At 40.0% G+C, this 125,785-nt stretch overlaps 2 protein-coding genes across 8 annotated transcripts; one reads left to right on the forward strand and one right to left on the reverse strand.

Annotated features, from left to right (window-relative positions):
• Positions 1-2,001: 2,001 nt before the first annotated feature.
• Positions 2,002-76,160, reverse strand: HYCC2 (hyccin PI4KA lipid kinase complex subunit 2). 7 transcript variants are annotated; one of them, XM_056111683.1, is made up of 14 exons: positions 76,087-76,160; positions 75,257-75,293; positions 59,478-59,577; positions 45,942-46,018; positions 40,145-40,246; positions 35,134-35,313; positions 29,128-29,208; positions 26,826-26,941; positions 17,581-17,676; positions 14,260-14,376; positions 11,439-11,526; positions 9,908-10,067; positions 9,032-9,199; positions 2,002-4,719 (listed from the first exon to the last, which is right to left on the reverse strand). In XM_056111683.1, exons 4-14 carry the CDS (start codon positions 45,990-45,992, stop codon positions 4,130-4,132), a joined length of 1,749 nt encoding a protein of 582 aa, XP_055967658.1. In that variant the 5' UTR covers positions 45,993-46,018; positions 59,478-59,577; positions 75,257-75,293; positions 76,087-76,160; the 3' UTR covers positions 2,002-4,129. The 7 variants fall into 7 exon arrangements, with proteins under 7 accessions (XP_055967658.1, XP_055967657.1, XP_055967659.1 ...); XM_056111682.1 differs by lacking the exon at positions 76,087-76,160 and adding an exon at positions 75,922-76,039; XM_056111684.1 differs by lacking the exon at positions 75,257-75,293 and having other exon boundaries at positions 76,087-76,137.
• Positions 76,161-76,403: 243 nt separating this feature from the next.
• Positions 76,404-87,934, forward strand: NDUFB3 (NADH:ubiquinone oxidoreductase subunit B3). The gene is made up of 3 exons (XM_056111871.1): positions 76,404-76,546; positions 85,045-85,204; positions 87,659-87,934. The coding sequence occupies exons 2-3, from the start codon at positions 85,047-85,049 to the stop codon at positions 87,813-87,815; spliced, it is 315 nt and encodes a 104-aa protein (XP_055967846.1). The 5' UTR covers positions 76,404-76,546; positions 85,045-85,046; the 3' UTR covers positions 87,816-87,934.
• Positions 87,935-125,785: the final 37,851 nt, after the last annotated feature.

Consider the following 125,785-nt stretch of genomic DNA (forward strand, 5'->3'; position numbering starts at 1 on the left):
GTATCAATATGCATTAGTGTGAGACAAGAATTTGATTCTGGCTCTGCTTCTTAGATATGTGATTATTACAACCCTTTTTAGTCTCTGTTTCCTGAAGATGGACATGGTGTGTATGGGTCTTTGGGTTTTGGGAGACTAGCCAGATTATCCCTAGTGTTTCTTTAAGCACAAATTTTTGACTATCATAAATAGGCACAATAATTGATAATAATTGGTGGTGAGAGTGTCAGGATTACAAATTATAATCATTACTATCTTAGCCCCAAGAACCTCAAATTCTTTTATATTTAACTTTTTTTTTTTTTGCTTTTTTGGGTCACACCCAGCGATGCACAGGGGTTACCCCTGGCTTTTCACTCAGGAGTTACTACTGGCGGTGTTCAGGGGACCATATGAGATGTTGGGAATCGAACCCGGGTTGGCTGCGTGCAAGGCAAACACCCTACCCGCTTATCTCTCCAGCCCCAATACTTTTTTTTTTTTAGCCCCAATACTTTTATATTTAAAGTCTTACTTCTAATTTCCGAGATCGCCTGGCAAGTTCCCTGTGGCGTATTCGATATGCCAAAAACAAATCTCACATTGGAGACGTTACTGTTGCCCACTAGAGCAAATCGATGAACAAAGGGAAGACAGTGCTACAGTGCTACTTCTAATTTAACTTCTCACTTTACATTTTCTCTTACTTTATAATAACATGACCCTAAATTGATGTCATAAAGTTCCCTAAAACCTTCAATTTTTTTATATTTCTTAATCCAAATTGGCATAGACGGTATCAAATTGCTGGAAACAAGTATTTTCTCCCTAACTTTTATATAGATTAACATATTATTTAATGGAAGTTAAGAAGTATAAAGTTATTAAAGAACAAAATATGCCATTTGGAGGGAGATGTCTGGGGCCATATGAGTGCCAGGGATTCAAGGTGACCTGCAAAGGCAAGTGTTTTACTATGTACTATCTCTCTGGCTCCTGACAGATTTTTAATAATAATGGATATCTAAAAAATCTTAAGTGCCAATAAATAATGCAAATAAATTATTAAAAATATCTTGGAAAATGACTTAAGATTTGCTGAGCTCATCAATTTTAACATAAAATCTGTTCTATTTTATAGTCTGACTATAAAGATTGAACCAGATTAAACATTTTTATTGGGGGCAAATTATATCATTTAAAATAATAGAAGGCAGGACCAGGGTGAGAGCTCAAAGGGCCAGACTACAAGCTTTACGTTGGAGGTCCTAACTTTTGTCCCTGGCACCATGGGTCTGGTCCTGGTTGGCCCCACTGGGCTGAGCACTAAACCTTCAGGCCTGGACCGCTACGCCAAGTAAAACCTGTCGGCTTCTTAAGCACTAACCTCCCACCCTCAAAAAAAACTACAGAATGGGGCACAAATGTTAAAGTGTCCTTAGAAAAACATGGTTGTGTAAATGTATAAATAGAAACATGAAATTTTTAGATTGAAAATATATTTCAAAACTGCACTTCAGGTATAATTTATTTATCTCTTTGGGGGAGGGTACGCGTGAGGGGACGGTTGGTTTCTGGGCTACCCTAAGGTACATGTGAGATCATGGAATGCCAGAAGTCAAATCTAGGCATCTCATGCAAAGTACACATTAAGTTATTTCTCTGGCTCTCAGTATAATTTATTTCTAACAAACCAAATGGAGAATTTTGGGGGAGGTGATAGGGATATTGCTCAGGGATCTACGTGGTGCCAGAAAATGAATCAGGGACTCCACATGCAAAACATGTACTCCAGTTCTTTGAGCTATCTGTCCAGGCTATTACTTTGGTATTATTTGGTATTTCTTTGTGCTTTAAAATCACACTGGATTTAGATGCCAATAAATGCACAACTTTCTGAATTAAAACCCTTCCATTTCAAAATCAGACATTCCTGATATACAGTGACTGACTACAGATAAGATTTCACTCTCCAGTAAGTACAATATTCTTTTCCCTCATACCTGAAACTTTGCTTTCTTAAATGATATTAATCTTTATACCACATTTATCTTGGCTGCTTTTAAATTCTCATCATTCTGATATTCCTTAGTTAAAAGAAGCAAGGGATATCTAAAATATGTTTTTTTATGATATATACATATAAACAACACATATACATAACCATAAATCAATAAATCTCTATTTAACCAACTTTTATATTTATCCCAGACTTTGGCAATGTAGTAAATACTAGTTCCAATTTTCATATGAGCTGAATGTTACACATCACAAAATTCAAACAAGGATCTCATTCTTATAACAGTTCTAAAAGATTAATTTTAAAAACAAACAATAATTATTAAAATCAAAGAGTGGGAGTTATTTTTAGATATGAACAAACAAGAGGCATTTTTCTGGTTACTTTATTTATCAAAACCTACTGTAATATTCATTGGAAGAGAAAATTTCAAACTTTGTTAATTAGGAGAATACTTGCTTTCTACAACAAAGTAAGTATATATATTTTTTTTTCTTTCACAATGATAAAATTAAAATGTCAATGGACAAAACAACAATAGCTCTGACATATTTTGTGAAAGGATAATGCATAGCAGTTCAAGTCATAATATACACTGATTATCAAAAATCAATATATTCTTTTATCTCACTCAAGCATTAGAGCCTGAGACCCGGTGGAGTTTATAATAAGATTTTATCCAACCTTATCAGAACTGAATCAATATTTTTTAACTGATAATGCATTTTTGGTAAACTTTTAGCAGAGTTACCAAATACTACGTACATACATTCAGCATCTAGCTTACTGGCATGATTTCAAAATTTTATAAAAATGAGAAACTTTTGCAGATATACTGATTAGAAGGTACACAAATTGCATTACAATAAACACAAAGGCAGTGTGGTCCTTATAGGAGAAATGAAGTCAGTACCCCCTGGTAAAAATGTTCTATAAAAATGTGTCACCTTGAAGCATCAGTGTTTTCAGCCAATTATCTGTCCCTGATGTATTTCCTTGGAGTATATGATCTATCAGGACTTCAGGTTTCTTAATCCAAAATATCTGACTGAATTTAGGTACATCTAAAAAAGCAGCTTGAAAGGGTTTCTCCAATAATCTGACATCACAGAAAGTGGGTTGAGAAATCCCTCTCTTTACCTGAAGACGTACTTATTCTACTTCAGTCATCAGCTCACAAAGGAAAAGAAAAAAAAAATCTATCAAAATTTCCCCTCATACACACAATCCCACACAAACCAACACAAACTGACCCATTCCCGCCCCCCACCCCCATCCCCCAGCACCAAAATGTCAATCATTCCTAAAATAGAACATGCCCCTTGGATTCTCTGATTTGTCGGTTGTTCAATCTTTAAGGACAAAAATGCCTTAAAGTCCTTGTGGGGAGGAGGGAAGACAGTTAATAATGACTAAAGAGCCATTGAGAAAGTGCATTATCAATTACACAATCAAACTTGGGCCCTGTCCTTCCTTGGAGGTGGCCAAAATTTGATTAGAATGTCTCAGTAATTGAACATTTATGTCCTTGATAAAGAGATGGGGGGAAATAGAGCCACCCTCATTTTAATGAAAAAGTGCAGCACTCTACCACCTTTCCCCAAGCTTCTCAAGAAAATGATTGCACAGACTCAGAGAAGTCCAAAAGTCATAGCAGAATCTCTGAGGCACTCCTGGTTAAGAGAGAAAAAATATGATCCAGTGATCTTCATAGTTTACAGATTATGAGAACAAACCCGTTTTGTTTTTTTAAAGAAAGCCAAAGAATCATTTCATAGGGATCATAAACACCATTTCCTCTAACATATCCTCAGTCTCACAGTGTTGAAATGGGACCGATCAGCCTACGATGGGATTGCACATCACCCAAGGAGAAAGGAAGGCATGTAAATGCAAACATTCTGTACTGCTTCACAAACACATTTACAAGGAATAGGTGAAGATAGAGAAAGGAGGGGGAAAAAAACCTTATTGCTGTTTCCATACAAAATACAGTATGAAGGTACCTAAACTAAAATCAAATTTGATTATGATGCCTAGTATTTTCACAATGTGGGATGAAGTATTTTTCTTGCGCAATGAAATGTTCAGTTTTAAAGGTAAGCAGAAAGATGAGAGAGGATGTCAAAACTACACCTGGGATATTAGCTGCATATTAAAACTTGGGGATCGAGACTGCTTGGTTAAGGGAGCTCCTGAGCTGAGGAGCTCTTTGTTTTCTCCAGTTTGCCCTAGTCGATCTTCTTGTAGACTGATAGTTGAAAATCGATTAGCACTGTTAGTTGCTAAATTAGTAACTCCCTCAATGCCAACCCCAATGCTGGTACTTGCTTGACTGCCATTAACATAGTCAAATGATTTACTTGAGGAAGCACTGGCTGTCCGGATTAGCTTATTTGTTTTTGGCACCACCTGGCCAGCAGGTAGGCTCAGGTGTTTCTTCATAGGTGTCAGCTCAACTGAATCTACACTAGAATCAGCTGGTTGCTGTACATACTGCCTTCGAACTACTGAATCTCGAGGGCTTTCACTGGATTTGATGGCAGAGGTTTCTTTATCCTTAGCTGAACGCCCAGTTGCTACTTTCCTTAAACTTCCCCTTTGAGAAGATGAAGATGGTTTGGTCCCTGCTGGCTGACTGCTGAGGGAAGCTCCAGATGAAAAACCTTCATCCGCATCATTCAGGTTAAGAGATTCCTCTCCATTTACACCCTCAGCACCTAAAAAACAAATCAGGCAGAATCAGCAATAGCTAAATAAACAAGCAGCAGCTGTGAATAACAACTCAACTGACCTCCTCTCAAGCAGTGCTTGCAATAGATCGGCAATGGCCTTTTAGTATCAATACCACCCTAAATAATTTAGAAAAGAAACAACCTATACAAAATCCTTACACAGAATTCTAACATTATTTTGTTCTTTTAGTTTTTCTCAGCTTCGATAAAATTCTCCAAATAATATAGCATACTATCAATAATTAGGTACATAAAACTACTTTATGTAAAATCTGTTATTGTAAATTTTAATAGCACATTCATGTCAATTTGAAGTGACTGTCTGTCTCTATTGGAAAAACAATTTCCACCTTAATCCATCATAAAATGGTGTAAAAGCAATCTCCTTTCTAGTTACCAAAAATAGAGCCCCAAACCCACTTAACCCCCATTAGCCAACCTTTTAACTACAGTAAAGTTGTATATTTATTCAACAGCAAACTGCTCCTAAATGCCTTTAAAAATCTGTAATTTGTAACAAGTAAATTTCCTGACTCCAAACTAAAAAATTCTTCTTCACTTTCAGTAACATCTTAATCATATTGTCTTATGGACATAAGTTAATCACTGGTTTCCATATTGATCAACGTGCAAAAAAGTTGATTATCAAGGCTAAGAGACCAGCCTTGGTTTTTTTAAAGAGGATTTAAAGATTTTAAAACTTTTAGCAGTATGCATTTCTAGCATTTTAGACTTTCAGTACTGAGATAATCATAATCACAAAATACTACAGTGTCATTATGTATTACCTAGAAAATATATTATCTTGAAATTTTCTAAGAATGAGAGAAGAGTACTTGGTTTTAAGTTTCCATGAAGGTTTTTTCTTTACCTACTATTTATTTTACAGAGAAAGTTAATACATTTGCTTCTTCCAAAAACTGATAGCGATTTGCCACTTTATTAAATGTTTCCCAAACTGCATGAAAATATAATCTGAATTTACATACATATATCCATATTCCAGTTGGGTAAAATGTTAGGTAAGAAATCTGAACAAATATGACTGAGATAAAGATTACCTAAATAAAATTTTTAAACACAATATTTAACATAATACCTAGAAAAATAATTTTTTTCATATGGATTACTTCCCTCCTTCCAAGAATAAAATAAGCTATCTTTAAAGCAAAAGGCCATCTTGCATTATATCCAGCAGTTTAGTCCTTAACAGTCATGCAGAGCCATATAAAGTGCAACTGACACATCTCTCAACTCCTTCAAAAAAAAGTTAAATGGTTTTGAAACAAAAACTTCAAATTACATTAATATACATCTTTGCAATTTACTTACAAGTTACTTAAGAACTCCAAACTGCCCAAAAGAGAGTTACTAGTTCAAAAATGACAGAAGGAAAATAAAACTGATGTATATAGAAATGTATCACTGGGTTTATATATAACAGGAAAGGAGACTGAGAGAGTGCTAGTTCCTGAATCTTGCCACATGCAGACTTGATGCCCAAGCAATATGGTCATAAAGAGAGATGATAACATAAAGCCACCATGCAAGAGAATCTATCAATAGTTAACATAATAAGAATAGCTATTTCAATGTGATGGAATCCTAACTACACTTATGATAGGTGTTGTCCTCAGTTTCATAATAACTTTATAGTCAGCTTTAAAAGTCAGAAATAAAATGTTACTTGACAATCAGAATACATTATATTCTCCCTTTGTTCAACATACAATAATTACAATTTTAACTGTAAAAAATCAATACTATTATATTGGATTACAAATTTCTTTAAAAACGAATTTACAAAAAATACAGAAATAAATTTATCAGTGTTTATCCAAGAGCTCCAGAAAAATAAAATTTATGACAACTTCTTTTTTGGTTTGTTTGTTTTTGTTTGGGGTCACACCCAGCTATGCTCAGGGTTACTTCTGATTCTGCACTCAAGATTAACTCCTGGTAGTGGACCACGTGGGATGCCGGGAATTGAACCCTGGTCAGCTGCCTGTAGAGCAAGTGTCCTATCTGTTATACTGTTTCTCTGGCCCCAGATTTGCCACAACTTTTTATGTTTTAATAGTTGCTTCCTTTGCTTTAAAAACCTCAAGGGATTAAAAAGGCAGTCATGTCTCACACTTTTCCATTCTAATTTCCTCCCTACGTGAAAAACAATACTGTTTGTGATAAATAAGGACAGTTAATGCATTTTCTATTACATCTGAATTTCCCTATAAATTTAGCTTCTATTCATAAAGATTTATACTTATTACTAATCTATGCTAAAGGGAAAGAATTGGGGGAGCAACACCCAGCACTGCTCAGAGCCTACTCCTGACTCTGTACTCAGGAGTCACTCCTGGTACTGCTCAAGGGACCATATGTAGTGCTGAGGCTCAAACTCAAGTGGGCCATGTGCAATGCAAGTGCCCACTTGCTATACTATAACTCTGGCCCTGGCAAAGTAATTTTTGAGAACTTTCAGATACACAAAGATAAGTTATTCCTTTTTTCCTATACCACACACATTCATACAATGAAATTTTTACCACTGATAAGAAACTACCCAAAATGGCAATTTTAATATTTAAAAATCATATTAAAAGCAAATACTATTTTGGTTCCTTAATATTTTTCGATTTTCAGGCCACACCCAGTAATGCTCCTGGCTATTCCCAATGCATTGCTCCAGAGATGGTGCCTGGCTGTACTTGTAGTGCTAAAATTCAAACCCAAGCCTCCAGCATGTGAAGCATGTACACTAGCCCTTTGTATTTGGGCTCTTTTTTAGAGCATGGCTTTCAGTAAGCTGAAAGAAAAGTTTCAGCTTAATACCATATTTTATAGAAAAGAGTATTACATTTATAATGTAGTATATCATTTAGCACAAATATTCAAACATTCTATCAAGGATAGTACATATACAAGCTTCTGTAGTCATCAAGAATATCGAGAAATAGGCTGCTGTTCAATTTAGGTCAACTTTAAGTTTGACTCTATTCATACACTTATTTTCATGTCTTCCTACAAAATAAAAGTGACTCACAAGAATAACAAAGAGATACAGAAAAACTAATTGGGAAGACTGTATCTTTCACAGTCACTTAAACAAGAGTCTCTGCAAAGCAGCATCAACTTCTTTGAGTCCCTAGATCATGCACATGCAAGGCCATTAAATGAAGTAAGGTCGATTTGGGCAAAGTGCCAAGGGAACAGAGGGTAAATTTAGATTTTTACTGAGCATGCTCAAATTTCTATTGCATCAAAGAGCAAGACACTTCCCTAAGGTGTAAGGTAATGCTTCATGTACGTTTGATCTTTAGAATATGCGAAAACATATAACCTACTTTTGAATTTCCTACTATGTTTTATAAATTAATATAAAGCTTCCATAGTAGCAATACATTAAATAGTGAAAAAATATTGTTACAGTTCCCTCTTCCACAAAGTAAACTATGGCATCACATGTTAATCAGCCAACAAATACTTTTCAATCAGAGAGAAGAGTTTTCACATAAAGTAGTAGTGGGAGGGACCAAGGGGCATGTAAAGAAAAGTCCTCTTGAATTACCTACAGTGTAGAAATAAAGATTTATTAGAATATACTTAACCTCTAAATAATACATTTCAGTTGTATGAGAGCTATAAAAGGCAACAGCTATTTATGATAGTGATTAAATGTAGTGTGCCCAGAAAAGCACATTTATAGAGGAAAGATGATTCTTCACTAGAAATAGACAAATAGATGAGATTTTACAAAACCATCAATACCAGTTTTTCTATCAAAGAGATAAGAAATTCTTGTTAATGAATCACCCTGGAATTAGAGCTTAAATGGTTGGCTCCACTTTAATACAATTTCTGAAAGATGTTAATGTTTTAAATTTCCTCATAGTTTTAAAGAATTATAAAAATGAAATCATTTCTGTAAGGCTCATGTCCATCGGTGCATTTTCCCTTTTCTAATGTTAGAATAAACATGCTCAGTAATTTAAAAAAAAATCCCAAGCATTTGCATATCTTTTGGAGACAGGCCTCTGTCTTGTTAATAGCCATGCCAAGCTGTTTGTTGATTACACAAGGATGCAGACTCCAGGCTAGCACAAATGGTAACTAAAGATTGTACCTGACCTGGTGCTAGGCAAATGGGAAGGTATGCTTTGCAAGAGGAGCTAATACACCCTGGGGTACTGGAAACACACACTAGAATGGAAAGATGCTCTGCTTGGGGATAGAGGAGAGCCAGGATCCTTCTCCAGCAACTGCCTCACTGACTTCTGCCTCCTCATCTCTGTCCTACCCTCTGTTGTGGCTGCTGCTGAGTTGGGCTCCGGTGAGCCGTGCTCAGGGGTCCTGCGCACCAGCACCTCCCCCTCTTGCACACGTTTGATCCCTAGGTCAGTGGAGCCGTGTTGGATCGGGGAGCCAGGAATACTCGAGTCAGCCTCGTTTGAGAAGTCAAAGCCATCTGGGATTCAACATATAAAATTTTAGTGCTTTTGAGCTGCTCTATTCTTTTCTGAGCATTCTGACCCAGGCAGATTAGAGAATGTATATATGGATATGTATAAAACACAAACACTGTTTATATATTTTTATGTGTGTGCACAGCATGCACACACATAAGGCAGCAGATGAACAATGTGAGGTTTGGAAATGAATAGGACAAAAAAATAGTGATCATTAAAATGGCAATTAATATATCTTAGGCAAGACAACTAAATCATTCAAGTATGCTTATGAAATACTGCTGGATTCAGCACTTAAAAAAGCAAAGATAGAAATCTAAAATCTGTAACCAATTTTTTTTGGTGAATAATTTGTATCACATCGTTAGTTAAATTTCTCCCACAATGCTCATACATGCACCTTATTTTCCCAATACGGTAAAAAGAAAAATTTCTATTATTACTAGTAAAAAATAAGACCCACCCAAATTGATCACATTTTGTTTTAATATTCAGAAAGTACTCTAACATCTTTCTACTTTATTAAAAAAATACAAATATACATATATATGCATATGTATTCAGACATTGAAACCACATTTTTAGTGCTAATTTTTAGGAACTAAGCAATTTTACTTTATATAAAGTGTTTTATAAAATGTATTCACAAAGTCACTAAAAAAACTGTGATAAATTTGTATGATGGGCTATAGGAAATTTGTATGTACCTTCTCTTCTCCACCTATGACGACGGATTGAAGCTGTTGTAATAGCAGTCCGAGAAATCCTCGGCACTGTTGGAGTGACTTCCACTTTAAGAACTTTCTGGCCTTCTTGTGAAGAATCCGGAGCATCAAATGGTAATGAATTTTTCATGGCATTAGCAACCTAAAATGATGTAACATAAGTCTATATATAATTAAACCAATATATAGACTATCCTTATTCTATGTTTCTTCAACTTTTTAAACATGTGCTCAAAAAAGTTGCTCTATAAAATACAAAATCTAGGGGCTGGAGCGATAGTACCGTGGGAAGGGCATTTGCCTTGCATGTGGCAGGCCGAGCTTTGATCCCCAGAACTGCATATGTTCCCCCGAGCACCAGCAGGAGTGATTCCTGAGTGCAGAGCCAGGAGTAACCCCTGTGCATTGCCGGGTGTGATACCAAAAAAAATTAAATAAATAAATACATACATACATACAAAATCTAAAGGAAAAAGAATTATTTAATATTTGAACCCTAACATAAGAAAAATTTTTAAATAGGGCAAGAGAGATCAGCAGGATTGGCACATGAGGTCTGGGTGTAATCCTTGGTACCATACTGTCCCCCAAGTACTGAGCTGGGAGTAGCCCCTGAGCAGTCAGGTGTGGCCAAAAAAATTTTTAAGTTTCTGATTCTTCAGATACATAATATGTAAAATTTAATCTCCGATTAAAAAAATAAAATGTTAGCCTTTTCCTCTATTCCTTTGTGACCATCACACACATACACACAAATACACACACACGCACACACACACACACCATAAAACCAAAACTGACGGTTTAGAATTTAGATGTTTATGTGGTTAAAAAATAAAAATCAAGGGGTAAGAGAAATAGTAAAATGGGCAGGTCACTTGCCTTGCATGTGGTTGACCCAGGCTTAATTCTGAGCACCCCATATTGTCCCCAAGCACTACTGAGAAGGATCCCTGAGTGCAGAGCCAGTAGTAAGCCTGAGCATTACCTATGTGGCCCCCAAACCACCTCCTCCTCACCCCCCTAAAAAAAAGTCAATTTAAAGGATTTGTACTATGGCTTAAGCACAGAAAAACCTTCCTTCTATAAAAATTTGGGTGTTTATTTCTTCTCTGAAAAAGTTTTAGAGCAGTTCTGTAATTTATCTGAACTCTATTTTGATATGTGGGAAGAGATGACTGTAATAAGCCTTTTTTTTTTTTTACATCAATGCTTTGGATTGTCCATTCTGATGCATACAAAAATTTTTACCCATAATTCTTCTTTCAGACATATGCATGTTTAATAAGAAGTAAATTATAAAGGCCAGAGAGGTAGTAGAGCAGGCAGGGAATTTGCCGTGCACATGGTTAACCCAGGTTCAATCCCTGGTATACCATACGGTCCCTTGAGCACCAGGAGAGATTTCTCGGTGCATAGCTGGCACCAATCTGAGCACAGTCAGATGGAGCCCCAAAACAAAACAAAAAGATCTTTAAAAAATAACAATAAAGAACAAACAGAATTAGCTTACCAGTAGTGGTTGAGAAAAGAGTTCTAGCTGAGCTCTGTAAATGATGTCATCAAGGACTTCCTGGCCTAGCTCCCACTGTCCATTGTACCTATGAAGAAGTAGATTGTTTACTACCTTTAGCTAACATCTTTACTCTTCAACAACCACCTTTTTATTATTCCAAGTCTGCTACCTTGATTTTGAAACAAAATAAAATTCATATCTATTCATCTATAAACTGATCAACTCTTTCTTACAAGACAAAGAGAATTTCAAATACTTATATTAGTTTATAGATTTTGCTTCACAGAAATTGGTTTTGATCATTTGTTGATATTTAGGATAATATAATGTACAATGAAGAAAGGAAGTTGTTAATTTTTTTAAAACCAATACTTTATAGATTCCAACTTTTGGGCTAATTATTGTTTGGCTATATTTTAAACTAAGAACACTACATACAATTATATGTCACCAAATTCAACAACCTAAAGGAATTGTATTACTGCCTAAAAATATACAACCTACGAAGACTAAATCAAGGAGAAAGAAATCTGAACAGAACAATAACAAGTAAGGAGGTAAATGAGTAATTAAAATCTATCAAGTATTTGGATATTTGTGATATATTAAATATATATCTTTAGTATTTAGGGGCTGGAGCAATAGCACAGCAGGTAGAGCGTTTGCCTTGCACACGGGCGACATGGCCAACCCGAGTTCGATTCCTCCAGCAAGCTACCGACACTATCTCACCCTCATCGCAAAGCCTGGCAAGCTCCCCGTGGCGTATTCGATATGCCCAACACAGTAACAAGTCTCACAATGTTACTGGACCCGCTCAAGCAAATCGATGAACAACGAGAGGACAGTGACAGTGACAGTATTATTAAAGTGTCCATATCTCCCAAACTACAAATTCAATTAATTCCTTATCAAAATTCCACTGGCATTTTAATTTTAAAAAATCCATCAAAAATTTTTTTTCATCTTAAAATTTGTATGGAACCACAAAGTTCTAATAGCCAAGACAATCTGAGAAAGAGTAAACCTAACGTCATCACACTTACGACTTTTAACTATATTAAGCTTGCAGTAATGAAAAGTTTGGTATTGACAGTAAAGCAGAAACAGATATCTATAAATGGAACAAAGGAGAAACCAGAAATAAGCCTACCCACATGGTCAATTTATAACAAAGATACCAAGTACACACAATGGAGAAAGTAGTGTCTCTGATAAACGGTGCTGGAAAAAATGGAAAGCTATATGCAAAATAATTACAGTGGATTACTTTATGTCATGTTTTTAAAAAAATGGACCGAAGACTTGAAAATATAAAATTCATAGAAAACAAATAGAAAACTCCCTGACATCAGTCTCAATGATTTTCTCAGATTCCAAAAACCCAAAACAAAGACAACAGGAGCAAAAGCAAAGGTGGGGGGGGAGGGAGATCAGTGTATGCTGGAGCAATAGTACAGAGGGTAGGGCATTTGCCTTGCAAGTAGCTGACCAGAGTTTTTTGTTTTTGTTTTTTTTTTTTTTTGATTTTTGGAGTCACAGCTGGTGATGCACAGGGGTTACTCCTGGCTCTGCACTCAGGAATTACTCCTGGCAGTGCTTAGGGGACCATATGGGATGCTGGGAATAGAAACGGGGTTGGCCATGTGCAAGGCAAACACCCTACCCACTGCGCTATTGCTCAAGCCCCTAACCCAGATTCTATCCCTTCCCTGACAAATCAAACAGGGGACATCAAGCAAAACAAAAGAAACCATCCACAAAATAAAAAGGCAATACAGATTAAGAGAAAATATTTACAAATAATATAATTTCTTAATAAGGGATTATATCTAAAATATTTTTTAGAATACATATATGTCAATTTAAAAATCAAAGAATCCAAATAAAAATGTGCAGAGGATGGGCTTGAGAAAGCTCATCCTATGTGCCTGAGTTTAATTTCTTGCACTGCATAGTCTCCCCAGAGCACCAAGAGCAATCCTCGAGTATAGAACCAGGAGTAGCCCCTTAGTACTGCTGCGTGTGGCAAAAAGCAAAAGAGCAAAAAAGAGATTGGAATAATTTTTTCCAAAAACAACAAATGGCAAATAAAGAACCAGAGATAGGTAAGTGGGCTAAACACATGCTTAGCATGTGGAAGGCCAGGATAGATCCCTGGGACCATGTAGTCCCCCAGTACCATAGGGAGCAACTCCCAGCAGTAAGCCAGGAGCAGCTCCTGAGCACTTCTAGGATATTAAACAATCAAAACACAAATGTCTAATACATACACAAAAGGATACTCAATAAACTAATGATCAAGGAAATGCGAATCAAAAACAAAGAACTTTAGGGAGATAGCTCAAAAATGGGCTGGAGCAATAGCACAGAGGGTTGGGCATTTGCCTTGCACACGGCCAACCTGGGTTAGATTCCTCCGTCCCTCTTGGAGAGCCCGGCAAGCTACTGAGAGTATCCCACCCACACGGCAAAGCCTGGCAAGCTCCCCATGTGTACTCGATATGCCAAAAGCGGTAACAATAGGTTACTGTTGCCCACTCGAGCAAATCGATGAACAATGGGAGGACAGGACAGTGCAGCCCAAAGACAAGTGCACATGTTTTATAAGCAAGAGGTCTGGGTTCAATTTCACACACTATATGGCTTCCCATGCATTTCCAGGCATCATCTAACAGAACAAAATATGTATTTTGAAAAATTGTTTTAGAAAGAAGCAATGGTGCCCATTATAGAACAAATTACTATGCAACTAATAAGAAAACAGAAATAAATTTCTAAACACTGGGAGAAAGTGTTTCATATCCCACATACTTACATGGCATAATAAACCCCTGTGAGAAGTTGCACCATAAATTCTGGATCCAATACTATTCGACCACAGAGTTCTTTCCACTGTTTTTCATTTTGCCGTGGAAACCCACTCACACAAACCCTAGGAAATAAAGTATCATATGTGAATTCTCAATTTACTAACTCATAAAATATTTACTGATTATCTGCTATTTACCACTCACTGTCCTAGGCCTAGGCATATTTTGTTCTAAACAAGCAAAAAGATGAAAAGTAAATAAAAATGAAATGTGTCCTCATAAACATATTTATACAAATATCACTGCATCACTGTCATCCCATTGTTCATTAATTTCCTCGAGCAGTAACGTCCATTAATTTCCCCAGTAACGTCTCCATTTGTCCTGGCCCCTTCAAGGGGCTCCAGTGAGGATAGCCAGGTACAGGGGCAGGAGACTCTGCATTGTTCTCTTCAGGGAGCTTGGTTTTATAGCTCCTGGATCTTGGCCATTGATGGGATAACACGGCAGAGTCTCCTGCTCATGTGCCTGGCTGTCCTCACCAGGGTCCCTTGAACAGGGACGGGCTGAGTTTCCCTCCCTGACCCCGAGCAGAGCCCCAACAGCTGAAGACCTCCGGAACCTAGCCAAAGTCATGTTTAAGACCACTCTCCACACTCTCAAATGAGCCTCACACATGAAGGAACCAGCAGAGGAACCCAGGTACGCGGGACCCGGGGCTGAGATCTCCAACCCTGCTTGGATAGGGACTGGGCCTCCTCCACCCAGATGCCCCATCTTCTAGTAGCTAGACAGTTACACCACCAACAGCCATGTAATCCCACCAACAGCCAAGATCCAGAGACTATAAAACCAAGCTCCCAGAAGAGAACAATACAGAGTCTCCCGCCCTTGCGCCTGGCTGTCCTCACCAGGGACCCTTGGAGGAAAGTGGGTTGAATTTCCCTCCCTGCCCCCAGCAGAGCGCCGGCAGCTGAAGACCTCCAGGACCCAGGCACAGCCATTCTTATTATACAAATACATAGATATATGCATATATATTCTATTCGATATGCCAGACACAGTAACAACAAAGTCTCCAATGGAGACGTTACTGGGCCCGCTCGAGCAAATCGACGATCAACGGGAGGGCCTTTACCTTTACCTTATTCTAGTGAATTATATCATAAAGAAAACATCTCAGATATTTAACTCTTTCTTTCACAATCATCCTCAGGGTCTGGAGCAATAGTATAGCAGGTAGGACATTTGCCTTGCATAAGGCTGACCTGGGTTCGATTCCCAGCATTCCATATGGTCCCCTGAGCACTGCCAGGAGTAATTCCTGAGTGCAAAGCCAGGAGTAACCCCTGTGCATCACCAGGGTGTGACCCAAAAAGAAAAAAAAAAACCACAATCATCCTCAGCTCTTCACAAAAGAAACACATATCCCAAATTATATCAGGATAAGAATACGAGATAAAGAAATCGGAAAACAAATGGACACTTCAAAATACTGATGTGCCTGGTAGCTGGGGGTATAACTCAGAATCAGAGCAATTGCCTTGCACATACAAGGACCTGAGTCTGATTCCTATCACAGCAAAATAAACAAAACTGTGGTATCCAAAAGACTGTTTTTCTTTGTGATTTTTTCACATTATTATAGCTTAAATAACATGCTACAATATGACACGATTTTGATTACAGTTACTGTGCCTCATCACCACCAAAGTGCCTAAGACCACTCACTATTGCTGTTATTTTACTTCTTTTTTGTTTTTTATTTTGGGGTCACACCTGATGATGCTCAGGGGTTACTCCTGGCTCTGCACTCAGGAATCACTCCTGGAGGTGCTCAAAGAAACATAGAGGGTGCCAGGCCTTACCCATTGTACTACTGATCCAGCCCCTGTTACATTACTTCTTAAGTCTGTTTCTCCATTCCCACCCATCTCCTACCCCCCACTGCTTGTACACTATTTCATACTTCAAGGTCAAGGGGGTTTGTTAGCAGTTTAAATTAACTGCTCTCAATTAACAAAAGTTTTGTCATAAAGAGAACCACACTTTTTTCTTCCATTAACAGAATAGCATGAATCTGAATAGAGCATTTGTCACCCCTAGGAGAGACCAGGAATCTTTGAGTCCTTCTTCCTTGTACTGCATCCTGTATCATCCCTTGTCTCATTCAGGTGGGATCACTGCTGTTGTCTATGTTGGGAAGCCTATTTAGCAAGAAACTTTGGGTAGTTTCAGTAGTCAACAAGAAACTAAAACCAATAGGAACTGAATTTTGCCACAAAAGTGTATACTGGGCTGGAGAGAGCCTTTGGTGAGTTAAAGCAAACACTTTTTTTTTAAATAGGGGGCAAACACTTTCCGTGCAGGAGGCACAAGTCAGCCACAAACAAAAGCATGTATTTCCTTAAGTCTCAGGAAAGACTGCAACATCAGTAGACTTTTTTTTTCTCTGCAGTTCCACAAATCAAATTCAGGTCTCACATAGGCAAGGTATGTAATGTTTGGCTACATCCCTGGCCCTTCAGCTGACATTTTACCTGCAGCCTTGTAAACACTAAGCAAAAGGATAAGCTAACCCATGATTAAACTTCTGAACCATAGAAACTGTTAAGCAAGGAATGTATGTCATTTTAAACAGATAATTTCATAGTAATTTGTAAGAAGGTAATAGAAAACCAATACAATCCTTCTTGGGGGTGAGGTGCACTTGATTTCTCAAATGAGAATTAGTAGTAGGTTCCTTCCAGAATTGAAATTCTGTGACTAAATATTTTCTATCTCAAACTAATTTATATCATTTTAACCTTTTTTTTTTTTTTTTGCTTTTTGGGCGATGCACAGGGGCTACTCCTCGCTCATGCACTCAGAACTTACTTCGGGCAGTGCTTGAGGGACCATATGGAATGCTGGAAATCAAACCTAGGTTGGCTGCGTGCAAGGCAAACGCCCTACCCACTGTGCTATAGCTCAGCTATAGCTTTAGCTGTGCTATAGCTATTAGTTGTGCTATAGCTTTTACTTTCTTTTCCGAGGGTGAACATTTAAATTTTGGTCTTCATACTACTAGAAGTTCTGACTTTAAAAAGACGTGAATATACACTACAAATAAGTCATGTTACTGCTGATTTCTTAATCAATGCAGAGACAATTTGTGATATTTACAAAAAAAAGATTCTCCACAAACAGGACTATATATTGAAAGCTCTCAACGTGATTTACAAAAAATCGGCATGCAGATGGTTAAATATATAGCTAAACTATGAGAATGACCTTGACATATATTTGTCAGTTAAATGAAGGTTAACAATATTTATTATTCTCACCTGGAACCCATCTGACAAAGGGACTGGTAAGATGAAGCAGGCATGTATACAATAGCAGAATTATAACACAACATGAGAAAACTCAGCACTTCAAACCTAGAAAAACAAGAAGAAGGATTACTTTTGTTTGTTTGGGACCCACCTGGCAGTGATTTGAGCTTACTCTAGGTTCTGCACTCAAAGATCACTCCTGGCAGGGATATAGGGACCAAATGTAGCATCGGGGATCTAACCCAAGTCAGCTGCATGCAAGGCAAAAGCCTTACCTTCTGTACTATTGCTCCAGCACTAGGATTATAGTAGAGATTATAATAAATGAGTTTCATCATTGGATGGTTATAATAATGCCTTAACTGACTTTGATTTGTCAGATTATAATATCCTCTACTCATTTTTCTATTTCCATATTCCTTATTAAAGTTATCTCTTGCTTCTATCTACATTGTTGCCTCAAAAAATAAATCATTAAGTTTGAATAGATGATTCCCTGGATCGGTATAAATCCACCATTTATATATATATATATATATATACATATATATACATATACATATATATACATTCCCTGAATCGATATAAATCCACCATCACTGCAATTATAAAATCTGAACCCATTATGGCATTACAAGATCCTTTAAAATCCACCCACAACCTACCCTTTTACCCTTAATTCCCTCCCTTCTTACCACATACAACACACTACACCAATCATACCATTCTGTGAATATGCCATAACTTTTCATAACTGCTTGCTTTTGCGCATGTCATTCTTTCTTAGAATATACTTTTAGTTCACATTTAATTAATTTATCATTAGTTAATACTATGGTATCTTGGGAGTACAGCTTCACACCTAATTATGGATATAAAATTAACTGGCCTGCCAACAACATCTAGTCCCAGTTCACGTCCAGAAAAAGGCCCCTCCAACAATACCTCCCCTTTCTCTTTGGAAACCATCACAGTTTTCACTGACAGTACGAATTAGTTTTTTTGTTGTTGTTACCAGTTTATCTGCCTATTCATACTCAACAGTACTGAAACTATCTGGTAATTGTCTTTCACTTTTTTACTGATTTCACTTAGCATACTCAACTCAAATTTCACCCACTTTGTCCCAAAAGTCATGGTTCTACTGAGTCTATATACCACCACTTCATTATCTAGTTTTTTGGGGGAGGAGAGGGGTAAGAGGGAGGGGCACTTTGGGCCACAACTGGTGGTGCTCAGGGCTTACTCCTGACTCTACACTCAGGGATCACTCCGGGTGGGTTCAGGGGACCAATGGAGTGCTGGGATTCAAACCCGGGTCAGTCACATTCAAGCAAGCACCCTACCCACTACCATACCATCTCTCCAGCCCAAAGTTCCTGGTTGCAACCCAAGATGGAGTTACTTAAATTTTTAAACACTATTTTAAAATAAATGTCTTTATAATTTATTGTCAGTAAATGCTTAATTTATTTACCAAAATACTTGGGGTCCCCTTTTCTGAAAGAAAAGGGGAATATGAGTTGAAATCTAAAAGAACCTGATCTAGTCATCTGTTAACGGGTACTTAATTCCATGTTTTGGCTATTGTGAATAAAACTTCTTTAAACAGAAGGGCACAAATACCCTTGCAAATTAGTGTGTTCATATCCTTTTGATAAATCCTAGAAGTGTTACCATTTTTACTTCATTATTTTCAGCTTTGGGGGGTTAGACCCCAAAGTGCTTGGAGGCTATTCCTGTCTCAGCATTCAAATACTGTTCTTGGAAGTTCAGGGGGTCTGTGGGTACCGAAACTAAACTTTGTCTCCTATGTGCGAAGCATGCCTTCAGTCTATTAAGCATTCTTCAGTCCCTCCAGTTTAATTTTAAAGAATCCAACAGAGCAACAGTCCCATTTCCTTTACATTACTCCTCACCAGTACTTATTTCCTATCTTTTTATACAGGCTATTCTCATAATGGTTTTAATTTAATTTCCCTAGAAATTGATGTTGACCATTTCATGATGCTGAACATTTTTCCACGTATCTGTGTCTTCTTTAGAGAAGTGTCTATTTAACTATATGAATGTTTTGTGATTGTTCACTGGCTTTTTGATATTGAGCTGTGAGTTTGCCTTTTTGGAGTGGTGGTATAGGTTTGGGGGTGTGGGGGGGAAGATTTAGTCCTCTTCTTGTCCCATTGCCTTCCCCCCAGTTGTGAATTCTTTATATATTTTGGATATTAATCTTTATAGGATGTATGATGCACATTTATTAGGTTGCTTTTCCTGTATTTGGGCCACACCAGGCAATGCTAAGGGGACCATATGAATGCCAGGGATCAAACCTGAATCGGCCGAATGCAAGGCAAGCACCCTATCCACTGTACTCTCTTTACAGCTCTGGGCTGTCTTGTATTTTTCAGTGCTAGAAATTAAACCCAGGGTCTCACAAGTGTGCTCTTCCACTGAGCCACACCAAACAAAATAAAAAGCCCAACAAAAAAAGTTTTGCTTTTTGGTTGTTTCTTTTGCTGTGTAAAAGTTTTCAGTTTGACCCAGTCTCATTTTATTCTTGCCTTTGTTTCCTTTTTAAATGGAGATGGGTCTCAACACAATAATCTAATGCTGAGATGCCAGAGTGTATTACCTTACCTATGATTTAAAAAAAAATTAAGAGGCTATATCTGGTGCTGCTCTGAGGGCCCAGGGGTGACTCCTGATAATGCCCTGTGGAGCAGGAATGGTAGTGCAGTGCTCAACCTCACTGGTATGTGGGAGTCACCATATCTACCCTGAAGGTGCGGGGGAGGTATATAATTCCAGGGATCAAACTCAGGGCCTCTCATATGTTAGATATGAGTTTACCACCTTATCTATATACCCAGTCCATATATTCTTTGTATTTTATGGTTCTGAATCCAATGTCCAAGATGTTAATTTTGCATGTGGTATCAAGTAGTGATCAACATATTTTTTGCATGTAACTAGTCAGTTTTTCAATACCATTTATTAAAAAGAGTTTTTTTGGTTCCTCTGTTGTGGATTAGCTATCCATGTGTGGGTTATTTCTGAGCTTTCTATTCCATCCCAGTGTGCCTGTTACTGTTTTAACACCATACTATAGTAAAAACTATTCTTCCAATTATTCTTAGTAAAAATTATCCTTCCAATTCATAAATACATATGCCTATCTATTTGTATCTTTTCTTTGTAATGTCTTAGAGGTTTCTGATTTACTTTGATATTCTTACTGTAAGATAATTTTTCATTTTTATCCCCTTATTCTGTGCTCAGGGTCTGAACACAGGTCAGCTACGTACTACCTCTCTGGCACAAGACTGTTAATTTTCCTTCTCTTTAACTAAATGTTTGGGTACAAAAATGTAACCAAATGTATACTGATTTTTGTATCATGCCACCTTACTAAATTTATTTTTTTTAACTTTTTTTTTTTGCTTTTTTTTTTTGGGGGGGTCACACCCAGCGATGCACAAGGGTTACTCCTGGCTCTGCACTCAGGAATCACTCCTGGCAGTGCTCAGGGGACCATATGGGATGCTGGAAATTGAACCTGGGTCGGCTGCATGGAAGGCAAACGCCCTACCCCCGTGCTATCTCTCCAGCCCCAAATTTATTATTTTTAATATATACTTTATGGAGTCTTTATGATTATCCATGTATATTTTTAGCATCATCTACAAGGATCAATAGTTTTTTTTTATCTTTTTTGTTTGTTTGGGGGTCATACCTGGCAATGCTCAAGGGTTACTCCTGGCTCTGCATTCAGTAATTATTCCTGGAAATGCTTGGGGAACCATATGGGATGCTGGGGATCAAACCTACGTCAGCCATGTGCAAAGCAAGTGCCCTACCTCTCTCTATACTATCTCTCTGGCCTCTATGTAGGAATACTGCTATTTATTCAGTCATTGATTAGGCTGATTGAATTGTGCATGAACTCCACCTCTGGCCTCATATTTTCCCAATTTTTAATATCATTTCCTTGCTTAACTGCTCAAGCTAGGGCTTCCAAAACAACTGTTAAAAAGTGAAAATAATGTTGGAGTTTGGATATTCATTCTGGTTTTGTTCCAGATCTTAGGAGAAAAGCGTGTAGTTTTTCTTAATCACTAAGTATGTGTGTTGTGGGTTTGTTATATATGACCCTTATTACGTTGAAATATATTTTTTTCTATTCAGTTGTTGAAATTTCACTGTTTAATTCTTTTTGGCTTGGGAGGGTGGTGGTCACACCCAGGAGTGCTCAGTGGCTACTCCTAGCTTGGTGCTTGGGGGTCATTCTTGGTGATGCATGAAGTTCTGAAGTAAAATTAGGCCCCTGCATACAAAGCATGCATTCCTGGCCATTGAAACATCTCCCAGGCCCTAGCTGAGAGATTTTATCATAAACCGATATTGATTTTTTTTTTTTTTGCTTTTTGGGTCACACCTGGAGATGTACAGGGGTTACTCCTGGCGGTGCTCAGGGGACCACATAGGATGCTGGGAATCGAACCCGGGTCAGTCACGTGCAAGGCAAACACCCTAACTGTGCTATCTCTCCAATGCCCCCCACCATGTTGACTTTTTAAAGATGCTTTTTCAGCATCTAGTGATATGATCAAATGATTTATTATCTTTACTTTTGCCTTGCACGTGGCCAACCCGGGTTCGATTCCTCCGTCCTTCTTGGAGAGCCCAGCAAGCTACTAAGAGTATCTTGCCCGCACAGCAAAGCCTGGCAAGCTACCCGTGACGTATTCGATATGCCAAAAACAGTAACAACTATCAAAATGGAGACATTACTGGGCCCGCTCGAGCAAATCGATGAACAACGGGAGAATAGTGCAATGCTACTTTTGTGGGCGTGCTATATTACACTAATAAGTATGTTTATGCTGGGCCATCTTTGTATTCCTAGGATAAATATTATTTATAAAGAATTCTCTTGATGTATGGTTGGGTTTGATTATTCAAGATTTTGAGAATTTTTGCACGTTTCATCAGAGATATTAAATTTAATTTTTATTCTATTATTTAGTTTAGTTTAGTTTTTCTGTTTGTTCACTTGTTTGTTTGGCAACCCCAAGCAGTGTACTGGCAGTTCAGGGCTACTCCCAGCAATACCCAACAGAACTGGATGGTTCACTAATTACGCCAGCCCTGTGATATGATACTTTCTTGGGTCATCAGTACTGAGGGCCTCCAGAGCCATGTAGTGCTCAGGGAGTCTTGTGGTGCTAAGGACCAAACTTTGGGCCATGTACTGAAAGGCAGGCATCCTAAGTTATCGACCTAGCTCAGTTCCTTAAGCTTTTAGTAACTTTCATGGAGTGAGTGATCTAATAATGTATAGGGCCTGACCTTGCCCTAGAGGATGCTTGTCTTGTACACTACTGACCTGGGTTTGACTCTCACTATCCCATATGGTCCCCTGAGCACTGCTAGGAGCAATTCTCAGAGCCAGGAGTTCACTAAGAAGTCCAGAGTGTGGCCCAAAACCAAACAAATAAAAAATCATTTAAATTTATTTTAAAATTATTTATGGAATTCATTTTATAACTATAATATTATAAGCAATAAAACAAGAATAATATTTTACTGTGAACACAAGTTACATAATGAATAATAATGACACTAACATAATGGACCAGGAAGCTCAATTTCTAGTTTTTGAAGGAATGTTCATATTGTTTTCCAAAAAGGCTAGACCAGTCGGCTCTCCCACCAACAGTGAAAAAGTGTCCCTTTTTCCCCTACACCCATTCCAACACTGGTTGCTTTTGTTCTTTTGAATGTGTGCCAGTCTCTGTGGTGTGACTGGTTCTCTTTATTGATAAAGTCCAAGAGCTATGACTAAGTGGAAGGCTACAGAAATGCAATGAGTAATGGAATTAACGAGGAAAACTTCAATGACCTTAACTGACATTGTGGTAATATTCAAAGATACGGATACTGTGTCCTGGGAAAGTTTTTCCTAATATTGTGAACAGAAGGCATGCAAACTCACTTGTTCTCCAAATATTAAAGGAACATTATAAATGGGAAGTAGTAATATTCTCCAAGTCCACAAAGTAAATAATTTTCTGCACAATATTCTGTGGTATACAGACTGGGAAAAGTCAGCATCACCAGCAATAACTTCTAAAATTTGGGACCAAAGAACTTCTATTTGAGAAAATACTATCTTGTCATTAGATACCAACTAAAACTGCCCCTATACAGGGGAGTAAAGTAATCCTGAAATCTGAAATACCCATTAAAATTTGGTGATTTCAGAGAAATAGAAGTAGTGTCAGAAGACTTTAATAATAAAATGGAAATAGTATATACAGGAACATGCTACCAGGGGAATCCCTAAAGAGGATCAGAGCACTCCTAAGCATTAAGTCTTTATTTTTGCTAATGAATATTTTGGCACAAGCTGGCAAAAGACTATCATCACCTGGATAGCAGCCCATGAATACCACTCTGTTGAGTTTATGGATGCTAGTTCTATGATAATGGACTGTATGCTGTTTGGAAGACTGAGTGAAAAACATAAAACCAAATTAGCTGGATGGGTACACGTAAACTGGATGCTGTATGAAGTTTCACTTACTGATGGGTAATAATAGGCATTGGCCTAGATTTATGGTTAGGCAGGACAGCTAAAAATTTTTCATATGAGGAACTACCCTATGGAAATCACTACAGGTATTTGAGGAGTATATAAAAATAAAGTATATCTATGCCTATCAAGAGACACCTTTTTGAGAAGTAGGAGGTGATTTGTATCAGTAAGTACATACTGCAGTGTGCCTGCCTGAAGTTACCACTTAGGTCATGAAATAAGTGAATATGGCTATATGAAGTGATTGCTGATATGGTCGAATTTAGAAAAATTCCTTGTGCACCCTCTGAGATACAAAATGCAGTAAAAACTACTGTGTTGAGGCTGGAGAGATAAGAGAATTTCCTCGACAATCACCTGTGGTATTGCTTGCTGGCATAATAGAACATTTTGTTGTTGTTGTTGTTGTTGTTGTTGTTTGTTTGTTTTTCTGAGAGCCTGGAGAAAAACCCTCAGATTTATGGGCAGGTAATCTTCCACAAAGGAGCTAGGTGCATAAGTGGAGCAAGGAAAACCTCTTTAAATGGTGCTGAGAAAACTAGTCACATGCTAAAATATAAGTCTCTTAAACCATATACAGAAGTTAATTCAAAATGAGTCAGAGACCCAAATTTGGCCTAAATCCATAAAAAACAGAGAAGAAAATATAGGCAGAACTCTCCTCTCCACAGAAAGGACTTCAGAAGCATTTTTAGGGATTCGATATAACTGGCAAAATATAAAAATGTGACTAGTTCAAACTAAACAGTTTCTGCATTGCGAAAATAAAGGAAGTGACATCCAAGTGAATGGGAGAACATCTTCATCATACATCTGATAAATCTCCAAGATATATAAAGCACTCACAAAGCTAAACATCAAAAAGTCATGAAAAAATGGGAAAAGGAGCAAAACACATGTATCCCCAAAGAAGACATAGAAATTGTTGACAGGAATATGAGCAACTGTTCAACTTGTTACCAATCATCAGGGAAATGCAAAAGTCTACTTCATAAAGTGAAAACAACCAGGGTTGGTGGGGCTTGGAGAAAAAGAAACCACTGTTAGTAGAACTGCTGCCTAGATTAGCCTTAATGTAAAACAGTACATACGATTTAAATTAAAAATAAAGGAACCAGAGAAATTGCTCATTAGGCTGTGCATATGCTTTGTATGCAGGAGGCCTGAGTTTCATTCCCAGCACTATCAACAGAATTTCCAAGCACACAGCCAGAAGTAATTATCAATATTTCTATATATCATTATCTCAATAATTAAAAACTATAAGTGGCCTTGTCCAAAAAAGTTTGGTCTGCCCTACTATGAGGAAGTAATCTGCATAGATGTGTCTTTGTTTAGGGTATGGGGCTGACCACATCCCAAATTCTTAGGTGAAGGTTATCAGAAAAAATAACCATGTGATTTGTGGTGGGAGTTCTCGGTAATATAGTATTAATCAATTAAACTGGAAGATAACAGCAACTTGGTGTAAAATCAATTTAATCAATCATGCTTAAATAATGAAATTCAATTAAAAAGTGGACACTAGAAAAATAGGTCAAAGGGCTGAGCACATGCTTTGCATATGGAAGTCCTGAATTTGATCTTTGTAACATATGATCCCTTGAGTACCATTAGGAATGAGCACCTCACACCTAGTGGCCCCTAACCACCCTGCATGTGGCATGGGCCCCAACCCCCCAGGGCTTGCAAATAAACAGTAAAGCTTTTCTGAGTCTAACTTTATCTATGCATACTGTCACACACTGATGCCCAAAAGAAAAAATCCTGAGTCCATGGTGCAGACAATAGGTTTGTATTGGTTTTTGTTCAGGGAGGGGGCCACACCCTGGTTGCTCAGGTACTTTTCCTAGCTCTGTATTCAGGTGTGACACCTGGTAATGTAAGGGCACCATATATGATACTGGGGTTGAAACGGTGTCAACTGTGTGCCTTACCTCCTGTATTCTCTTTCTTGGAATCCTCCCAGACTCTACCCTATGTAGTGATTTTTTTCAATTGCATCATTTCCTTGTAATAGACGGAGTACAAAGTTTTCACTGAATATCAAAGAGTAAAGGTAAAGGTAAAAGGTAAAGGCCCTCCCGTTGTTCATCGATTTGCTCGAGCGGGCCCAGTAACGTCTCCATTGGAGATTTTTTGTTGTTACTGTGTTTGGCATATCAAATACATCACGGGTGGCTTGCCAGGCTCTGCCGTGTGGGCGAGATACTCTAGTTTGGACAAACTCCCAAAGCTGCATCTAGTGCAGAAGTAAGAGCAATTTTGGGGGCTAAGCATTTAAACTTTGCAGTCATTCTGTTTAAATTCAGGTACTACCATTCATTCCATTCTACAAATAAGAAAGCAAGATGTAGAGTAGATAAACTGTCTGAGAAGACAAACTTCTTCATTGAATGCTAGAACACAGACCCTGATTTGGCTAACTTCATGCTTGCATACCACCACCCACCTCTTCTAGTTTTGTACTGCTTTAAACAGTATAATCCCAACAAAGTACCAAGATGGACAGGTACTTAACTGCTGTAATGCTATTTTATTAGTATGACTTATTTATTTTTTGGTTACTTCTTATATTAAACTTGAACCAAAGTAATTATAGCTAAATATTGTAAACATAAATCATTATTACTGTTTATAAAGTTTTGACCATTACCGATTTTGAGCAGTAAATGTTTCCCTCTGAGGATGAAGATCACTATAAACAACCCTGATGAGATCATGCTGACACAAGGCCCCTTCTGTCAAAGCCATGGATCCGATTGTTGAGGGCTATTAAAAATAAGGTAAAATTGAGTACCATTAGAAATAAGGAAAAATATGAGATTGTTATCTCTAAAAAAAATTCTATTATGTAAATATATTTTGTTTCAAACAAACAGCAGTTTTCAGATCATTAGTTTCTTTCAAAACCCTTTGCATTTTTAATTATACACTCTACAGTTCTTTCTGGAAAAAATATACTATATTTAAAAAGATAAGATGAATTTTTTTTTTCTTTTTGGGTCACACCCGGCAATGCTCAAAGGTTCCTCCTGGCTCTGCACTCAGGAATTACTCCTGGCGGTGCTCGGGGGACCATATGGGATGTGGAGGGGGGGAGGGGTCGAACCCGGGTCTGCCGGGTACAGGGCAAATGCCCTCCCCACTGTGATATCACTCCAGCCCAGTAAGATTAATTTATATCAAGAATATGGAATAGAAATTGCCTAGAAGATTCAAGGGTATAAACACATCAATTTTATTTGTAACCAAGAATTCAGAGGAAAACTCCTTATAAGTAAATAGTACAATCTGTATTGAAAAATAGGATCAAATATCACTTTCACTTTGATAATGACATAACCGATTTCATGTATCTAAACTTCAAAAGAACCATTAATTCATACTTGTTTTATTAACATCCGATATTATTTCATAACATAATACAGAAACTTAATTAAAGTCTGTTATTCAAGACATAGTCTACGCTAAAATGAGTTCTGCCTAATAAGAAAGAAGCATTCTATTTCCAACAGAAAAACAAATCCCCAAGAAATTAATTAAACAAGAAATACTTGCATAGAAATGTGAGACTATAAAATACTATTTGTGGATATGAAAATAAAATTCAACTAGTGATGTTTCTTTAATGCTTTCCTCACAACCTTACATATTAAAAACCACTGTAGAAGTATGAGTCATAATATATTTTCTTAAAGAGAACATGCAGGAATTAAACTAACTACTTGATTATCAGTGTTTAAATATTATTTGCTCGAGCGGGCCCAGTAACGTCTCCATTGGAGACTTTGTTGTTACTGTGTTTGGCATATCGAATACTCTCGGTAGCTTGCCGGGCTCTTGTTACTGAACAGAAAACTTAAGACATCTTTATAAAAAAATTATTATACTGTTAATATTTTTCTAGACATTTTTCTAGAAAGATAATAAAAGTATATCAATGTAACAGGTGATCTGTAACTAATATAGAAACTTTTAAATGTTAACATTTTCAAAATTCGTAAAAATCACAGGCTGGAGCAATAGCACAGCATTAGGATGTTTGCGTTGCGCACAGCCAGCCTGGCCGAGCCCGGTTCAATTCCTCTACCGCTCTTGGAGAGCCTAGCAAGCTACCGAGAGTATCTCGCCCGCACAGCAAAGCCTGGAAAGCTACCTGTGACGTATTCAATATGCCAAACACAGTAACAACAAGTCTCTTGGAGACGTTACTGGGTCCGCTCAAGCAAATTGATGAATAATGGGAGGACCGTGACCGTGACCAATAAGAATCACAGACAGAAAATCACATTAATGAAAGAACTAAAAAGTAAACAAACCCAGAAAAGAACTTTTCCATTAATTACTTTCTATCTCTTCAAACAATAGCTCAGCTTTATATCACTAATTACAACCATCCAAGTGTAAGACCCAGATCAGTAAAGATGTGGTACATTTATCTCTGGTAAGAAACTTGCTTTATTTTTTTATTCAATACAAAATATGAGATTAATACCCAAGAATAGCTGAGATCAGCACCAGGAGGATTACTCCATAACTTAGAGGCCAGCCGGGTATTCTAGGGGGGCAGTTCAGATAGAGAAGGGAGCACCAAATAAAGGGTGTTTGGAGGATCCTCCCAGGAAGGGAGATGCATGTCGAAAGTAGACTATGGACTGAACATGTTTGCCACTCAATGCCTCTTTTGCAGACCACAACACCCAAAAGGAGAGAGAGAACACAGGGTATTGCCCTGCTACAGAGGCAGGGGGGGATGGAGGGATGGGGGTGGGGGAGATATTATCCATGGTGGTGGAAAATGGGCACTGGTGGAGGGATGGGTACTTGATCATTGTATAATCGAAACCCAAGCACAAAAAATAGTAAATCTACAACTGTACCTCATGGTGTTTCACTAATAAAAAAAATAAAAATTAAAAAAAAATTTTTTAAAAATTTCGCTTTTTCAATCTTACCTCATGATATATTGAAGGCTTGGATAAAGAAGGGATAGTGAAAGATAGAACTTTATTGTTTCCGTCTTTATCAGCAATTTCCTACAATTAAGAAAGTTTTAAAATTATCAGATGACTGAATCACAAAAATAATTATAGTTATGAATATTTATTTTGAAATAATTATAAATAAATAATTATTATAAAAAGCCAGCTCACTCCTGGCTCTGCACTCAGGAATTCCTCCTGGAGGTGCTCAGGGGACCATATAGATGCCAGGGAAGGAACCTGAGTGGACAAGTCAAAGTCAAGTGCCCTACCCACTGTCTAGTATACCTTTCCTAATCCATTAGCAAACTTGTTCAATTTGAAGGTGAAGTTATCTTTTGAGAGATACTGTGTGAAATACTATACTGAACCTAACAAAGCATGATGAGGACATAAAGCAGGTACTCACAGGACAGGGAGATTTTAAGAGATAAGATCTCTTAGAAACACAACTGAATTAAACAGATTAAATTAGCCAAGAGATCTATACTTATCCAAAAAGTATAATCCTGATTAAAAGAAATTGTTAGTTATTAAGCAATAAACCAATCACCTGACATAAGCTATATATTGTCATAATTTGTCAAAGAGACTAAAAATAAATTCATATTTAAGTGATTTTTATTGAAATGTAAAAAAAATAATCAAATGAGTAGGTGGGCCATACTGGTGCTCCCCAGGGGACCATGAGGTGCTGGGTATCAAAACCAGGGAACCACACCATGTGTTCTTAGTATTTTGAGACATCACCCCAAGCCCATAAGAAAATTATTGCAATTTTGTGATTTTTTTATTTAGTTAATTCTATTTTGACTTTTGTTGTTCTTCTTAGAATTGGGGGGGATGGGTCACAAACACCCCCAGTGCTGGGGGTTCTACTCAGGCTCTGTGTTTTAGGACTATTCCCAGCAGTGCTCGAGTTATCTCTCCGAAAGTGGGAGGGTATGCCCAGGATGAAAATCGGCTTCATATAGGCAAAGCATATATTTCATGACTGAGTTATATCCTCCCAACACATTTTTCAACTTTAAAAAGCACTTCATCTATCATTTAAAAAGACAACGGTGTCCTTTATTTCTCTAGTTTCTGGAACCTAGGATCTTTCAGAGAGAAAAAAATATCTGCATACCAATGCCAGCAATTAAGACTGAAATGTTCCTGCAACTCCTATTTTTTTTTTTTACTACCACTTTGATATATTATATGGGTGCTCAGTGGTTACTCCCGGCTTAGTTCTCAGGGTTGCTCCTGACAAGTGTTCAGAGGACTATGCTTGCCAGGGATCAAATCCCAGCCTCTGGCACGAAAAATATGCACACTCACTCTTTGAGCTATCTCCTACCTTACTTTAAATTTCTCCTAAAGCTCTTACCAGTGTATATAACTGGCATAAAATATATAGAAGTAGTCCTGGAAGACAAGTGGTCCAAGCTTGAGTAGTAACACAGATGAAACAACAGTAATAAACAAGTATAATAACCAAAGCACACAGAGTTAAGAATTTCCCTATAGGACACATTTCTGAGCTTAACATATCATAAGAGACTACCAATTATATGGGAACAATGGTCATACTTCTAATTTTGGCAAGTAAATGAGTTTTAAAAAATCTCCCTAGGGAAATTATTTAACCTCTGTGTAGTTCAACTAGTCACAACCATAACTACACCACTGTGTTTCAGATAAATTTTTATGCTGAGTGAAAATGACACCATTATTAAGCAATACAACTATTTTTTTATTCTTACAATTAAGCCAAATACTTCTGGTTTATCACTGTGTGTATCTGTGAAGAAAGGTATTCTGAAATTTGTTTGAAATGAGGGCAATATGTTTGAAATGGGGTGCCAGAATGATAATTCAATATACTATGTCATATTATAAATTTTCTTTCTAGCATTCTGCTACAAAAAAATATTTTTGATTCATGTGCTTCACTACTGAATTTCACTACATTAAACAAATTAATAGAAATAATACCTTAATGTTAAATAAAATATAAAACACTAAACTCAATTTTATTTTTAAAAATAATATAAAATGGCGGTGGAGGGCACGCCTGGTGTTGCTTAGGGCTTACTCCTGGCTCTGTGGCTCAGGAATCACTTCTGGTGATGCCTAAGGGACCAAATGCAGGACCATTTGTCTGCATAGACTGGCTGCAAGGTACAGGCCTTACCCATTATACATCTCTGTGTTCTCTAAACTCAATTTTATTTACTTATTTTTTATAGTATCTGGAAGAAAGGTAAAGGTAAAGGTAAAGGCCCTCCCGTTGATCGTCGATTTGCTCGAGCGGGCCCAGTAACGTCTCCATTGGAGACTTTGTTGTTACTGTGTCTGGCATATCGAATACTCTCAGTAGCTTGCCGGGCTCTCCGAGAGGGGCGGAGGAATCGAACTCGGGTTGGCCATGTTGGCCGCTTGTAAGGCGAACGCCCTACCGTTGTGCTATCGCTCCAGAAAGGTCAATTTATTATTTTATTATTATGGTTTAGGTAACATGGTTACAATATTATTAATGTTTGAGGTTTTGCTGTACAGCAACACCTTCACCATTATCAAAGTGCCCAAGACTTTCACTGCGTATGTCACTTAGAGTCCATCTTTTTTTTTCTTTATTTTTTTTATTAGTGAATCACCATGAGGTAGAGTACTTACAAACTTTCGTGCTTGCGTTTCAGTCATACAATGCTCAAGTACGCATCCCTCCACCAGTGCCTATTCTCCATCACCAATGATCCCAGTACCCCTCTCACCATCCCCACCCCACCCCACCCCCCCACTCTCCACCCCGCCTCTGCGGCAGGGCATTCCCTTTTGTTCTTTTTCCTTTTGGGTGTTGTAGTTTGCAACAGAGGCATTGTAAATTCAATTTTAAAACAATACATTCACTAAGAAACTTTGCAATCACTAGAGGAAATCGTGATATATCAAAAAAATATCCTGGTTTTAGGTATTCAAATGTTTTATTTAAATTTTGTTGTGACCAGAGTGATAGTAGAGTAGGTACGGCGTTTGCTTTGCATATAGCCAACCCAGATTCAATCCCTGGCATCCCATATCCCCCAACCACTGCCAGTAGTGAATCTCTTGAGTGCAGAGGAGCCAGGGGGTAATAACCCCTGAGTCTCACTGGGTGTGGCCCAAAACCATAATAATAATAATAATAATAATAGTAAAAATAGATTTTGTTGTTCAGGGGCTCACAGTGCATTTGATGAAATGATAAGGGGTCACATACTTGGCTATGGAACTGGGGCTCACATTTGGCAATGTGGGAAAAAGTTCAGGATCAAACTGGAGGTCACATACATGAAATGATGTAAACTAGTACTTCACCCATTGAGCCATATCCCTAAATCCACAAATTTTCTCCTTCTATAGGAGGAAAAAAATACCAACAAGTTACTCAAATTAGAGATTATTGTGCCTAAACCAGACATTCATTTAAAAATTTTACTGCTGACCACAGAACCCAAAAGGAGAGAGAGAGAACAAAAGGGAATGCCCTCCCACAGAGGCAAGGCGGGATGGAGGGGATGGAGGGAGGGAGGGATACTGGGACCCATGGTGGTGGAAAATGGGCACTGGTGGAGGGATGGGTACTTGATCATTGTATAACTGAAACCCAAGCACAAAAATTTGTAAGTCTATAACTGTACCTCATGGTGTTTCACTAATAAAAAAAATAATAAAAAAATTTTTTAAAAATTTTTAAAAAAATTTTACTGCTGACACCAGCTACCACTTATCAACAACAGGGATAAACATATACTAAATACCTCAGGCAACATTCCTAATTCTTGATTGTTTTTTATTCAATGTTTTGTTTTACAAATAAGGCAATGAAAGTGAAGATAAGGGCTTGCTCTTCAAGCCTGTGTTCAAGTCCCTTGAACATGTATCTAGCTTGCTTATTGCATGCTTCTCTGCCTCTCTATTTCTACTCTATGTTCTCTATAGAATCCTCTAAGAAGTCTATATTCTCACTTGAACACACACTTCTCCCTCTCTCTACTCTGATACCTGAGGTATAATGCTGGGGATAAATGAATGAATAAATAAATAATTAAATTTAACAAAGATAAGAAGTAACCTGCCCAAATATGAGTAAGAGGAAGGGTGTGGTTCTGAACAAAATATAAGTGATTCTAAACGCCATTCCTTTCCTCAAATTTATGTTCTACTGAGGAAAATTATTTCTAACAATAATTCTGTTTTTGTGTATGACACTAGGGATTCTCACTCATGTCTTATGCATATAAGGCATGCAATTTACCACCCAAGTCATAACCCAGGTCTCAGTAACAAGTATTAGGGTAACAACTGCTGCATTATAATACTTATTGTGAGACTCAATATTTTGTGAAGTGCTTTACTACTTCTCAACTTTTATTAAGTGAGCTGTTTATTTACAATCAATGCTGCCCAAACTGAGTGCCATAAAGGGAAAATTCAAAAATGTTTAAGGTGTTTAAGAATTCCTCTTAACAGAATTTTATATGTAATACAGATGTAATATAGCTTCAAAAATATCCTGCATTAAAAGTAAAAAAATTTTAATGCAGAACATTTATAAATACTGGTCAAATAAAGTTATTTGAAAAATGTCATAAAATGTTAATGTTGCCAATTATAATAGTTTCGTTTATTTATTGAAATACAGCAGTAACTACTTAATAAACAACTATATGTGCTCCATTTAGGTAGCTATTTCAGTAGCCATTTCAATTTCTTTTTTCCTAAACATCCTTTAAGTATAATTTCTTCAAGTATTATTTGAAAAGGACTTCAAAAAATACTCAGAGAGATCAGACTAGGTAATGCTTTGCAGGCAGCTGACCCAGGTTTGATCCCCAGCACCACATACAGTCCCTTTAGCCACACCATGAGTAATCCCTGAGCACAGCCAGGTGTAGCCCCAAACCTCCCTGGGCCTCCTACCTTCATACTCAGAAGTCTAAGGTAATGACACAATGAATTAGAGCATGTTCTTTGTACATAGGATTCCTGAATTTATTTTTGGTTTGCGGGCTACACCCAGCAGTGCTCAGGACTAACTCCTGACTCTGCTTTCAGGGATCAGTCCTAACGGTGCTCAGGAGACCATATGTGGAACTGGGAATCAAACCTGGGTTGTTCGCATGAAAGGAAAGCACCTGACCCACTGTACTATTGTTTCATCCCCAGGAATCCAGAATTTGATCTTTGGTACTGTGTGGTCCTGAGCATTACAGGAATAATCCACAAATACTAAGCAAGGAATAACCCCTGAGATCTCTGGGATGGTCCAGAAAAAACAAAACAACTTAATTAAAAAATCACTTAGGGCTGAGGATGTACACCAGTAGCTGGGCACAAGAATAATGTGGGAAATGCCCTGGGTGGATTCCTTGAAGGGAAATAAACTTAAAATAAAATTTCCCAAACTAGGGGGATTCCTTGAAGGGAAATAAACTTAAAATAAAATTTCCCAAACTAGGGGTCCTCTGGCTACTCAACAAACTGCTTAAGCCATGATCCCAGAGACTCAGAAACAAATCTTGGAAGCTAGCAGCTTTTGGCAGAAATCCCTCAGATTTAATTATTAAGATTTCAGAATTCCAAAATCACGCACAACATCAAATGCTATTCATAATCAGCTATAGAAAACAAACTGTCTATTGTTGCCTTTTCGGCAGATCTGAGTGTTGGGGTAAAATCCCAAATAATAATGGTGGGTCTGGTGTTGAAATATTGAATGTAATCAAAGTAGAGAGTGTAATGTGGAAATCATCTGCCACATAGGTAGTGGGAGGGTGTGGGATGAGGGATATAATGGGAGTTTTGACGGTGGGAAATGTGCACTGGTGAAGGGATGGGCGTTTCATCATTATATGACTGAGACTTAAACCTGAAGGCTTTGTAATTGCTCTCACAGTGATTCAATAAATAAATTTATAAAAAAAAATTCCCAAACTATAATTTACAACTTACCAAATTATAAATTCCTAACAGAAGTGCTTCAATACAACCATTACTTTGTCTATCTCGGCTAACTGTAAGCCGTAAATAAACCCACATCAATTCTGGCAAGAATTGTAGTGTGAACCTCTTAAGACGAACTTCAGAGCTACGATAGAGCTCAAATAGCTGGTGGCAAACAGGTTCTAGAAGCTAAAAGGAAAAAAATACACATTAGTTACTTCCAGTCTTCGGCTGTGACTATTTTTTCAAAGACACAAATACTTGTAATCCTCAATATTAAATTTTTGCATATTTTAATCAATACGACCTCGATTCTACTAACTTTATATATAAGGTGGTTATAAACTGACCAATCCACTATAAATACTGTGTCCACATAATAACAACATAACTTTCAATACAGCACACTATTAGATAACTAATTTTTAAACAATGTTTATATTTGAAGAGTTTTCCCTGTTTCTTGCCAACCTGTATTATCCTTCAATTTAAGAAGGTTTCTACTAGAAGAAAAAATTTTAAATACACTAGATGGAAATGAACTTTAAAACTCCACTAGGGCCATGACTCAAGCAAAATATATACTACTAAGTATGATAAAGGGTTTTGCCAGTGCATAATATTTGGAAACCCAATTTAATATTTCAATTATATGCAAGTAAAACAAGTGGATTACCTTTATTTTTAAAGACTGACTTAAATTCTATAATGTTTAAAAGATTTTGAAAAGAAAAATACTTAAGATTTTTTAATTTTTCATGATACAAAATGACTTCTGACTTCATGATCTTGAAAACTGAAAATGAGCAAGTAAACTGTACAGTTTCTTAAACACATACCATTTTGAATGATTTCTTAACAATTACAGAGTACACAAAATTTAAGTGTGATAATTTTTTAATGCAGATAAAACACCAACAGAAAACTGTAATACTTAAATTATAAAATGAACACTTCCTGGAACAAAAAGACAGCTGAAAAGGACCTTGGGTTCTCTATTTTTCTCTCTCTCTCCCCCAGCTCCTCCTATCCCCATTGTCTAGTAAGCTCTTTGAGAAATCAAGGCTGGGGAAGTAGCTCAATGGTAGAGCACTTGCCTTGCACATGTGAGACTCTGGATATTATCTTCAGCATCACAAAGGAAAAATCTGAAAACCCTTTCTAACACTTCACTTACACTGAAATCTAGAGCATCACAGAACTTAGTGATGGGAGGAAGACACTAGGACTGAGTCCTTCCAGTATCAAGTTAATGTTCCCATTACCAAAATTCTCACACTAGAATGAAGACAGGGTAGGCATTAAGAGTTATTATTTATCATAAGGGAATTAAAGTTTCTTCTCTCATAAACATCTCTATTAAAAAATATATTCATGTTTCAGATCTTCTTTTCAGTAAGATTCAAAATACGCCTTCTCTAAATTTTACTGCTCATGTTATTTCTCATATCAATAATAAACATATGTAAGACTAACTAAAGATAGCAAAGAAATAGACTGATTGAAATTATTACTGTTTTCAAAAAAATGAAGGGAGAAGTAGCAGTTGGCAGTCCAATAACTTTTATCAGGCAATACTAAAAAGCAAGACTTCAGAATTTTCCAACGCTGTCTTGCTAGTATCTTTAATCCAAAGCATCTATATCATGCCATCATGTTGCTAATTTCTAAATAATAATAATAATAATAATAATAAATGCTTTTGACCTCCCTTAAATGGTACTAAAATCCATAGTGAAGATGTTACAAATCATTATCTGGTTTCTAAAATCATAAGCAAAACTGCCACCTTCCCTAAACTTAGCAGCCAGTTTTGATACACTACTACAAGACATGCTATCTGATCAACATAACAGTTTAGTTAGAAAAATGCACTGAAGCCCAATGAGAGTGGGTTACAAAAGTGATATTAGGAGAGAAAATGGGGATCACAAGTCAGAACTTCTCAACGCAATAGTTTATAAAATTCGTCTGTGAAAAAAGACAGATGTAAGGTTAAAAAAAAAGGCAAATCAAAGTATTGATTTACATCTAACAAAGACTGAATATGTTTTACCATAATCCATTCATCAGGAAAGAGAAAAAAAATCAATGAAAGAAGAAAAATAGGAGGGGACACCTATAAATAGTCTTTGAAGTGGATGGTGAAGTCAGGATTCAGACCTACGTAGAAAAGATGATCTTTGATACAACTTGAACTCTTAAAGCTGAAAAGGCAGAAATGGGAGCAGGAGAGAATAGAACAGTTGGGTAAAAGGCTTGCCCTGCACGCAGCTGGCCATGCTTTGATCCCTGACACAGCATATGGTCCCCTGAGCCTGCCATCAGTGATCTCTGAGCACAAACCAAAGTAAGAGCAGCACAACTGGATGAGGCCCAAATACAAACAAAAAAACAATAGGTAGGAAAGTGTTGGTTGAGATAGATTTGAGTGAGAAGTAACAGGAGTTCCCAATTACTTCCTTCTTTTTTTCAAAGACACTGAAAGCAAGGAAAGTGTGAGGAGAATGGAGGTTAAGAGTATGAAGCAGGAGGAGGTATGAAAGTAATAGTGCAGCAATGTACCAAGAAAGTCAAGCAAAACTATAAGGCAGTATTAGATGCCCATTTGAGATTTTTTGGTCCTGCAGTGAAGAAAGCCAATAAAAATGTATTTCTTCAGTCAGCTGCTCAGATACAGACATGAAGTAGCTAGAAGGCTGTCTCTTATTTAGCATTGAGATTTTTCCAAAGAATATGAATTAAGAGACTAAGAGGCAAAGGTGCTAAGAATGTTTGCAAGGGAATTACTATAATGATGGAGCATGAAAATTTACTTGAGAAAATGAAAGACATTTGATGGGAAGAGGAACAGAAATTGAAACATGAAAAAGCTGCAACAGCTAACTGATTGGATGGCAATCTCCTTCTAGTGAGGATATATTAGACTGACTAGGAGATCTCAAAGGATAGAAGCAGAAAAATAAAATGGCGTATTGTTTTTGAGATTAAAACTTAAGCTATAATACATGTTGGTCAGAACATGCAATATTAAACTTCTAGGAAATATCTTCATAAAGCCTCTTTTGATCTTTAAAACAAAAATTCTAGGACTATCATAAATTTTAATTAACACTACATATGAATGTAACAATATTATGAAATAACTTCTTAACTAATACATTTGTTTCAGAATATAACAAAAACAACTAAAAGGACTCCACTTCTAGGACCAAAGTCCAGAAATACCTTGAGACTCTATAGAAATTAAGGTTCTGTTTTTCTGAAGTATAAAAACACACAGAACTTGGCAAAAGAAAAAAATACAAATTTTTTCTGGGAACTGGCTAATTATAATAATAAATGTTGGATTTTGAGCCAGGATCTCTCAAGTTTTAAATTTTCCACCTCAAAAAATAAGGCCACACATTAATATTTGAAGTATGAACATAAAGTTATCTGGAAAGTTTTACGTTATCAAGGCTTTCAAAGTACAAAGGAGAAAAGGAAGCCAATACTTATAATGTACATGTGAGTCCTAATGAAATGATGACACTTTTTAATCTCACTTCATATTTATTTCACCATTTTTTGAATTAGTATTTAAGTCTGATTAAATACTTAAATTACATCGTGTACATGAACAAATACTAAATTCCAGGGAAATAATAAATACAACTTATCTGACTGCTGCCCATGAAGAGCTCACAGTATAAAGAGAAATCACAAAACGAATACATTTTAATAAGCAAAGCTTAAATGTTAAGACAGTGCAAAACAAGGGCTAGGTAATACACACATCCATGTTTAAAAAGAATTCTGAACACTCCTGATCAAGAGGGCTAAACATATATGTATGTTACCACACCTTGTAAAAAGTTATGAAGTTATAAACATTCATCAATACACAGCAAGAGAATAAAAGAAGCAAATGAATCCTGCAACTGCTGCTATAAATAGCAATAGATGCAAGCCAACTGAGAGCCAATCCAAGTTTAGGAGATAAGAAAGAGAGGTCAATAAGCAAGCTTTTAGTGAGAAGACGAAAATGAAAGTGCGCTTTTAAGTTAAGCTGCTGGTTAGGAGATGATTACCTGAACATCTTCAAACTCACTCCAGTATACAGCAGAGGCGCTCTTGGAGGATGTATCTGGGAAGATAAGAAGCTACTTTCCTGTGTGTTCCTTCCATTTTCATTTAAAATCACACATGAATCCAGTGGTGATAAATCTATGTCAAGCTATTGTGTTTAATGGAAAAATAATGTGTGTACTTTGTATAAATTAACATATAGATTTAGTTGTGACAATGATTCCCTTCCATCACAAAAATGAGTAATAAGAAAGTCTTTGTTTTGGGTCCACACCCAAAGGTTTTCTGCACTCAGGGATCACCCCCGGGGGACTAAGAGACCATAGAATAGAACCTGGGTCAGCCACAGAGACCATAGGAGAGAACCTGGGTCAGCCGCAGGCGAGGCCAGTGCCCTATCCATTGTACTATCACTCTGGTCCTGAAAGTCTTATCAAACTAAGCTTCTTGATCTTGCTATTTAGACTACTGCATCTAAAAACTTACTCTGCTCAGTTCTGAACTAAATTTGTGAGCAGCTTCAGTTCATATAACCGCTTGAGATCATTTGTTAGAGTGATCACACATAATTTCATTTTATCAATGAAATGAGTGCAAATAATAATAAAAATAAATCTCAGTGTGTGGTTAAAATCTGGCTTCCAAAACAAAAATCAGGAAGGTTTCCAATTAAATAATATATTGAGTTGTCAGTTACTCAATTCAAGAATGAAAATACATTATCCTCAATAGAAACTATTTTAATAAAAACATTTAAAAATATAGAGAGGGAGAGCATGGAAAAAGCCAAAGCAACTATAAGAATAAAAAAACAGCAGAAAGTAGTTTCCTAGTCCTATAAAATAAGTTTTTTTTAAAGAGAGAGAAAATTACAAAAGTTACATAGAAGTCATATTACACGTTTTTCTCTTTATTACATCGAATCTATTTTTCTTATAAACTCTCCTACCTCATTATCTGAATCTTGAATAACTTTATAGAGGGCTGGTACCAGTGACTTTTTTCGATGAAGAGTTGCTGCATAATTGGTGATCTGAGTGTCAGGTAATGCCTTTAATAAATATCAAAGGAAAATGAAGGTAAATTTATTATTTTGGAAGTCAAGAACTTAGCGTCATATACCCCCTTAAAAGATCTGTAATAGCATCAACCCAGAAAAGTGAAAACTAAATATTGTAAGTAATAGCCATGAGGGACCTAGTGGCATGGCGCAGTGTTACAGTGCCTGCTTGCAGGCAGGAGGCCACATGAGGCCACAAACTCAATTCCAGGTACAACCCTACATAGCTGAGTGCGATCCCAGCAGCAGTGTCATTGAGATTCCCTATGTCACAACTGTTTACTCCTCAGAGCACCACAAATAAATGTGCAAAGATAAGAACCAAATGTAGTCAAACTCAAGCAAGCACTACAACCAAGGTGGAACTTGTAGATATAATACATAGGGAGGGGAAGTGGGGAAAATAACTATAACGATTAGTAAGCTAATTAAAATGCTTTATAATTTCTTAATCCTGAAAAATAATTAAAAATAACACACCAAGATTTTCTGAAATGGGTTCCTTAGTCAAAAAATAATTTATTTCAATTCACATTTGGTTAAAACATTTCCATTCGGGGGTATGGTGCCGCCAGCAGGTCAATCTGTACCTGGAGGTGAGTGTATCAGCAGCCTGATGGCGCCTTCAGACTTCCAGATGCCCCAAAATTGCTGCTGTGCCTTTGGCCAGACCCCAAAAACTTGGGGCAAAGTTTACCAACAAAGTAAACAGCCAAAAGTTAGGTATGTGGAAAACATACCACAAACCATCTTCGGCTCAGCTATATCATTGGAGGCAAGGCCTCTCTGGTTCCTGATTGAACTGCTTAACAGCCATGATCCCAGAGACTCAGAAACAAATCTCAAAACCCAAAGGCTTTTGGCAGAAATGCGTCCGGTCCCTGCAGTAGGTTACCGGTGCTGGGTCAACCCAGGTGGGAATAGGTTTCGTGCCTTCGCCTGTTCCCCCTGGAGGTCTGGTGGCCACCATCCTCCAGAGTCCACTGAACAGTCAGGTTTGGGCCCGCAGTGACCAGAAACGCAGGGCCTCATGGGATGGAGGTGGAGCCGGTCCTGTCCTCCCTACCCCAACGAGACCCCAAGTCATCGCCCACGAACGGCCTATCTGGCTCCTGATCAAGCTGCTTAATAGCCATGATCCCAAAGACTCAGAAACAAATCTCGAAACCCAGCAGCTTTTGGCAGAAATGTGTCGAACCCCAAAGTAGGTTACTGTTGCTGGGCCACCCCAGGGGGGAAAGGGTGTTGTCCCTCTGCCTGCTTCCCCCTGGCGGCTTGGTGGACGTCATCCTTCAGAGGCCATTGGGCAGTCAGGTTTGGGCCCACAGTGACGAGACATTTTGGCCTCACAGGATGGGGGTGGAGCCGGTCCTGTCCTCCCCACCCCAATGAGACCCCAAGTCATCGCTCACAAACGGCCTGTCTGGCTCCTGATCCTTAACAGCCATGATCCCAGAGATTCAGGAGCAAACCTTGGAACCCAGCAGGTTTTGGCAGAAATCCCTCCAGATTTAAGTGTTAAAATTTTGGAATTTCAAAATCGCACGGCCACTACTGCAGCCATGCAACATCATATGTTATTCATAACCAGCAATAGAAAACAAATTGTCTAAGGGAGCACCAAATAAAGGGTGTTGGGAGGATCCTCCCAGGATGGGAGAAGCATGCTGAAAGTAGCCTATAGACCAAACATGATTGCCACTCAATGCCTCTCTTGCAAACCACAGGACCCAAAAGAAGAGAGAGAGAGAACAAAAGAGAATGCCCTGCCACAGAGGCAGGGTGAGATGGGGAGATGGGGGGGGGGGGGGGGGTGGAAGGGATGCTGGGACCCGTGGTGGTGGAGGATGAATACTGGTGGAGTGATGGGTACTTGATCATTGTATAACTGAAACCCAAGCACAAAAATTTGTAAGCCTATAACTGTACCTCATGGTGTTTCACTAATTGAAAAAAAAAATTTCAATTCAGGTCATAAATTATTTTTAACCAAATTAATGAATAATTTTTAATAAAAGAAAATAAAATCATATAGATAAAACCCTATTTTTGTCTTTAATGGAGTTTTAGAAGTTTTTCTCTTTTGTGAAATAATTTAAGATGTATAACCCCATTAATCCTAAAAACTACTATCATTTTAACAGTCTAGCCTTCATAGACATTTATTGACAGTGTAAGGGAGAAGCCCTCATAGACATTTATTGACAGCGTAAGAGACAAGCATACCAATTTTCTTATTTAGCTTTCCATGCAGGCTGGCTGTCATTCATGACCATTGTTATGCCATTTATCTGACATTAACTGTTAGGATGACTGGCATCAAAGTCACAGTAAAACATTGTTTTGGAGGGAGTTAGATGGAAAATATCCAGTACTTTCCCTTTGCCAGACTCCACCCCAGGCTGTTTTCACTCGGAGCGCCCCAGAGTGGGGCGGGTGAGAGCCCTCTCCGCCCCAAGAATCACAGCCCTGGCAGCCAACCTCCACAACCCAACCATCATCATGCTCCAGGCCGCTTTCCACATGCTTGGGCCAGGCTTCACATATAAGCGAACATATTCCTGGCTGCGCAACACCTCATAAGACACTCCCTACCCATTTTCCATAATTACATCATATTTTATGGGGTTTAGACAGTAGGCAACAAATCATAAAAGGAAAAATATATATTTATGCATATACTTATTTTCCTGACACAGACCCTCTGTGATGCGGTCCTGCTCTACCAGCTGCTCAACAGTCTCCTATGCACTCCATTAACCTCAAGATCAACCTGAGGCCGCAGGAGTCCCAGGTGCTGCCCAGAGACACAGGTAGGTGCATGTCTGTCAGCCCAAAAGCTTCCGTCCCACTCGGAGAGCTGGGCAATCTACCAGAGTATCCCACCCACACAGCAGAGCCTGGCAAGCTACCCATGGCGTATTTGATATGCCAAAAACAGTAACAATAACGGGTCTCATTCCCATGACTACTCTGAAAGAGCCTCCAATACAAGCAACGTTGGGAAAGACGAGTAAGGAGAGGCTGCTAAAATCTCAGGGCTGGGACGAATGGAGACGTTACTGGTGCCCGCTCGAGCAAATCGATGAACAACGGGACAACAGTGATACTTTCCCTTTGCAGTCTCATATGGTGAGGCTTAATTAAAATATGCAAAGTTACTAGCATCTTTTTAAAAAGCAAGAAATCTGGGCTTGGAGCAATAGTACAGCAGGTAAGGCATTTGCCTTGCACGTGGCAAACCTGAGTTCGATTTCCAGCATCCCATATGATCCCCTGAGCACTGCCAGGAGGAATTCCTGAGTGCAGAGCCAAGAGAAACACCTGAGCATAGCTGGGAGTGACCCAAAAAAAGAAGAAAAGAAAATCAGTCTCATGCAGCTAATAAAGGCATTATTCTGTTTAAAAAAGGAAAAAAAATGGCTAGAAATCTTTTATTGACATATAGTTTCATGTAACACCTTCTAAAAATATTCTTTCATCCCTTTCCTACTTCCTTTCTCTTTTTTCTTTTTTTTTTTTAATTAAATCACCGTGAGAACAATTACAAGGCTTTCAGGTTTAAGTCTCAGTCATACAATGATCGATCAAACACCCATCCCTTCACCAGTGCACATGTTCCACCACCAAAAACTCCAGTATACCCCCCATCCCACCCCTCCCCCTGCCTGTGTAGCAGATGATTTCCACTTTACTCTCTCTCTCTCTACTTAGATTACATTCAATTTTTCGATAGAAGACCCACCATTATTATTTGGAATTTTACACCAACAATCAGACCTGACGAAAAGGCATCATTACATAATTTGTTTTCTACTGCTGATAATGAAGAGCATATGATGTCACACACGCGATTTTGGATTTCTGATATTTTAGTAACTAAGTCCAGAGGGATTTCTGCAAAAAGTCTCTGGGTTCCAAGATTGATTTGTGTGCCTATGGGATCATGGCTATTCAGGAGCTGGAAAAGCCGGTCGTGGGCAGCAAATCAGGGTCTCATCAGGATGGTGAGAGGGGTCAGTTCCACCCCTCATCCCGAGAAGTCCCGCAGGTCTTGTCACTACAAGCTCATACCTCTCTGTCCAATAGGCTCTGAAAGATGGCGGTCACCATGTGGCCACCGAGGGGAAAAGGCGGAAGGGACAACGCCCTTTCCCACTCGGAGCAGTACGAGGCCGTAGCTAATTCACAGCCTGGATGCATTTCTGCCAAGAGCCACTGGGTTCCAAGATTGGTTTGTGTGCCTCTGGGATCATGGCCGCTCAGGAGCCAGGTCATGGGCAGCAACTCAGGGTCTCGTCAGGGCAGGGAGAGACTACTTCCTTTCTTACTGCTGTTGTTTTAACACAAAGTTGGTGGGGATGAGGATATGCACACATATAGTCCATGGTGGTTGCATATTTTATGCTAGGGAGCTTGCTAGGGATCACATCAGGTTGTGCTCAAATACTGGTCATAATACTCACTAAAGTTTTCACTCCTTTAGATTTGATGTTCACAACAAGTACTGGCCAGAGGTCACACTTCCTTGCCAAACACACCCCATTTGTTGTTGTACTATTAGCTGGAGAGGAAGGGTTACACCATTGTTGTGCTAGTATTTACACACACCTGGCTACAGTGTAGTCAGCAACTGTTTATGGTGCAGGGAATGACAGACAGCAGAACTGCTGCCTAAAACAGCAGAGCTATACACTTGGCACATGTGGTACACTGGGGATGTGAACTCATAACCGTACACTTGCAAGGCAGGTAACCTAAGCCACTCCAGTATTTCACTATTTTTTTTCTTATTTCACATTCTTTTGCTTTGGGGACCACACCCAGCAGTACTCAGTGGTTACTCTTAGCTCAATGTTCAGGGATCATTCCTTATAGTGTTTGGGGGACCCTGAACCAGGGCCACCCACAGAAAAGGCAAGTAACTTTAACTCCAGTCTTCTTCCACATTCCTTTTTTATTATTTATTTTTTAATTTTTTATTTTTTAGGTCACACCAGGCAGTACTCAGAGGTTACTCCTGGCTCTGCACTCAGGAATCACTCCTAGCAGGCTTGAGGGATCATGTTTGATACCATGATCTAATCCAGTTTGGCCGTGTGGAAGGCTGCCTGCTGTACTATTTCTCCGGCCCGTTTTATATCTTTAATGTGACGGGAATCACGAATCACGACCATCCTGTTATTCGTCGATTGCCTCAAGTAGGCCCCAGTAACGTCTCCTGCATCCTAGCCCTGAGATTTTTAAGAAAGTGCTATATTCAAGGCTCTTTAGGAGAAAATGAGACCCATCATTGTTACTGGTATTTGGCATATTGGGTACACCACGGGGAGTTTGCCAGACTCTGCCGTGTGGGCAGGTTACATTCGGTAGCCTGCCAGTTTGTCCAAAGTAGGAATGAGATCATAAGATGTTATAATAAGATGTCGCACGGCCGCATTTGCGGCCGCACGGTTCTGGGAGCTAGTTTTTATAGTCTCTGAGTCTTGGCCATTGATGGGATTACACGGGCAGATAGTTTCGGGAAAGAAGGGAAATGTGTTCAACAGAGAACACAACATAGGCTTCTCCAGAGTAGAAATAAGCAAGCAAAAACAGAGACAAGCAAGCAAAATATGTGTTCAAGGAAGAACAGGGGCTGGAAGAGCAAGCCCATTTTCACTTTATTAACTCCAATACAACTTACCTTGAATTCTGATAACCATTCTTCCACAACACCACGTTCAGATCCCAGCATCTTCTACTTCTTCTATGCTTTTATAACTGAAAGGGGGGTAAAAAAGGATACTGAACTTGAGAATAACATTACTTACAAAAACCATAAAGAGTAAATGTGAATCCAGGAAATGATAGAGGATGAGTTTGATCCCAGGCACCACATGGCCTTCTAAACATTATCAAGTATAGCCCTTTAGGTCCTCAAACATGGCATGGTAACCACAGCACCCAAAAGGAGAGAGAGAGAGAGAGAGAGAGAGCAAGAGAGAGAGAGAGAGAGAGAGAACAAAAGGGAATGCCCTGCCACAGACGCAGGGCAGGACGGGGGGGATGGGGGGGTGGGAGGAATACTGGGATCCGTGGTGGTGGAAAATGGGCACTGGTGGAGGGATGGGTATTTTGATCATTGTATAATTGAAACCCAAGCACAAATATTTGTAAGTCTACAACTGTACCTCATGGTGTTTCACTAATAAAAATTTTAAAAAATAAAAAAATAAAAAGAAATTGCATGTTGTGTCTCTGGATGTCTCCTACACCATCAGGACGGCACAACTGGTACCCAGCACTGCCAGGCCCACACAGCAGCACATCCTCAGGCCCTGGCAATCACCATCCTATTTGGCTAAAAAACTCCCAGAAGTGTCCCTAAGCACTCCCAGTAACACCTAGGAGGTCCCTCCGAAAACGTAACTTATATGTATCTTTCATTAAAAGAAAAATTTGCTTATTTAATTCATTTATTTATTCTGCTTTTGGGGACTATACCTGGCAATGCTAAAGACTTGGCTTTATGTTCAGGGACTACTCCCAGCCTTGCTCAAGGGAACAGGCTATACTGGAAATCAAGCCAGGGCCTCCTGAATATAAAACCTGAGCTCCATGCACACAGCCTGTTGAACTGTCAGTCCCCAAACTTGTACATTTTATTTTTTATTTTTATGTAGGAGTACTACTATTTATTCAGCCACTGATTAGGCTGATTGAATTGGGCATGAACTCCACAAAACTTGTATATTTTAAGATAAGGAGGAATACTTTCAGAGCAGAATGAAATTAAAGCAAAGCTGTTTTTTTAATGCTTTTATAGTCTCAGTAACAATTCAAAAGAGCTAAAATCAAGCTTACTGAGTGGAATTAAACAGTACATTATCCATGACAAATGTACAGACTATTTTAAGAGCTTTAATCATGTAGCTAAAATAAATTAAACATGATAGAATAAAACATGTGAAAGAAATTTAGAAAGAAATCTATTACTCAAGGACTTGAAGAAAAACATCAATAGCAATGCAATATTAGTGGGAGATTTCAACACCGCTATATCACCTCTTGATAGATCAACCAGACTCAAGTTTAGCAAGGACATACTTTATCTGAGGAAAGAAATGGAAGAAAGAGGCTTAGTAGATATATACAGGATACTTCATCCTCAAAAAGTTGAATACACATTCTTCTCAAGTGTGCATGGGACATTCTCCAAGATAGATCACATGCTGGGCCACAGAACATACCTCCATAAAATTAAGAAGATAGAGATTATATTAAGGATCTTCTCAAACCATCATGTGCTGAAATAGAAGTGAATCATACACACACAAACAGAAAATCAAATCAAACACCTGGAAATTAAACAGCTCACTACTGAACAACAAACAAGCGGCTCAGAAAGGAAATCAAAAGATTCCTGGAAACAAACGAGAATAAATACATGAGTTACCAGAACTTATGAGACATGGCAAAAGCTGTGTTAAGAGCAGAGTTTATAGCTCTACAAGCATTCCTCAGGAAGGAAGAACAAGCCCACATAAGTAGCCTAACCTCACAGCTTAAGATCTCGGAGAACAACCACCAAAGGAGCCCAATCCAGGCGGGAGGAAGGAAATAATAAAACTCAGACCAGAAATTAATGAGATGGAAGTCCAAAAAACAATCCAAAAGATCAATGGAACCAAGAGCTGGTTCTATGAGAAAATAAACAAGATAGATAAACCTCTGCAAGAGTCCCAAAGAAAGGGAGAGAGAAAACCTTAATAAACAGAATCAGAAATGAAAAGGGGAACATCACAACAGAAACTACAGAAATTCAAAGGATCATCAGAGATTACTTTGAGAGTCTTTATGCCACGAAACAAGAAAACCTCAAGGAAATGGATAAATTCCTGCATCCCTACTGCCTCCTGAGACTGAATCAAGAAGACCTGATTCAAGAGAATTACAAGCCAATACCCCTAATGAACACAGACGCTAAGATCCTCAACAAAATACTAGCAAATAGAATCCAATGACTCATCAAAAAGATTATGCACCACGACCAAGTAGGATTTATTCCAGGGATGCAAGGATGTTTTAACATTCTCAAGTCCTTCAACATAATTCATCATATCAATAAAAGATAAAAACCATATGATTGTATCAACAGACACAGAAAAAGCATTTGACAAGATCCAGTACCCATTTATGATGAAAACTCTCAGGAAAATGGGAATTGAAGGAACTTTCCTCAATATAGTCAAAGCCATCTACCACAAGCCCACAGCAAGCATTATTCTCAATGGGGAGAAAATAAAAGCCTTTCCTGTAAGATCGGGGACAAGACAAGGTTGCCCACTCTTGCCACTCCAACATAGTACTGGAAGTTCTTGCCATAGCAGTTAGGAAAAAAAAAGGTATCAAGGCCATACGGATAGGAAAGAAAGAGGTGAAGCTATCACTATTTGTGGGCATTTGATACTATACTTAGGAAATTCTAAAGACTCTACAAAAAAGCTTCTAGAAACAACATGTTTGTATAGTAAAGTGGCAGGCTGAAAAATCAACCTTCAAAAGTTCATGGCTTTCCTATATACAAATAATGAAAGAGAAGAAATATATTTAAAAAAGCCAATCCTGTTCATTGTAGTGCCTCAGAAAATCAAGTACCTTGGAATCAGCTAAACTAAATTGGTGAATGACCTATATGAAGAAGATTACAAAACACTATTCAAGAAATAAGAGAGGACACTAGGAAATGGAGACACATCCGCTCTCATTGATAGGGAGGACTAACATTATCAAAATAGCAATACTCCCCAAAGTATATACAGATTTAATACAGATCCCTAAAAGGATACCCATGACATTCCTCAAAGAAATAGACAAAACACTCCGAAAATTCATATGGAACAATAAACCCCCATGAATAGCTAAAGCAATCCTCTAGAAAAAGAAGATGAGTCTCATCACCTTCTCCAACTTCAAACTGTACTACAAAGTTGTAGTAGTAATTAAAACAGCATGGTATTGGACTAGAAACAGACCCGAAGACTAATGGAACAGAGTTAAATATTCTGTCACAGACTCTCAGAGATATGATCACTTAATCTTTGATAAATAAGCAAGAAATTGAAGTGAAATAAGGAAAGCCTCTTCAATAAGTGGTCCTGGGAAAACTGGACAGCTACCTGCAAAAAATGAACTCTGACCTGTCTAACGCCAGGCACAAAATAGTCAAATTAAAGCAGATTAAAGACCTCAATATTCATAAGATACATGGAGGAAAATGTAGGCAGACACCTCAATAATACTGAAGCTAAAAGCATCTTTAAGGATGAAACACCACTGTCCAAGCAAGTGGAAACAGACATAAACAAATGGGACTACATTAAACTAAGCTTCTACACCTCAAAAAAAAAAAAACAGTGAAACCCTCACCAAAATGGGGATAGAAGGGACTTTCCTCAATATCGTTAAAGCCATCTACCACAAGCTGTACAGCAAGCATCATCCTCAGTGGGGAAAAACTGAGAGCCTTCCCCTTAAGATCAGGGATGAGACACTCTCCACTGCTGTTCAATATAGTACTGGAAGTACTTGCAATAGCGATTAGGCAAGAAAAAGATATTAAGGGCATCCAGGTAGGAAAGGAAGAAATCAAGCTCTCACTATTCGCAGATGATATGATACTATACTTAGAGAACCCTAAAACATCTACCAAGAAACTCCTAGAAACAATAGACAATTGTATAGTCAAGTTGCAGGCTATAAAATTAATACCCCAAAGTCCATGGCTTTCCTATACGCAAACAGTGAAAGAGAAGAAAGTGACAGGAAGAAAACAATCCCGTTTACAATTGTGCCCCAGAAAATCAAGTACCTAGGAATCACCTTAACTAAGGAAGTAAAGGACCTGTACAAAGAAAACTATAGAACACTACTTCAGGAAATAAAAGAGGACACGAGGAAATGGAAAAATATCCCCTGTTCATGGATCGGGAGAATTAACATTGTCAAAATGGCAATACTTCCCAAAGCACTGTACAAATTCAACGGAATCCCTATTACAATACCCATGACATTCTTCAAAGAAATGGAGCAAACACTCCTGATATTTATATGGAACAATAAGACCCCACGAATAGCTAAAGGAATTCTTGGGAAAAAGAAAATGGGAGGAATCAACCTCCCTAACTTCAAACTCTACTACAAAGCAGTAATAATAAAACAGCATGGTACTGGAACAACGGCAGAGCTGTAGATAAATGGAACAGGGCTGAATATACTGACATCTCCCCCCAAGCATATGATCATCTAATCTTTGATAAGGGGGCAAGAAAAGTGAAGTGGAGCAAGGAAAGCCTCTTTAACAAATTGTGCTGGCAAAACTGGACAGCTACATGCAAAAAAGTGGGCTCAGATCTCTGCCTAACGCCATGTACAAAAGTAAGACCAAAGTGGATTAAAGACCTCAACATCAGACTGGAATCCATAAGATACATTGAAGAAAAAGTTGGCAAAACCCTCCATGACATTGAAGCTAATGGTATCTTCAAAGATATCATGCCACTGGCCAAGCAAGTGAAAACAGAGATAGACAAATGGGACTATCTTAAACTAGAAGCTTCTGCACCTCAAAAGAAACAGTGACCAAAATACAAAGACAGTCTACAGAATGGGAAAGGATATTCGCTGAATACACATCCAACAAGTGGTTGATATCAAGAATATACCAAGTACTGGTTGAACTCCACAAGAAGAAAACTTCCAACCCCATCAAAAAATGGGGAGATGAAATGAACAGAAACTTTCTCAAAGAAGAAATCCGAATGGCTAAAAGGCACATGAGAAAATGCTCCACATCATAAATCATCAGGCAGATGCAGATCAAAACCACAATGAGATATCATTTCACACTACAGAGACTGGCCCACATCCACAAGAACAAAAGCATCCAGTGCTGGAGCGGATATGGCGAGAAACGGACCCTCCTTCGCTGCTGGTGGGAATGCCGACTGGTTCAGCCCTTTTGGAAAACAGTATGGACGATTCTCAAAAAATTAGAAATTGAGCTTCCACTTGCCCCAGCAATACCACTCCTGGGAATATACGCCAGAGAGGCAAAAAAGTATAGTCGAAGTGACATCTGCACTTGTTTGTTCACTGCAGCACTCTTTACAATAGCCAGAATCTGGAAAAAACCTGAGTGCCCGAGAACAGATGACTGGTTAAAAAAACTTTGGTACATCTACACATTGGAGTACTAAGTAGCTGTTAGAAAAGATGAAGTCATGAAATTTACATACAAATGGTACTAAATGGAAAGTATCATGTTAAGCGAAATGAGTCAGAAAGAGAGAGATAGACATAGAAAGATTGCATTCATCTGGGGAACATAAAGTAACAAAATAGGAGACTAACACCCAAGAATGGCCGGAATTAGTACCAGGAATTTTGCTCCATGGCTTGGAGGCCAGCCACACATGCTAGGGGAAAAGGCAGCTCAGATAGAGAAGGGAGCACCAAATAAAGGGTGTTGGGAGGATCCTCCCAGGATGGTAGAAGCATGCTGAAAGTAGACTATAGACTAAACATGATTGCCACTCAATGCCTCTTTGCAAACCACAACACCCAAAAGGAGAGAGAGAACAGAGGGGAATGCCGTGCCACAGAGGCAAGGTGGGATAGGGGGGTGAGGGGTGGGAGGGATACTGGGATCCGTGGTGGTGGGAAATGGGCACTGGTGGAGGGATGGGTATTTGATCATTGTATAATTGAAACCCAAGCACAAAATTTGTAAGTCTACAACTGTACCTCATGGTGTCTCACTAATAAAAATTTAAAAAAAAAAACACACAGGGAGAGCCCATGGAATGGGAAAAAATATTTACCCAATTATATATTATATTTTATATAACCATCTGATAAGGGGTTAATATCCAGGATATACAAAACACTAGAAGAACTGTACAAGAAAAAAAAGTTCTACCTTGAAGAAATGAACAGAAGGCTCCTCAAAAAAGAAATACAGATGACCAAAAGGCACATAAAAATGCTCTACATCACTAATTATCAGGGAGATAAAAATCAAAACAACAATGAAATATCATCTCACACCACAGAGACTGGCACACATCCAAAAGAACATGAACAACCAGTGCTGGTGTGGATGTGGGGAGAATGGGACTCTCTTTCATTGCTGGTGGGAATTCCAACTGTCCAGCCTTTTTGGAAAACAATATGGGCATTCCTTCAAAAACTAGAAATTGAGCTTCCAGATGACCCTGCAGTACCACTACTGGAAATATATCCCCATGGTGCAAAAAAGCACAGTAGAGGGGCTGGAGTGATAGTACAGTGGGCAGGGCATTTGCCTTGATGCAGCCAGTCCAGGTTCGATTCCCAGCATCCCATATGGTCCCCCAAGCACCACCAGGAGTAATTCCTGAGTGCAGAGCCAGGAGTAACCCCTGAGCATTGCGAGGTGTGACCCAAAAAGAAAAAAACAAACAAAAGATATATATAAAAGCACAGTAGAAATGACATCTGCATCTGTACGTTCATTGCAGCACTGTACACAATTGCCAGAATCTGGAAACAACCTGAATGCCCAAGAACAGATGACTGGTTAAAGAAACTTTGGTACATCTACACAATGGAATACTATGCAGTTGTTCAGAGAGATGAAATCATGAATTCTGCTTATTAAATGGATGATCATAGAGAGTATCAAGCTAAGTGAAATAAGTCAGAAAGAGAGGGACAGATACAGAAGGACTGCACTCATTTGTGGAATATAAATAACATGAGATATGGGGCTGAAGCGATAGTATAGTGGGTAGGGCATTTGCCTTGCACGCAGCTGACCCGGATTCGATTCCCAGCATCCCACATGGTCCCCTGAGCACCGCCAGAAGTAATTCCTGGGTGCAAAGCCAGGAGTAACCCCTGAGCATCGGCAGGTGTGACCCCAAAAAGCATAAATAAATAAAAAAATAAATAAAAATAATATGAGAACAACACCCAAGGACAGTAGAGACAGAGCCAGGAAGATTGCTCCATGATTGGTAGCCTGTCTCATGAGCTGGAGGAGAAGGCAGCTGGAATAGAGAAGGGATCACTAAGTCAATGATGGTTGGAAGGATAGTTCAGGATAGGAGATGTGTAGTGAAAGTAGGTAAAGGACCAAACGTGATAGCCTCTCAGTATCTGTATTGCAAACCATAATGCCCAAATGTAGGAGAGAGTATGGGGAAAACTGTCTGCCATAGAGGCAGGGGGAGGGGTAGAATGGTGGCCGGGGGGCGGGGGGGAGATACTGGGGACTTTGGTGGTGGAGAATGTGCACTGGTGAAGGGACGGATGTCCAATCATTGTATGACAGAAACTCAAACATGAAAGCTTTGTAACTATCTCACGATGACTCAATGAAAAAACAAACAAATAAATATCTAGATAAATAATGTGTTCTACCATAAGTTACATCCTTGGTCTGTACTCATATAATTTTGAGTTACTCAAAAATTTTAAATAAGCCTGTATTATTTTCAAAGTACAAAAGACAATAAAAAGTTTTGGTTTTAACGTCCAGAAGCTAAATATAAGGGCAGAAAAGATAGGGCACTTCCTTTGCACACATCCAACCCAGTTTGGATCCCATCTGATCCCCTAAACACAGACAACTTGGATTGGATCCCATATGGTCCCCTCTGCATGTAAGTAAGTAAGCCCTGAGAACAACTGGGTGTGGTCCCCCATACAAACAGTCAACCCCAAAAAAAAACCAAAAAACAAAAAACTGAAAGTAAGAACGAGAACAAGAAGAAAAACACCTTGGGATTGGGGGGGGGGGGGGGGGGAGTCTCCAAAGCAACTACAACAAACACAGACAGTACTACTTGAGTGTTTCAGATTCTATACTAAATTCTGCCTAGAAAAAAGAAAACTAGCTTTTTTTTTTTTTTTTTTTTTTTTTTTTGCTTTTTGGGTCACACCTGGCGATGCACAGGGGTTCCTTCTGGCTCTGCACTCATGAGTTACTCCTGGCGGTGCTCAGGGGACCATATGGGATGCTGGGAATCAAACTCAGGTCGGCCGCGTGCAAGACAAATGCCCTAACCGCTGTGCTATCTCTCCAGCCCCCTAGTTTTCTTTTAAATAAAACTAATTTTATTTTTGTAAGTTGTTCACAATAATTACATTCAATGTTCTAACATCAATCCCACCACCATTACACCTTGCTACCACCATTATTTTGAATTTTTCGACTACCACCCAAGTCTGCCCCAATAGTACACCATAAATAATTTAATTTGTATTGCGTGTTGTAAATAATTTGCTAAAAATGGTAAAAAAATAAGCTTCCTTAAAAGAAAGTGTATGAGGGGCTGGAGCGATAGCACAGCAGTAGATGTTTGCCTTGCACACAGCCAAACTGGGTTCAATTTCCAGCATCCCATATGGTCCCGCGAGCACTGCCAGGAGTAATGCCTGAGTGCATGAGCCAGGAGTAGCCCCTGTGCATCGCCGGGTGTGACCCTAAAAACCAAAAAATTAAATAAAAATAAAATAAAGGTTTTTTTTTAAAAAAAAAAAAAAAAGGAAGTGTGTGAACATTGTTGTATCTCACCCTGGAGTCATTTAAACTCTGGTATAAGAGATTCCTAACATAGAAAACTAGGTTTTCTAATTTCCGCTCTAATTCCAAAATAATTTTTAAATATAATCCATTACACTAAGTAGGCAAGGAATACAAAAGAAGAGTAAGACTTGTCCCTTATTTTCAAATAGCAAATATTTTTAAGATGGGCTGAGTTTTTTTAAAATTCAAATAAAAAGTTCAATCCCTGGCACCACATATGGTACTCTAAGCTTCTCCAAGAGTGATCTCTGAGCAACATCAGGTGTGACCCCAAAACAAAAACAAACAAAAAAGGAAACCAAAGATTAAAAGAGATATTAAAACAAAAGAACAGAAGCTGGCGTGATAGTATAACAGATAGGGCATTTGCCTTGACCCAGACTCAATCATTGGCATCCCATATGGTCCCCTGAGCATCCCCTATAGTGATTTCTGAGTGAGATCCATGAGGAATTCCTGAGCATTTCCAGGTGTAGCCCAAAAACAAGGAGGAGGAGGATGAAGGGAAGGGAAGGGGGTGGAGGGGGACAGGGAGGGGAGCAGAAAAGGGAGGAGGGTGGAGAGGAGGGAAGGAAGAGAAGGAGGAGGAAGAAGAGGAAGAAGAGGAGGAGGAGAAGAAGAACAACAACAATAACAACAGAGTCAAAGTATGAATCTCGCTCAGACTCTGATTCAAACAAAAGGAGCACCATACAACTTGAGATAATGGAACACACTAGCATTTGATGACTTTAAAATAATGAGAAAGTAAAGCTGTTATGTTTGATGATGGCATTAGGTTGCTCAAAACAGTGCTTATTCCTTATAGATACAACCTGAAATGTTTACTAGCAAATATAATGTCTAAATTTTACTTTAAAACAAGAGGGAGTGGGATTGGAGCTATAGTACAGAGGATAGGGCACTTGCCTTGAATGCAGCCAACTCAGGTTTGATCCCCAGCACCACATATGGTTCTCCAAGCTTGCCAGGAGTGACCCCTGAGCAGAGTCAGCAGTAAGCCCTGAGCACAGCCAGGTGTAGATTCCACACAAAATAACAGAAGGTTGAGGAGAGATGAGTAAACCAAACAAGGGTGATGCATTGAGCATAGATGAAATATATTGGCTATGACTGATAAGCATAGACGTGAAGCAATAAGTACAAAAGTTTCATTAGACTAGTCTCTACTTTGTTAACAAGCTTGAATGTTTCAACTGGCCTGAGCAATAAAACAGCAGGTAGGGTGCTTGTCTTGCCCATGGTCAACCCAGATTTGATCCCTGGCACCCCATATGGTCCCAAGCCCTTCTAGGAGTGATTCCTGAGTTCAGAGCCTGGAATACACCCTGAGTACTTCCAGGCATAGTCTCCCCAACTCCCCCCAAATGAGAAATTATGTCATAATAAACTATATGTTTTTTAAAAGACTGATGAAATGGGGTCAGAGTGACAATACAGCAAGTAGAGTGCTTGCCTTGTCATGGCCTATCCAGGTTTAATCTTAAGAATCCCATATGGTTCCCCAAGGCCCACTAGGAGTGATCCTTGAGTGCAGAACAAGAAGCAAGCCCTCTGGTTGTTGCACGTGGCCCGAAAAGCAAAAAAAAGGAAAAAAACAACAAAACACACTGCTGAACTGACACTACACACAAACCAAGATAGACGAGATATAAAATAAGAATCTTAATCTTAAAGGTGGACTAAGCAGAACATCACTGACCTTGATCTCTGATACACGAGCAAAACTATGGATGCCTATTTCCAAAAAATGATACATATAGTACCTACACAATACAATTTTACAATTTCAGGAGTTCATACATCTGAGAGACTGAGAGACATAGACTCTCAAATTAAAAAAAAAAAAGAGGGGCTGAGTGATAGCACAGCAGGTAGGGCATTTGTCTTGCACGCGGCCGACCCGGGTTCGATTCCCAGCATCCCATATGGTCCCCCGAGCACCGCCAGGAGTAATTCCTGAGTGCAGAGCCAGGAGTAACCCCTGAGCATTGCCAGGTATGACTCAAAAAGAAAAAAAAAAAAAGATAAAAGAATGGTGACTGTGGCACTATGAGGAGTAATACCCAAGCACATAATACTACTGGCTATGGCCCCAACAAAACTCAACCCTCATTCATGGTGAAGAAATAAGACACTTAAAAATAACTTCATGTGGGCTGGAGTGATAGCACAGCTGGTAGGGCGTTTGCCTTGCACGCGGCCGACCCAGGTTCGATTCCCAGCATCCCATATGGTCCCCCGAACACCGCCAGGAGTAATTCCTGAGTGTAAAGCCAGGAATAACCCCTGTGCATCGCCAGGTGTGACCCAAAAAAAGCAGGAAAAAAAAATAATAACTTCATGGGTCCACAGAGATAGTACAGCAGGTGAAGCACTCGCCGTGCATTAAGCCAATCCACATTCAATACCTGGTTCCCCCAAGAACCACCAGGAGTGATCCCTGAGCAAAGAACTAGGAGTAAGTCCTAAATTGTACTGGTTACTGAGATATAATAAGAGAAATATAGATATATTTCGTATGTAGATTCAGAATCATTTAGTATCCAGAGAAAGTTACGAATACAATTATAATGCAGCATGTTTTCCTTTTAATTAGTCAGAAATAATATAGAAATCTGCTTTGTATAGGTTCTTTAAGAGGTGGGGTGAGGTATGCCCAGGGGATACTTCTGGTTAAAAGCTTGAGGAACAATACAGTGCTTATAGGGAAGCAAATCTAAAGCCTGTTTTCCAGCCTTCTCCTCAGCCCCATATATAATTCAGATAATTTCTTTTACTGTATTTTACATCCTTCCCATTACCTAGCATTTAAAAATTTATTTAAAAAAACAAATCTCGGGGGCTGGAGCAATAGCACAGTGGGTAGGGCGTTTGCCTTGCATGTGGCCAACCCGGGTTCGGTTCCCAGCATCCCATATGGTCCCCTGAGCACCGCCAGGAGTAATTCCTGAGTGCATGAGCCAGGAATAACCCCTGTGCAATGCTGAGTGTGACCCAAAAAGAAAAAAAAAAAAAAAACCCAGATCTCAAGCTTCTACTCCAGAATATAGCCCAATTCAAACCCATACTGTCACTTTCGGAGTATATACCCAAAGCATATACCACGGAGTGATACCACAGTCACAGTCACGGTCCTCCCGTTGTTCATCAATTTGCTCGAGGGGGCCCAGTAACATTGTGAGACTTGTTACTGTGTTTGGCATATCGAATATGTCACGGGTAGCTTGCCAGGCTTTGCCGTGTGGGTGAGATACTCTCAGTAGCTTGCCGGGCTCTCCAAGAAGGGTGGAGGAATCGAACTTGGGTCAGCCATGTTGGCTGCTTGCAAGGCAAACGCCAATTATCTTTATGGAGACCATGGAAATGACAACCTTATTCGTAAGTCCTGACTATAACACAACAAAGTAATAAATTGCTGGAATATGATCTGAAGCTCAAAAACTAATTGCCAAAAAGGTATCTTACCTACAAGGGTTGAAATTATAAAGCTGTATCTTAGCAAACAGCATGTATCTTTTACAGAAACTATCAATTTCCAGTGAATTAGAATATAAGAGGCAGATGCCTAATGGTTAATGAAAACTGTCTCTTAAGCTATATTTCCTTACTTTGAATTCTAACTCAATGACCTATAAGCTACATGTTTTTTGAAAAATTACTGAACCAAGCTATTGCCTCAAATGAAGATTATTACTTAAGTAAAAGGATTTTGTTTTGTTTTGAAGATTAAAAAAGTTAAGGAGCACATAGTGAACCTGGTTCAATTCCTGCCACTGCATATGCCCCAACCCACCCCTCTGCAAAGCTCAGGAGTGAACCCTGAGCACAAAACCAGGAGTAATAAGCCCTAAGCAATAACAGATGTGGTCCAAACGCTGCCTCCTTACCCCACAAAAGAAAACAAAAAAATGATTAAAGGGTCAGGGGTATGGCTCAGTGGAATAATGCAGGCTTTGCAAAGATAAGACTGAGTTCAAGCTCGTGCACACACACACACACACACACACACACACTTTCCCACTCTCACTCTTTCCCTCTCCTTTCTTTTAATTTATCTGATATAGAGAGACTAAGATCAACTTTAAAAGGTTTCTAGTGAACCAAAATTATTGATAATCTAAGCTCTAGGTATCAGGGGAACACAATAAGCTATAAAAAATAATTTTCATATTGCAAATTTTCAAATTAGATCAACAACATATGAAAATATTCATGTTAAAAGTTAATTTTTAAGTTCTTTAGACAGGCTGATATAGCAAATTTCCTAAGGATTTTCCCTTAGATTTGCATTCCCCAATCCAGTAACCATAAGCCACATGAAACTTTTCACATTTAAATTAAAAACATGGAAAAAAAGAAAAAAGCTAAGTAAATTTGATTAATTCAGTAATTCAAAGTTTAGGGAACAAAAACAAAAGAGAAATTACTGAAAGGGAAACATTTTCAAAAGTAAAATTCAAAGGCAATAATTAAGAATTAATTATTTCAAATCTTCAGATAAAACTACTTACTAAACACAGTAAGGGTTACTAAAAATGCAAACATGGCTAGATGTATGGGAAATTCATTTTAATCCTACAAAATGTTAAATTCTAGAATTTTTACCTCTGTTCTAAGATCAGTTTTCTAAAGGAGGAGGTGGCACAGGAATGCAGCAGAATTCAAGTGTGGAATTCATTTGTTGAGATTTAAATATTTTCCAAGTCTATAAAAAATGAAAATAAAAAGCTGTGAAATATTAATATTGAAAAAGTAATACAGAGGAGAGAGAACAATTTCATCAGATACTTTATCTAACTGAAAAATATATAGTAGTTTATCTAACTGAAAAATATAAATATTCAAAAATATTTGTAATAACTGGCATATATATACTTATGTACCATCATTAAACTTAATTTAAGTTTAAAGACATCAGGTAAGAAGAAATAAAGATGTTATTTATCTTAAAATATGGTATTAATAATCTGTCAATCCTTGAGCAGATTATTTAAATCATCTGGAACTTCACCTGAACAAATAATAAAATTAAGTTATGAATCTAACTTTTGTAATATGTTACAGCACAGACACATGCAAATAATAATTAATTTTTAACATGCAGTATAAAACCAAGCATAAATAATAAGTATTAATGGCTATAATTTTAGATATTTCACAGAACTGAAAATTTTATCATTTTTAAGAAGAAAACAAAATGCTATTTAATTTATTGGCACAAAAGTAAACTAACAGTTCTTTTTCTAATCAATATAGTAATTTCTAAATAACGTATACTTTCCTATAAAATAACAACTATTTTCATGTAGTTGATGACCACTTTAGGCTCTATTTCTTTGATTCAAACTGATGGAAACATTAATGATCTCTGAATGGTTCAGTGAAGTTCAGAATCTTTTTTTCCACTCTGTTTAAATTATTTAGTATTTGTCAAGCTACTCTGTAGCAATTTGAATAACATCTTCCTCACCCACTCCAAATCCAACATCTAGAAGGATTTTCAAGCTCTAACTAGATTTTCAATGAATTTATCCAAGATGCTTAACACATGGCTTTGACCCCAGACCTTCAGAAAACTGAAAAAAATAAGAAAAATTCAGCTCCCTCTCCACTTATCTCTGAAGAATTAATATAGAACCTTAGTAACTCGACTTTCAATTCTAGTACTAAAGCCCTTTCCGAAATATCCATTTTAACCTCAAGACCAAGATAGAGCTTACAGTAATGACATGCACCCTACAAAGAGGAAAGATACAGTTGCCATTTATAGGCAAATTTCATGACTTAATTTTCCTAACAGCTGCATAGTATTTCATTGTGTAGATGTACCATAGTTTCTTTACTCATTCGTCTGTTCTTGGGCACTCAGGCTGTTTCCAGATATTGGCTATGGTGAATAGTTGCTGCAGTGAACATAGAGTGAAGGTGTTGTTTCTGCTGTATTTTTTTGGACGTCCAGGGTATTAAAAGTAGATAAAGGAATATTCTTGATAACTTTTCAGTATCATATTGCAAACCACAATAGCCAAAAGGGGAGGGATGGACGGTGAGTGCAGGAGGAAAGGGAGGGGTCTCAGAGAGAGACAGAGAGACAGAGAGAGTGAGAGAGAGAAGAAAAATGCCTGCTATAAAGCAGCCAGGAGGTAGGGGGTGATAGGAGGGAACCTGGAGACACTGGTGCTGGGAAATGTACACTGGTGGAGGGAACGGGTGTTGGAATATAGTATGACTGAAATCCATCCATGAACAGCTTTGTGCTTCAATAAAAAAGTTCACAGTGCTTCAATAAAAAAGGTCACAATGGGAAAGCAACACAGAAACGCACAATGCTCAGTGACCAAAGATGGTAGCCCTGATGACTAAACCAGTAATAATGACCTATATAATCTCTCTCATAAAGACTTTAGAGAGGAAATATTGAGGATGTTTAAGGAACTCAAAGAACAGACCACCAAACAAAAAAAAAAAAAAACAAGAGATATCGATATGAGAGCAGAAATGAGAAAATTACATACAGAAACGACAACTGAAAAACCTGGTAGGTGAAATTTTGTGGAGAAGGGGAGCACACCTTCCAGTGCTCAGGGGTTAATCCTGGCTCTGTGCTCAGGAAATATTACTGGCATGCTCGGGGGTTCATTTGTGGTGACAAAGATTGAACCTGAGTCATCTGCATGCAAGCAAACACCCTCCCCACTGTACTAACACTCAGGCCCCTGGTAGGTGAAATTTTAAAACTCACTGCAAGGCCTCACAAGCAGAGTAACAGCTGGTGAGAACAGAATCAGTGAGCTTCAACCTCCAGACAACAACCTCCAGACAAGAACCTCCAGACAATACAAGATGGGGAGGGAAAGCCTCAAAATAACAGCTGACAAGCGAACTTTGGGATGAATTCAAGAACAACCTAAGAATAAACAAGTCCCTGAGGATCAGGAAGGCAAACCTGATAAAGAAACAAAAGTTAAAGTTTATTGCTTTTTTTGGGGGGGGTCACACCCAGCGATGCACAAGGGTTACTCGTGGCTCAGGCACTCAGGAGTTACACCTGGAGGTGCTCAGGGGACCATATGGGATGCTGGGAATCGAACCCGGGTTGGCCGCGTGCAAGGCAAATGCCCTACCCACTGTGCCAAAGACATCATTGCTGAGAAGTTCCAAGAGCTGGAGAATGCATGCATGCAGACCTAGGAGGTCCAAAGGGTACCAGCTGAAAGAAACACAAATAAAAATACTCCAAGACACATCCTAATCAGAATGACATAAACCATAGAGATAGAATACTGAAAGTAGCAAGATCAAAGAAGCTTCTTAAGTGACACTTAAGGAATGTTCTTAAGATTTACAGCAGATTTATCAAACGAAACCCTCTGGGCCCACAGACAGAGGTGGGATATAGTGGAAAACATGAAATGAATGCCTCAGCAAGAATTCTTCTATCAAGCTAGACTCTCATTCTACTCAGGAACTTCATAGGCTCAAAACCATCTTCATAAGAACTAAAGAGTCTACTTTAAGACAAGGTGAGTCCCGCAAACACACCAAACTCTGCAGAAAGGTTTATGACAATAATCTCTCTCAATGTCATTGGGTTAAATATACCAATCAAGAGACACAGGGTGGAGAATGGACCAGAAAACTGAATCTAACATTACACTTCCTACAAAAAAAAATACATTTAAATAGAATAAAGACAGACTCAAGGGATGGAAGACAATTTTTCAAACAAACCCCCTCAAAAAGGCCAATCTGGCCATACTAGTATCAGATGATATAGACTTCAGGCTAAAAAAAGGTTATAAGAAACAGCAAAGGTCATTTCTTAGTGACCAAGGGATACGTACATCAGGAAGAACTCACACTCCTAAACTTATATGCACCTAATGAGGTAGCAGAAAAATATTTAGCTTTTAACAGATTTCGAGAAAGACACTGATAACAATGCAATAATAGGTAGAAACTTCAATAACACTGTCATTTCTTGACAGAATAACTAGACTAAAGCTCAGTGAGGAAATACTTTCTTTGAAGGAAAAAGTGGAAGAGAGAGGTTTAGTAAATAAACATGTAATTATACACACACACATATACAGGCAAATGTATGGCTTTTCATCCTCAAAAAACTGAATACACATTCTTCTCCAATGCACATGGGACACTCTAGGACAGATCACATGCTGGGCCACAAAACATACCTCCAAAAAATCAAGAGCAAAAAAATCATATCAATTATCTTTTCAGACCATGATTCACTGACAATGGAAGTTAATCACAAAAGAAATGAAGAAACAACTCAAATATCTGAAAATTAAATGGAACTGAAACTCAATCATAAACAACTTTGCAACTGTGTATTTTACAGTGGGCTGGAGCGATAGCACAGCAGTAGGGCATTTGCCTTGCACAAGACCGACTGGTCGACCCAGATGTGATTCCCCCAACCCTCTTGGAGAACGCAGCAAGCTACCAAGAGTATCTCGCCCGCACAGCAAAGCTTGGCAAGCTACCCATGATGTATTCGATATGCCAAACACAGTAACAATAAGTCTCACAATGGTGATGTTACTGGGCCCACTCGAGCAAATCAATGAACAACAAGAGGACAGATTTCACAGTGATTCAATAAACTTTTTAAGAATCCCCTAACTACCTTATTTCTTCCACCTTGTATTAAAATGTGTACAATATTGATCTGAATCTAAAGACAGTAAATATGCAATTTTCTACTAAAATATTCAAATCAGTTAAGTCAACTTCTCGATAAAATCTTTTTGGGGAGAAGCAGGGGAAGACTGGTGGTAGGAAGTGGGCACTGGTGAAGGAACTGGTGTTGAAACAATGTATGCCTGAAACCCAATCATGACTAATTTTATAATCTCAAAGTCACTTTTAAAAAATAAATTAAATACCCAAGAATAGCTGAGATCAGCACCAGGAGGATTACTCCATAACTTAGAGGCCAGCCGGGTATCCTAGAGGAAAGGGCAGTTCAGATAGAGAAGGGAGCACCAAATAAAGGATGTTTGGAGGATCCTCCCAGGAGGGGAGATGCATGTCGAAAGTAGACTATGGACTGAACATGTTTGCCACTCAATGCCTCTTTTGCAGACCACAACACCCAAACGGAGAGAGAGAACACAGGGGATTGTCCTGCCACAGAGGCAGGGGGGGATGGGGGGATGGGGGTGGGAGGGATATTATCCATGGTAGTGAAAAACGGGCACTGGTGGAGGGATGGGTATCTGATCATTGTATAATTGAAACCCAAGCACAAAAAAAATTGTAAATCTACAACTGTAAAAAAATAAATAAATAAATTTTAAAAAAAATTAAAAAAATAAATTAAATTTAAAAATAAATTAGAAGTTGGAGCAATAGCATAGTGGGCAGGGCGTTTGCCTTGCGTGTGGCTAACCCGGGTTCAATTCCGCATCCCATATGGTCCCCTGAGCACTGCCAGGAGTAATTCCTGAGTGCAAAGCAAGGACTAACCCCTGAGCATCACCGCGTGTGACCCAAAAAGCAAATAATTAAATAAATAAATAATAAATCAAAAAGGGTAAAAAAGTATTTTCTTTGCATACAACACTTTATCAATTCAAAGTCTTGCTTTTTCCTCAAAAATTCTCAACCTAGACTCCACAGTTTTCAAGAATGCAAATAGAATTGATAAGCTTTAAAAAAAAATATGTAAGTCTATCTAGTAATCTTTATCTGGAGCTATAGCACAGCAGGTAGGGCATTTGCCTTGCAGGCAGTGGACCTGGGTTCAATTCCTCCATCCCTCTCAGAGAGCCTGGCAGGCAAGCTACTGAGAGTATCCCACCGGCACTCAGAGCCTGGCAAGCTCCCCGTGGCGTATTCGATATGCCAAACACAGTAACAAGTCTCACAATGGAGACATTACTGGTGCTCACTCGAGCAAATCGATGAACAGGAGGACAGTGCTACAGTGCATCTAGTAATCTTTACTTTAATCTCTCTTTAATAATCTCTACTTTCTATATTTGATTATAAATGTAGGTAAAGCAATAACAAAAAAAAATTGTCTTGGTCACCAAAAGAAAATCAAGGGTACTTTTACATCAAAGTATAGGTGTTGTCATCTTCAAATTATCATTAGAAAATTTGTGTTCAGCACAACATCATGCAACATTTCCCCAGTTAAAAGCTTATTCCCACTCTGGATCCAAACCTAATTTCCAACAGTAGTCTTTTTCATTAAAAGCACACAAAGTATTGAGAACCTCTTTTTCCTAGCTAAAGGGAAGGAAAACCATCCCAATTTATTCCCCTCAGAAAGAACATCACAGTGGCTGAATAAATAGCAGTACTCCTATATTAAAAAAAAAAAAAGGTCAGTGTTCTATCCTTAATATGTTCCCCCCAAAGGGGTCACACCTTCTCTCCAATTTGTCTCTTATAAATTACTGGGGTCAGCAGAATCATAGTGACAGCCAGTCCTGACATCCTACAGTTCTAAGTGACTTCTATTCTCAAAAGCCTATGTATAGGCTTTTAAGTCCTATTGAAACAGGAGAATGGCCAGTATAAACTGACCTAGATGGGAAGGAATCAGAAAATGGTACACAACTGACCTAGATAAGGAAGGAATCAGAAGATTGTCTCCTGTACAAACATTGCAAAGCATAACAAATACAACATCTTTCTTCCTTTAAGCAAACATCTATGTGCTTCTATAGAACTAGTATCTACTGTGTACTACCCTCTTATTATTAATATTTTTTGGTTGGTTTTTTTATTTTCTTTTGTTTTTTGCCACACTTGGATATGATCAGGACTTACTCCTGCTTCTGCGTTCAAGGGTCACTCCTGGTGGGGCTAGGGATACTACACATGATGCTGGGGATGGAACCCGGTCAGCCACAATCAAGAAAAGCACCTACCCACTATATTATTCCTAGATGCCCTGTACACTGTCCTTTAACATGTCAACATGTCAACATCAACCAATTCCCCTTTTCATCTTTCATCAGTATCCATTTTTTTTTCTTTTTGGGTCACACACGGTGATGCTCAGGGGTCACTCCTGGCTCTGCACTCAGGAATTACTCCTGGTGGTGCTCGGGGAACCATACGGGATGCTGGGAATTGAACCCAGGTCGGCTGCGTGCAAGGCAAATGCCCTACCCACTGTACTATCGCTCCAGCCCTTCAGTATCCATTTTTGATCAGATGTTTCTTACAAGCTCTCATACAAAGCCCAACAACCAGGTATGTTTATGACAACAAAGTTAATGATTTACAAACACTGGGTACCAAAAGATGAAAACAATAAGGTCCACCTAGAACCAGAAGAATGAACTGACAACACCTAACCTCCAACTTCATTATACAATGATTATAATAATTTACATGATAAAAATCACAACCACTCATGCCTTTACAATTGCCATGGCAACCCCTGGAAGCAACCAGAGATAATTAGATTCTGGGTAGTGCTATGACTCAAAAAACCTTGCTCATCTCTGAACCTCATGCTTATTCTATCCCTCATTAATTTACCTCATTTCTGTACCTTTATAGGTTTTGGCAGGTATAGCAATACTCTTTGTAGAGTATGCCCACGTTCTGAGTCGTGGGTATACTCTAGCTTTCAATAAAGAGTCAGTCTACTTAGAAACAATGCTACACTCTTTAAGCTATCTTAAAGGATCCGAAAGTTATATATAACAATCTATACTCTGATTCTTGAGTATATACTTTGTCTTTGGGGCAGAGGGATAGAAAAGAGGGTATGGGTGAACCTTAGGGTCAAACTACGCAGTGATCAGGGTTGCTTGCACCCAGCTCTGCACTTAGAGATCACTTCTAGAAGTGTTTGGGAACCAAATGTGGTATACACTTTAGCCAAGTGCAAGGAAATTGCTTACCTCTGTATTAACTCTCTAGCCCTATCGTTTGCTTTAATAAACTGCTTTTTGTAGTTTATTTTTGACTTGTTCTCAAAAAATTCATTAATGCCATGAAGTCAAGAACCTGGACCTGAAACAGGGAGGACAGCTCGAAGGGATGGAGTCCATCTATGCCTAGCATAGCACCAGATAGTTTCCACAACTGCGGGGCCTGAGTAGTACTAGACCAAGTATCAGCAGGACTGGTCCTGGCACCTTCCACCTCTTGGGAGAAAAAGACAAAGAGTGAGAGAACAAAAGGAAAAGAAATAAGGGGAGAGAAGAAAGGGAATAGAAAAGAGTGAGGAGAAGCAGATGTAGAAGGAAAGGGAAGGGAGTAAGTGAGGGAGGGAGGAAAAGTTCTGGACTCTCAGGGCAGCTTTAGCCCTGAGAAGGCTTTTCCTACAATTAGCAATCCACAACTTCTTTGAAGGGTGGTGGGTGGAGCTAGTCTGACGAATTCTAGGACAGTCAGGCCAGAGGTACAAGAGAGCCCAAGGATATAATGCTGCTCAGCCATGCAGGTGCCCTGGATTACCCAGCCCACACATGTAGGCTACATCCAATTGTGTTTAGGGGCCTCCAGGGTTACAGTGCAAAGCTCAGGGAGTCACATAGTGCTAGGGATGCAATCTGAATAGGCCGTGTGCAAGGCGGCCTTACCCCATCCTCTCTCCAGTCCCCAAACTGTAACTTTTCTAAGGCAGGAAGTATGTGTTACTTATTTATCAATATTTTTAGTTCTTAACAGAGCCTAGCACACAGCACTTACTTCATGTCTAATGAAAGAAAGGCTTAGCAAACTGAGTAGAGAAGACAGCAAGCAATTATGGCAAAGATTACTAGTTCCATCAAACACAGATTCCCATCCCCACCTGCAGCCCACTGATCAAGTGAACATACTCAGCTAAAAGCTGAACCTCACAGCCAAGTAAAGTCAAATGCTCTTAAGTTCTGCTCTACTAAGTTATAAGAATTCTAGAAAAATTTTCTTCCTTCTTCCTTTTTTATTTCCTTTCACTTCCTTTTTTTTACTTTTCTTTTTTTTTTTTGGTCTATATCCAGCAGCACTCAAAGGCTACTCTTTGCTCAGTGTCCAGAGGTCATTCCAGTGCTCAGGAGCAAATGCAAGAGCAGGGATCAAACCCAGGCAATCCACATGCAAAGCATGAGCTCCAGCCTTTTGAGCTATCTCCCTGGCCTGAGAAAAGTTTCTTAGAATATGAGAGGTATACACCCCTTTTATCCTTTTGCCTTTCTTCCTCCTTTCTTCTTCTGCTTAGAGCAGGGGTAGGGAACAGCACTGATGAAATATATAGAGCCCATAAAATCATGTGTTCTGGTCCTGATACATGATGGGACAGAGAAATATGTTTCTTACTCTGTAAGTGATGCTGTGAATATCCAAATGGCTCTTGGCAGGAAGAAGATTCCCTACCACTGGCCTAGAATGCAGATGTGACAAATGGATATCTAAAATCCATTCTGTGTTCTAGGTATTAGAAGTCACATTCTGAGAAGTGTAAAGAAATAAAGCTGAGTTCTTCACAACAATATGAAGTTGCCATATCAGACCTAGATGCCTATTTCTGAATCCCTCCCCACCACCCCCCAATACCAAGAATGAACTATTACTTTGTTTGGTTATCCAGAAAAATAAATAAGAAATAAGCATTTCTCATTTGTAGTAGCAATACAATTCCTGACAAGAAACTGAAACAACAAATCCATGGTTTAAATGCCAGTGGTGATCTCATCTATGTTCCAATTTAATGCTGATAAAGTGTTAAGGTACTCCTACTAAATGATATGTACAACAAAAAACAAGACTGAACAAAATGTATGTACTCTGTAAAGATATACTGCCGTTCCAGCTCAGATGGAAGAGACTTATAGTAGTTTAGAACACTCAAAAATTATAATATATTTTTATATAAAAAACTAACATAATTAGCTGCCAACATTTGGGAGTTGTTCTAGAAAGCCAATGGCTTATAAAACTGTAACTTGTCAAATTTTAAAACCAACTTACAATAAAATAAAAGTTAGAAAAATGTGACATTTATACAGGCTACTTTTTAAATGTTTTTAAAGAGACTTTCTCTATCAGCCTAAAACTTAAAACTTTTTAAGTTCTCTGGAAACAGTGCTATAACACAATAATCAGATAAAGCTGATCCACCACACACACTATGCTACTGATTCTACTTCAAAAAGAACTTGAACCTAGGGCTGGAGAGATAGCACAGCGAGTAGGAGTAGGACATTTGCCTTGCACACGGCCGACCACGGATCAATTCCCAGCATCCCATATGGTTCCCTGAGCACCACCAGGAGAAACTCCTGAGTGCAGAACCAGGAGTAATTCCTGTGCATCACCGGGTGTGACCCAAAAAGAAAAAAAAAAAGATTCTAAACCTGACTTTCTGATTTGCCATTTAATGTCTTTTGTATCTGTTTATTTTTGTTGCCACAGCAAAAATTTTGTAGCAGGGGACTATAATGTAAAATAAACTAATTTCTCTATAGACCATTTCCGTTTCTCCCCAAATTCATATACTGATTGAAGTGCTAACCTACAATGTGATGACATTCCATGCATGGCCCCTTTCAGTGTGATGACTTCATGAGGGCAGAGCTCTTCCAAATAGGATTAGCACCATGATACAAAAAAGGCCTAGAGACCTCTCATTTCTTTTGCCATACAAAAGGATACATAGTAGCTTCTTCTTTTTTAATAAAAGTCCTAAATGAGATTTAAAAAGCTTTCTATTCTCCACTTCTATCTACCTGAACTAATTTGTGAATTGCTCTGACCAATAAAATGTAGTAAAAGGCCATTACATAAATCCCAAAAGAGAAACTAAGTCTCAAAGAGGTCTTACAGCCTTGAAGCTTCCAGCTTCACCTTTTCAGAATAAAAACAAGGCAGAGGCTGGAGAGATACCACAGAGGGTAGGGCGGTTGCCTGGTAGGCAGAGAATCCCGATTCCCAACATCCCATATGGTCCTCTGAGTGCAGAGCCAGGAGTAACCCCTGTGCATCGCCAGGTGTGACCCAAAAAGCAAAAATAAATAAACAAATTAAATAAATAAATAAATAAAAACAAGGCAAAGAGGTCATAGTTGGAAAACAGCTAAGGAACTAATCATGGCAACCTTTCAAGCATCTTTCCTTCCTGTAGCCTCCCCTGTCCTACCAGTTGTCCTCTCTCCTACCACAGTACCATGCCATGGATTTATACAATTTTCATTTATATACAATTTTCACTCATGACCACTCAGAATATTCTGGTAGCCACATGAGGCCATACTGCCCCCAGCTGAGAACTACTGATATAGATCATCTGTCTTTTATGTTGGGATTGGGGAGTGGTCATACATGGCAGTGTTCAGGGCTTATTCCTGGCTCTGTGCTCAGGGGTCACTCCTGGCCATGCTCAGGGAACCATATGTAGTGCCAAGGATTGAACCTGGGTCAGCCACATGCAAGGCAAGTCCCCTACCACTGTATTACTGCTCTAGACCTAGATCACCTGTCTTTAAGACCTCTTTATACTATTTCCAGTGGTTATAGTATAAAATAGGATTAGTACCATGATACAAAAGTAGAAGGAATTAGTGAGAAGATAGTTAACAGAAAATAGCAATACTATGAAGAGGGTATATGAACTAAGTATCAAAGGTAATACTAGGTTCCAGTTTCAGCAAAGCAGAGATAAAACAAAAATGCAGCAGTCCCTCAGACAGCTTAGAGGCAAATTCCTGCCTTGCAGGTGTAAGGGTAAAAGGGTTTTTTGTTGTTGTTGTGGGGCCACACCCAGCAATGCTCTGGGGTTACTCTTAGTTCTGCACTCAGGAACTACTTCTGTCAGTGCTTGGTGGGAGAACTATATGGGGGGCTGAGGATCGAACCAGGGTTGGTTGCATGCAAGGCAAGCACCCTACTCACTGTACCATCTCTCCAGCCGGAAAATACAAAATTTATCCCTAGCACCAAGTATAATACCAACAGCACCATTTGGAATGCCCATGCCACACAGTGTGTGGTTTCTAACATAACACAATCAAGCGTACAAGTAATGCAACTAAAATGTATGACTCCTGATGAATACTACAACCAACTATGTGAGGTCCAGTGTATACTGAAAACAAAATATGCACAAACAACAAAACTAAAGTGTGTGAGCTGTGGCAAAAAAAACTGACTCTGTGTGACTGTGACCTCCATTTGTCTAAATAACAAAAAAGGTGTGTGGAGGGGGCAGATAAAGAAAAAAACCCAATTCATTTTTAGATATACTGTACTTGAGGAATATGAAGGTCATATTCACCTAGCAAGCGAATAGGTTTATAGAAAAGAACTGGAAATGAAGAGAAGTCACTGGATTAAGGATACAGATTAGAAACCACCAGATGCTGAATATATGAGCACAGAAAATCACAAAATTTAACAACAGCATGAGAAGCAGGAATAATTATTTCTTCTACTTCCCCCACCACAAAAAATAAAGTAGGAGATATTTTGATAAACTGCAAATTCATATTAACTTTAGATTTTACAATCACTTTTGTCTAAGTTATATGATCATCTTATAAAGTAAAAAGGATTCTTCCCTCCTCACATCCTTTTTCATAAAACTAGAACTAAAAAAAAAATACATACTTAGAAATTCAATAAACTAGCTCTACTTACCATATTTTATGAATAATTTTGTCAGATACATTTCACACTTAGAAATTAATTTTTAATCAAACTCACATCACTTAATGTAAAACTGTTTGCTTCTCTCCCCAAGTCAATTACTTTTTCTCATGCCATGACAAAGAGATTCTTTTTTTATTTTCTTTTTTGCTTTTTGGGTCACACCTGGTGATGCATAGGGGTTACTCCTGGCTCTGTACTCAGGAGTTACTCCTGGCGGTGCTCAGGGGACCATATGGGATGCTGGGAATCGAACCCGGGTCGGCCGCGTGCAAGGCAAATGCCCTACCCGCTGTGCCATCTCTCCAGCCCCCAACAAAGAGATTCTTAAGCAGAAAGTATAGAATTCATTCACAAACATGAACCATGAATTTCTAAACACGACCCATATCAAAGTCAACATAGTCATAATTCCAAGTCTGAATATGTATCCTTGGAATTTGAACAAAATGGAGGTTAGGGTACCAACCCCTACCATCCTCACTCCATATACAATTGGAAATTCATAATTTTGGGGTCCCCCCTTCAGTACACTAAAGTTACCCCTGTGGTGCGGGGGGGAAACCATGAGATGCCAGGGATAGAATACAGAGCTTACCATATGCAAAGCATGCATTTAGCACAATGAACCATCTTTCTGCCCAAAAATATGACAAGGAACTTTTAACTCTGCAAACACTTAATACTAATAAGTCTCCATTTGATTAGAAATCCTACCAATTACATGAAACAGTCAAATATAATAGTTTATATACATATTATATGTCTTCTTAAACTAGAGAAAAGACAATGTCATTGAGAAAATCATAAGAGAAATATATGTTATTTTGGTTTTTTGGGCAATACCTGGTTTACTCCTGGCTCTACACTCAGGGATCACTCCTAAAGGGCTCAGGGGACCATATAAGGTGCTGGAGACTGAATCTCAAATTGGCTGCATGCAAGGTAAATGCTCTATCTGCTGTACTACTGCTCTAGCCCTATGTTGTTTTTTTACAAGAAAATACATGTTCAAAAGGGACCAGTATTGTCTGAAGCCTTGTTAAAGAGTAAAGTATAAGTGAGTGAATGTTTATATGAAAAATAAGTATTTATCTTTGTATCACAGCGATACTGAAAAATATTTGATAATGAAAACTTTTGATTCTTATTTTCCAATTTAGTTTATTTACAGCAGGAGATAGGTCACAGAAATATTAAAAGAACAAGATATAAGCAAATATTTGTACATATTAACTAAGGTCTGAATTATGAAAGAAGCTAGATTTATGAAAAGTGGCTAAAAACAAAAAAAAATTAATCCAAATTCAGTACCATAAAGCTTATTTCTGGTAACTTTAGCTTCGAGATGTAGTAACAGATCCTAGTTATTATATCACGGTGAAAATATATTGAATTATAAAGCTGTTGCTGGCTTTGGCAGCTCTTTCAAGTTAATCTACTGGTTCATATCACAAGTGTAAGAGCCTTGAATGAGATCAATAATTCTAAAATGAAAGCAATAGTGAACCTTATCATATAGGGAATTTTCTTTCTTCAAAATCTATCTACCTCCCTTCATATTCCCCCCATACTAAAATCTAAAGGCTAAGCAGAAATGATATAATAGACATATATGTACTTAAAAAATTCCTCGGGAATGGAGCAACAGTACAGTGGGTAGGGAGCTTGCCTTGCACACAGGCAATCCTGGTTCAATCTCTAGCATCCCATACAGTCCCTGAGTATATGGTCAAGGAGTAATTCCTAAGAACAGAGCCAGGAGTAAGCCCTACGCATCACTGGGTGTGGCCCCAAAATAAAAATTAAAAAATCCTAGATTAGGGGCTGGAGCGATAGCACAGCAGGTAGGGCATTTGCCTTGCACATGGCCGACCAGGGTTCGATTCCCAGCATCCCATATGGTCCCCCGAGCACTGCCAGGAGTAATTCCTGAGTGAAGGGCCAGAAGTAACCCGTGCATCGCCGGGTGTGATGCAAAAAAAAAAAAATCCTAGACTATTTTGATGTACGTAACTCTCCGGTTTCATGGAAAACTCCTTCATCCTTCATTAGATCTATGTTCTACACTGTATCAATCAGTAATACCCAACAAGGTGACAAGAGTTCAGCAGAAGATGCTTCAAGAAAGGGACTATATTCACACCAGCGTAAGCCACCTGTACTTTCTGTTCCAACTCCCTCCAAAATCCATTAAATTACATTTTAGAGAACAGCAAATATTCAGTTCATCATCCTAAGAAAAGTACATGGCCTACTAGCCAGATAAGAGGATACAAGAAGCTATTTTGGACATGAAAAGACTAAACAGACACAGAAAGAAGACTAAAAAAAATCCTTATATTAAAAGAATAATGAATTCTTTTCATTGAAAAATGAAATAAAGATTTAATGAAAAACAGTGAATAATTCCTTTCATTAAAAATAAATATTTTGTGCAGCTGATATGTTCTGTACATATTTTATTTTTTTTCTTATTGTGAGGCACTATTTTTTTATATGGTAAACCTCAAACTATATAACTTCACTCAAGAACTTAAACTATTACAAGACACAGAAACTGTATGTTACAATCAAACCTAAATCCATATGCATGGCAAAATTGTTTAGGATTTGGATTAAGAAACAAGCATTCAAAGGTTCATTCTAAGAGAAAACCCTATACTTCTGCATATCCAGTTTCCAATTCCGTATAAACAGTTCCCATATGGAAATGTGCCCCAAAAGGACTTATAATGAGATAGTGAAATATTAATTTTGTTCTAATTCAGAATAGTGTTTATTATATCATTTGGAAATTTCCCAGTGTTAACTTTATTATATTCTACAATGACACCTACTGGCCATTCAAAATCTGCCATTAGTTCTCTTAAGAGAGCTCTAGCAAACTGGGTTACATAATAAGAAACACACATACATACAGACAGACAGACAGACACACACGCTCACACACACACACATACACACAGAGAACACACAGCCATATATACAGTATCCTGAATAAAGCAGCAATTTCTAGGTACCTGCACTATGGAATTGTACCTAAAATAAAAGCAGAAATATTCTTTGTGGCTATGTCAAATCAAATTTTTCTCTAATAAAATATCTCAGTACTCATATATTTTGTAATAAACTCCAGGATACCTCTCCCACCAAATAGTTAGAAAAAAACTGTGGTGTGTGTTCTGGAGTACACTATGATAAACTATTATTACGAGGGATGGGGGGGAATCACTTGTTAGAAAAAGCCTGACAAGCATTATTAAAACAAGCTCAGGAAAACCTTGCACTTGCTAATACTGTATCAGTCGTTATCTTCTCATCTAAAGGCAACATTTCAAACAGTTTATATTTGAGCAATTTTATAATATTCCTTTTAAAGACACTTCAAAAAAAATAAAATACAACTGTTTCCAGCGAGCTATAAAATAAAAATCTTTTAGTAATTTTTCCCTCCCATAACACATATTGATTGAAATTTCTACTTTAATTCTGCATTTCATGTGTAAATTATAAAAACTGAGAATATAATTTATACTTAATGATGCCTGAAAATATTTCATCTCAGGAGGTGCCATACTTTTCAAATCTAAGAAATAACCAAGAACTAGTTTCTGGACTTGGAGGAAAAAAAATACTTGAAAAAAATTACTCCCCCCGCCCAACCCCCATCTTATTTATTTAGACAGTCCCTACCATTTCCAGGGACCGAAAAAAAAAAATCTATCAATTTATTTTCTAGGCATTTTACAACTTGCACTTACCTCCTACTCTATAAAATTTTGAGGGTCACCACTTTTCCTGAAGATTAAAAAAGAAGAAGTTTTATCAGCTATGACCTTCAAAACAAACTCACGAACTACAAAAATAAGGATCTATGGACCTGATCGTCTTCGTCTCCAACGAACATCTCTGTGGAGCCAGGTCCAGATTCTGGGTTACGCTCTTCGTGACTACGCTACCCTTCACGCTCCCTCGCCTGCAGAGCCCGATTCGGGGTGAGGGGGGGGGGGAGGGCGGGGGAGGGGGGAGCAACTATTCTGGCACCTCAATAGATCACCAGACCTCCTCGTCCAAGAGGGACCAACCTAGTTGTTTGGGTAAAATAATCGCGGAGGATTACATAATGTATAGTCATAGAGTTTCAAGGATCTGACAACCAGCAAAATAACATTCTATTCCGCTCCCTGCTCGCCACCCGGAGCAATGGCTCTAACGAAGCGATCCCGAGGATTTCTCTCAGGTGCCTTGCAAAACGCCGCGTTCTTCCCTCTCCCCCGAGTTCGTCCACGGAATTCCTCCGGTCCTCACAACAGCGTCTTTGCTCCCGCCTCTCTCCTTTCTCCGCCGGCGCCACCGCAGCCCCCGCGTCGCCACATCGGGCTCAGCCCCCACCCGCCGTGTTCTCACGACCCTCCCATGCTGCTACCTGGTCCACGACCGGCGCCAGAACCACCAACTCTCCGATAAACGCCGTCCCCGACTACCCTCGTCAACTGCCCTCTGTAATTCCTGCCACCCGAGAAAAAGAAAATCTATCCAGATCAGCACTGTGCGTCTCCCCCCCACCCTCAAAGACAGCGCCACCGCCTACCTGTCACCCCGCTGCCTCCGGCTTCTTACCGCCACCGCCTCCCGCTGCAGGCTGCCAACTGCAGCGCAACAAGCGGCCCTCCCATTGGATAATTTCACGCTTTTAACAATAGTCTCATCTATTGGGCACAGGCCGTTTAAGACCCGCCTCCCGGTGCAAGGTCTAAAGATTCCGGACTCCCTGCCCGGAAAATGTCTCCCTCTCCTCATTCGTCGCCCCACCCACAATTTCACTCCATTCGGTTAGTCTGTGGATTCCAGAGGTAGAGCGAAAACACGCCGACTTTATCCTCCTTCACATCAGCGTCACTCGGTCCAGGAGTCTATGACTCAGGGCCGGAACGTTAAATCATTTCCATGCTTTCTTGCCGTAAGGTACTCGAGGTGACAGCTTCCGTTTCCTGTTGGCGCCGGCTGGAGGGTTGAGTTTTGAGTGTCCTGAGAGGTCAGATTGCTGTCAGGTAAATGAGATAGCTGTGGGGGTACCTTTTGCTTGGGAATTAAGAACTGCTCTATCCTGGGAGTTTTAGACTAGGAGAGACAAAATGGTAACGAAGGATGAGGGTGTGTCAACGTCGTTCAAGGGGAGGAACGAAGAACTAGTAATAGAGACTTAGGAAGTCCACAGATAGTACTGTCCGCTTGTAGGTAATTTACCGAGCATGATGAGTCCAGGTACCTTTCCCTCTCTGCCGACACAGCACCCCTCCTGCCCTGTATTTGTTTAACTTTTAATGGAGTAAAAGCAGAGTATTCGATATGCCAAACACAGTAACAACAAAGCCTCCAATGGAGACGTTACTGGGCCCGCTCGAGCAAATCGACGATCAACGGGAGGGCCTTTACCTTTTAAAAGCAGAAAAAGCTCAGCTCTCAAATTAAAAATTGGTAAATTCGGAGTAACTGCAACGTCTTTTCACAAAAACATCGGTAGCTTTAAGATTTTTCTGTTGTGAATCTTTACAACACATTAAAATGAAAAAAAAACTGGATGCAAAATAGCAATTAGTTTTAGGGTGATTAGTATTTTTAAGTTGAGCGTCAATCAGTGAAGCCATTTTCTAACGTCTTTAGAGTCTTAGCGATTTTTTTTTTTTTGCTTTTTGGGTCACACCCAGCTGTGCACAGGGGTTACTCCTGTGCACAGGGGTTACTCCTGTGCATAGCTGGGTGTGCTCAGGGGACCATATGGGATGCTGGGAATCGAACGCGGGCTGGCCGCGTGCAAGGCAAACGCCCTACCCACTGTGCCATCTCTCCAGCTCCTTAGCAGTTTTTTAAATGACGGAAAGTAGGATAGTACTTTATGTAGTCTTTGATAAACAGTAAAAAATATTTGTAAGTAGCATATCTTATTATTTTCCTTTTTACTGAAACTCTCCAAGCCCCCTTACCGTTCGTTTTGTTAGGGGTCAACGCCGGGCGGAGCTCAGGATGTACTCCTGGCTGTATGCTCAGTTGTCACTCCCAGTGGGTCCCAGGATACCATATGTGGTGTGCGGGACCGAACTTGGTTCAGCTACGTGCAAGGCAAGCGCCCTGCTAGCTGTATTATCTCTCCAACCACCCCCTCCAGGCCTTTATTAATAAAGTTTGATTTCCATATGGTGTTCACTCCAAAAGTGGAAAGACAGTTTTTTTTTTAATTTCTGATCATAAGTTCCTTATTTCTTGAATTTATTTCCTCACCACTGGTTTTTAACAACTCTGAAACTAATCGACCCTTACTGAATTCCTGACATAATTTAGGTCATCTTATAAATTTTTGTTTTTATTGTAAAGTATATGTAACAGGACGGTATGTAAAACAAGAACATTTACAAGAACTATAATTAAGCAAATGCTCATTAACCCCTTTGGTTAAAAAGAAAATGTTGCCAATAACTTAGAACTTTCGTTCTCAAGAGAGATGATTTTTCTTCAAGGAAGTGAATATTGGTTCTTGCATAGGGTTGTGATGACTGGAAAAAAAACTTAACTACAATGGTTTATGGTATCTTCTAAAGCCATAGTACATATATATGTTATTAATATCTGTTATTAAAATTTCATGGGGGGCTGGTGGAAGAGTCAGGACTCCTGAGACTGTAATAAAAAAATGTTTGAAAGTTCCTGGATACGGGCAAGAGTGATAAGTACAGCGGGTAGGGTGCTTGCCTTGCACCTGGCAGACCAGCTTCCATCCCTGGCACCACATAAGGTCCTGAAGCCTGCCGGGAGTGATCCCCGAGTGCCCAGCCAATAGTAAGCCTGAGAACCTCTTAGTGTTGCCCCAAAGCATAGCAATTTCTGGGAAGGAGAGAAAGTTCCTTTGGGGTACAGTGATTAAAAATAGGAGCTGGAGAGATCGAACAGTGGGTAGGTGCTCGCCTTGTACACAGCCAAGTCAGGTTGATCCCCAGCACCCCATATGGTCCTCAATCCCTGCCAGGTGTAAGCCTGAAGCACTGCTGATGGTGCCCAAAAACAAATCAAAAAAGTAGATTGTAAAATACTGCCTTAAGAGCTACTTATATGAACTGCTCTGGTTATATCTTGGCCAAGAGGTCATCATTATTCCTGACTTGCAACATACATTAACCTGGTTAATTTCCCACCAGTTCTGAATTCCTAAAAAAGTGAATTGTTTTGGCTTTTCACTTAATATAAATGGATCAGTGTCTTTCTGATGCATGCCTTGCGCATATTTGTAAGATTTTTCAATTTGCATGTAGTTTTTACATTGTGCATCAATTTAATAATCTATTGTAGGACATATAAATTGTTTATCATTTAGGACTAAAGTTAAAAATTTGACTAAAAACAATATTCTTACATATCTTTATATCTTCTAAAGTCCTTGTTCACTTGCAAGAGTGTCTCTGAACCTGTGCTATGCAATACAAATATATTGGAAGCCATATAAGTAATTAAAATTTCTTCTAGGGAGCTGGAGTGGGCAGTGGGTAGGACATATGCCATGCACATGACAGACCCAGGTACAATTCCCAGAAACCCTTATGGTCCCCTAAACATCACCAGGAGTGATTGCAGAGCAGGAATAACCACTGAACATCACAAAAAAAAAAAAAATCTAGTGACATTATTGAAATGGTTGCATAAATGACAGATACAATTTATTACATATTCACCTTCCCAGTAATTTAAAATGTTTAAGATGTAATCAGTATTATTAATGAAATATTTTACTTTTCTGAATAATCTTTCAAAATGTCTTATACTTTTTGCTATTTTCACAATATAAACACTTGATCTGTGTTTAAAATCACCTCTAAAATTTACAATAGAAAAGATCTGGGATCTTTGTTTGTTTGTTTTTGCTTTGATTTTGGTTTTGGACCACACCTACAGTGTTCAGGACTTACCTCTGGCTCTGCACTCAGGAATCACTCCTGGTAGGGCTTGGTGGACCATATGGAATGCTGGGGATCCAACCCAAATCAGCCATTTCCCAAAGTGCCCTACCTGCTGTACTCTCTCCCCAACCCCATATAGTTGGTCTGTATACCCAAATTGTTCCAAACTTAGTCTTTAGATTTTTCTAATAATTGAGAATCCATTTTGAAGTTTGAATTAATTAAAACTAAAAACTTTCACTTTCCCAGTTGAACCAGTCTTATTTTAAAGTGTTAGTGGCCACTAATATTGGATAATGTATATAGAACATAGAAATAGAATTGTTAAACCATAACACCCCAAAGGAGAGAGAAAGTGAAAGGGACTGTGCCTGCCACAGAGGCAGGGGGCAGGGGGTTACTGGAAACATTGGTGGTGGATAGTGGCCACCAATGGAGGGATGGGTACTTGATCATTGTATGACTGAAGTGTAGTCACAAAAGTTTGTAAATCTGTAACTGTATCTCACAGTGATTCATGTCAAAAAAGAAAAAGATAGATTTGCTAGGTCAGATGGTATCCAGATATCCAGTTTTTCTAGGATATGCTAAACAGTCATTCATAATGGTTATTCTAAGTCACATTGTCATACTTTTGGGAGTAAAAGTGGGAGGTAAAACAATGTGTTTTACCCAGTTCTTACAATCTTACAAAGTAATTTTACAATACTGTTATATGAAGAAACTGAAGTTCATAGAAATTAAATGATTTGGCCAAGATATTACAGTTCTTGGGGCTGGAGCAATAACACAGCGGGTAAGGCATTTGCCTTGCACGCGGCCGACCCGGGTTCAATTCCCAGCATCCCATATGGTCCCCCGAGCACCGCCAGGAGTAATTCCTGAGTGCATGAACCAGGAGTAACTCTTGTGCATCACCGGGTGTGACCCAAAAAGGAAAAAAAAAAGATATTACAGTTCTTAATTTGATGCCAGATCTGTATGGAAGTAGAATCTCAAACATTTCTTTAGGGGAGCAAGATATCATTGTTTGGACCAGAGAAATAGCTCAGTTGGTTGAAATACATGTTTTACATGCAGGAGAAAATACACATGAAATACATATATGGAGTAAAAACTTGCAAAAGGAGCACATGTTAGAAGTATGCAGGCAACTAGCATTAAAATACAGCTTAGGCCATAGTTCAGTGGACTGGGAGGCCATAGTTCAGTGGACTGGGAGGCCATAGTTCAGTGGACTGGAGTGCATGTTTTGCATATAGGAGGCCCAGGTTTAATCTCCAGCACTGCATGGTTCCCTGACCACCACTAGGAATGACCACTGAGTATTGAGCTAGCAGTAGCCACTGAGTATCTCCAGTTGTGCCCAGAAAACAACGGGGGGGAAAATATAGAGCTGAACAAGCAGAGTAGTTGCCACCACACTGGATGAAACGGAGGCATAGAGTGATGCAGGTGGTTTCAAAGATCCTCAGAGAAATGCTTAGAGCCATCTCTTTATTATTATTATTAATATTTTTGTTTGGTTTTGTGCCACACCTGGCAGTGATTATGGCTTACTCTGGGCTCTAAGCTCAGGAATCACTCCTAGAGGGCTGGGTTTGAACCCAGGTCAACCACATACAAGGCAAGTGCCCTTCCCACTGTACTATTGCTCTCGCCCCTATTAATATTTTTAATCCCCATACTACCTTCTTTGTTGTCAATATTGCTGTGACACCAGGGTCAAACACACCAGACTGATATTCTGGATCTCACATGTCAGGTTGCAGTGGGCAATGAGATTTGCGCTCCCTCATCGCAGTGCTTATACATGTGCTCACCAGGAGTTGTACTCTGCAGTTGAAGCATGCCAGTTATGGTTGTTGTGGTCTCCAGGGTAGCTGTGATGCTCACACACATACTCATCAGAGGCTGCATTTCCTGACCAATGTGCTTTGCAGTCTTTGTGGTTGCAGTGCTCAATGAATGTTATACCCCTTTGTAAGTGCCTTTGTACATATAGCTTGTGATATCCAGGATGGGTTGCAGGATCAAAGGTACACACTGCCAGGAATGCACTCATGCACATCTGATGACATCGGGATTTGGACTCATGGCATACACTTGCAGAGCAGAAGTTTAAAGTCACAGAATATCTTTAGATCCTCTTCATTTTCTTTTTAAGAATGAAAGCTACCAAAAGTAGTGTTACTGTCTCCACAAATACAAACATTAAATGTTCTTCATTAGTTATGATTATGTACAACTTCCCTCATCTGTTCTGTGAACATTGGGGAAGCAGCGACCCAGCAGTGCTCAGGGTTTACTTGTGGCTCTGCTTAAGTATCATTCCTAGTAATGCTCAGGAGATCATTTATGGTGCTGAGACTTTGAACTGGGGTTGGCCACATGATGTAAGGCAAGAAGAGCCTTTCCTCCAGTACTATGTCTCTGGCCCTTTGGTTTTATGTCTTGACCCACAAAATGTACAATATGTTCTGTCTTTTTTGCAGAACAGGTCACATGATAGGTGTTTTTTTAACCCAATAGTGCATTCTCAATATAGGAAAAAACAGTAACAAAATAGTATGTACTGCAGTTTTGATATGCATATCTGTGTCTATGTGGAGGATGACATTGGTTTGTCCTTTCTACCTTGCCACAAGGAGCTTAGGTTTATTAGGTTACTCTCATCACAGTGCTCCCATTCCTCTGTGTTTATTTGTAACCTCTTTGTGCTCTGCTTCCCCAACAGGTCAATCACCTTTATCTCCTAATCAGACTCTGTTAACTTGTAAATATTTCTTTTCTCCTTAAGTCCTTTGCATAGTTAATTCAGAAGTGTCCTTTTTATATAGACACAAGAAAACAGTTAATGCTGTGTTTTTGTAACTTGGGAGTTAATTGACTCAGAATGATACTCACTCATGGGCATCTGTTCTCTCAATTTAAGCCTCAGTCGCCCTTACTTCCTAGCATTCCAAAAGCAGGGTCCCGACGAGAGACTAGATAGATTCGGGGCAAGCTGTGAGCTACCCTAGCTTCGAAATGGGCCAGATCAAAGTGCCATAATACTTAACTATAAGTTAAGAGCATGGTCATAGACAAATTCTGTCATGATCCAAAAAGTAACTAGACTAGGACCCTGCTAGGGTTAGAAAAGATTAATCTGGCCTGAGCACTGTAGTCAGAGTGTATGGTGAGGTGTTCTCAGGAGAGCCACCCTACAAGCTTAATGTTTCTCTTACTGTGTCAATACAAAATAACTAATATTAAGAAGTAGAATTAAGGGGGTATGGTGCCGCTAGCAGGTCAATCTGTACCTGTGAGGTGAGTGCATCAGCAGCCTGATGGTGCCTTCGGACTTCCAGATACCCCAAAATTGCTGCTGTGCCTTTGGCCAGACCCCAAAACTTGGGGCAAAGTTTACCAAGAAAGTAAACAGCCAAAAGTTAGGTATGTGGGAGACAGACCCACAAACCACCTCTGGCTCAGCTGTATAATTGGAGGCATGACCTCTCTGGTTCCTGATTAAACTGCTTAATGGCCATGATCCCAGAGACTCAGAAACAAATCTCGGAACCCACGGGCTTTTGGCAGAGATGCATCCAGACCCCGCAGTAGGTTATTGTCACCAGGCCATTCTAGGGGGGGAAAGGGTGCTGTCCCTCCACCTGCTCCCCCTAGGCGGCTTGGTAGCTGCCATCCTCCAGAGGCCACTGGACAGTCAGGTTTGGGCCCTCCATGACAAGACATTCAGGGTCTCACGGCATGGGGGTGGAGCCGGCCCTTTCCTCCCCGTCCCAACAAGACCCCAGTTTGCCATCCACAAACAGCCTCTATGGCTCCTGATCAAGCTACTTAACGGCCATGATCCAAGACACTTAGGAACAAATCTCGAAACCCAGCAGGTTATGGCATAAATCCCTCCAGATTTAATTGTTAAAATTTTGAAATTTCAAAATCGCACAGCCACTGCTGTAGCCATGCAGCATCATATGTTATTCATAACCAGCAATAGAAAATAAATTGTTTACTGCAGCATTATCTGAGTGTTGGGGTAAAATCCCAAATAATATGGTAGGTCTGGTGTCAAAATATTGAATGTAATCAAAGTAGAGAGAGAGTAATGTGGAAATCATCTGCCCTAAAGTTAGGGGGAGGGTGTGATATGGGGGTATATTGGGGTTTTGGGGGGGTAGAGAATGGGCACTGGTGAAGGTAAGGGTGTTTCATTATATGACTTAAGCCTGAAAGCTTTGTAACTGCTCTCACGGTGATCCAGTAAATAAAATTATTAAAAATGGGGGGAAAAAAAGAAGTAGAATTAAGATGTTAGTTAAGTTATTGGACTAAGGAGCCGAGAAACACCCCTAGGAGGTATTTCTGTCCTTGAGCCTGATTGAGCCTGATTGGCGATCTGGAAGGGCTTTGATATGTTGATTCTGCTTTCCCCAATGGGGGGATTTGGTGAGAGAAGAGAGAGAGAGAGATCTGGGCATTGAGTGGGAGAGACTGGAGGAGACTGGAATGAGGGGCTTAGTGGGACTGGAACAGGTGTGTGGGGAGAATGGAATAAATGGCAACTGATCAGAAACCAGCCTGGGGCCTCATGTCCTCCTTTGTCCGCCTATGGTGTCCACCTTCCCAGGTGGGAGAGTGGCCCTAGACTATCGAATGCCCTTGGGAAGAGCTGCGGGACTTTCCTAGCCACCTCAGGATTACACACCTATGTAAGGACTAAAAAGAAGGAAACAATTGCTTAGAAGTTCAGCGTGAGGGCTATAAAATCAAGCTACAAGCTTTAAAATCTAGTATCATTTGTGTTTCTAACCTTAGAGTTTCATTGTCTTTATCTGTATAATGGAGGTAATTATAATTTAAATTCAAAATTGTTTTAGGAGTAACTGAGTTACTACTGGCATTTCTCAGAGATAATATGGGTGCAGTTCCAAGTCATGTGAATCTTTATTGTTTTCTCCTTGGTGTATAAAAACTATATAAATGTAGTAGCAGACTTAAATGTGAAAAAAAAAGTGTACATAACCTTATTTTAAAATCCTGTGTTGCTTTAAAAATGTTAACCAAGTGATAATTTGCTAGTGGTGTATCTTGTATAAAATCCACTACAAAGGTGCTGGGGCCGGAGCACTGTGTACAGCGGATATGGCATTGGCCTTGCATGCAGCCTGCCTGAGTTTGATTCCCTACATCTCATGTGGTCCCTCAAGCACCACCAGGAGTAATTCCTGAGTGCAGAGCCAGGAATAACCCCTGAGCATCTCAAAAAGAAAAAAAAAAAAACCAACAACAAACAAATGAAAAAAACCAAAGTGCAAAATACATGAGGTACAGTGAAATGAAGCATGTTTGTACATGTAAAGAGCATTGATGGAGTGCATCTGGCACTTTAGCAGAGAAAATGTTACAGTTATGAAGAAAAGGAACCGCATAGTAGATAGTTTCTCTTGCCTCTTATTTGTGAGATTTCTAATCATCTTTCTTTTTAATATTTTGGGTATTTACTGTTTAATTAAATACTTCATAAAATCTCTAAACTCATAATTTTTGAGTGTTTATATTGCCTTTTGAAAATATAAATATTCTCTATTTTTTTGTAGACATGGCACATGGACATGGACATGAAAATGGACATGGACATGGTCATGGTCATGGTAAAATGGAACTTCCAGATTATAGACAATGGAAGGTAGAAGGGACACCATTAGAAATTGTTCAGGAGAAGCTTGCTGCACGAGGGTTAAAGGATCCATGGGCCCGGTAAGAATAATAACTACATGTAATTTATCACTGAATGTCCGTATCTATTTTCCTTTTTAATGTAGTCTCTCTGTGGTTCTTTTACTTGTTTTGGTTTTTATTTTTCGCAGTGCTAAGGACTGAAAATGGGCCTCGTATGCAAGGCAGTCACTCTTCAGGGAGCTACATTCACAACCCTATAGTCTTTAAAAAATAATAGAAATGTTTTTTACTGTAATGTTTTAACATGACCATTAAAATATTTTTATAGAACAAGTATATAATAAATTTATGTATATTTCATATGTGATTGGGCTGGAGCGATAGTACAGTGGGTCAAGCGTTTGCCTTGTGCGCGGCTGACCCAGGTTCGATTCTTCAGCCTCTCTCGGAGAGCCTGGCAAGCTACTGAGAGTATCCCGCCCACACAGCAAGCCTGGCAAGCTACCTGTGACGTATTCCATATGCCAAAAACAGTAACAAGTCTCACAATGGAGACATTACTGGTGTCTACTTGAGCAAATTGTTGAACAACAGAAGAACAATGCTGCAGTGCATGTGTGATTATGTAACTATCATCAGAGTCTATAAAGAATATTATCATTCCCAAAATTTTCCTCATATTCCTTTGCACTCTTGCTATTCAGCTAAACCAGATCTCCAACCTTTTTTAATATGGTGCATTGGTTTTATTGATTTTTCAGATATTAAAATTATCTTGCATTCCTGAGTTGAAACATTTCCTTATGACATATTATTCATATATAAGTAAGGTAAGGTCCTCCCGTTGTTCATCGATTTTCTCAAGCGGGCCCAGTAACGTCTCCATTGGAGACTTTGTTGTTACTGCGTTTGGCATATCGAATACATTATGGGTAGCTTGCCAGGCTCTGCCGTGCGGGGGAGATACTTTAGGTAGCTTGTCAGGCTCTCCGAGAGGGGCGGAGGAATCGAACTCGGGTCAGCCATGTTGGCTGCGTGCAAGGCAAACACCCTACCCACTGTGTTATCTCTCCTTTCGCCTATTATTCATATACATATATGTGTGTATGTGTATATATATATATATAGGATCCTATTTGGCATTACTCAGGGCTTATTCCTGACAATGTTTAGGCAACCATATGCAGTGCCAGGGATCCCCTTAACCCTTATTCTCTCTCTCCCCTCCCTCTCTCCCCTCCCAATTACCCACCCCCCACTCTAGCATTCATGCTCACTTGTGCGCTCTCTCTCTCTCTCTCTCTCCCCCCTCCCTCTCCCCTCTCCCTCTCCCTCTCCACCCCTCTCTATTTCTCCCCCTCTCCCTCCTCCTTCCTGCTCTCTCCTGCTTTCCCCTCTCCCTCTCTCCCTGATTATTCTCTACTTCTCTGTTCAGGATACTTAGAAGAATGATTACTAGGTTAAGAAATCAGTCTTCTAAAATTCAGCGTGCTCTGACGGGAAAGCTGTGGTATTCTTGAGTATATACTAATAATAGTAATAGTAATTGGGCTGAAGCGATAGCGCAACGGGTAGGGCGTTTGCCTTGCAAGCATCCAACATGGGCGACCCAAGTTCGATTCCTCCGCCCCTCTGGGAGAACCCGGCAAGCTACCAAGAGTATCTCATCCACACGGCAAAGCCTGGCAAGCTACCTGTGATGTATTCGATATGTCAAACACAGTAACATTTGTCACAATGGAGACGTTACTGGGCCCTCTCGAGCAAATCGATGAACAACGGGAGGACAGTGACAGTGACAATAATAGTAATTACTTGAGTGTAATAGTGTCAATGTTACATACTCTGCCAAAATATATCACACATCATCCTGTTCATCATCCTGTTTAATCTTCATAATAAAACTTTTGGACTGGAGAGAGTAGTATAGAGATTAAGAAGCTTGCCTTACATGCAAACAACCTTAGTTAGATTACCAGCACCACATATGGCTCCGCACGCACTGCCCAGAGTGACTCCTGAACAGGAGTAGCTCCTAAGCCCTGCTGGATTTGCGCACACACACTCTGCACACATACTCCCCCCACCTCACCCCCCACCTTCCCCAGTGGCCAGATAACACTGTAAGTTATATAGTAATCATTTTTGAGTAGAAGAAGCATCCCCTACATGTTAATTTATCTTGCCTGAAATGGCAGATAAAAGATTAACATTCAAGTTTCTAGCTTTCTCATTCTATAACTAGTTGTCTAGTATGGACATACTGCTGATTTGTGATAGATTGGACAAAAGTATAGGATTCTATAAAATCCTGTAGAACTGTGATGAGTGTGATATGTGGGATCATGAAGTATGTTTTCTTCTTCTATATATAAACTTGGGTATGAGACCTAATTGTCCTATGCTACAGAAAGACTGAATTCTGTCATGATCCACATATAAGATTGCATTTAAATCAGTCAGAAAGCTGAAAATCAAATGTTTCACTCAACATATGTGATGATAATTTTTTCTTCTTTTTTTTCTCTCTAGCAATGAAGCTTGGAGATACATGGGTGGCTTTGCCCACAATGTTTCCTTTGTTGGTGCAATATTGAAAGGATTCAAATGGGGATTTGCTGCATTTGTGGTAGCTGCAGGGGCTGAATATATCTGGGAGTCTCAGAATAAAGATAAGACTCATCACTGAAGAAAATTCCTGGAAGTATCTTAGCTTCTTCACTCAGAAAAAAAGATTCCTTCACTGTACCCTACTTGTCTCTTTGTCCCTTAAAGAATAGTAGTAAGGTTTAATAAAAGGTTAAAGGAAAAGTAGTGCCAGTTTTGTTTTTCTTTAAGAAGATCTTTCAGGGACTGGGAGATGCTCAATGGTCAGAGGTGATGCAGAACATGTATCTGACCTGTGTAGAAGCCTTGGAGGCACTTGCCCCTGTCCTTGGCACCACTGGGTGGAACACTTGAGAGCCCCAAGCACCGCCAGCTTGACCCTGATGGTCCTCAGCACCAGAGGCCCAAGCCCCAACTCCACATCCTCAAGCCTTTTTATCTGGAATTTTCTGTTTGTTTTGGCCACACTCTGGTTCTCAGGGACCACTTCTAGCTCTTTGCTCAGGGGCCATGCCTACTGATGCTCAGGAGACCCAAACCAGATTTGTGACTATATCCACATGCAGGGCAAACTCAACCTTTGCACTGTCCAGTCCTCATCTTAATGGTTTGTTGCTTTTTTGGTTTTGGTTTTGGTTTACACCCAGTAGTGCTCAGGGCTTACCCCTGACTGCACTCAGAGATCACTCCTGGCAGTGCTCTGAGTACTTACTATATGGGATGCCAGAGATTGAAACTGGGTCAGCTTAGGTAAACACTCTATATGCTTAGGAAACCTGCTTAGGCAAACACCCTACCTGTTGTACTGTAGTTCCACCTCCTTCGCAATAGTTTCAAATGTACAGTTCAATAGTATTAACTCCATCCATAATGTACAACTGTCATCAGCAGTTACTAACTTCATCTTTTTTATTTATTCCTCCCCCTGCATCCCTGTTGGTGCCATCACTAGGGTTACAGACATATCTGATTGTGATACTTGCACTACTTGCACTTTTGTATTAGTCGCCAGTTGCACATAATAGTGCTCACACTCTCAGCCACGGTGTTCACCAAGATTTGCACTCCTGTTGTACTCACACATGCTTGCCAGGGGTCACACTCCCTGACTGGCACTTAAACACTTTAGTTATAGTTCTTGATGGGTACTACACTTCTGTTTGGGAACTTACACAGACCTGGCTGTGGTGTGACTGGAAATCATTTGCAGTACCAGGGGTCACAGTAGAGCTACCTACCATGTACAAATAGCAAAGCTGCTAGATCTTGGTCAGTAAATGGACAGCAGGAATTTGAATTCATGAATATGCTTGCAAAGCCTATGTTCCAAGCCAGCATTTCTCTGACTTTTTCCTATTGTGGCCCCTTTCCAAATGTGTTTACTTCCTGTGGCCATCACCCCATTCTACTATGTGACACTCTAGTCTTATGATGTGACTCCCCATTTATGCAATTTTCAGCTGCGGTCCTCTTAGAATATTCTGAGAAACTGCTCTAAGGCACTGTGCCACTCCTACTGACTAACTTCAGCATTTAAAACTGAAAGTCCAGGAGCTGGAGTGATAATACCGCGGGTAGGGCATTTGATTTGCTTGCATGCAGCCGACCTGGGTTCGATTCCTATCATCCCATATGGTCCCCTGAGCACCGCCAGGAGTAATTCCTGAGTGCAGAACCAGGAGTAACCCCTGTGCATCACCAGGTGTGACCCCCCCCCCCCAAAAAAAAGCCTGAAAGTCCAGGAGCAATACCGCAGGAAGGGCGCTTGCCTTGCAGGCAGCCAGCCTGGGTTCAATCCCAAGTATCCCATATGGTTCCCCCACACTCCACCAGGAGTGATTCCTGAGCAGTCAGGAGTAAGCCCTGAGCACCAGGTGTCATTCCAAAACCAAAACAGTTTTTTTTTTTTAAATTAAGTCAAGAATCAGATTGATAACACAGAGGTTAAGCATTTGCCTTGCATGTGACTGATCACAGATTCAATTCCCAGAGCACCATCAGGTGGAAGTGCCGGACCTATCACTGTCACTGTCCTCCCGTTGTTCATCGATTTGCTCGAGCAGACCCAGTAACATCTCCATTTTGAGACTTGTTACTGTGTTTGGCATATCGAATACATCACAGGTAGCTTGCCAGGCTTTGCTGTGCGGGCAAGATACTCTTGGTAGCTTGCCGGGCTTTCCAAGAGGGGCAGAGGAATCGAACCTGGCTCGTGTCTGCATGCAAGGCAAATGCCCTACCGCTGGCAGGGGAGATACCATGATCACTACTGGACCTAAAAAATATTTTTTTTTTTTACTGGCACCCTTCTGACTCCTTGGATCTGTATCTCTGCATTTTTTAACTCTGGGAACTTCTCAGCAATGATTTCTTTGACTGTGGCTTTTTCATTGGGGGAAATATTTTTTTTTAAATAATCAATAATCATAAGCAATACCTTTCCAACACTCCACCAGCTCCTGTAACTAACAACTTACTCTCTGTCTCTGAATGTGACTGATACAAGTGAAATCATATCACTTGTCTTTTCTAACAGTAAATTACATTCATATCATTGAATTTTTTATTTTAATTGGTTAAATCTCTTAAGGTTGAAATTTAGAACTCAACTTATTGAATAGGGGTATGTTTTTCTTAAGTAACAAAGCTCATATAAGACTGAGGTCATTTTTTCTTTCATTGTAAATTTTTTATTTCATAGGTTAAGGAATCACCAAATAGATGAGACAGAGTGATTCCTAATAAGCTGATGATGTAATTGAAATGTGGAGTGGAATCATTAACTGTAAGTGTAGATAAGAAAAAGTACTTAATGAGAACAAAAAACAATAGAATAAATAGACAAACCATTCTAGTTTAAGAACTAGAATTCTTGAACTAGAATAAGTAGTTCAAGGTGGCAGACAGCAGGCTTGAACTTAATTGTATCAATAATTTTAGTAAATTTAAATGGTCTGAAAATTAACATATAGAAACAAAGAGTACAGTGGGTAAGACACTTGCCTTGCATACAGCCGATCTTTTTGATCCCTGACACCCTGTATGGTCCGCTGAACCTGCCAAGAGTGATCCCTGAGTGCAGAGCCAACAATAAGCCATGAACATACAAGTGCCCCAAAACAAAAAAATTAATAATAATGAAATTTAGCATATAGGGACCAGGGGAAGAGTTGTAGCATGTGAAAGGTTCTGATTTCACTCGCCATTACTGCATGCACCCCTGAGCACCTCCAGGTATAGCTTTGGTGGCTTCCTCTGGAAATCCACCCCCCCACCCAAAGAAGTATTTAACTCCTACCTTCCAGTAAAAGATACTAAGTTTCAGAGGGGAAAAGATCCAGTGTTATGCTACCGGTTTTTTTTTTAATTGTTTTTAAACATTTAAAGCCGGGAAGGGAATCCTTAGGAATCCCCCTCTCATGTAATGGTTCTTGCTATTTTCTCTTTCTTTTCCTTCTCTTAAATAAAATTTTAATCTGAATTCAAAATCTAAACAAAACACTGAAAGGACAGAGGAAGGTCCGGGATAGCCCAAAGGGCCGGAAACCCAAGCCTTGCATGCACAACCCCTGGGTTTGCTTTCTTGCACCACCTGGTCCAACAGATACAAGCTGGAAGTGATCTCCAAGCACTGCTGGATGTGGCACAGAGTAACAAAAAATTATAGGGTAGAATAATGGGAAAAGATGCACTGCAAGTACTAGTGAAGAAATATTCAAGTGATTATTGCCAAACAATAGATTTTAAAATAAATATAAGCAGGGACATTTAATAAAATAGGGGTATTGTAGGATAACACTCTTTTGTCCTTCCTCAGGTAGCTTAGGTTTGTCAGCTCACACCCATCTAAGGACACTGAACTTGTATTGTAAGCAATGTCCTTTCTGTGTGGACACAGGAAGACAGTTAATATTATGCTTTGTAACTTGGGAGTTGATTGACTCCGAATCATATTTACTCCTGGGCATCTGATTTCTTGACTCAGTTGCCCTTAGTTCCTAGCACCCCAAAAGCAGGGTCCCGAGGAGGGACTGAATGGACCCAGGGCAAGCAGTGAGCTACCCTGGCATCGAAATGGGCCAGGTCAAAGAGCCACGATACTCAACTATAAGTTGAGGGCATGATAATGGACAAATGCTGTCATGATCCAAAAGTAAGTAAGGACGAGACTAGGACCCTGCTGGAGCTAGGAAGATTAACCTGGCCTGAGGACTGCGAAATGTATAATGAGATGTTCTCAGGAAGAACCAAGCTAAATTTTTATCTCTTACTGTGCTCATACAGAATGACATTGCTAGAAATATTAGAAGTAGATTTATTACAGCTATTTAAGTAGATTACTAACTGAGGGAAGAACACGCCCTTGTTGGGATCCCACCCTTGGGTGGATCTCCTAGTAATCTGAAGTAATCTCTGTAGATGAGATTTTATCCTTGAGTTGATCTCCTGGAGGAGTGGTCTTACCTCTCTTTGTTGATTCGTCAGTATTCAACCCTCCTTTATGTCACCGCCTTATGTGACTGCTATATAAACTAAGAAGTCAGCTCGGAAAGGGAGTCAGAAGCGAGAGAGCTCAGGCTCCAGAGATCCAGAGTCAGAGCCAGAAGTAGAGAGCTTCCAAGATTGGGGCCAAGGAGAGAAGGAGGCAGAGAAAGACAGGAGTGAAGAGGATTGGAATAAACTACTATTGATATAGACTGGCCTGGCCCTCGTTTCTTCTTCTGTCTGCCCTTGGCCAACAGCCTTTCCGATCCAGGCCACACACAGCGGCTCAAGAGCACCGAACGCAGGCGGTGAGACAATGCCATCCAGTGAGCCCACACAAACTTTACAGGGTATCAGTTTATTAAGAAGAGAAGATAGGGATCTGGGGAAGAGGGACCTTAGTGGGCTGAGAACTTGCTTTGTATGCAGGAAGCCCTGGTTTGATTTCCAGCCACACAGTCCCCTAAGCACTTCTGTAAGGGACCCCTCAGCACAGTCAGGAGTGACCCCTAAGCACTGCTAAGTATGCCCCTAAAAGGGAAGACTATATAGTTGCTCAAAGCTTCAAATACCAAATACACCTAAAATGAGAAAATGGTAAGTCTGCAATTACAGTTGGAGATTTTAACATTTCTTTCTCAATAATTAATAGAATGAGTAGAATGAAAGTTAGCAAAGCTACAGAAGACTGAACAGTGCTATCTACCAGCTTGATGTAATATTTATAGATCAAAGAAAGTGGAGCCCTCATTCTTTCCAAGGACCCATGAAACAAGTACCAAAACAAACTGTGTATTCTAGACGACAAGAGAGCTGAAATAATTCAAAGTATGTTCTCAAACCACATACACAAAAACTAGATGAAAAATTCATAGCACAGGTATGAATTTAAAGCAAAAAACTTATGAAAAATTCACAAATATTTGAAAATTGCATAGCACACACTTGTAAATACCATGTTCAAAAAAAATGAGGGAAATTTTAAAATATTTTAACTTACTGAAAATTTTATAATATCAAATTTTGTGTGGGATAAAAGTAATAAGAACTCACCTCTAGTCACAATGATGAGGATAAAAGAGAAGAGTAATCAAAAAAAGATTTAACGCTTCTTAGAAATGTTGAAACAAAGGCATTTATGACTTGGTCAGTAATTATGAAATTGGCAGTGCCTTTAAGGAAACAAATTTAGGGCAGAGGAGATGGCTCAAAGGAGTAGTGAGCGCACTGTGCATGGGGCAGGCCTGTGTTCAATCCTAGGCATCAATCCTAGGCATCACATTGTTCCCTGAGCGCTGCCTGAGCACAAATAGGAGTAACATACAAGCACTTCTGGGTGTTGGGGAAAAAATGATGAATGTGTAAATTAAAAGATAAAATGGGGGCTGGAGCAATAGCACAGTGGGTGGGGCATTTGCCTTGCTCGCGGCCAACCCAGGTTTGATTACCAGCATCTCATATGGTCCCCTGAGCACCGCCAGGTGTGATTCCTGAATGCAGAGCCAGGAGTAACCCCTGTGCATTGCTGGGTGTGAACCAAAAAGCAAAAAAAAAAAAAAAAAAAAAGATAAAATGGTGCTCATGCAAGTGGTAGATAACTTTAGGACTGGGAGATAGTACAGAACCCAACCATGGTTTGATTCCCAGCACCACGTGGTCCCCCAAGCATTGTTTGATCTAGTCCTAGAGGGTCCTCAGGGTGACTCACACCACAAGGCATCTTGGGACCCTTGCATTGATCCTGTGGCCCACTTGGCTGAGAATTGCCAGTCGGATCTTCTGATAGCACTTGGGAGGTGCCATCACCCATCCCCACCCCACCTCAAAAGAAAAAGCAGATAATTTAAATAGTCATAGAGTTATGAAAATGAATGTTTGATCAATTGAAAACAAGATGGGAGAGTGGAAGAGCACTTACTCACTGGTAGAGCACTTATCTTCCATGTAAGATAAGGTCAAACCCTGAGTTTGACCCTTGATACTGCAAAAATGGAAGAAAGACAAGATAGAAGGTTCAGTCCTCTGGATTTAAAACACACACATACACACACACACACATAAACACACAATATTGCATTACCAATCATGCTTCAAGGAACATTTACTTTATAGAATAAAGATTATTTTTCTTTTGCACATTGAGTTAATTTTTTATATATCAGGATTTTTGCTTGAAGCTAGGAGTAATTTTTTTTATATTTATTAATTTGAAGATTAACAGAATTCCTTACCTGCAAAACATACAACCCATTGTTGTCTCAGCTGCTGCCATTGCTTGGACCACAACCAATTAAGTGTGATATTTAATCATTCTTAAAATGTCTGGCCAGGACTGGAGGACTGGGGGAGATAGAGCAAAGGACTGAAACAAGTTCCTTACATGCAGAGCCCTCGAGTGAAATTCCAGCACTATATGGTACTCTGAGCACTCTTGGTATACCCAAGCACTGCTTGGTAGTACCCCAAAAAGTCTATGATCAAAGAACAGCAAGCTTCTTAAAAATAATGTTAATTATATGTGAGATAGCCTTATAATTAATTTCTGTAGATAACTTATTAGAGTATTATTAGTCCCATTTTTGTGTGTAGGGCAGTAATCAACTAGCCAAGTTTAAGATGGCAAAGTTCACTTGATCACTTGATCACTTGACTTCCCGTTACTCGTCGATTTGCTCGAGTGGGCGCCAGTAACGTCTCCATTTGTTCCTGTCACATGGTAGTGTAGCCCAATGGCGTCTGTTCGCTCTAGGAACACGAAAAGCCTCAAACCAATCGTTCATGATCTTGGTGAAGAAGTCTGACAATCTGGTAGGTGGGCGGCCACGCGGTCTTTTGACATCCCGTGGAATCCAGTCGGTAACAGCTCTAGTCCAGCGGTCGTCTTTAAATCTCATTACGTGACCAGCCCATCTGATTTTTGACACCTTGGCAAATGAGACAGCGTCCCTGATTCTTGATCGTCGACGGATGTCGGAACTCCGGATTCTTTCTCTCATTTGAGTGAAATGTGATATTCCAAGCATAGTTCTTTCTATTCTTCTTTGGGAGACCTGAATAGCATTCTCATCCTGTTTGCGTAGGGCCCAGGTCTTTGAGGCATATGTTAATGCAGGAAGAACAGTGGAATCAAAGAGATGTGCCCGGAGTTGGAGGTTCTTCGTCCTCTTAGCTATTTCTTCGACTGTTTTGAAGGCGTTCCAAGCCGCTCTCTTCCTCCTGCGCAGCTCGGGTGCCAGGTCATTTGTCATGTTGACTTCTCAACCTAGGTACACATAGCTGTTGCATTCGGAGATGGTCGTTCCATTGAGAGTGAATGGGGCGTCAGGAACAAGGCTGTTTCTCATAAACATTGTCTTCGTAAGATTCAGCTGTAGTCCGACCTTTCCACACTCATGGTCAAAGTCGGCCAGCATTTGTGCCGCTTGGCTGATGTTTGGTGTTATTAAAACAATGTCATCAGCAAAGTGGAGGTGGTGTAGTTGGTGGTGGTGTAGTATCTTCACTCCCATTCCTTCCCATTCCAGTTGTCGCATGATGTTCTCGAGGGTGGCACTGAAGAGTTTCGGTGAAATGGTATCACCCTGCCGAACCCCTCCTTGACATCAAGGATTACTTCTTTGTAGAATGGTGAGATCCTGGTAGTGAATCCGTAATACAGCTCACGGAGGATCTTGATGTATTGAGCTTGAATTCCCTGATTGACTAGGGCTTCAATGACCGCTTCCATCTCAACAGAATCAAAGGCCTTCTTTAAATCAATGAACGTTAGACAGAGCGGCATCTCGAACTCCCGAGAAACCTCAATGAGCTTGGTTATCGTGTGGATATGGTCAATGGTGCTGAATCCTTTGCGGAACCCGGCTTGCTCGCATGGTTGTTCTTCATCTAGTGTTCTGCCAATCCTATATAGGATGACTCGAGTGAAAAACTTGTAGATGACAGACAATAGGCAGATCGGGTGATAGTTGCCAATGTCATTCATGGATGTCTCCCTTCTTGAACAGTAGTACGGTCCTGCTGGTTTTCCATTGGGACGGAACCTTGCATTCAGACAGGTAGCGAGTGAAGAGCCGAGCCAGTGTATTGATGAGTACTGATGGCAGGTTCTTCAGGTGTTCAGGTCTGACCTTGTCTGGGCCAGGTGCTGTTTGTTTCTTTACCGACGAAATGGCGTGTCGGATTTCGGAAGGGAGAACATTGGGAACGACATATCCATCCTGTGGAATTTGGTATGTTGGCAAGTGGACATGGCTATCAAAGAGATTTGAGTAGAAGTCATGGACAATCTTCTCCATTGCCGTTCTGGAGGATGTGATGGATCCATCAGGACGTCGGAGGGCAATCATCTTGGTCTTGTAGTTGGCGAAGGACAGGCGGGTGTTACGAATACTTTTCCCAGCTTCTGCCGCATCTACCAGTACTTCTGCTCTTATCTCTTTGAGGTCTTCCTTGATCGCATCTCTGCACTGCTTTGGGAGCTCGGACATTAGCTTGCAGTTGCCTGAGGCATGCGCCAAACCACGTTGGTGAATTAGCTCAAGAGTTTTTGAAGACAGGCATTTTTTTGTGGCTATCTCTCTCTTGGCGTTCCTCGCACATTCATGGAGGTGCTGAACTAGTCGTTCCTATTCCTCGTCAATGTTGTCAATAATGGCGTCTTCCCATGTTGCCGCAATAGTGCCAAAGAGCTCCCAGTTGGTGGTTGTTCTGGGAGTTCTCTTTTTAAACTTTGCAGCCCTTTCTCCCCACTCTGTGATGTAGAATTTTGCACGAAGGAGATGGTGGTCCGATCCTGTTTGAAATTTTGGGACAACAGCGACATCGGTCAGGCAAAACCGTCGATTGAATATGATGTGGTCTATTTCGTTGTGGAATCGTCCACTGGGAGACTCCCATGTCCAACATTTAGATTCGGCCTTCTGGAACTGTGAGTTACCATGGATGGTCTTGGTCGACATGATGAACTCAGACAGTCTCTCACCCTGTTCGTTCCATTCTAGGCCATGGGTCCTGATGTGAAGTTCTTCAGCTGATCTTCTCGGACCTATCTTGGCATTAAAATCACCCACAATGATCTTGTAGAAGGTATGGTCTTCTTTATAGAACTTCTCCAGCTCCATGTAGAACTTCTCAATTTCTCCTTCATCATAATTAGATGTTGGTGCATAGACAATGAAGATAGAAACTGCCGGCAGTGAGCCACATCTATTCAAATGTAAACGTCCAATTCGGGTTCTTAGGCATTCGAATGAATCAATGCTCATGGCCAAGTTTGTGTTGACAAGGACACTGACGCCTCCGACACCTCTTTTATTGCATGTTCCGAGGAACAATTCTTCTCCAGTGTTGAAAACGGCATGATGAGATTGGTGCCTTCTTGTCTCGGTCAGACTAATGATGTCGTACTTGATCTTTCACACTTGTACCATCAGGTCCTCGATGGATGCATCTGATGCTAGTGTATGTGCATTGAAAGTACAGACGATCATTTTTGTCTTCCTTCGTTGCGGCAGCCTAGTTCGGCCTTGAGATTTTATCGGCCTCTCCTTTCTCATCCTTCTCAATGCTGCCATATTGTAGAAGCCTTCAGTGTCAGGTGAATGAGGTAGGTAAAAGGTAAAGGCCCTCCCGTTGTTCATCGATTTGCTGGAGCAGGCCCAGTAACGTCTCCATTGGAGACTTTGTTGTTACTGTGTTTGGCATATCGAATACTCTCAGTAGCTTGCTGGGCTTTCTGAGAGGGGCGGAGGAATCGAACTCAGGTCAGCCATGTTGGCTGCATGCAAGGCAAACGCCCTACCGCTGTACTATTGCTCCAGCCCCGCTAGAGCAAATCGATGGTAGAACTTTACCAAAAAAATTTTAAATGGAGAGAAGAAATAAGGCACTTGTAGAACTTTACATTTCATCATTTCATCATCCTGTTATTCATCGATTGCCTCGAGCAGGCCCCAGTAACGTCTCTTTCATCCTAGCCCTGAGATTATATTCAAGGCTCTTTAGGAGAATGAGACCCATCATTGTTACTGGTATTTGGCATATTTGGTGCGCCACGGGGAGTTTGCCAGACTCTGCCCTGTGGGCAGGCTACATTCGATAGCCTGCAAGTTTGTCCAAAGTAGGAATGAGATAAGATGGCATAAAAAGATGTCCTGATAAGATGTCGCGCGGCCGCAAATGTGGCCACACGGTTCCTGGAGCTGGATTTTATAGTCTCTGAGTCTTGGCCGTTGATGGGATTACACGGCGCCAGGGGACCAGGTAGTGGGTGTGACCCCCGCCTACTGGAATTTGGAGGATCTGGGTGGAGGATGCTCGACTCCAATCCGAGTAGGCTTGGAGATCTTGGCCCTGGAACCCGCGTGGATCTGTCCCTCTGCCAGTACCTTCATGTGTGTGGAGAGTGGTCTCAGCATGGTGGTGACTGGTCCTGGAGGTCTTTGGCTGCCGGAGCCCTGGTTGGGGCGGGGAGGAAAGCTCAACCCGCTCCCCTCCACTGGGCCCCGGCGAGGAACAGCCAGGCGTGGGGGCAGGAGACTGCACTGAAAAATACAAGAAAAATTACAAGAAAAATATATCCAACCCCATCCAAAAAATGGAGAACAAATGAACAGAAACTTCCTCAAAGAGGATGAATCATATTTAGTTAATGTTTTATATACAGACTGGCATTTTCTTACTTGGTGGATAATGACACATAAAATGGTCATATAAAGTCATCCTGAAGAGAAAGTTCTCTCTGAAGGGGCAAAAAATGGGACTTCAATCAAATTATTGCAGCTTGTACTTTATGTGTGCTTGGTGCATGAAATTAATTATTTACTTAGTTTCATCTCAACTAACTTCTATTAAGTAGGTAAATGACTTAAAAATTTTTGTTAAGGGCCGGAGTGACAGTAAGTTGGTAGAGTACTTGCCTCGCACATGAAAAAACGAGGAGTAAGCCCTGAATATTGCTGGAGGTAGTCCCCAAACCAAATACATACATATTCAAAATAATTATAGAATTTGGTTTTGGGATGAATGGATGATTTTGAGTAGAGTTTAAGGAAGCAGAGATTCACTCTATATAAAAGTCAGGAGTTAAGGACAATTCTATGATTGGACATCTCAAGTGTATTTATACAATGACAATTTGTCTGGGGGCCACACCCACTGGCACTCAAGGGTTATTCCCAGTTTCTGTGCTCAGGAGTTTCCCTTAAGGATCCAAACCCAGGCCTCCTGCATGCAAAGCTCACGCTGGACCCCCTTGAATTATCTCTCTGCTCCACTTCCAATGATTTTGACAAAGACTCGGGAAGTAGCTCTGGAGCTGGGAACATGCTTTGCACACAAGAGTGCAGAGTTCAACCCTTGGCACCACATGGTCCCTGAACACTCAAGGGGATCAACCCCTGAGTATTCAATTGGAAATAGCTCCCCAGCAAAGCCAGGTATGGATCAAAACCAAAGCCACATTCTTTTTGGAAAGAAGATGCTGATACAGTTAACATTTAATATTAATTATGCAATAAAAAGCAAAGAAGGAAATAAAAACTATACATGCGCAGTAAAATTACTAGGTCATCTGGCAGCAAGCATAAACATAAAAACTAACTAGGTAACTTTCATAATGTTATTATGAAGAAAGGTCAACAGAGAAGAGTTAAACATAAATTTGGTCTTTTGTTTGTACTATGAGCCTCACCCTAACAAAATATCCGTGTATTAACTTAATGTGTTATTATATTAACGATGATAGCATGTAGTCATAATTAATCAAATACTTAAGAAATGGGCTGGAGTATTAGTACAGCGGGTAAAGCGTTTGCCTTGCACATGGCCAACCTGGGTTGGATCCCTGGTATAAAGTCCCCTGAGCACCGCCAGGAGTAATTCCTGAGTGCAGAGCCAGAAGTAACCCCTGAGCATCGCTGGTTGTGACCCAAAAAGCCAAAAATTAAAAATAAATAAACACATACTTAAGAAATGTTTCATCCTTGGTCTGGAACAATAATAAAACAGGTAGGGTGCTTGCCTTGCATGAAATTGACCTGAGTTCAGACCCTGGCACCCCATGTAGTCCCCCGAGCCCCGCCAGGAATGATCCCTGAGTGCAGAGCCAGGAATAAGTCCTGAGCACTGCTAGATGTGGCCAAAAAACAAACAAAAAAGAAAAAATAAGTTTCATGATTTTTTTACCCTTAATTACTATATTTGTCTATTCTTAATGTATATCGATGATGATATGTACATAGTAAATGTTTTTAAAAATGGAATTTAATGTAATTTTGTTATATAAATCCAGGTAATACAGCAACGAAACTTAATTGTTATTTCATAATTGCCTCTGATTGAAATGGAAGTTTCAAAATTTGATATAGTCCTTATGAGTCCTCAAAAATCCCTAGAGTTACAAAGTATTCAAATTCAAATCTTTGCCCTAATTAGAGTGGAAAGCCTTAGGTAGTTTCTGGTTTACCTCAATACCAGTTTGTGGGGAAAAGTCTTTTTTCTGTTGTTCATCTATTTGTTTGGGATCAAAAAATCACTTCATGGAGGGATCAGACTGAGTACAGAGGGTAGGGTGTTTTCTTTGCATATGGCCGTGGCCAAACCCAACTGGTTTGATTCCTGGTATCCCTTATGGTCCTCTGAGCCCACCAAGAATGATCCCTGTATGCAGAGCCAGGACTGCCTAAAAATTATGCAGCAAGCATAAACATAAAAACTTACTAGATAACTATCATAATGTAATTATGAAAACAGGTCAACAGAGGAAAGTTAACAAACAAACGAAAGAAAAAACAAAACAAAAATCACTTCAGGAATAAAGCATTAGCCAATGGACTGAAATACTGCTTTTTTGTTTGTGGTTGTATTTGTATTTGTGTCTGTGTTTTGTTTTGTTTTGTTTGGGGGCCACACCTGGTAATGCTTAGGGCTTACTCCTGGCTCTGCACTCAGGAATTACTCCTGACAGTATTCTCGGGAGACCATAGGGATTGAGTCCAGGTTGGCCATGTGCAAGGTAAATGCCCAACCCACTGTACTATTTCTTCTGGCCTTGAAGCACATGCTTTATATACAGAAGGCCAAGGCTTCACCCCCCAGTATCACAAGGTTCCCTGCGGCCCCCAAGCACTGAGCCAGAAGTTACACCTGAGCACTACAAGTATCGTCATAAATATAAATAAACAAAACCAGCTTCAAAAACTCAGATAGGGCTGGAGAGATAGCACAGCGGGTAGGGCGTTTGCCTTGCATGCGAACGACCACGGTTCAATTCCCAGCATCCCATATGGTCCCCTGAGCACCGCCAGGAGTAACTCCTGAGTGCAGAACCAGGAGTAATCCCTGTGCAGCATCACCAGGTGTGACTCAAAAAAAACAAAACAAAACAAAACAAAAAGCCTCAGATAACTAAAGACAAGCTCACATTTGTGAAACCATGGTTTCAGTCCCCCACTTCCCAAAACTATATATATATATATACATGTATATATATATATATATATAAAACGCATCCTATGAAAATTGCATTTTCATACAAGTGATTCTATCACAAAAAAATCTGTTACAGAGGAATTTTAGTTTAGCTTTATATTCTATTTTATGCAAAAATGTAGATATTTTTACATTATTCATAAAATGTTTCACTATTTACTAAAAAATGTCAACCTAGGGACTGGAGCAATAGCACAGCAGGTAGCTGACCCAGGTGGGTTCAAGTCCCAGCATCCCACATGGTCCACTGAATACCACCAGGAGTAATTCCTGAGTGCAGAGCAAGGAGTAACCCCTGTGCATTGCCTGTGACCCAAAAAGAAAAAAAAATGCCAACCCATATAAAAATTATTAACTGCTATTTTGCACCATATTGAATTATCTTTGATATGAAGGAACAATTTAAAACATGGTTTTGGCAGTTAGTTAAAATTTTTTTTAATTCCTTGTTCCAAGGTCTGCATATTTTTCTGTTTAAGCTTTTGTGCATAAAAAAAGTGAGGTAACTTTTTTGAACTCTGACCTCCAATTACATAAATAACTGAAAGAAATTTTAGTTGTTGCTAAGGATTTATATTACAAAATAGCAGCATTATTTTGTGCACTTTAGACAGAAATCTAGTTTGGGACCACTTGCAAAAGTCATATAATTTCTAATAGTCTTCCACATGGGATTTTCAAAACTTCTAGATTTAATTTTTTTATTAAATCCCCGTGTTCTACAAAGTTATTCATAATTGAGTTTTAGATTTACAATATTGCATCACCAATTCCAACAATAGTGTCAACTGCCCTCCTCCAGTATTCTCAGGTTCCCTCCAATAACCCGTTCTCTCTTTACAGGCACCTTTCTAAAATTCAGTTGTTAAAGTTTGGGTCTCTTGACTTCAGGTTTCAGTGTTATTGACTGTGTAGCTTGAATATTTGGCTCTACTATTCCTTAACATCACCTTTATACCTGACCCTCACCGGACCCCCATTGCTTCTCATCTGTCTCTTCTCTCCCTCCCCTATACTCTTTCTTGATACTTTGAAGCCAAGGTTGATCTGGGCATCCCCCTTTTAAAACTAGATATTTACCACTTCTAGTATTACTAAGTTATTAACATTTTATAAGCCAAGCATTTAGAAATTGAGGAGGTAGCTCAAAGGCTGGAGCACAGAGTCAGTCCTGGCACTGCAGGATCGAAGTACCTAAAGAAGGAACCCTCAGAAATACACCAGAGTAGCCCCAGCAATACAGAGTGTGCTCAAGACAAAAATTGTTTAAGAAGTGTTTAGTATCCTCCACAGATGTTCTACCTACTCTGATTTTGATTAATCAATTCCCAAACTAAATTTGGAAATAATAACAGTATTGTATTTACATTCCTGATGATTGGTAATCCATTATCTTTTGAAATTAGCTTATTTTATATATATTGATCAATTTATTTTTTACAATATTACAGAATGGCCAAGGGATTATTTTTAATTTTTTAATTATATAGTTAAATGAATTAGACAACCGAGAGAATGCTTTTGTAGTTATAACTCTTCTTATGCTTTGTGTATATTTTATTTTATTCTCTTGCTGCACAATTTTTGTGGCAAATACTAGCTGTTCAGGGACGTAAGACTGAAGACCAATTCTGTGGCTCATAGTAACCATAGCAATAATGTCCTAAAAATACAGTAAGCCTGACTTGGTGCAGATGGGATCATCTTACTAAGGAAGAATCGGGTTCACAGGCACTGGTATTAGCTGCACCTCAGAATCCCGTGTGGCAGTGACATAACACAAGAGCATGAGAGCTTATTGCAGACACAGATCAATAGCAGATCTTGTGTTAGATCTTATATTCACACAAGACTAGTGAAACAAAACTGTAGCATTACTCTTCAAGCCCATGCTCTCTCTTGAACAACTATCTTGCTTGCTTGTCTCTATGTTTCTTTGCTTGCCTTTTTCCACTCTGGAGAAGCCATAGTTGTCTCTTCAACACAGACTTCTCCTTTTCTCTCCCCTCACATTTTTCTAAATAAGTTTCAATAAAAACTATCTTGCTTCACTAAAAAAGTAAATAAAATTGTATCTATCTAAAACTGTAGTAGACTCTCAATAAATGCCAATTATTCTGAAGGTTGCAAGTCATCTATTTAACAATATAGGAATTAAATTAAAGATACTATTTCCCTAGCTTACAAACTATAAATGTTTCCTTATATTCAGTCTGAGTTTCTGAGCGATGCTAATTCTAGTATATATCAGTATCTTCACTTACAAATAAAAAAAATTAACAGCCTATAACAACTATATACTGCTTTTGTTGCACTTACAATGTATTAGAAATTTATTGGTTTAATTCTCTCATTAAAAATTATTTTTGTGGGGCTGGAGCGATAGCACAGCGGTAGGGCATTTGCCTTGCTCATAGCCAGCCCGGCTGAGCCAGGTTCAATTTCTCCACCCCTCTCGGAGAGCCTGACAAGCTACCGAGAGTATCTCGCCCGCACGGAAAAAGCCTGGCAAGCTACCTGTGATGTATTCAGTATGCCAAACACAGTAACAAGAAGTCTCACAATGGAGATGGTACTGGGCCCACTCGAGCAAATCGATGAACAACGGGATGACAGTGCAGTGCAGTGCAGTTGCACTTACAATGCATTAAAAATTTATTGGTTTAATTCCCTCATTAAAAATTATTTTTGTGGGGCTGGAGCGATAGCACAGTGGGTAGGGCATTTGCCTTGCACGTGACCAATCCGGGCTTGATTCCCAGCATCCCATATGGTCCCCCGAGCACTGCCAGGAGTCATTCCTGAGTGCAGAGCCAGGAGTAACCTCCTGTGAATTGCCGGATGTAATCCCACAAAAAATTATTTTTGTGACTTTTGGGGTCACGCCCAGCGATGCTCAGGGGCACTCCAGGCTCTGCATTTAGGAATTACTCCTGGTGATGCTCAGGGTGGGGGGGACCATATGGAATGCCTGGGATGGAACCCGTGTTGGCCACATGAAGGCAAGTGTCCTACCCTCTGTAGTATTGCTCCGGTCCCTTGTTTTTTTTAGTTTGGTTTTTTTTTTTTTTTATGAATCAGATAGTTGGGTTTGTTTGTTTGTTTGTTTTTTGCTTTTTGGGTCACACCCGGCGATGAACAGGGGTTATTCCTGGTTCTTCACTCAGAAATCACTCCTGGCAGTGCTCAGGGGACCATATGGGGTGCTGGGAATTGAACCCGGGTCGGACGCGTGCAAGGCAAACGCCCTACCCGCTGTGCTATCGCTCCAGCCCTGAATCAGATAGTTTTTATTGAAATTTATTTAACATAGGCTTCTCCAGAGTGGAAATAGGCAAGCACAGAAACACAGACATGCAAGAGAGAACACAGGTTTGAAGAGCAAGTCTCATTTTTGTTTTGTACTCCCTTTTCCCCCTTCTTTGTTTTTGATGTCTGCCATGATCACCAGAGGATGCCCACATAGCTATCTGTGACGCTTGAACATTTTAGCTATGATGCTGGTTGAAGTTATACACTAGACTGCAGAGTTTACACACTCAGCTTCAATGCTCACCAAGCTCACATTACTTTCATTGTGGAGCTTGCATGTGTCTTGTGTGATTGCTGGGGATCACACTCTAAGCTGAAATTCACAGGTTATGGTTACGGTGCTCACTAGAGTCACACTCTTAGCTGAAGCACACAGGTTATGACTGGGGCGCTCACCAGGGCTCACATTCTTGTCTGAGGCACATAGGTTATGACTGGGGTACTCACCAGGGATTGTAGTGGGACTTGCACGTGTGAACACCTGGGCTGGCATATCCCAGCTGTGTGATCTCACACACACATCATTTTTTAGTTTATGTTGAGGGCTGCGGGTCATACCCTGTTTGTGGTGCTTGGACATATGTGGCCACAACCTGTTGCTTGCAGCCTCAGAAAGCAAAGGGGCCCGCACCACACTCTTCTGTAATTACTGCTCATCCCACTCTGCCTTTCAATCACACCTGAGATTGGAAGTAGGCTCCCTCATTTAACCATGGACTCCCTGAAGACAGGACCAATGTACTGAATTTCAGTAGCACTTATAGTGCACTGTCCTCCCGTTGTTCATCGGTTTGCTCAAGCGGACACCAGTAACGTCTCACAACAAATTGTGAGACTTGTTAGTGTTTTTGGCATATCGAATACGCCAAGGGGAGCTTGCCAGGCTTTGTCATGTGGGTGAGATACTCTCAGTAGCTTGCCGGGCTCTCCAAGAGGGGTGGAGGAATCAAACCCGGTCAGCTGCATGCAAGGCAAATACCCTACCAGTGCTGTGCTGTGGCTCTGTGCTATGGCTCCAACCTACTGAATCTCAGTAAATTTAAAAATATATTTCATTAATGTATAGTAATCATGTATTATTACTTATCATACATATTATTATTATTATATCATTTACATGTAATTTATAGATATAATCACCAACTATAGATCATGTACTCCATGAAACTAAAACCAGGCATTTTCATTATTCATTTTCTCATTTCTTCCCTGTCACCCATTGTGGGTGAAAATATCTACCAAAATAAAAAGAAAATTGTGTTCCAGAGTTTGTTTGGCTTAAACTTCCTTGGGAATACTATGAAAGCCGAACTTCCCACTTTGGTTTATTTAAGGGTTGTACACATAGGCCAAGGATTCTACATAGACATTTAGGCTTCGTTATACAAAATCCGACTGTATAAACAGAATCCAACTGTTTTTAATAAAGATCAGTGTGATCAGAAATTTGTGTATGTGGAAGGCTTAATTTTTTACAGAAGTATTTATCTTTAGTATTGCTGCCCATTCCACTTTGTCTTTTATCTCCTGCACAAACCCAACCTTAGTTCTATTGTCAGAATCCAAGGATTATTCTCAATTATCATTTCCATTCCCTTTCTTATTTATTTATTTTGTTTTGGGGGCCTCATTCAGTGGTGCTGAGGACTGACTCCTGTCTCTGCACTCAGGGATCATTCCCAACAGGGTCCAGGGAACTCTGTGCAGGTACCAGGAATTGAACCCTGATTGGCCCATGTGAAAGGCAAGCGCCCTATCTGGTATGCTGTTTCTGCAGCCACCTTTTCTTATATACCACATGTCAGTGAGATTATCCTAATTTTTGTCTGAAATGTTAATTTTTTAATGATAACAGTAAAAGTAAGCAATTAAAAATAATAATTTTACAGGAACCCAAGAGATAGGGCTCCCCATGGTGAGTAGGGTGCTTGCCTTGCATTAGACAACCCCAATTCAATCCTCATCACCACATGTTGTTCCCTAGTCCCCACTAGGAGTGATCACTGAGCACAGAGTCAGGAATAAGTCCTAAGCACAGCCACATGTCTCCAAAACAAACTAAGACAAAAAAATAACTGCAGGCATGCGAGATAGCACAAAGGCTTGAAGTGCATAGTTTGCATTGCAGGAGTTTCAGAATCATCCCTTGCATGGCCTGGTGATTCTGTCATGACAAGGTATAGCCCCTGAGAACAACTGGGTGTGGTTCCCCAGTGAAAATTTAAATCTGGCATAAAACAAAAGATGTCTGAAAGTATTTCACCCAACTTTATTTGTAAAAAAAAATGCCTTTGTGTCAGTTACACTAATAGTTATTGCCCAATTTGAATTGAGGCACAAGAGTATTTCTCATAAGGCATATTTCAACTCAGATTTACATAAGAAATACCATCAAAATTCTCAGTTTTCAAATTGTTGAAACTTTCATAACATCCAGTTGGATCTCAAAATTTCATAGAGTTGGACCACATGGTAAGAACATTTAAGTTATTCCTGGAAAAATTTTAAGGAAAACATAGGAATGGGGGTTGGCTTAACTGGCATGAGTCCTGAGTTCTGGGGCAGAGAGCACTTACTGAAATAGGCCTAGAGAGGGTGCTGAGAACCAAAGCCAGAAAATTCTTTCCAAATGGATTGCGCAATTAAGAACAATATAAGCATAGTTTAAAATGCAAGGAGATTGCCAAGCCAGGCAGGAAAAGGAAATAAATAGAACAATTTTGGTCAGCAAGTGACAAGCCATCTAGAAAATGCTGATGATAACTGGTGATCGTATGCAGCTGAATTTCCTGTTTTAGGGCTGATATTTTTCATTCAGAGTCAGGAATGGTGCAGACCTAGACTTTTCTGCCTAGCAAATTTCCAGTGACACTGCATCTTACACTCCATCAATTCTTACCCAAGAGGAAAGTTAAGGAACAAGTGGACTGGTCAATTACAATCAGGTATATCACTTATTTTCAACAATTGACCATGCACTGCAGTATATTATTTTTGTTTTTCATTTTTGTCATTGTTGTTTTGAGCCATACTCGGTGATGTTCAGGGCTTACTCTCGACTCTACACTCAGGAATTACCCCTGATAGTGTTCGGGAATTATGTGGGATCCTGGGAATTGAACCCGGGTCAGCCACATGCAAGACAAATATCCTACCCACTGTACTATCACTCTGGCCCCTATTTATGCTCTGTGTGTGTGTGTGTGTGTGTATTAAGTGCTCATTGAATTTCTTTGATCTATGGGTTTATTGTTTTTACCTAATTTAAATTTTCAATCGTTTTTATTGTTCAGTTTTTCTGTTCATCTTCCTTCAGAGACTCTAGTGACATCTAGAATAAATTGCTTAAAGTATAGTGAAGCTTCTGTGACAGTTTTTAAATTTTTTATTTCTGTATTTTTTCCTGCGTGTTTCATTTTGGATAATTTCTATTGCTATGTTTCCAAATTCACTAATCTTTTACTTCTTGGCATTTATTTATTTATTTATTTTGTTCAACGCCCGGCATCTATATGGTCTGTGTGCAAGGCAAGGACCTACCTGTTGTGCCATCACTCCTACTCCTGTATTTAGAGTTTTAATATATTTTAATCTTTATGTCTTCCATGCTTCGATTCAGCATGTTCCACCTTTTCCCTATCTTCTTGAACAAACGAAGTACGGTTATAGTATCTATTTTAATATCTTTGTTTACTAATTCTATAAACTGTAATATGATTTGAGGAACTGATCTTATTGATAGATTATTGTCATTATAGGAGTATTTTCTGATTTTCTTCACTTATAATTATTTAATTAAATGACAGACAGTGAACTTGACTTTGTTGGGTGCTGGTTATTTTTGTATTTCTATGCCCCATTGTACTATTGCTCTGGCCCCTCTGTAAATATTTTTAATCTTGGGTTGAGATGCAGCTAGAATATTAACACAGTTTAATCCCTTTGAGGCATGTCTGGTGCATTGTTATGTGGCACCAAATAGGTTTTAGTCTAGACTTAATTTTCTCTCTACTTTGTGATCCATGAATCATAATATTTTTCATGCTGTCTGGTCAGATTTGAAATATTCTTATCCCTGAGTTTGCAGAATTATTTCCTCTGTTCTTTTCAGGTTGTTATTCCTCAAAAATCAGATGGGCTGGTCACGTAATGAGATTTAAAGACGACCGCTGGACTAGAGCTGTTACCGACTGGATTCCACGGGATGTCAAAAGACCGCGTGGCCGCCCACCTACCAGATGGTCAGACTTCTTCATCAAGATCCTGAACGATCGGTTTGAGGCTCTTCATGTTCCCAGAGCGAACAGATGCCACTGGGCTACACTAGCACGCGACAGGGACAAATGGAGACGTTACTGGCGCCCGCTCGAGCATATCGACTACTAACGGGAAGTTAAGTGATTAAGTGATAAGTGATTCCTCAGTATTAGGTAGTGTCCTTCCTCATATATACTGATTAATTCGCAGCTGAAAACTTGAGGGGGAGTTTCTGTAGATCCCTGAGCAGTCTCTTTGCATCAATCTTGCTTGCGGTGTTCTCTAGCCACTTTGGCTTCCTTAGACTCTCCTCTACGTACATAAAAAAGTCTTTCCGCCTTTTTTCCTTTTCTTTGTGTCATGGTCTGGAAACTTTCCTCTCACTAGCAAAGGAATAACTTTAGAGTTCGTCTTTCTCAAGCATCATTCCCTGCAATGCCCAGAGTTCAATGTGGAAAACCGGTTGTTTCATATCTTTTGTTTCAGTGATTTTCCAGTTGCTTCAGGCAGGAGGGCAGGCCAGGCCTTCTACTACACATCTGATAAGAATCAAGTTTACAACAAACCACCAGGCCTCCCCTGGCTGCATTTGAACTGTTCTACATCCTGAAATTTATGTCGTGGGACATTTGCATAGAACAGGGTAGCTCAACCTTCCCACCCCTCCCCCAAACAAGTTATTCATTCTCTCAACATGTATTTAAACACTATGGCAGAGATAGCTAACAGTCCTCTAAAAATCTATCCTTATTTTTGTTAAGGAATTGTCCTTGGGAAGTGACTTCTAAGCCAGAAGCTGTTTTCCAGCCAAATCCCCTTACTATTGCACCTGCAGAGGTATGTCCAGTTTGAAAAAATAGAATTTGGGTGATGGAAATGAAAAAGCAAGTATGGAAACCAGAGAGTGCAGCAGGTAAGGCACTTACCTAGCTTGCAGGACAGTTCCAACCCCAGCAGCATACCACATGGTCCCCTGAGCCCCGCCAGGAATGATCCTAGAGCTGAGAGCCAGGAGTAAGCCCTGAGCACTTCTGGATGTGACCCCAGAACCAAAGTAATAAATAAAAGAATTATGTTTTCTTCATTTTCATTTACATTCTGCTAAATGAATGCTTAGCATACCAAGTCCCCTGGCAATGGTGAAGTCAAAACATAAGACAGTCTCAATCCATGAAATTAATGCATTTTTAAGGGAAGCTGCCCTCCAGAAACACCTGAATTCATGAGCTAGGTAATGCAAAGTAAATTTCAGTTGTTTTACACTACTGCAAATTTGGGGTACTTTGTAAAAAATGTCAGTGTTACCCAGTAAATTTGGGGATCTAACATGTTCCAGGCACTATGCTAAGTGTTAGCTGCCCAGTGGGAAACTTAGGAAGATGGAACTCTGGTTCAGTTATTGAAATTAGTCAAAAGGATAAAAACAAACTAATCTGTATACCACATCCTGCAAGCCCCTTCCTGGTTTATTTCTTCCCAGTAGAACACATCTTGCTTTCTATTTTATTTTATTCCTTTTTTAAAACCGAATCACTGTGAGATACATAATTACAAAGTGGTTCATGATTGGGGTTTAGTCGTACAATATTCCAACACCTGTCCCTTCACCAGTGTACATTTCCCACCACCAATGTCCTCAGTTTCCCTCCTTGATTCCACCCCCCAACCCCAGCCTGCCTCTATGGCAGGCACTATTCTGTTCTTTTTAAAAAAATGTTTAAAATTGAACACACTGATACACACAGTTACAAAGTTATTCATGATTGCATTTCAGTCATATAATGTTCCAACACCAGTCCCTTCACCAGTATACATTTCCCACCACTAATAGTCCTAGTTTCCCTCCAAGGAAGCACCAGCATGCCTCGATGGCAGGCATTTCTCTCTCTCTTTCTCTCTCTCATTTTCTCTCTCTCTTCTCTATCTCCTCTCTCTCTGCCTCTGTCTCTGTCTCTCTCTCTCTCCTTCTGGGCATTATGGTTTGCAATACAGGTACTGAAAGGTCATCATGTATATATCCCTTTACTTCCTTTCAGCATTCAGTTCTTGTCCAGAGTGACCATTCTCAACTATCATTGTCATTGTGGTCCCTTTTCTATCCTAACTGCACCCCACCCCCCAAAGCTTGCAACATCTTGCTTTTATTTTTATTTATTTTTTTATCTTGCTTTTTAAGATCCTAACTTAAGTGAATATTTTTCCTTGATACTGTGTTTATTTTTACTACTATTTATATAGTAACTGTATTTACATCCTCCCCTACAAGTACTGAGTCATTTGTCCACTTCCTGTTGTGGTTATCACTGCAGTTACTAGAGGTCACACCTGGTTGTCATGCTCATCACTGGGGTGAAACATCAAATTGCAGTGCTCAAATATTCGGCATTAGGGGTGTGGGGGCGACTAAAACCTCATGGGAAGGGGGGCGTTCCAGTCCGTCCTTCACGCCCCACCGAGGCCGCCAGTTGCCCCCCACGAGCGGCTCTCCAGCATGGCCACGACTCCAGAGCACAGAAACCAATCTCTTAATTATCTGACTCTCAGTAGAAATACTTCCAGGGTTAATTAGCAAAATAGCAGAAATCCAAAACCAACATTTAATTCTTGAACCCAGCTGTAGAAAGCGAATCACTCCACAATGCTTTCTCAGCATGTCTGATTTGGGGGGAGGGGGTAAACGCTAAATAATAGTGGTGCATCTTTTATTGAAACAATGAATCTAATCAAAGCAGATAGAGTGTCAACTAGAATTCATCTGCCTCGCAGGCATTGGGAGGGGTGGGGGGTGGGGTTTTATTGGGGTTCTTCGTGGTAAAAAATAAGTATTGGTAAAGGGAAAGGTGTTTGATATTTGCATGACTGAGACCTAAACCTGAAAGCTTTGTAACTTTTCCCACAGTGATTCAATTAAAAAAAAAAAAGAAAAATAACCAAAAAAAAAAATATTCGGCATTGGTGCTCACTAAGGGGCACACTCCTTTAGTTGTGGTGTCTACGCACATGCATGCTAGGGGTGTCTTTCTCAGTCCATGCACGTTCTGGTTTTTACAGCACCACAGTGGTGTTCACAAGCATGATTGTCGGGGCTTGCATCTGCTGGCCGTGGGGTAGGCTTGCATCTCATCTTTTAGTTTCAGTGATTGTTAGTCCCTTTAGTTACAGTGCTCACACACGTGGCTGTAGTGTGCCCAACCACTATGACCAGAGGGAATGCAGACATCAAGGCTGCCAGGTGCCAACAGCAGAACCCTCAGGGACTATGCCCAGCAATGTATGATATTCTCCTGCCTAATCACCACACCTCTAACATATACAAGAAACGTAACTTAAATATACAGTATTAGTATTATCAGGGCTGGAGCAATAGCACAGCGGGTAGGGTTTGCCTTGCACACGGCTGACCCAGGTTTGATTCCCAGCATCCCATATGGTCCCCCGAGCACCACCAGGAGTAACTCCTGAGTGCATGAACCAGGAGTAATCCCTGTGCATCGCCGGGTGTGACCCAAAAAAGCAAATAAATAAATAAATATACAATATTATCTAGGATATCAACCATGATAAATATTCTTCATTTGTCCAAAGCTACATTTTTGTGTGAAGCAAAATATTTTTTATTGTTTAGCCCACATGACAAAGGGGTTGAGTACTGTCAACTGCTAGGTCCGATCCTGCCAATCAATGGATCATACTTCAAGGATGAGGGGTGGGTTGGGAAAAGCTAGCATTAAATAAGGTTTTGGGTTTTTCATTTCTTACCCACATTAAAATATTTGACGAGGCTTCTTAAATGCTTTAATAAAACTTGTCCATTAAAAATCCATTAAGTTACAGATGTGGGTGAAGCCCAGATTGGACATTCTGTCTGATTTCAACAGAAGACACATGGACAGACCCATTTTCTTAGAGGGCGCCACCTGTGGCCCAAAACTTGAAACACTTTTAGGAGGAAACAGTCAGATGATTTTTTTTTTTCACCTATTTCCCTGCTGCAGTTGGAGGCTCCTGCTGAAGATAGGGGATTGATAGGTACAAAAGGAGAATAGGGAGGGTGAGATTAGGAATAGGCCTAAAGAAAGGGAGTCATCTAGTATGGTTTATCACAACTGTGGTCAAAGTGGTACCTGATAACCAGGATGACCGAGGCCTGCTGGATCCCCACACGAGGAGAGAATCATCTCAGCATCCTCTCACTGTCTTAATGGCCACTCTTGGGAGAGAAGAAAGAAATGCTCACCCACCCACCTTTGTCAAAAAGGTAAAAGGAGAAAGATTTCAGCCTTTCTCAAGAGCCCTTCTTTAGGAGACTTCTTTCAAAATCTGGTTGTTTCCCAGCGCAATCCTTGCCTTTCCCTTAAATAAAGTCTTCTCTGAATTCAGAAAGAAAAAAGAAATGGGTCAAAGACTTTGACAGATATTTCACTTAAAAAGATGGAAAATAAGCAAGGAGAAGATGTTCTAACTCATGTTATCAGGAAGATGAAAATTAAAAGAATAAAATACCACTGCAGAATTACAAAATGGCCAAAATCTGGAGCATTGTCACCAAAGGCTGAGAGGAGGTAGCTGTGTTTCCCAAAGTGAGCAATGCCATCTCCGGGAGGTGCCGGAGAGAACCAGGGGAACAATAGTAGCCTCTGGAGCAACTCGGGGGCCCTTTCTATTTGTTCATTTAAAAATGGTAAGTTTCTGGTGGGCTTGGGGACTGGGGGCACTGAGTAAACTATTTCATGTGAAAAATGGGCGGTAGGGCAAATAAGTTTGATAACTCAGCACAACGGATATTCTCATACTTTGCTAGTGGGAATTAAAAATAGTGAAGTTGCTTTAGAGGAAACTTTGGTGTTTAGTTTTGTTTTTCTTTTTCTCTTTTGAGTCACAGTGCTCAGGGCTTCCTTCAGCTTCTGAGCTCAAAGATCACTCCTGACAACCTCAGGGAGCATATGGGATGCCGAGGATTGAACCCAGGGTCAGCCAGGTGCAAGGTAAATGCCCTGCCCTGCATTATCATATATATCTCTGGCCCTAAAGTTTGTTGCTTTTCTTACAGAACTAAATATGCTGAGACTGGAGAGATAGTATAAAAGATAAGGCATTTGTTTTATCTAGCTGTGACCCTGGATCAAATTCCTGGTACCATATGATATCCTGAGCCAAAGATCCCTACTGAATACAAAGCAAGGAATAATGACTGAGCAGTGCCAGACATGCCCCCAGACCCCCCAAAAATACAAAAACAAAAGCTAAAACTGAATATGCTCTTTCCATATGGGCCAGTTATCGTGTTCTTGGTAGTTAGCCAAAGCAGTTGAAAACATATGTTCACACAAAACCTGCACATAGATGTTTATAGCAGATTTATTCATAATTGCCAAAACTGGGAAGCATCCAAGATGTCCTTCAGTTGGTGAATGAATATAGAAACTGGGATACATTGCAATACCACCAGATAATGGAAAATTTGTTAGTGCTTCAAAAGATATGAATTATTGTCATATAAACACATGAGAACACTCATTTATTTATTAACTTTTTTTTTAAGACGGGACTTGAGTTTTTATTTTAAAGAAATCTGGTGTTTCTTAAGTCCGTGTTGTGCTGAAAGACATGGACAAATTCACTCATCATACACATTTCTGAATTTCTTTAGCCTGAGGACAGAGGTTGTTTTTCTCAGAAGACCTTGATTCCAGCACTGTAACTGCCAGCGTCTGCTTCTCCCAGAAACAAGGCATTGGCAGATGTACATGACCAACCCAGCACACTAGGGCCTCCTACCAGAGATCAGCAGCAAGGCAGGCTGCCTGCATCCCCAAAACCAGTGGACAACTCCCACTCCGGCCACTGAGGGCGCTGATCCCCCTATTTTATTGTCTTGGTGGCAGGCATGTCTAACGCATCCATCTTGCCTTTTCCACTGTGGGACTGGGGGAGCTTGATATTGTCTTTAGTGAAATAATTTATTAACTCAACCTTCCTGTACTATTTGGTAATCTTTAATCCAAGACTAAGGCTTTGTAATCATTCAATACTGTCTATTCTCTTGTTTTATTTCTCTATATACCACAGATAAGTGAGATCATCCAACTATTTTTCCTTCTTCCTCTAACTTATTTCATTTATCATGAACCCTCCAGCTCCAGGGCTGGAGAGATAGCACAGCGGTAGGGTGTTTGCCTTGCATGCAGCCTATCCGACCGACCCGGGTTCAATTCCTACGCCCCTCTTGGAGAGCCCGGCAAGCTGCTAGAGTATCTTGCCCACTCAGCAAAGCCAGACAAGCTTCCTGTGACATATTCGATATGCCAAACAGAGTAACAAGTCTCACAATGGAGACATTACTAGGCCCACTCAAGCAAATTGAGGAACAATGGGAGGACAATGACAATGACCTTCCAGTTCCATACAAGTTGCAGCAGACTGCAATGCTGGTCATGTATTTTTCAACCTCTCTAAACCTGTTTTCCATTAGTGCAATAGGAATTATGATCTCTTCCAAACAAGTGCATGAGTTGATGTGGATAAAGAGCATGCAAGACTGCCCAGGCTGAAATAATAGCTACCACTTCTGGCATGCCTACTTTGTGACAATGACACCCTTCTCAAAGTCTCCTTCTGTGCCCCCTAGGAGCATGTATGATGACAGATTGTCCCCGAAAGTCCGTGTCCATAACCATGAGGAAGGAGGCCTGTCTCAAACCTCAAACCTCTGAAGCAATGAAGCTGTGGATACTATGTTTTCTTTCCTGACATGCTATAAAACATTCAATAATAAAGAAGGAAAAATCAGAGTGCACAAGCACGTACTTCATTTTAGGAAAGGGTTCCTCTCCATGGAGCAGGCTATGGCAAATAAGGAATCATATCAATATGACACAGCATGGCACATCAGTTCCTAGGCATGGCCTTTGTTTATGTCATCATCCCCCTTCTGAGCCTGCGACATTGCTGGACCTAATAATGACTCTGGACTGTTTTTATCTTTCCTCTGACCTTTGTCTGTCTCTCCCTATTACATCCTGTACACAGCACATTCCTTTAGTGCTGTGTGAGGACAAACAACGCCAACAGAGCATGGGAGGATTCAGAGGGACATGGGAATAAGAGAAACACAATAGAGAGATGTACGGTCACCAAGAAGTAAATTTTTTTTTATTAGTGAAACACCATGAGGTACAGTTGTAGACCCAAAACTTTCGTGCTTGGGTTTCATTTATACAATGATCGAGTACTCAACCTTCCACCATTGCCCATTCTCCACCACCAAGGATCCCAGTAGCCCTCCCAACCCCCAACTCCATCACCCCCCACCCCGCCCTATCTCTGGTTTTGCTCTCTCTTTCCTTTAGGATGTTGTGGTTTGCAACAGACGTATTAAGTGGCCATCGTGTTCGGTCTATAGTCTACTTTCAGCATGCATCTTGAATCCGGAGCGAATCCTCCAAACATCCTTTACTTGGTGTTCCCTTCTCTATCTTTTTTTTAAAAAACTTTATTTATTGAATCACCGTGAAAGCAGTTACAAAACTTTAGGGTTTAAGTCTCGGTCATACAATGAAACACCCATACCTTCACCAGTGCCCATTCTCCACCACCAAAAACAGCAGTATACTCCCATCACACACCCTCCCCCTACCTGTGGAGCAGATGGTTTCCACATTATTCTCTCTCTATATTGATTACATTCAATATTTTGACACCAGACCCACCATTATTATTTGGGATTTTACCCCAACACTCAGATCTGCTGAAAAGGCAACAGTAGACAATTTGTTTTCTATTGCTGGTTATGAATAACATATGATGTTGCATGGCTGCAGTAGTGGCTGCGCAATTTTCAAATTCCAAAATTTTAACACTTAAATCTGGAGGGATTTCTAAAAAAAAAAAAAAAAAAAAAAATCTGGAGGGATTTCTGCCAAAACCTGCTGGGTTCCGAGATTTGTTCCTGAGTTTCTGGAATCATGGCCGTTAAGCAGCTTGATCAGGAGCCAGAAAGGCCATCCATGGGCGGTGACTCAGGGTCGTTGGCATGGGGAGAAAAGGGCTGGCTCCACCCCCATACCGTGAAGCCCTGCATGTCTTGTCACTGAGGACCTCTGGAGGATGGCAGCCACCAAACCGCCAAGGGGGAGCAGGTGGAGAGAAAACACCCTTTCCCCCCTGGGGTGATCCGGCGACAGTAACCTACTATGGGGTCCAGACACATTTCTGCCAAAAGCCGTTGGGTTGTGAGATTTGTTTCTCAGTCTCTGGGATCATGGCTGTTAAGCAGTTCGATCAGGAACCAGAGAGGCCATGCCTCCAATTATATAGCTGAGCCAGAGGTGGTTTGTGGGTGTGTCTCCCACATACCTAACTTTTGACCGTTTACTTTTTTGGTAAACTTGGCCCCAAATTTTTTGGGTCTGGCCAAAGGCACTGCAGCAATTTTGGGGTATCTGGAAGTCTGAAGGCGCCATCAGGCTGCTGATGCACTCACCTCACAGGTACAGATTGACCTGCTGGTGGCACCATACCCCCTTCCCTTCTCTATCTGAGCTGCCTTTTCCCCCAGCATGTGCTGCCGTATTCCAAGCCATGGAACAGACCTTCTGGTACTTATCTCAACTATTCCCATTCTGTTACTTTACATTCCCCAGATGACTGCAGTCTTTCTATATCTGTTTCTCTCTTTCTGACTCATTTCACTTAGCATGATACTTTCCATGTAAAACCACTTGTGTGTAAATTTCATTGCCTCATCTTTTCTAACAGCTGCATAGTATTCCATTGTGTACTAATTTTTAAAAAAGATAATGAAAGAGATGACTGTGAGGGCTAGAGTTCATGCTCTGCATGTGGAAGCCCTGAGCTCAATCCCCAACACCACATGGTCCCTTGAGCACTGGCACTACTGGTAGTGACACCCCAACTCCCTTCAGCAATACACTGAGGCTAGCCCCTGGGCTATAACTTAAGGGGTGAGACCTCTATACAGAACAAAACTTAAAATTCTGGTTAATCTAGGGGCTGGAGCGATAGCACAGCAGGTAGGGCATTTGCCTTGCACACGGCCGACCCGGGTTCGATTCCCAGCATCCCATATGGTCCTCCGAGCACCGCCAGGAGTAATTCCTGAGTGTATGAACCAGGAGTAACTCCTGTGCATTGCCAGGTGAGACCCAAAAAAGCAAAAAAAAAAAAAAATTCTGGTTAATCTAAAAAAAAAAGCCAAGAACAGAACCTTTATTTAGGGATTAAATAAAAGAAAGGAGATGTATAGAAAGAGTAGGGAAGAATGATCAGAGAATGGAAGGCAAATGCAGAGCAGAGGGCTAACGCTTAGGAGAAAGGGTTTCATTGCAAGAGAGAGTGGTCAAATGTCCAATTAAGGAGAGCTATATCTACAGATTAGGGAACATCAATCTTTCTCCATGGCATTCCTTTCTCTTTTTTGGGGGGGGGGGTGCGGCAGAACATACCCAAAGGTGTTCAGGGTTTATTCCTGGCTGTATATTTACTAAAAAAAACTATGAAGGGGCCTCACGCAGCAGCTCTCTCTCTGCCACCTGCGTTCGATAGTCTCACACCACTTCTCCCACTCTGGGGAGGTCGATGGTGTTAGGCAAGGCAAAAGAAGGAAGGAGGGCCAAGCTGGTTGGTGTCAGTTGCCCTTTATTCCTTTCCCATCTCCATTCTCCTCTGATTCTTTTCCTGCTTCTTCCCTTCCCCGTGCTACTTCATTCTCCTTCTGAATCTCCTTTCAATCTCCTTTCGCTCCCCCGGCCCACTCTCACAGTCTTAGTTATGTCCCAAATCATGAGGGGTTGGGGCTTACACCATAGACATGGTCATACAATCAACAGAGATAAAGTCCTTCCCTCAGGGAAAGCTGCTTCTAGGACAGATACTCATTCAGTAAGATGACCCACCCAAGACCAGAATCCCATGGTTGTGTTTCTCCTCAACTTGTCCAACAAACATATAAACATTCATAATTTTAATCGGTTTGTATGGACACAGTAAGAGATACATTAAGCTTATAGAATTGCTCTCCTGGGGCCATCTCAATCTCAGACTACAGTGCTCAAGCCAAATTAGTCTTTCCTATCCCAAGCAAGGTCCTAATCTCATCATTACTTTTTGGATCATGACAGCATTTGTCCATGATCAAGCTCTTAATTTATAGTTAAGAAATGTGATGCTTTGGCCTGGCCCATTTCGATGCCAGGGTAGCTCACAACTTGCCCTGGGTTCATTCAGTCCCTCTTTGGGACCCTGCTTTTTGGGTGCTAGGAACTAAGGGCAGATGCCCCGGAATGTGTATTGTTCAGAGACAATTAACTCCCAAGTTACAAAAGCCTAATATTAACTGTCTTCCTTTGTCCATACAAAAAGGACATTGCTTTAAAGTGAACTATTCAAAAGATATAAGGAGAGGAGAAAGGCAATATTAACTTACAATACAAGCTCAGTGTCCTTGCATTGAGGACAAGGATCTGATCTTACAAGTTAACAAAGTCTGATTAGGGGAAAGTTAACTGGTTGGGGAGGAGAACACAGAGAAGTTACAGATAAGCAGAGAAGAATGGGAGTGACTCGGGAGCACGGTGATGGGTGTAACCCAATAAACCTAAGCTCCTTGTGGCAAGGGAGAAAGAACAAACCAATGTTATCCTACACCTGGCTCTGCACTCAGTGTCACCCCTGGTGGGGCTCAGGGGACCTTATACAGTCCTGGGAATTGAACCTGGGCAAGCACTTCACTCACTGTATTATTTCTCTGGCCCCTAATGCTCTTTACATATTCTGGATACTAGCTGTTTATTAGATATTAGATTTCAAATACTTTCTCCCATTCAGTGTGTAGCATTTTTATGGGGGTTCCAGTCCCTGAAAAGTTTATTCTTTCCCCCTACTGGAAAATCTTTAGCACTCTTGACGAAAAACAGTTGTCACACCGGTTAATTTCTGAATAGCTCTTACTTCTATTTTATTGAACTACAGGTTTATCCTACAGGTTTATCACTACTAATATACTTTACACTTCTTTTGTTAAATTTATTCCCAGGTGTTGTATTATTGGGGCTAGAGAGATGGCCCAGGTGGCAGAGTACTTGCCTTGCACATGGCTGACCCAGGTTCAATCCTGGCATCCCGTTTGGTCCTCTAAGGCACCATTAGGAGTAAATTTCTGAATGTAGGCCAGGAATAATCCCTATGACCAAAACAAAACAAAAAAAAATTATCAAGGCACCATGGTTTACAAAGTAATTGAGTTTCAGGCATACAATGTTCCAACACTACTCCCACCACCAGTGTCAAATTCTCTCCACCAATGCCAACAGGTTCCCACCTCCTTCTCACCCACTAAACCCGCCTCCTTGACAGGTACATTTGGTACATTTTAAAGTTTGCTTGTTGTAGTTTAGATCTCACACCTTCAAATGTTGTTGACTCTATGGCTTAGATAAATACATATACCACATCTCTATACAACTGATGTACCTGATGTACTCAAGGCCCGTGATGCCTAAAATTTTATTATTTTCATGCTATTGTAAATGTACTTGTTTCCTTTATTCCATTATTCCATTTTTGGACTTTTTTATTCTAAGTATGTAGAAATAAAACTAATTTTATTATAGCACTGTCCTCCCGTTGTTCATCGATTTGCTCAAGTGGGCACCAGTAACATCTCACAACAAATTGTGAGACTTGTTGTTATTGTTTTTGGCATATCAAATACATCACGGGTATCTTGCCAGGCTTTGCCGAACGGGCGAGACACTCTCGGTAGCTTACCAGGCTCTCCAAGAGGGGTGGAGGAATCGAACTCTCGTCGGCCATGTTGACTGCGTGCACGGCAAACGCCCTACCCACTGTGCTATCACTCCAGCCCAATTTTAATATATTACTCTCTTTTTTTTTTGCTTTTATTATTTTTTTCTTTATTGAATTTTCTTTATTGAATCACAGTGAGATACATGGCTACAAAGTTGTTCATGATTGGGTTTCAGTCATATAATGTTCCAACACCCGTCCCTTCACCAGTGTACATATCCCACCACCAATGTCCCCACTTTCCCTCCTGCCCCTGCACCCCACCTACCTCTATGACAGGCACTTGACATCTCTCTCTCTCTCTCTCTCTCTCTCTCTCCCCCTCTCCTTTTGGATGTTATGTTTTGCAATGCAGATACTGAAAGGTTATCATGTATATCCCTTTGCCTACTTTCAACACTCAATTCTTGTCCAGAGTAATCATGTCTAACTGTTACTGTCATACGGGTCCCTTATTTATACTAACTGCCCTTTGCACCCCACACTTCTGTTGCAAGCTTTCAACCATTAACTAGTCCTTCTGGTCCCTGTTTTTCCTGGCCTTGGCTGTTAGTTTCATACTATTTTTTTTATATTCCACAAATGAATGCAGTTATTTTATATATCTTTCTCTCTCCTTCTGACTCAATTCACTCAGCTATTTTTTACATAGCTCTAGTCTCTTTTCCCTTAGTGGTATATACTTTTTTTTTTTTTTTTTTGCTTTTTGGGTCACACCCGGGAATGCTCAGGGATTACTCCTGGCTCAGGCACTCAGGAATTGCTCCAGGCGGTGCTAGGGGGACCATATGGGATGCTGGGAATCGAACTTGTGTCAGCCATGTTGGCTGCGTGCAAGGCAAACAAACGCCTTACCTGCTGTGCTATCGCTCCAGCCCCGGTATATACAATTTTTAAAAATCTTTATTTATTGATTTTTTCGGTATATGCAATTTTGTCAATTAATATTATATACCCAACAATATGGTTATAAATCAACTTTACCATTTGTTATCATTTTTGGGGATTTTGGAGCCACCTCAGTGGTACTCAGGAACTATTCCTGGCTTGGTGCTCAGGAGTTACCCCTGGCAGTACTTAAGGGACTATATGCAGTGTTGTTGATGGAAAGGAGGTTGGGGCCAAGGACATAGTACAGTGGGTAGGGTGCTTGCCTTGCACGTAGTCCACCTAAATTCAATCCCTGGCATCTCATAAGGTTCCCTGAGATTCCAGGAGTAATACCTGAGCACAAAATCAGGAGTAACCCCTGAGTATCACTGGGTGTGGCCCAAAACAAAAAAAAAATGAAAGAAGAAGAAGAGAAAGAAGTGGTTGGTCATAGCAAGCAAGCACCTTATCTCCTCGGAAAAATAGGTTGTTTTTTTTTCCAGTCACCTTCTTTGTGCAAGTTTTAGTGTGTTTCACATATGTTTATTTCTATATAACATTCTTGTTTGTTTTTGTTCTGGGGTCAAACTTGGCGGTGCTCAGGTATTACTCCTGGCTCTGAACTCAGAAATTACTCCTGGCAGTGCTCAGATGCCAGGGATTGAACCCAGCTCAGTCACATGCAAGGCAAATGCCTTATCTGCTCTACTATTGTTCTGGTCCCTATTATAACATTTTCTACATGGCATAAAAATGCATTTTATTATTTTAATAATTACTTTTAAAATAAATTAAGAGGGGGCTAAGGAAGTATTACAAGGGTTAAGGTGCTTATCTTACAGGAAGCCTATCCCATTCCAATCCATGGTACCACATGTGGTTTCCTGACTCTGCCAGGAATGAGTCAGGATGAGTCAGGAGTAAATCACACAAAAACAACAGCCAAAAGAAAGAAAAAAAGAAAGAAAAGAATTTAGGAGAAGGAAAAGGACAGAGAGCTAATTTAGTGGACTGAAAACGAAATTCCTATATGTTTATGCTTAACATATAGGAAGCCTGGGTTTGATACCTCATTGTTCCCTCAGCAACATCATGAGCGAACCCTGTAGTAGTCCCTGAAAACTGTTTGGAATCGACCCCAAACAAGCCAAAACAGAAAAGGCAAGGGTGGGGGGAGGGAAAGGTTCATTTATCCTGTCTTATAATTAAGATACTGGGTACTTGTTTCTTCCCAATGTCCCCTTTCTGCTTATCATTATTATTTGCTAATTTGTTTGGTGACTGGTTGGATTACTTGAATTAAATTTATCCATTTTTCCTCCTCCCTTAAATTTCTTATATCATCATCCTGAGATTACAGTTGGTTTGGTGGTATTCTTCTTTCTCTCATTCCCTCACTAAACCCAGCCAGTAAACTTCACCAGCTTGCAGACAAAATACGCTATTATTTTCAACAATGCCCAAGGGCATATTTATATACTCTATAAACAAGCCAACCAAATTCTGGTCCCTGTGAAAGAATAGTGTATGAGATAAGTGTCTAATATTTGTTCTTACTTACCCCAGGAGAGCTGCTCTCTATTGGCTTTGTTTCTTTCTGGTATTCCCCTACAAACTAATGAGTCTACCAGTGAGTCCCAATCCTGAATCTTCTCTTTAACTGACTAGCAAACTCCAGGGTTTTGAGAGATTTGTTTGCCCGGAAATTTTCCATGTTCCTTAGCAAAAGCAGTCAGTTCCTCCAAGAAAACATTTAGAGCATCCTGTTCTTTTTTTTTGTACCACACCCAATCAGTACTCAAGGTTTACTCCTGGCTCTGTGCTCAGGGATCACTCCTAGTAGGGCTTGGGGAAGTATATTGAGTGTCTAGAAACCTGGATCAGGCACGTGCAAGGCAAGTGCCCTTCCCACTGTACTATCTCTCCATCTCTCCAGTCCCTAGAACATCTTGTTTTATTATTGTCCACCCACAATCACTGAGAGAGGCCTTGGAACTGGGGGTGGAGCAATCATAAGCTTCTTGCTTCTCTCAGAGGGGTGCAGGGAGGGTTACAGCCTGAAGTCTTCTCTGGCTTGCCTGACTTGTTTCTTTCACCTTGGACTGCTACTTCAGGTCCTAGGATGAGGGTAATCAAAACCTCAGTGTTCTCAGCCCAAGGTAGAGTCTGATCCTGAGTGGGGAGCTGGCTGGAAGAAGGTATCTTTTGCATCTCAGCCTACACATCCAGGACTTTGTGTCAGGATGCTTTAGGTAGTGGCTTAGCAAGTTTTAAAAGTAAAACTTGGGCTAGGTATGTGCCTCAGCGGTAAGGCATACCTTGCATGTATGAGACCCCCAGCACTGAAACACAACCCATAAATCTCGAGTTTAAGTGACAGTATTAAAAGGATTGATTCTTGAATGGAGTGGCATCTTGCCTAGAAGTTGAAATGCTCTATAAACACATATACAAAGTGAAGGGATTTTATAGAGCGTAAAAGTGGCAGCTGTGGGAGGGGGATAAGAAAGTTTTGGGTTTGTTTTGGGTCACACCTAAAAATTCTCAGGGGTCACTCCTGGCTCTGCATTCAGGCATCACTCCTAGTGTTGCTCACGCCTAGTGTTGCTTAGAGGACCAGATGGAATATCGGGAATTGAACTTAGGTCAGACGCAGGTAAGGCAAGTGCCTTACCAGCTATTAGAATAAGTATGTATGAGACCCATATGACACGGGCCCAAAGGGGGGGAGGGCAAAGTTATTAACTCTCTGCTCACATTTATTTCAAGAGTCAACATTTAGACTATCACAAGTAGTTGTGATCAGGAATAAATAAAACAGAGTCTTCACATTTTCTATTAATTCTGATGCCCTTACCTTGCTGACAAATCCTAACAGTGAAGTCAGCCCAAAGAAATTGATGTAGATGGAAGATGTAGGAGGGTGGCAGAACTCAGAGAGGGTGTGATACTTCCAGTCCACAGTACCCACCCTTTTCCTTAAGAACTAATTCATCCTATTCCTCCAGGGAAGTGCCTGCAGGGGGTGTTGTTGGGCTTCGAGGTGGGGATAGTTTGGGACTAGAGTCTGTCATGAGCACATATGCAGCATGGATACCAGCATCACACCAGCCCAAAGAGGCAGTTGTCAAGTTGCACATGAAGTCCGCTAGCTACATGTGACTCAGGAACTGGGTTCTACTGTCTGAAAGTTTTAGTGCCATCTGGCTGGAGCGAGAGTGCTCATAGTGGAAAAAGAAAAGCCACTCCTGACTACCATCCAGGTTCCCAGGTTTGTCCTCTAGCCTCACAGAAAAGACTTTCAGGAAGAGACTAAAAGTGAAGTAAAATAGTTTTATTTAGGAAATACACGAGAAGAGAGAGAAAAGGGGGTATCTTATAAAGCAAAAGGAAGGAAAGACATATTCCAAGTGCGGATAGACACATTCCAAGTATGGATGCAGATGATTTCAAAATGGAATGTGAACTCCTGGCTTTTGCCAAGTTGATTTCCCAAGGTTCTTTCATAACGCACCTTACAGAGATAAAAATCTGTGACCAAAGTGGTCGCTGCCAAGAGAAAAGGACTTTGAACTTTGAGAGGTCTTCTTTCATGTTCTTATTATGGCCTTTTGTTTCTGCTGAAATCTCCTCTGCTGGGTCTCTCTCTCTCTCTCTCTCTCTCTCTCTCTCTCTCTCTCTCTCTCTCTTTCTCTCTCTCTCTTCTCTTTCTCTCTTTCTCTGTGGGGGGGGGGGAGAGGAAGGAGGAGGGCTTTGTATAGCCTTCCCTGAAAGAGTTCTGGCACCCTTTAGTCTTTTTTTTTTTTTTTTTAG

This window comes from Sorex fumeus, unplaced genomic scaffold (genome assembly GCF_029834395.1).
Source record: "Sorex fumeus unplaced genomic scaffold, SorFum_2.1 ptg000014l, whole genome shotgun sequence".
NCBI lineage: Eukaryota > Metazoa > Chordata > Mammalia > Eulipotyphla > Soricidae > Sorex > Sorex fumeus.

Excerpts from the sequence above, each read along its gene's own strand:
- NDUFB3 (XM_056111871.1), top strand. The coding sequence starts at position 85,047 with ATGGCACATGGACATGGACATGAAAATGGACATGGACATGGTCATGGT. Across the intron at positions 85,205-87,658 it reads TTAAAGGATCCATGGGCCCG|CAATGAAGCTTGGAGATACA; the intron begins GTAAGAATAATA and ends TTTTCTCTCTAG.
- HYCC2 (XM_056111683.1), bottom strand. The coding sequence starts at position 45,992 with ATGCTGGGATCTGAACGTGGTGTTGTGGAAGAATGGTTATCAGAATTC. Across the intron at positions 35,314-40,144 it reads TTCAAGATTCAGATAATGAG|CTTCTAGAACCTGTTTGCCA; the intron begins GTAGGAGAGTTT and ends TTTTCCTTTTAG. Across the intron at positions 10,068-11,438 it reads TCTTTTCTCAACCACTACTG|GTTGCTAATGCCATGAAAAA; the intron begins GTAAGCTAATTC and ends ACATCATTTTAG.